This window comes from Schistocerca gregaria, chromosome X (genome assembly GCF_023897955.1).
Source record: "Schistocerca gregaria isolate iqSchGreg1 chromosome X, iqSchGreg1.2, whole genome shotgun sequence".
Taxonomy (NCBI): Eukaryota; Metazoa; Arthropoda; class Insecta; order Orthoptera; family Acrididae; genus Schistocerca; species Schistocerca gregaria.
This window is the reverse complement of record NC_064931.1, coordinates 335,149,724-335,276,000: the sequence shown is the minus strand read 5'-3', so window position 1 is coordinate 335,276,000 and position 126,277 is coordinate 335,149,724. Positions and strand designations below refer to the sequence as shown.

Here is a 126,277-nt window from a genome sequence, read left to right as displayed (position 1 = left end):
ACTGTGCATATCATGCAAGTGTTCCTTGTATATGTTTGGTTTATATTCACAGCAATGAAGTATGGAATATTTCCCCAAGGTGTCTGTACATCATTCTATTTGAACATAGCCACCTACTTTGAGAGTACTGTATACCTCTTTAGAAGAGAATTGTTAATGTAATGGTACAAAATTATCAAAGGATACTATAAATATATAATAATATTAAATATTATCATACGAAATGCACAGCTCACCATAAGTTATGGGCCATTCATGTTTTGCACTACTCAAAATCAATACAAGAATATTGGTTTCTCTCAATGAACAGTTTCAAATTAATTGTATTTGTGATGCCAAAATCTTAACTTAATTTTTTTCATAAATGAAAACATTACTCATGAGTGATTCCCTTCATTGTTCATTTCTCAATGAAAGATCATGCCATTGAACTAATTAACAAGGCAAGAATAATTCCATTAGAAATCAATATACAAAGAGATGTGGTAATAATTAGGTGCAGCTCAACAGCCTGGTGCAAATCTTTCGAGTGGACCCACTTCAGTGACTTGTGTATCCCTGACCTACCTCAGTAACCCTGCTGGGAAAAAGGAACATACTGTTTAATGTACAATCCAAGCAACATGTTGTTTTTTGCAAATTGTCACATCATTGAGAAATGAAGGCTAGGGTAAAGGCAGACTGATGTATTCCATGGTCCACTGGTATTTGAACAAGTTACCTTTCTGTTTCCAAGCACATGCTTTACCATTAGACCACTAGGTTTAACAGAAGTGTAATGAACAAATGCCTTAATACTATTAATGACTCATAAACCTTTATCATTACTGTTAGACCACCAAGCTCAACAGAAATCTAGTGAACAGATACTTCAATTCTTTTATTGACTCATAAAAGGTTTTGATCCCTCATACACAAAGTATGGAGGCAAACAGAGTGCTATAGTAGAATGATGATGAAGAGGTCTCATACTCCGAGGAGCATAGGGAATGATGCGGGAGACCTGCAACCCCGACTAGACAAGGTCCTAGTGGAGGTGGTTTGCCATTGCCTTCCTCCAACCGTAATGGGGATGAATGATGATGATGATGACAACACAACAACACCCAGTCATCTTGAGGCAGGGAAAAATCCCTGACCCTGACGGGAATCAAACCCGAAACCCTGTGCGCGGGAAGCGAGAACACTACCACAAGACCACGAGCTGCAGACTTATAGTAGAATAGAGGCCAAATAAATTGGTATAAAAAAAAGAACACAAGGAGCAGAAATTTCTGAAAGGCAGCCATGGCAAGGAAAAGAATAAACTACTTTAGAATAAGTAGGCTACCTGTCTATGATTAGATCAGAAACTAATACTAATTCCTATTCCTCTAGTTCCTCATGTCCTGTCCACATATTTCCATTTCTCTTAGCCATATACACAATCATGATAATCCTCTTCATTCCTTCCTGCCCCAAGGTTACAACTTGGGTATGATATTTGTTTTCCCAATTATTTTTTCCATATGCTTACCTGATTTTTTTCATATTGTGTCTAGGTTGTTTATTTCTTTACATCTTCCCACCCACATCATTAATAACTTAACTGTTTTTCTAGTCATCACCAGTTTACTCTCAGACCTACAGTACTTATAACTGGTGGTGGTGCCTTATTACTTAAACGATTACATAACACAATTAAACCTCATCATGAATCTTAAATATCTAAGCATAATGCTCACCACTCCTAACTAATGTAACATCATCAGGTGTTGTGCTGCAACAGGTAGTGAAACAGGAATTGAAGACATGCAACAGGTCAGTCCCTAGAAACTCTCCAATTAACAAAATCCTTTCTCACCATGCAAGTACCAACCTTAAATTAAGGAAACCTGTATGATATCTCAACAGTCTCCATCAAACAACCTTTTGCAATTTAGAAGAGCACTGGAGAGATAATTTGACACTGTCTGCTGCACAGTACCTAGAGAATCAGTTTGATAAAACTATACTTCCTACAGACATGCAGCTCGAGCTGCATTAACAGCATCACAACCAGGCATGAAAGTGGCATAGCATCCCTTTATAGACAGGATATTAATACAACTCATAATATAGTTGTACTACAATGAAGCAAACAGCAGAACAGACTATTAGTGAATATGCAATAAGAAGAATACAAGGTGACTGGAATGACTTCATAATAACCACACCACAGGTTATCATATGGTTAAATTACCTGGTTACCACTGATAGCACTGGGAAATAAAAATTAAAAAACTGAATTTTCAATAGGGACACACACACACACACACACACACACACACACACACACACACACAAAGTGACGTGTGTAGATGGAGAGGGAGGTGGGAGGCAGGGAGAGTGACTGGGAATGAGTTGCTGGTAGCTCAGAGAAGTCCGACAACATAACTTCCAGTCCCTAATTAAATCCATTGGCCCTTCCCAGAATACCTTCCCTGAGTCCATCACCCTTTTCACCTCAACAGCATCCCACACACCAACCTTTTCATGTGGTCCACAAACACAACAATCCTAAATACCCCATCATCCCACAGAGACCATTTCCACTCTTGTTGAGCAACACCTCTAACCAATTGCTCAAGAACTAGCATTCCACATCAAAGATACTAATCCCTTCCTTCGCCAACATTCCACCATGCACCACCACTTTACCTCTTGGATCTTCACTCATCACAGTTGATGTCATTTTACTATACACCATCATCCCTCATGCCAGTGGACTTGCCACTATCATACACTTCCTCTACCAAAATCCTTCAGACTCCAAAGCCACCACTTCATTCCTTATACAATTTGCTAACTGTATCCTGATCCATTATTACTTTTCCTTTGAAGGGAAGATATACAAACAAAGATTTGGCACTGTCTTAGGACACCCACATGGCAACTTCCCATGCCAACCTATTTGTGAGCCATCTAGAAGTAAACTTTCTAACCTCCCAAAACTCTCAACCCCTAGTCCAGTTCAGGTTCATTGAAGACATCTTTGTGATCTGGACGCAAGGTCAAGACACCCTATCCATATTCATTCTCAACCTCAACACTTTCTCCCCAATCTGCTTCACCTGGTCCTTTACCCAGTGCACCACCTACCTGGATGTTGATCTCCTCCTCTGTGAAGGGTCAATTTACACCTTTGCCCACAGCAAACCCACTATCCACCAACAGGACCTGCTTTTTTGACCGCTGTAATCCTTTCCACACAAAAAAATCTCTCTCATGCAGCCTAGCCACCTGTGGACAATGTATCTGCAGTGATAAGAACTGCCTTGATCAGTATTCTGAATGCCTCATGAAGGCCTCCACAGACAGGCAATAAATACCCCCCAAAACCTAGTACAGAAACAGATCTCCCATTCCATATCCTCACACATCCCCAGTCCTCTCATCACCTCCAAAAATCAGCAACAAATGAGTGTCCCCTTGTCATCTAATATCACTGTAGACTGGAACAACTGGACCATATCCTTTGCCAGGCCTTTGATTATCTCCCATCCTGCCATGCAATGAGACACATCCTACCCAAGATCCTCCCTACCCTTCCTAAAGTGATGTTACATCACCCATCCAACCTACATAACATCTTAGTCCATCGCTATGTCACTTCCAATCCCTTACCATAGGGATCATATCCCTGTGGCAGACCAAGGTCCAAGAGCTGCTCAATTCACCCACCAAGAACCTCGTGCTCCAGTCCTGTCACAGGCTTATCCTACCTCATGAGAGGCTGGGCAACATTTGAATGTAGTCAGTCACATAACAACTCTGCTGCAAACAATGCACAGCTTTTTATGTTGGTATGACTACCAATGAGCTGTCCACCAGGATGAATAACTCCCACCAAACTGCTGCCAAGAACAAAGTTGAGCACTTGGTGCTACAACATGTGGCTGAGCACAATATGCACCTGAGCACAATATGCTCAGTTTTAATGAGTGCTTCACGACCTGGATCATCTGGATCCTTCTATCCACCACCAGCTTCTCTGAGCTACAGAAATGGGAGTTATCCTTACAACACATCCTCCACTCCTGTAATTGTCTTGACCTCAGTCTCTGGTAATGCACTGTCCCCAAACACTCCAACCAACAGTTTACCTTCCTCCATCCTGTCACTCACTCCAAAGTAATGCCCCCAATCTGCCTTCACTGTGAACCACTCCCCACTGGCTTATGCAGTTGTGTATTACATGACAAGCCCATGTACCTGCCAACCCTCCCTCCCACATTCCTAGCCAGCAAACCATCTGCCTCCCTCCAAGCTCCCAGCCACTCATCCCCACTCCCTCTCCCTGACTCCCAACTCCCTCTCCATCTACTCACATCACTTGACATTACCCCTACCACAACCAGTCCATGTGCCAATATATAGTACCATGTAAGGGCATAGGCATGTGTATGTGTGTTTTTGTGTGCGTCTGAAGTTTCTGTCATTTCTGTGTGTTTATCCACAGTACTTTTGTCTTTGGTGAATAGTCTTCTTTAATTCAGAAGAATTTACATTCTACAAGAACTTTCCTACAACACTGAGAGGACTGTGACATTGATCATGCTTCTGAATGTTCATTTGTTATAATTTTATACTAGTTTCTTAATATTTTTATTTCTTAATATTTCTGTTCTTTGTGTGCCACTTTTTTCATCTACTTCTATCACAATTGACTGATTTTTGTGTTCAACAACCTGTGCATAAAACATTTATATACTAGTGTTGTGGGCAAACAACAGCTGAAAAGAGTAAATTACACCACTGACTTAATTGCCTGTTTCAATATTGCAGTAACTTAAACAATGCAGTGTGTCAATTTGTCAGTTCTGTGGATGTAATCAAGTTAAAAAATGTCAGCACATCATTTCTGATGGAATTCCATTTTATTCATCTTGTCATTTGCTCACTCCAAATACGTGTTCCATTTGCTACTGACTAAAGAGGACAATACATTAACTAAAGCACTTCACCTCATGAAACTTCAGTTGCAAATGTGAGATATTCTGATATCCAATGCAAATGCTGCAATGGTTAATCAATAATTGTAAATGGAAATTACATTGTTTGTGGATCAAAATTTACTTTTTCATAACATAATATACAAATCAGTTCACTCACATCAAGATAAAAAATGAATCTTTTGAAACAAAGGATTCTATGATGTGACACCCAGCATGTGAATATACCCTTTTTATAATAGTATTTATGCCTTTTCAATGGATTTTGTCCATTCTGGATCACTGGAAGCTACCTCATCTGGACGACCCCCCATGTGACGGTACTGCCATTCAGCTGCACCCCAGCCTTTAACTCCATTCACTTTAAAATTTCCTAGGCATTCCACCACACGTGTTTCCCACTCCCAACCAATATAAAATTCAGATCTCTCGAAGATTTCTACTTGAACATGGTACCACATTCCTCCTGAAACATTAAACAAAACAAAAATATGTAAGTCACTTTAAAATCTTACTGATATCTTCTACCATTATTACTAATCCTTCATATTATTTATCATAATTAAAACTTTCATGTTACCCTGTGCTAGAAAATTTTGTACTTACAAATGAAGCCTGTCTTGAAATATGATTTTATAATGTGACAAGAATAAATTTCAAACAGAATTTTAAAATAAAGATTAAAAACTGTTATGAGAGTGAAATAAAATAAGAATATATTATTTGTCAAAAACAAAGGACCAACAAAAATGTTTTGTGACAGAAGATATGAAATGTTAAGGTCTTTGGCCCAGTCGTTACTTTGATAGTAGCTCAAGGAAAGTAGGTGAGGAGGGGCAGTACAGATCAAAAAGTTAGAAAAGAACTAAAAATAACAGAAATAGGAGGAAGTCTTCTGTAATTCTGGCTAAAGAGATGAAACCTGTAGATGCTGAAAGTAAGAACAAACTGCAATGGTCAATACTGAAGTTATTAAGTGTTGACAGAAAGCTACAGTCAATCATGTAGTAACAGACACAAATTAAGACAAGTTATAGCATATGAAAGTGAGTTTATGTGTAGTCTGTAGGCAATTGGGAACTGACAGATATCTCACTGAGACTGGGTGAATGAGGTACATCAATTAGAAAGATGATGTTATAAACATAAGTAATATGAACACCAGTCATTAATGTGACTCATTAGTCTCATGTATCAAGAGAAATGCTACCTTTCACTTTTAGGAATGGTAACATTGAGATGAATGAAGCTATATTACTTTTATGCACAAAGGTTTGGTTGACCAATGGAAAGTGGTAAAAACTTTAATGAATTCAGTGGCATATCCATGATGTTTTCTATGTCAGAATAATATCATTTGCTGGAAAGGTTACTACTGCAGGAACAGATGTCAGTTACGGTAGTGATGTAAAATAATTGGAGAGTGTACTTAACGCAAACCAATATTTAGGGAGTGTTATCAGATGTATGGACATCTTTATCAAGAGAACTAGAGTAGGACTTTAGAGCAGCCAAGTTAATTTGTTAACAAACAAAGAGTAAAGTTGTTACACAGATTTTAGAGCTTCATGCACAATTGAGTCCAAAAAACTATACAGTTACTCTCGAAAAACTGAAACAATTGAAACATTATCAATGTTACAACACTACAAATCCCATCTCTATTGACATTTTAGCAATGACTTCAGAAATCTGCTATTTTGTCCAGAATACTTAAGGTTTTATCTTTTTTAGAAACAGATATAAACACTAGAATGTTAGATTGGATTGGATTGTTTGGGGGAAGAGACCAAACAGCGAGGTCATCGGTCTCATCCTATTAGGGAAGGACAGGGAAGGAAGTCGGCCGTGCCCTTTCAAATGAACCATCCCAGCATTTGCCTGGAGTGATTTAGGGAAATCACGGAAAACCTAAATCAGAATGGCCGGACGCAGGATTGAACCATCATCCTCCCGAATGCGAGTCCAGTGTGCTAACCACTGCGCCACCGCGCTCGGTGAGAGTGTTAGAAGAGCGTTATTTTTATATACATATACTCATTGATGTCCTCTGTCATTTACAGCATGCCTCTCTTTACACAAAATAGTGCAAAACATGATTATAATACCAAAAATGAAAAACAATCTGTATAAGGACTATAAAAGCTTAACATTGGTAAAAAAAGGAGTCAAATACATGGGTATTCATATATTCAATAACTTACCAGAGCATATCAAAGGTCTTGTAAGTGATAAAGATCAGTTTCAGAGTGAATGAAAGAACTTCATGTTGGCTTACTCCTTCTACTTCATCGATGAATATCTTCACAAGGATTATAGCTCATAACTCTGTCTGCGTTAGAATTGTACAATATCCATTTGACTCTTTCCATATCCCAGAGACTCCTCTCCAAGGGATCCATGGAAAACGATAGATTTAATGTATGTGTTTACTTTGCAATGTATATACAACTAACATGTACTTTGCTACTTTTGCTGGGAGGTATAAACATCTAGTGGTATTTTAGTCTTTGGCTAGCCCTTTTGTACAGGAACTATCACTATATCTTTTTAATACTGTACATACTTGTATGGGATGCATTTAATGACTCTCTTGAAGACTGTTATTTTCTTATGTTTGATTGGACCACTTCTGTAGTACACTGAATACTGAGAAAGGGTCATGTTACCTTTCTGAAGACTATTGTTTTCTCTTATTTGATTCGAACATTTTGTTGAACATCAGACATTGAGGAAGAGTCAAATGATTTGTTATTGGCAAATTGTTATTGGCAAAGTGTGCTCTGATGAAATTAAAGGTCATCACCATATGTGGATCATTTGAGTTGTATCTCAATTTAAAATAGCTATCAGGACTAAACCCTGGTTTTGACTGACATTCCATTTCTCTTCCTCAAGGTTATATGAAGAGCTTTCCTGTGTTGTAGAAATTTAGTCACCACCTGTTAAAATCTAAAACCTATTCCACAATTACTATGGGGTCTATAATCACAGTTCTCTACTAAACTACTCCTCTCAGGAAGGAACCTTGCAGAAATGAATGAAAATTTTGTTGGCTTCCTGTGACATCACCAACTGTGAGAAAGGTGTCCCTTTAGCACTGTATGATGAATCCACCACTGAAGAAACACTAACCACAATAAAACACTTATGCCAAGAAAACATGAAAGAGATCCTATTAGAAATAAGTGATTCAATTGCTACTATCAATACTATGCATCAGCAATTTCATGTGAATGCTAGTAACTCATTAGTGTTATTTACTTTTACTCTGTTACACAATTTTGTTACTGTCAGTGACAGTCTTATCATCTCACATTGAATGCTTCTCAGTTTTTTTTCATTAACTATTTACAATGGAACAGATATGGTGTGACTCTTTAACTTCTCCTCGTGTAAGGGACAGTGAAAGGGGTGAGGGTTGGGGATATAAACCCTGAATCAGCTCTGAGGCATTCCATTCATCAGTGCACCAGATGATGGCAACACAGTGATTTATCCATTGGACACTGACATCTGGCTTTTCACCCATGAACTATTTTGCAGAAAATATATGGTTATTGAAACAACATGTGTGCCTTCAGCTGATTTTATTTCAGCCATGCATTAGGATCTGGGGTTAATAGTTGTTAAGGGATATCTGGTAAATGGTTAAGCCAAACTTAGTTTCTTCTATTTTATAGTTCTGCACAGTTCCTTGAGAATCACATCATGAGTCACAATTCTGTGTGGCATTAGAAAGAGATGCTCAGTAAATACAGGGTGTGATCCAAAAGTTTCAATACTTAACACAGAACTAGAAATTTATTGGACATATAAGTGCAGTGGACTAAAATTCTTCAGCATCACCACAGTGCTCCCAGTGCATCTTCCACTGTTCGTAGCCCGTTTGGAAGGCCTCTGGCGTCATGCTGTTAAAGGCTCTCATCAAAGCCTGCTGGATGGTGTTGATGGAGTCGAATCACTTCTCTTTTAGGCCTGTCTTGATTCAGGGGAAGGGAAAAAAGTCACTTGGAATCAAGCCAGGGCTGTAGGGTGGCTGTGGCAGTGTTGTCATATTTTGACCAAAACTTTGGCAGTGGCACACGACGTGTGGACGGACGCATTGTCGTGGTGGAGAATCCAATTGCCCTTGATTGCCAGGCAGACGCGGCGAACTTGGTCCCTCAAGGGGTGGAGCACTCCAGCGTAAAAGTCACCTGTGACATTCTGTCCATGAGGAACAAACTCCTTGTGAATCACTCCTTTAATATTTTTAAAAAAAAAAAAAAAATCAGCAAGCACTTCACACACGACTTGCTCATGTGAGCTTTCTTGGGCTTCAGTCAGGAAGCAGTGTGCCATTATGAGCTTTGACACTGACTCAGGATCATACTTGTAGACCCAGGTCTCATCACCGGTAACCACTTTCTCCAGAAGATTCGGATCAACATTCAACAGTTGATCATTTCCTGGTGCTGTTTTTTCTGATCCACTGACAAAACATTTGACACATTCTTCACATCATCAAATTCTCCATCACAATCCTCCACACCATACTCTGACTGAGTCCCAGTTCATTGGCAATTAATCTAGCACTAAAATGACAGTCATTGTTTAAAAGTTCCCATACTCTCTCCACATTTTGATCCATTCAGCTTGATGATGGCCTCCCAGAGCAGTCTTTGTCTTCAACATTGAAATGTTTGTCACACATGAAAACCATTACACAGGACATGGCTTCTTCCGTGAGGGCCTCCTGAATCATACCGAGAGTCTCTGTGGCAGTTCTGTTCAGTCGCACGCAATACTTAATCACATAATACTGCTCCAAGTGCCACTCCATCTTCGCATCTCCCACTTTTTGACCAAGGTCAATGACACACACTCATGCTGCAAGTGATGTGCACTCTCCAGGGTTCTGGAGGCAACTGCCGCAGCATCAGTTCGTTCCCTGAAACCCCCCACTAGTTACCCCACCCGGTGGAACCAGCCCATGCACACTCCCCTACTCAGAAATGAATCAGTCTTGAAACTTCTGAATCACACCTTGCATATGAATTAATTTTATAAATATACTGATATCCAGCAGCTAATCTACTTGGAGTGACACAGAAAGATTATGATAGAAATGCCTTACAAAAGAACAAATATTTATATCACACATATAGTATTAGGAGAAAGAGTGGTGAAGATACAAGATGAGAAATCTGTAGGGCACCCATCAACCTCTCATTTTTAGAAATGAAATCTTACAAAAATCTCAGAGTTACATCGGTAAAAGATAAACAGGAATTCTGTAATTGATTCTTCAATAAATTTTTTATGTGCAGATAGTGAAAATTGTGTTAAACTAATTTCCAAAGTCTCACATAATGAACATAAAAAATCTGTATCATTTCCAGAAAGCTTATTGGCTATGTTGAAAATGAGTTTTTTCCTCCACAAGAGGACAGAAACAGAAATGCACATAACTTCAGTAACTGGACTAGCACTGCCAATGGGACAGTAATAAACAAAGTCCATGGATGAATCTGGTCATTGGATTGTTGAATAGTAGAAATCCGAAGGTCCAGTCCCAAGCAGAGTCAAAGTCCAGATGAGGGCAATTCCAGTGGTGTGATATTGAGGTAACATCAATAGCATAGTCCAGGATGAGACTGGTGGAGTGCGGTGCCATGTGCATTTATAAAGCCCTAGTGACAAATGAATATTCCTGCTGTCAGTGAGTCTGTAGAGGTGTCACACAAAGTGATTGGAGTGGCATTAGCGTGTAGCTATTCTGTGAGGGTAGGCCAGTTGGTTTTGCTAAGATACCCTGGAGACAGCTACGTGCACAGGCCATGCCTGCAGTATCCAGCTTGGCAGTGCAATGCATGAGCTGGAAACTGCTGGCTGTGGACTGCGTGACCGTGTGACCTGTGACTGCATGGTGGCAGGTGCCATCATGGTGTACCCATTAATGATACCACATATTTATTTTAGGTTTTACCATTTTTGGTTGTTCTCTTTAGCTGTTTAAAAGGTACCTCTCAAAATTAGTGAGACTGGTTCTAATAAATATTTTTAATTCAAGACAGAGTATTTACAGACACTCAATATTCTTTAAACATCATTGATGGTTATTAAATCATGGCCAGTGGTCATGCCACATGTTACATTCACCTGAAGGCATTGAAATAGGATCGATTTCAAAGCCTTTCTCATGCAAATCTGCACATGTTAAATAACTGTAAAATTGTATGCCTTCATGCTGAATTTGAGATGGAGAAACAAAAAGAAGTCAGTGATACCCCCAGATTTCAGAGAGCTGGGCTGGCTTTGCCATTGTGAACCAGAGGCTCTTCCTACTAGTGTTGTATAGTTGGGCACTTCATTTGGTGAAAAGGTTGCCAGTCATCCATTGGACACACATCCCCCTTCTAAGCACTTGCAAGTGATATTTGTCCTTGTAATTAAAATCCATAAATATAGAATTATACACCTTTATATATAGTTACATACATTGAGCACAAAAATGACAGCAGTTATTGCTGTTGTATTGCATCTGGATGACTTGTTTAAGCCTTTCTTACCTTGAGGCACTAAGTTAAGCAACTGAGAGATCATAATCACAATATATCATAGCTTGTTGCTTATTCTGTTTTTTTTTTTTTTTTCTTTTTCTTTTTGCCATGGTGACTGTCCAGCAAGAGGGAACTGTATAATTCCACAAAATTTCTAGAGTTCAGTCAATGCAGTTCACGCAGCTGCTGGACAAGGTGACATTGGCATCTGAGGACCAACAGCTTCTGCAGCAAGTACAGCTTCAACACATCACCCAGACTGATGACAATGGCAGCAGATACCAGTTGGCTCCATCAGCCTACATGTCTGATGCTGCTGCAGATGAGCAAATTGCAGCTATTTCAACACTTCACCACTTACAACATGTTTGGTGTGTTCAGTGATCATATTTCCTTTCTTGGGCTGGTGTAGATATCTTACACATTTGCACCAAGCTTTTTCCCCTTATTTAGCATGAATCAGTTCATTTCCTGGAAGTCATTGTGGCCCTTGTCAAATTGGCTACCACTGCCCGATCTAAGTTGTTCCGAATGGAGTGCCAAGCTACCCAGTCCTTTAGCCAGTGGCTATCATACGTCATTGTGGTAAGTTGTACAGAGCACCATTTTGAAGGATGCTATAGTTCAAAATGTTACTGATTCCAGACTTTGGGTGAAACCCTTCAAATTATCAGACCCTATGTGTGAGGATGTCATTCGTATAATCGAGGTGTGGGAATTGTTTGACACCACAGAGCTAGAAATGTTGCCACCTGTAGTGGCTACTGTTGATATATGTCAGTTTTCTCCACAAGTAGCTATGGTCCTACCAGCCACCATAAAGAGACTGCAGCATGCCTGCAGCAGCTACATAATGGCAGCAAATTGCAATCCTGCCCTCAGTGCCAAATCTCTCATAATAGGGACACATGTCATTTCAGCTGAACTAAATGTTTGTTTTGCGAAAAGATCAGTCACATTCAAAACATTTGCTGAAAGAAATTAAGGGGCTGATGTGTTAACATGGCCACCCATTATTCTGATGCAATGGATGTCTATCAGGTCAAAGTTGATGATGCCATGTTCCTGGACCATTTGGTTTATGATGAGTATTTAACAGTTCAAACCTGCTACAGCATTTCTACTAGTTGTGAATCATTCCAGGCTGTGGATTGTACCTAGCATCCTTCTGTTCTTGTACATGAACCAAAGAAACCTTTCATGCACCTGCATGTTGAGAACTGTCCAAATCCAGCTAGGTACTGGGGCTTCCACTACAATAACCAATAGTTCCATGTTCAAAAAGCTCAGTTTCCCACTACTTGAAGTTCTTCCTATGGTTCTTACATGTACAATGGGGATCACACATTGCAGTCCTCAGCACATATCTTCTATGGATGGAGTATAGATCTACCATCAAAGCAATTCCAGTGATGGCACTTCACTCTTACAACAGTTCTGACATTTTTGGCTCCAATGGCTTTGACCACTTTGGCCTCCAGACCTCAGGTGATATGGCAATGATCAATTCCCATATCCCTCATGACAGCATAACAAAGCTCTGTGACAAACACCATCAGCTTTTGAGGCAAAGTGAAAGAATTTTCCTCTCACATTACCTTGAAAGGTACCACACAGGTGGTCCTCAAGCAAATTTGGGGAAGGATACAGCATAGTTGGGATGGATGCACAGCCTGGTTGTTTTCATGCCCATCTCTGCCAGCCTCTGGTCATCACCCCTTGTCATTGTCAGAAAACTCAATGCTCAACTCTGCAGATTTTATGTCCACTGTCAATGCAGTCTGTTGTGTGATTCATATCCACTGCCTTCAATATCAGTATCAGTTTCTGCTCCAGCCAGCTGCCAATGATTTTTAGAGCAACTGATGTCAAAGGTCCCCTCCTGCTCCAACCAACAGGATGACACTGTAATCTGTAGCAGTACTCCAGGTGCACACCTCCACAAACTGGAATGCCTCTTCCAACCTCTCACCAAAGTGGGACTACAGTACAATCAGGAGAAATGCATTTCTATTTGTGCTCAAATAGAATACCTTGATCATGCCATTGACTCCCATGAAGTTTGCTCTACTGCCAAACACTTCCAGGCTATTTGGTAGTTGTGAGACCTAAACTTTTCCCGGCAAATCGAATGTTCAAATGACTTACAGGTTTGCTGCCGGGTGACATCATCGAACACCGCCGATATTTCGACAGGAGCACACCCTGCCATTCTCAATGCCTTGAGAGTAACAGGGTGTGCTCCTGTCAAAATATCGGCGGTGTTCGATGACGTCACCTGGCAGCAAACCCGTAAGTTATTTGGATATTTGGTAGTTCCCTTCCCCAAAGACTCTCACCAAGTTCCAAGCTGTCCTTGGGAAAATCTTGTATTATCTTCAGTTTTGTACCTAATGTTGCTCAGATCATTGCACCCTTACATGTTCTCAGACAGAAAAATGTTCCCTTCATTTGGTCATTTCAGCAGGAAATGGCTTTTTGCCCAATTTCACATTGAAATTGCTTAACAAAGCTTGAGTGATTACAGTCAACTACAGAAGCAGACAACAGCAATTGTCTATGGCATTTCCAAGTTTCAACAGTATCTTTACAGAGAGAAATTCTCCCTGCTAAAGGATCACAATCCTCTCATCAGTTTATTCCACCCAGCCAAACCTCTACCCACTCAGACAACACAAAAACTCCAACACTGATCCCTTACCCTGGATAATTAAAACTGCAAATTTCTATATCTCTATATTACCATATCTTTCTGTCATATTAAATGGGGAATTTGACTCTTCCAAGGAAGCTTGCTTTGATATTAACCAGATCAATGTAACCACAGTGGCTACTTTTCTGACTGACGACAATCAAATTGCCATGGCCACAGGGTAAGATGATGCCCTCCTGCTTCTTCACCAGTTTATTCAGTCAGGCTGGCCCATGTATAGGATGCTGCTGCGCAGTGAGACTCTCCAGCATTGGTTTTCCCAGCAGAATGCCTTTTCAGTCCAGAATTTAGTTGTGTGTTATACATCTCTGCAGCAGCAGGTGTTAGAATTACTTCATAAAGGGCATTGAGACATTGCCCATATGGAGCAGTTGGCCAAGTAGCACTCCTTGTGTCTTGGGACGGATAAGAACATTAACACATGATCACACATTGCAAGGAATGTACAGAGAATCTGCCTGATCCAAATTAATAGTTGTTTGACTGGCCTTGAGTAGACACTCCCTAGCAGTGATGTCACATCAGTTTTGCGGGGCCACTTGGGGGCTTATAATGGCTTAAATTGCAGTGGACACTTTTTCCAAATTTCCTTTTGTTGTCTCTATGAATTCCAAAATGTCATCCAGCATGATTCTGCCAAGAAGGATTATCAACCATCATTGTATCAGATATGGCCCACACCTAGCTTCAGCAGAATTCACATCTTTCTGTAAGGCCAATGCATCACCCACATTAGATCAGCTCCCTTCTCACCCCACTCTTATTGGAATGATTCATGCATACCTTCAAGGCACAGATGTTAAAATTAAGGCAGTTCCACGCCAAAGAAAATGGTCTGCTGCTGTTCTTGTTGATACAAGTGTTGATCCAGAAGTAAGGTTTCCTTCATTTTTACAAAGAGACAACATTGTTTATTCTCACAGAAATTTATATTGTTGGAAAGAAGAAGCTTAGCTCTATTTTTCTACATAATCACCATCTTTTTCTATGCATTTTTATAGATGGTGCTCCAGTTTCTGTATCCCCATATTAGAGAACTCCACTGCCAATTTGCTGAGGAAGTATTTCACCCCTTCTTTGACTTCATCATTGCCCCAGAATCATTTGCCACCCAAATGTTCTTTTAACTTGGGAACAAGTGATAATCACTACACATGAGGTCCAGACTGTAAGGAGCATGGGGCATGACAATCCAACCAAAGTTTGTCAAAAGTTCCTGGCTTTGGCAGCATACATAAGGTTGGGCATTATCATGAAGCAGCGTTACACCTGCTGTCAGTTGTCCTCTCTGGCAGTTCTCGGTAGCTCACCAGAGTTTTTGTAATGTTTCAGAATAACTGCCTGATTTTATTACTGTCCCAGGTTCCATGAAATTTAGCAGCAGTATGGCTTTATGATCCCAAAACACAGTGGCCATGACTTTGCCAGCAGAAGGAATTTGTTTGCACTTCTCTGTGATTGGCGATGCCATTGTTTTGATTTTTCTTTTGTTTCAGGAGTGAAATGAAACACCCATGCTTTGTCTCCCTTAGGAATGGAGTCCAACAATCCTTCCTTATATTCTTGACACTTCTCCTTGTGTTCTGCTGTAAGCAATGTGGTACTCATCAGACACAACACTTGTCATACCTCAATTTTTCTGTCAAAGCTTTTTCAATTGTACTGTAAGAACTCCCAGTAATCTGAGCAAAGAGTTCTCCAACAGTGTTCCTTCTGTTTTGAAGCACTTCACATTGGACCATCTCAATAACCGCCAATGAAATAGAAGGTCTTCCACTCCATTCTTCATCACTGACCTCCTTCTGACCAGTACTAAACTCCCTGCACCATTTTGAACAGACATTCACTTATCGCCATACACTTGTATCAACTGAATATCCATGAGTGGAGACACTTTCACATGTGGAAACTGAATTACAGAATGAATCTCACACTTGGTAGTATCAACAACCGTCACCTCCATTGTAGATTGCTGTTGAGCCAATACTGTGCAATGCAGCAAAGTGTGGCCAGGCAGAATCGAGAGTGGGAGAACAGCTGCACACAGTGGTGTTGATGGATTTCACCTTGCACCTTCCCATGTGGCTGGAGCTCACTGGGAACCTTACTTCTGAATCAACCCTCATATACTGTATAATAAATAGGGAAATAAATTGCCTGCTAAACTTCTGCATGACAGGTCTCACAAGACTACACTGCATCTCTCCCATCCTCCATGATGCAATCCTCCATCTCCCACAAAATTCTCAGCCAATGCTAAGGTGTATTTCAGAGTCTTTAATGATGGTCATTCAGGGGTTCCTGGGATTATGGTAAAACCTACCGGCAGAGCAACCTAAGTTATCTGGGACAGGTCAGACAACTACTGTCACAGACACCAGAATCAACCGAGTTCTCACACTGTTCCTGCTCCTGCTCTAGATCTTTCTGTTCCAGAGCATGTTTGTGCAGATGGTTTCTTCCCCAGTAGTTATCCATGGCTGGTTCTGTACCAGCTGCCTGGCACTGCCATCAGGGTTCCTGCATCATGACTGCCATTGCAGTGATCACAGCCACTGCAGCCTGGGTCACTGGGTCACCTCTAGCCTGGACCTCCCCTCTGCTCCCATCATCCAGGGCAGAGGGGGGAGAGTGTTATCATCAATGCGCAACGTCACCCACCTGGATAGTGTAGGCATGCCCCTGCACAGAGCTGCCTCCATGGTATCTTAGCAACACTGGCTGCTGTGCCCTTACGTATAGCTACACACTGATACCACTCCAATTATGCTGTACCACACCACTGCAGACTCACCAATGGTGGGCATACACATATTCCATCAGAACTTTATATGCATGAATGGCACCACACTCCACCGGTCTCATGCTGGACTACACTATTGCTGTTACCTCAATGCCACACCACTCAGATCAGCCTCACATGAACTTCAACTCTGTTTGGAATTTGATTTTCTACTATTCAGCAGTCTGACCACTGGATTCATCCATGGACTTCTCTAATTGGCAGCATTAGCCCATTTATTGAAGTTATATATATTTATGTTTCTATCTTTTCTTGTGGAGGAATAAACTGTATTGCTTACTTACATCTTCCGTTATTTGTTGTACCTCCATTAACAGAAATGACAATGTACTCATTAAGACCATATTGGTTGTCCTTTTCTGTATGTTTGTCATTAATGTTCTGCATAATAAATAGCACTCTAAATGAATTGTCATTCCTAGCTAAAAAATTTATTTTGGTAATAATAAAGTCAGCACTACATAAATTGAAGAATTCCAATGTATTATAAAATGGATACACTTTCTTTTAGTCCTATTAATACCATCAAGTGTTAATAGAAACAAGTTCACCAAAACTTACTGTAAGCAATAGAAAATTTGATACAAGCTTTTTGCTCATATCTGATAAGATGAGAAAAGTTTCAAATGTGAACAATACAGTTTTGTTATTTTGTAAATGTCTAGTGTTTCTTTCAGTATTTAAGTAAGCAATAGTAAGTACATCCAAATAAATTTTACTACTGGAATGAGATTTTCACTCTGCAGTGGAATGTGTGCTGATATGAAACTTCCTGGCAGATTAAAAGTGTGTGCCAGACTTACTTTTAATCAGCCAGGAAGTTTGAAATTTTACTGCTGTTTTCCTCACAGAGCACTCTGTAAAATAGGGAACTATAAATTCCTACCTGCTTCAAAAGAAAAACCATAATGGGTTGGAGGTGTACCACCTTCCCCATGTTGGTACAGTTTAAGGTTACACCCATTTAATGGTATTGGTTCTCCACTTTCTTGATACACATAACCAATTTCCAATCTGAAATACCACAAACATTTGTTTCTAAAAACAAATTTGACTTTATGAATGCTATATAATATTGTAACCTATATTTACTTATGACTATGGAGCTCTCATTGTGTCCAGCACATGTAGAGTTCATGCAAAATAACATTGCCTCTGTGAAGAAATGCATTCTTACGCTGAGAGCTGAGCAAATCCACCCCTTAGCTGTCTCAGTTGATTATCACCTGTTGATATGCACACTTCAAGCATTCTCTCAGATATCTCTTTACTACATATGATGGCACTGCAGTCTTTGTGCACTATAGGTGGAGGAAAAGTTCTGCATAATGCGGTACATGTCATTAAATTTATGTTGGAAGAGGCGAACAAGGAAGCAAAATTCTCATTAAAAAGTTTGCTTGTGAGTGCTGCAGGAACGACTAGCTATTTATTCCAGACAATAAACAAAGAGAGGGAAGACATAGCAACAAGTACATCTCATGTCTTCACTACTTTAGGAAAGATGTGGAAAAAGGAGAGGAAAAGTTTATGTAGAGGTATTATTGATGAATGGGTTGTCATGGGACCAACACATAATTTCTATGTGAAATATGTTATCTGGTTTGCATTGTCAGTATAGTAGTAAGTAATGTTGTCTGCCACACAACAATTTTTAAATCTTTTTCTTTTGTTTTACAAGATTTCCCATTGCTAGCACATAGTTCAACTGGTTTTGATTTGGTTGAGACTTTTATATGAAACTATCTCTTTTTTTTGTACTTTAGTGAGAAGTTATTATTTTGAACATTTATGTGATTCTTTAGTTTCTCCCAGTGTATTTCTTGTTCAAACAGTCCAGGGGTATACTGTCGGTTCATAGTGTCCAACGGGCACAATATTTCGGTGATCAGAAATGTCACCATCGACAGGTGCACTGACGAACTGAGCTCCTGATGGCGGGCGGCCAATTTAAATCCCCTCCCCCTGCAGGCCACTCTTTCCACTGTCCGCGCCCATGTGCCGGCGGTCGCGAAGATGCAGATGTCGGAATCTGTCATAGCGTCAATGTACTTGCTACGTCCCTGGTCACCAGTTCGTACTTCGTGCTGAGAGTTTTCTTAATTTTATTCAGTGCCGGGTCCCAAGCCTTGCTGAGATTGTAGCTCCAATCTTGGTTGATAAGATCTTCCCTAGTGTGCATTTCGATAGCCTCCCTTATAACACCTCAAAACCGTGTTCCGAAAAAACGGGTACTCGGAATGGCAGATTAGACGCTCTCTACGTCCCACCACCATAGCACAACCTGTGGAGACGGATGAAGTCACGGCCTTTATTCCATACAATGGTGCGCTATCAGGGAAAATTGGCCGTATATTAAAGAAACACTGAGTTAAAACCGTCTTTTGCCTGCCCAATAAAATATGGGCATTACTGGGAAGTGTGAAAGATGACCCCGGTTTGAGGAAGGCTGGCATATACCAAATTCCCTGTGAGTGGGGGAAGACTTATATTGGACAGTCAGTACGCACTATCAAAGATTGTTGCCGAGGACATCAAAGGCACACTCGACTGAAATATCTAAATAAATTGGTGGTAGCAGAGCACTGTTTGTCCAAGAAACATGAGATGGATTATAAGTGTACCAAGATCCTAGCTCAGACCTCTAAATATTGTGACAGCGTTATAAGGGAGGCTATCAAAATTCACACCAGGGAAGATCTTATCAACCGAGATTGTGGCTACAATCTCAGCAAGGCCTGGGACCCGGCATTGAATGTAATTAAGAAGACTCTCAGCAAGAAGTACGAACTGGTGACCAGGGCAGACGTAGCAAGCACTTCGACACTATGACAGATTCCGACGCCCCTGTCTTCATGACTGCCAGCACGCGGATGGCGGAGAGAGCAGCCCACCGGGGGGGAGGGGATTTAAATTGGCCACCCGCCCTCAGGAGCTCAGTTCATCAGTGCACCTGACAATGGCGGCATGTCTGATTGCCGAAATATTGTGGCCATTGGACACTATGAACCGGCAGTATACCTGTGGACTGTTCTTGAACATTTATATTAGTCAAATTATCAGCCATACTGACATAACATGCTAATATAATCATCTGCACACTCGCTAGCCAAAGTGTACAAGTTTTGTGAGATATTTGTATGTGCGCAGGCCTCTAGAGTCAATGTGCTCCTAAGATCCAGTTTATGACCGCATGGACCATAATTTGTGAAGGTTTGAAAACTGATATTTCTGTTGTTCACCTGTTGTATGTTGATGCACTAAATGAAGAACACTCAGGAACGTACCAGATTAAACCTGAAACACATGAAATATTGTCCCTCAGATGTTGCTTTCTTCTAGAAAAGACTGGTATGCAAACTGTCCACCCACTTGAATATGAGTGGCATTTAAGTGATAGAACTTGATGTCATGTATAGATGAAACAGTGGGATACCACGTATGTTTCCCTTTAATACAAGTTTGAGGAGCTGTTTGTAATTTAGAGTGATGTAGAATCAATGTGATAATACACTTCTCCCACCGGAAAATCTTGACCCCATGTGAAGCTAACCCTTCATTTTTTGTAGATACTCAGTGAAGATAACTTTTTGCTATCCTATTTGAAATGTGATTAAGTGACTATATTTATTTTTTGAAAATTTTATTTTTGTGTTTTAGGACAAAAAACTATGGTGGTACACATGTCATTGTGGCACCTTTGTGAGGTACTAAAGCTGGTGGTAAATGATTTTCCCACTTCTGTTTTGTGTGCTGTTATGAGTTACCATTACACATAAAAATATAATGAACAGTGTTTTCTGTTTTTATTTCATGTTTTCTTTTATTTATTTACGAAATATTCATTACCAAAATTATAGTTTACTTACCACAACATGAAAACAATCCTTGAAACTTTATCACACAATACAGGTATGAACCGATACAAGTCACAATAATGTATATTGCAGAAGTGGAGCAAAATGTTCTGACAACAGTAGTGAGCCTATGACAAACAGCAACTGACTGTTGCAGCAGTTTTCATACATCTGGTGCAGTTTTCCACCATCAGATGTCAAGCATAGACAGAGATGGTAAAATGTATTCCCAAAAGCATTGGGATACCCCTAAGTTGGTGGTAGGTATGCTTCTCAAGCTCCAAAAATGATAGATTAATTTTGTGGTAAGCATACTTCCCAAGCCTCTTTCAGAAACTATGTTGGTGGTAACCATACTTCCCAATAACAATTAAAACATCATTGTTCGGTGGGCTATATACTTCCCAAAGTTGAAAGCAATATTTCACAACAAACAGAATTATAGCTGATGCAACAGACTACTACTAGACACCAGAAGCATACAGAAATGGTAACACATATTCCCTTAATCACTGTAAAGAAATGTGTTTAGTGAGAAGTATACCCTCATAGCCCATGAAAGGGTTAAAGCATATCCAGGAAGAGTGTGGTCAGTTAATCAAACATACAGTGAAGCAAATACTGGCAAAATATCAGAAGGAGAGCCACAAAGAGTATGCACAGAGCATTCATTCTGACTGTTTAAATGGTCATCCCAGCAGCAAACTAAGAGCAAATAGTATGGACAGTGGTGATCCATATTGAAACAAAAATGCCGTTAACCTGGATTCCCATGTCTTACTCAGTACCCTTCAATGACCGGTAAATAAGGTTATAACAACTTTACGTGCTCATGCTGTTAAAATATAGTTCAGTGGCTGCAGAATTGTTCCTCGATATGATCATGGAACTCTGGTTTTGAGGCAAATGGAAGGCTCATTTGATTCTGTAACAAACTGGTTTGCAACTGCTTAGACTTTCAGCAAAGGCCTGAAAGGTGTGATGATAATGAGGTCCCATACTCCGAGGAGCGTAGGGAATGATGCGGGAGACCCACACCGCTGACTAGGCAAGGTCATTGCAGAGATGGTTTGCCATTGTGAAAGGTGTAGGGGTCCCTTAAATGACTCAGGAATGCATTATATATCAACTGGATACTAGCAATATTACAAAAAGGATAGATTGCAACTCGCTCTAAAGATGACACATTGAGTTGCAGACAATGGGTGCTTATGAGGATTTTTTAGATAATGTGAAACTATGCAGATGATGCATATATCTACAATGAAGTGGGCATATCATTTGAAAAATCTATACATTTAAAATGCTGCAGAGATTGGTAACTTCTTTCAAATGGTCAGAAAGGCACTTTACAAAATGCAGAAAAGTGATGTCCTACATTTACCACATTAAATGATGTATCTAAAGACATTCTTCATCCCCTTAAATATTGTTCCATAGGTTGGACTATGAACATACATACATAGAGGTATTTAAGCAGTCATTCATTCCTCACTTTATGCACAACTAGAACAGGAAAGATGCCTAACATGTGATACCATGCTAAATACCCTCTGCCATACACTTCACAGTGGTTTACAAAATATATACTTAAATTTAGATGAATCTTTGTGTAGTTCAGATAAACATTTCAGCAGAGAACTCAAAACTCTCACAATAGATCTCAATAAGTGTTTGTAATATGTGACAATATTAATTTATTAATGATTGGGTGCAGAAGTGATCATAAAAAGGTAATAGAGTTTGAAGCACTGTTGAAAAGCTACAGTTCCGCCATCATGCAGTGGTAACTGATACTATAACACCCACAACACATTCAGAAAATTAAAATTCCAGAATTGCTATATAATGAAGACCTGTGAAGCTGTTCCATGAAAATGTTCTACAAAAAGTACTTAGAACACATAGCTTGGAATGCTACTTATGATAGAAAGACATTAAACTTGTTAGCAACACACTATACTTCTTTGGGGAAGGTAACTTCTACTGTTAGGCATGTATACTGCAACTCATTGCCAGTTCAGTACCACGTACATTGTTGACCTGGGTTGTTCTGGTCATCTGCAGTGACTCTTTTTGCTAGTGCTGTTTTGTTCTTGTATCATTTTTTTATGGTTGCAAGTTTAAGTCAGCAACGAGTAGCTGAGAAATTTTGTTTTCTACTTGGTAAAAATTCTACCGAAACTGTTGTAATGTTGAAAATGATTTACCAAGATAATGCTACGCGAAAAAAAATCAAGTTTATGAGTAGTTTTTTCAATTTAAAAATGGCAGCATGCTGATTAATGACTAAGCTTGTTCTAGACATTCATCAACTGCACTTATCAACAAAAATATTGAAAAAATTCCAGAGCTTGTGCTCACAGACCATCAACAGACAACTGATCAACTGTCAGAGATTAGTGGATTATCTTGAAGCTCAGTTATGCAAATTTTAATGGAAGATTTGGGAATGAAAAGGGTTGCTGCCAAGTTTGTTTCTCGAGTTCTGACTGAAAATCAAAAGGCACATCGAGTTAAAACAGGTTATGCTTTGAAACAACAGCTCGAAAATGATCTAGATCTTCTGTCAAAGGTCATTACTGGTGATGAGTGATAGTGCTATGGTTATGACCCAGAAACAAAGCAACAGTCAGCCCAATGGAAGTCATCATCATCATCACCCCATACAAAAAAATATCATCAAGTCAAATCAAACATCAAAGCGATGCAGATTTGCTTTTTGATGCCAAGGGGATAGTTCATTCAGAAACTGTTCCCCCCATTCAGACCATTAGTCAAACCTTTTATTTGAAAGTTTTAAGAAGATTGCACAACTGTGATTGTCAAAAAAGACCTGATTTGTTGCAGACTGGAGACTGGTTCTTCCACCATGACAACACAGATGCACACACAGACATCACTGTTAGACAATTTTTGGCTAAAAATGGCATGGTTCTGCTGCCCCACACACCTCACTCACCTGACATGGCTCTGTATGATATTTTCCTATTTCCACTTATGAAAAGGGGCATGGAAGGACACCAATTTGACAACATTGAATAAAATAAAGAAAAAAATGAGGGAGGAACAGTCAGCCATTTCTAAAGATGACTACAAAAAAATGTTCTGAGCAGTGTAAGCACTAGTGGGACAAATGTATTAGTTGTACTGGAGAGTATTTTGAAGGGCATAAGATTGTTTCATAAACAATTTGAAAATATATAGCTTTTAAAAAATAATTCTTATTTTTTTGTACCACCTCATGCTATTGCAACACAGTAACAATGATTGAAAAAATGACAGTCAACATGCTCAGTAAAATAGATAACTCATCTAGACCATTCATTCATCTGAAGGAATGTTGTCTCTTCAAACCCACAGCTATGGTTACTTCAAGTAACTTCATAGTTAATAACTTGTATGCAGTCTGCATGGGGTGGCATTACAATGTGAATTACAGTAATTTACAGATTACACTACTATTTCCATTCTATCCAGGATTTTCCATTATCATATTAAAGTAACTGTTGTTCCTTTCCATACACATATTACAGATTGCCAACATCTCGGCATTACTATCAAGGTAAGGAACAATATTTCCTCTTTCAACTAAATTCTCAAAGCCACTGCTGCATATCAGTCCCATAACACTATCAGTATTATCATTCCTTGAAACTTCAGTCATAATCTACTATATTTAAACAAAATATATAATAAAAGGCATTGGCACTATTCATCAGTCTGTATGCAACTAATGTTTGTAGAAGAAATAACTATACAGAAGATAAATTACTTATATCTAATAAATCACTGTACCGTGAGAAAGCTAGTGGTGCACATATGATACCAGCTGATATTTTCATTCCATTTTCAAGAGTAATGTAGTGCAGCACATAACGATGAAAATTCTTCCACTCACGTTTTTCCCCGTAACTGTGATCTCTTACACCATCCATCTTTACTGTGTACTGTTTTCCATTCACTGTCACTTTACCATGTAACTTCCCAAATTGTTCATAGTGAGTCTGATGGGAACTGTAAAATTTGAAAGTTGATCTGATACTCATAAACACTATTCATCTTCATTTTATCAGATTTCTTATCTGTGCACTATAGCATATGATGAAACAAAACTTTTTTTGTAGTACAAAATTTAAATACCTCAGTGTATCTTGAAATTACCTTCGCACATTTTGGAAATATTCTCTACTCCATGTCTCTAAAGCCATAGCACGTGAGATACATAAAGGATCCATGTCAGTATCATAATCAAAATACCGATATTCAGAACTCCAAACTGCGTTGATTTCAACATCAAATAATTTGTTTTCATCAGTACTTGACCTGAAAGAGAGCCAAAAATGAAAATAAATTTTATGGTATTTAAGTATATTCAAGTTTCTGCAGCTGAAGTATAAAACAGTTTTCAGTGCTGCAAATTCTTGCTGTGGAACCAATAATTCTATGAGGAAGTTTTGTAGATGTAAACATAGAGTTTTTTATACCATAAAACTCTATAATTGTGCTTAATAAAGTAAAAAAGTACTAAATTAAAGTAGCTTACTTAGGATCTTAATTGTATAGCCAGAGAACATCCATATGCTTTGTAAAACATCAAAGTTTATCTCACAACTTCCCTTTCAGTATTTAGGTAGTCTGATGTCACTCAAAAATGTAAAATATGTATTAAATTTGTTTCACTGCAAGCTAAGATATAAATCAGACCAAATCACCTCAGAAAATGAAAGTTGTTATTAAAAAAGGTCATTACACATATGAGTTTTCTCAGTATATTGGAAAACTATGAATTAAACAGCAGTGTTCTTTGTGGAGGAAGGATTGAGTTGTTCAATCTTTCTGAATGTCCAGTGGGATATACGTCTACATTAGCCATTTTCTTTTAGTAACTTTAAGTTCATCAATGTTATCTCTAGCCATTCTTCCCACACTCATATAAAAGCCTTCTTCAGAACTGAGGTAATGGATATCATGAGGCTGACTTATCTGCCATTGCACCCACTAACTCATTTCTCTGGGTTCCCCTTTGGCACATTACCTAACAGAGCAGAACATATTTCCTACTCACACACAAGCAGAGAAACACGTTCTGAATATTCTGTATTTTTTTCACCTGATTACCTGCAATTAGTAGTTTGACAAACACTGAGGTAAGGGGAAAATGTGCTGAACTTTGTGTAATAATACAGTATTCACCAAGAGGAAGCAGAAAGTAATTTTGGTATCTGCAGATTTTAAATAGGGCTGTCACATTAGACTGGGATATACACTGAGGCACCAAAGGAACTGGTATAGGCATGTGCATTCATATACAGTGATATGTAAACAGGCAGAATATGACAATGTGGCAGGGAATGCCTATATAAGAAAACACGTGCCTGACACAGTTGTTAGATCAGTTACTGCTGCTACAATGGCAGGTTATCAAGATTTAACCGAGTTTGAACATTTTGTAATAGTCGGCACATGAGCGATGGGACACAGCATTTCCAAAGTAGCAATGAAGTGGGTAATTTCCTGAATGAACATTTCATGAGTGTACCTTGAATATCAGGAATCTGCTAAAACATCAAATATCTGACATTTCTGTGGCAAGAAAAAGATCCTGCAAGAACAGAACCAATGACAACTGAAGAGAATTGTTCACAGTGACAGAAGTGTAACCCTTGAACAAATTTGTGCAGATTTCAACACTGGGCCATCAAAAAGTGTCAGCATGTGAACCATTCAATGAAACATCATCGACATAGGTTTCAGAGCCGAAGGCCCACTCATGTACCCTTGATAACTGCACAACACAAGGCTTTATGTCTCACCTGTGTCCATAAACACTGACATTGGACTGTTGATGACTGGAAACATGTTGCCAGGTCAAATGAGTTTCATTTCAAATTGTATCTAGTGGATGGATGTGTATAGCTACAGAGACAACGTTATGAATCCATGGACCCTACATGTTAGCAGGGAACTGCTTAATTTGGTGGAGGCTCTGTAATGGTGTTGGGTGTGTGCAGTTGGAGTGATGCGGGACCCCTGATATGTCTAGATATGACTGACAGGTAACATGTATGTAAGTATCCTGTCTGATCACCTGCAGCCATTCATGCCCCTTGTGCATTCTGATAGAGTTGGGAAATTCTAGCAGGACAATTTGACACCTCACACATCCAGAATTGCTACAGAGTTGCTCCAAGGACATTCTTCTGGCCACCAAACTCACCAGACATGAACATTATTGAGCATATCTGGGACGCCTGTTCACAAGACATCTCCTACACTCACATTCTTACGGATTTATGGACAGCCCTGCATGATTTGTGGCATCAATTCCCCAACGCTACTTCAGACATTAGTCAAGTCCATGCCACTTCATATTGCAGCACTTCTGCATGTTTGTGGGGGCCTACACGATGTTAGGCAGGTGTACCAGTTTCTTTGGCTCTTCAGTGTATTTCATCACAGGGTCCTGCAGGTTTCTGTCCTGGATCCTTTATTGTTGTTGATTTATGCTGATTATAAGTCTGGAGCTGGGGATGAACATGAGTAAAAATTTACAATATTTGCAAATGACACAAATATTGTAACACAAAATCTTTTAGTTGCAGTCACCAACATTTTATGAAAAGTCTCCATACATTTACTATTAATTTCCTGTCTGTCAACCTATGGAAGGAAATTTTATGAAAATTCTACCAAGTCACAAAAGCCCAGAGGAATACATAGTGATATTCAGAATCTAGCAATTACAGAGGGTTGAAGCATCATGTTGCTAGGTCTTCACTTAGACTGCAGATTAAGCTGGGAAAATCACATATTTCAAAAGTGAATATATTGAACAGTAGTCTGATTTTGCATTAAGAGTGCTCTCTTATATTGGAACCAAATGGTGACAGAGGGCAGTTCATTCTGGCTATGGCCATTCCATCACATCATGTGGAATTTTCTTCTGGGAGAACTCTTATTTTGCTCAAAAAATCTTCATTTTCAGAAGACAGTGATTACAATCATTTTAAGAATAATTGCAAGAACCTGTTGTTAAATACTTATTATTCAGCTGAGAATATTTTCCACTGCTTCTCAATACATTTTCTTCTTTCACATGCTTTGTTATAAAGAGCCCCATTCTGAAAGCAACTCAGCAGACCACACAAATGACATTAGAAATAATAACTGGACATGACCAATTGGAATATCTGTCCATAGTGCAGAGATGTGCTAAGAATGCTGGTGCAAACATTTTCAACTTTCTTCCCTCTGAGCTTAAAAACTTAAGGAATAGAGAATCCTTTCTCAAAACTAAAATACAGCAGTTTCTCTTGAATCACTCATTCTACTCTTTGGGTAATTGGTAAATAATAGCCTTCGAAAGAAAAGATATAGCTAAATAGTTTCATGATCATCAAATGTGAATACAAGTATTATATGTGGCTTGTGTTATTTTCATTCACTCACTGTATAGTATGAATACGTATATTTATTGTATGGGTATGGATCAACTGATTGTCCTGTGCCTGCGCCTGTCAAGCTGTTCTGAACATGTTACTACTGAAGTGCAAAGATAATGATCATGTTTTATCTTACTTCTAATATTGTAGTTGCTGTAACCACCAATTTTGTGTGTGCACTGCTTCATAGTTTGTGCATGATGTTTGTGCTTGATTTGGCCACTAGAGGTCACCTGACCTGCTAATACAACAGCAGTTGTGTGCAGAGCCTGCTGGCTGCACCCTCTGTTGGAACTTATGTCTATATAGGCCAGATTGCAAGGCTCCACCAGTCATTCGTGTATTGAAAATTGTATTGTACCTTGTCTTCCATGTGAGTGTACTGTTTGAGCAACAAAATTTTAGGGTTCTTGCGGTAGAAAAGTAGTATCTGTTTGTAAATCTTTTGAATAGTAAATTGTAATTAAAGGTACACGTAAATATATGTAATCATAATTTTGGCATGTGCCACAGTCAGGTGAGTTTATCACCATATATATCCTATCCATGGAAGACATATAAATTAATAAACAAATCATAGTTTTGTTCCAGATCTACCACTAGAAAACAGTAGCTGATCAGAAATGAGTGGTCAGAAGTTTATTTGGTAAGTGAACCTAGTTGTAAGTGGCCAGTAATGCCTTTTGTCAAAATTAGTCACCCAAACAGATTAGGCAAAAGGAAGAACATAGAAGGTTCCAGAGAACTCGTCCTTTTCCTCTTGTCTTTGTGTTTTTAGGTGTTTCACAATTCAGACACTTCTTTTGGTTTAATGTCCTTGGTATCCCTTCTGGCTATTCTCATTTTTACTGTCTTCACTTTAACCTTCCTTTGTTGCATTTCAATCTGCTCTGGCACTTTAATTTTTCTACCCACTTGCTTCTCTAACTCTCCACCTCCCCAGTCACTTCATCAATCTTTTCCATCTGTCACTACAATTTTATCTTTTGCCTTTGGAGTATCACATAACATTATACACCACCAATAAATGACACACTGAGTTTCAGACAGGCACAAAAAGACTTTTACACATTTAGGTTTTGGCCAAAGCCTCCTTCAGGAAAGAAAAGAGAGATGCATACACACAAACAAGCACATCTTATGCATATATGACAGCTCTCCCTGGTTGCAGTAGCCGGAGAGAGCAGTCACATATGCATGTGCTTGTTTGAATGTGTGTGTGTGTGTGTTTTATTTTCATTTCTGAAGAGGGCTTTGGTGAACCCTAAGCATGTAATGGTCTTTTTGTAGTGCTTGTCTGCAACTCAAGATGTCATCTTGATGGCGAGTAGCGATCTACCATTTCTAATATTGTTGAAATTCCAGTCTGGACTTTCCCTTGTTGAATTATACATTACCAGTTACTCAGTGGTATATAGAAACATTTGGAAATCTTATTAGTTAGGCCCCATACATCTAGAAAAGAATAAATCAATGCTAACGTCAGTCACCGTTCAGTTTTATATATCTTGTGTATCCTGATTCTGTGAGTGTGTCCCGTTTATCTTTCACTAAATTTCCACTACAAAAAGATGAGACTATATGAGATAATTATTTTTGAATGATAAAAACTCCACTTAATCCCTCAAGTTATACATGACATGACTCTTTCCTATCTGACACATTACCTTGAGCAGCTAGAAATTTTTAATTTTAAATTACAGGTAAAATATTTTCCACAGGACAACTCACTTCATTTTTCCTTTGTACTGCAATTCCCATGTTCTCATTGGTTGAAATGGTGCAATGACTAGTCCCTCTGCTCCATATTTGTCTTTCCTCTCCAGTTTATTTCTGAACATCATGGTGTCTGGCAGTTTTGGAGACATTAGGAGCCCTACATTAGGAACCTGTTCAAAATAGTCATCATAAGATCGAAACTTGATAGCTCTAGGAAATCATTCTGTGTTTATCAGCATTGTCCCTATCACATAAAACAGTGATGATGTCAGTTATTTCCATATTTGGTGTTGCATGAATGGTCAAGTAGTCAATCTTCACACTTTCATAATGAGTGGTGCAAATATTCATATCCTGACAGCATAGAAGCATTTCAACATTTGTTTGTAGTGGTTCTGTAAAACAGAGAGAGAGAGAGAGAGAGAGAGAGAGAGAGAGAGAGAGAGAGAGAGAGAGGGAGGGGGGGGGGGGACCATGTCTCAAGATCTCATGATGTACCTATGTACTGGTAATGGACTGTTGGACTGTTATATAGCCAATAACACATTAAGTCAAGCAGAAAGTATTTTAAATGGACCGTATTATATTTACATCAGTCGTTATTTTAGATAGCAAAAATAGAAAGTACTAAGAAATTTTAAAATGGCAATGGCCATCAAATGTAGGATAAAAATCTATAAGTAATAAAGAAAAATGTTTCACAAAAAATAAATTGCAGCTGTAACGTATGTATAACTAAAGGTTTGGATGGTTTGTCTGAAGAAGAACTTCCACACTGCTGTTCTCATTTCAGTATGGTTCACTACCCCATAGCAAAGGGATAGACATATTACTACCATTTGGCAGAACTTTAATCCTTCTCTGATGAAAGCAGATCTGTAGTTGTTGTTATTGGTACTTAGTATCCCTAAGGCTGTTAGTGTGATTTTTTTATATGTTCTATTGGGAACAGATTAGCGTACACTGACAGCCACAGGCGAATCTATACATGATATGGACAGTCAATAGATATTTGATATGAGTGGGCAAGTGTTGCCTTCTTGAAAGAAAGCTCCATTTTGCAGTGTTAGGAAAGGTAAACACGATGCTAGATGATGATAAAAAATATATTGTGGAGTCACAAAATGTGACCTGAGGTCATACCTAATGGCTCTCCACTTGAGAGAGTAATGTTGGAGAAATTATGATTCAATGTCCTGTCAGTGACAAGGTCATTAGAGATGGAGGGCAAGCTCAAATTGGGGAAGAATGAGGAAAGAAATTGATCATACACTTTTCAAAGACTCTACCTCAACATTTTCCTGAAGTGATTTACTGAAACTATGAAAACCCTAAATAAGATATTCACATGGGAATTTCAACCATGGTCAAGCAACATGCAAGTCTTATCTTTCAAGCACTAAGTAATACTGGAAAATCACTCCACAACATTTTGAAGATATGTTTTCTTCTCTCTGCAGCTTGTGGTTTAGTGGTTAGTGTTGCCACCTCTGGTACACAGGGTTCTGGGTTCAATTCCTGGCCAAGGCAGAGATTTTTTCTGCCTGAGGGCTAGGTGATTGTGTTGTCCTCATCACATCATCATCATTCAGGAAGAGTGGTGTGACTGGACTGTGAAAAAGATTGGGAATTTGTATGGGCACTGATAACTGTGCTGTTGAGCACCCCATGAACCAAATATCATCTTCATCATTATCATCATGTTTTCTTCCATCATCTTGATTATCATTTGTAGCTGATAAGCAATTGTTTTACACTTGCATGAAAAACAGTACATAGTAAAATCAGTCGCATATAACAAGCTTGCTATACATGTAATGGAAATTCATATATACAATATCCATTGGTTTTATAATCAGACAGTAGGAAGGTGTATCAAGTCTCTAGCCTTCAGAGACAAATTTATTCTGGTATTGATTGGGGATAAGATGGCAGACACTCAGAAAAAAAATCAGGGCAGAGGCATCTTCCACTATTTACGGGCAACACGCATCCCAAAGAAATAAGTGTAGCTAATAAAGCCATGCAATGTATACACACAATAAAATAAATGCTGTGAATCATGGCACTTTTGTCCCACTTGTGAAGAAAAGCCACCTCTTTGCATGGAAGAATACTTCAAGATGTATCATCAATTAGAAAACAACTTTATTTTACATTACTATTAGTGATACAAAGTATATATTTTTCATCTAAAGCTAAAATACTTGTATGAACTTTTGTATGCACTTTTCTGTTAGTTTATCCCAAGTGTACAAATAAAAATTATGTTCCACCATACCTAGACAATTTACTATACCTGTCCCTGAAGCTCAAGACCTGTAAATCACATGCATTTGCTACAAATGTTTTTGTACTGGTATCCGACTTTACACAGAAACTCCTATCCTGTGAGTTAACCCATAATGAACACCAATGGCCAGGTCATCGGGCACAAGATAACTCATAGGTGGCCATAATTGTGATAACAGAGCTGAAAGCTGTTCACCTCCAAGAGCACAGAAGAGAATGTATCCTCACAATCATTATTATCATCTTATTAACAAGAGTAACAATCTATGGAAGTTTAAAAGCTGGTTTTACAATAGTTTGTCATGTAGTCATGTCTTGGAATTTACATTCCCAATGACTTACATGGGTGATATTTATATCTTCTGTGATACTGTCGGAAAAAAAGTAGTAATAGCAACTGACTTCAACATCATTGTCTTAAGTGAATGCCATGAAGCTGACAAATTCACTGATCTAATAAAAAAATCTGGCTTCAAATTAAACTTCTTAGAATACATCAGAGAAAATTTCCAGTCAGCAATCAGTATTGATAACATTCTGACAAATTATGTGTTTGAAGACATTCATAAATTTTGCTTAGATATAGGAATGTTTGATCATAAAGCACTGTTTATTGAATTGGCAAAAACAAACACAGAAACCTCACCTAAAAATAAGCCTAAGTACGTTAAAAGAAATTTCATCTCAAAAAATTTGACTGTATTCCAGAACAGATTAAAAGAAACAGACTGGCAATGTAACAATAAAAAGTCAACTAATGAAAACTTTCAAAAATTCCTAAACAGCTTCCTTCTTGTATTCAATGAAACCTTTCCACCTAAGTGTGCCAACAGCAAAGTGACAAGTAAACTAACTTGGATAACAGAAGTAATAAAAATTTATAGTGCTAGGAAATGACAGCTGCACAAAGAGCTGAAATATAACAAAGATCTAGCTTTTATTGAATATGTGAAGCCTTATAAAAATGTTTTCAAAAATGTTGTAAAGGCAGCAAAAAAAATGTTTAACAGTGAACTAATTTCAAATAATAAGAATAAATCAAAAGCAGTGTGGTCTGTTGTTAAATCAGAATTAGGCATTAAGGTCAACAGCCATGAAATTTGTAAAACAAAGCATGAAAACACCACCACTGTAAATCCTGCTCAAATATCGGAGTCTTTATCAATGTGACAAAATCAAACATCAATGTTACAAAATACAATAAAAATGCACGTCCATATGGGCTTGATCGAAAAAATATATCTCCCATGAAACTTAGAAATATTACAATGAAAGAAATAGAAGACATTATATTATCACTAAAAAATAATTTTGGTGGGTTGGGATGGGATACCTGTGAAAGTAATTAAATCAGTGTACAAAATAATAAGCCCTCCACTAGCTAAATTAATCAACAAATCATTAGAAGAAGGTTGTTTTTTATAATCATTAAAAACACAGAAATAAAACCACTTTTTAAGAAAGTGTCAAGAGATGATATGGTGAACTATCGTCCTATCTCCCTCCTTCCAGTGCTGTCAAAAATTTTTGAGAAAGTAGCTGCTATCCAAATCCAGAACTTTATTGTATCACAGGGGATTATTTTGTGGAATCAGTTTGGCTTCCAGCAAGGGAAAGATACAACAGATGCCATAAATAATTTCATAGAAAAAATTAGTACAGCTCTAGACAAAAACAGTAAAGTAGCCGGAATTTTCTGCAACCTGACAAAGGCTTTCGATTCCATAAATCATTCCTTGCTAATCCACAAACTAGAAACATATGGGAGTAAGGGTGCAGTACTTCAATGGCTTACTTCTTACTTATCTAATAGAAAACAAAGAACAATCATCTCTTCAAATGGTGTAAACTACCACTCAGACTGGAAAACAATAACACAGGGTGTCCCACAAGGTTTGATCCTCGGTCCAATTCTCTTTCTATTGTACACTCCTGGAAATGGAAAAAAGAACACATTGACACCGGTGTGTCAGACCCACCATACTTGCTCCGGACACTGCGAGAGGGCTGTACAAGCAATGATAACACTCACGGCACAGCGGACACACCAGGAACCGCGGTGTTGGCCGTCGAATGGCGCTAGCTGCGCAGCATTTGTGCACCGCCGCCGTCAGTGTCAGCCAGTTTGCCATGGCATACGGAGCTCCATCGCAGTCTTTAACACTGGTAGCATGCCGCGACAGCGTGGACGTGAACCGTATGTGCAGTTGACGGACTTTGAGCGAGGGCGTATAGTGGGCATGCGGGAGGCCGGGTGGACGTACCGCCGAATTGCTCAACACGTGGGGCGTGAGGTCTCCACAGTACATCGATGTTGTCGCCAGTGGTCGGCGGAAGGTGCACGTGCCCGTCGACCTTGGACCGGACCGCAGCGACGCACGGATGCACGCCAAGACAGTAGGATCCTACACAGTGCCGTAGGGGACCGCACCGCCACTTCCCAGCAAATTAGGGACACTGTTGCTCCTGGGGTATCGGCGAGGACCATTCGCAACCGTCTCCATGAAGCTGGGCTACGGTGCCGCACACCGTTAGGCAGTCTTCCGCTCATGCCCCAACATCGTGCAGCCCGCCTCCAGTGGTGTCGCGACAGGCGTGAATGGAGGGACAAATGGAGACGTGTCGTCTTCAGCGATGAGAGTCGCTTCTGCCTTGGTACCAATGATGGTCGTATGCGTGTTTGGCGCCGTGCAGGTGAGCGCCACAATCAGGACTGCATACGACCGAGGCACACAGGGCCAACACCCGGCATCATGGTGTGGGGAGCGATCTCCTACACTGGCCGTACAACTCTGGTGATCGTCGAGGGGACACTGAATAGTGCACGGTACATCCAAACCGTCATCGAACCCATCGTTCTACCATTCCTAGACCGGCAAGGGAACTTGCTGTTCCAACAGGACAATGCACGTCCGCATGTATCACGTGCCACCCAACGTGCTCTAGAAGGTGTAAGTCAACTACCCTGGCCAGCAAGATCTCCGGATCTGTCCCCCATTGAGCATGTTTGGGACTGGATGAAGCGTCGTCTCACGCGGTCTGCACGTCCAGCACGAATGCTGGTCCAACTGAGGCGCCAGGTGGAAATGGCATGGCAAGCCGTTCCACAGGACTATATCCAGCATCTCTACGATCGTCTCCATGGGAGAATAGCAGCCTGCATTGCTGCGAAAGGTGGATATACACTGTACTAGTGCCGACATTGTGCATGCTCTGTTGCCTGTGTCTATGTGCCTGTGGTTCTGTCAGTGTGATCATGTGATGTATCTGACCCCAGGAATGTGTCAATAAAGTTTCCCCTTCCTGGGACAATGAATTCACGGTGTTCTTATTTCAATTTCCAGGAGTGTATGTCAATGACTTACCATAAAACATAAATTCACCATTCATTCTGTTTGCTAATGACATGTCTGCCTTGACAGAAAGCAAAGAAACAGAAACGATTCCTGATAGAGTCACTGGTACATTAGACAAGCTAGAGTCATGGTTCCAGTTAAATGGTCTGAAGCTTAACATATCAAAAACAAACTTAATTCAATTCAGAAACAAACAGTCAAAATACCAGGAAATTAGTATAAATTATAAAAGTGAAGAATTAACAGAAGCACATTATGCCAAATTTCTAGGTCTACACCTCAATAAGAATTTAAACTGGAACACACATATTGAGTATCTGTGCAGCAAACTGGGTAGCTTTGCATATGAGATGCATATATTATCAAGTGCTACTAACATGTCCACTCGCAAAGTAGCATATGTAAGTTACTTTGAATCAGTGATAAGATATGGCATTATTTTCTGGGGGAGCTCCAATAATACATCTCGAGTACTGAAGCTCCAGAAGGAAATTTATCAGAAATATGTGCACTCCGCAGCAAGGAGAATCATGTTGTCCATTATTACAGAAACTGAAAATTTTGATTGTGCCCTCCCTATACATATACGAGCTAATGATATTTTTACACAACAAACCAGAATTGTTAATTAAAAACCAATCTGGTCATCCATACAGCACAAGGAATAAAGACAATTTTATTCTTGAAATTCTTATATACAAGTGTTATTACTCATTAGAAGAATTCATGGAAGATGAACTGATAATCTGAGCAGAATCCAACTGCAAATTAGCATTATATTGTGAAAAAAAATTGTCCATTATCAAGAAAGATATTTACCTATGCTGGAAAATAATAAAATATAGATACTGCTACATAGACTAAATATCACTCTCCCTGGTGATACCGGACTCGAGGGTCCATTACCACAGCAACGTATTTTCGCCATCTGTCCCTGTCTTGGGCTATTTCCTTCCATTCACCTTCAATACCTAGGCTCCTCAAATCAGCCTTCACATTGTCCTCCCATCTATGCCTTGGTCTCTCCACAGGAAGTTTTCCCTCTAAGTGCCCTACCAGTACTCTGTGCGCTGCCCTGCCCTCATCCATTGAAGCTACATGACCCACCCATTGCAGCCTATGTGATTTAATAATACTGGTTATGTCAGGGCTTAAATAGAGTTCGTGAACCTCTTCGTTATGCAGTTTTTGCCACTCTCCGCTAAAGTCATCCCATTTTGCTTCGAAAATTTTCCTCAAAATTTTGTGTTCAAATACTTGAAACAGCTTTTCATTTTGCACAGTGAGAGACCAAGTATCACACCCATACAGCATAACTGGTAGAATAATAGTTTTGTATATTCTAATCTTTAAATTCCTAGACAATATCCGTGATTAAAGTAATCTATTCAAGGAGAAGTAACACGCATTTCTCGCCTGTAATCTCTTCTTCAGTTCGGATTCAATCTCATTTCTTGAAGTGATGTCCACACCTATATACTTAAATGTGTACACTTTTTCAAACTGCATATCTCCAACTCTTAACATTTCTTGATCTACTGCTGTCAGCATTCTAGTAGTAACCAGGTATTTAGTTTTGTCTTCACTTATCTTCAGTCCTACATCTTCACTAGCCTTGATTAATGCATTCGCATTTGCTGTTACAGATTCTTTTCTATCGCTAATGATGCTTAGATCATCTGCATACCATAATATCTTAATATTTCCATTTAACTCCACACCCTCTGAATTATCTGCTGCCATTCATACAATATATTCTAGAACTAAATTAAAAAGTAGTGGAGACAGGGCATCTCCCTACTTAAATCCTTTCTTTGTTACAAATTCTTCTGACTCCAATTTCCCCAAGCGTACTCTACCTTTTGTGTTTTTCAAACTCACTTCTATAAGTCTAACATACTTCTTTCGTATTCCAAGTTCCAAAAGAATTCTGTACGGTTTTGATTGCAATACTGAAGCATCTGCTTTTGTAAAATCTATGAAAAGATTATGAACTGGTTTATTGTATTCCAATTTCTTTTCCAAAATTTGACGCAGGGTGAATATTTGGTCTATAGTTGATCTGTTCCTCCGAAAGCCAGCTTGGTAATCCCCCACAATTTCATCTGCATATGGTGTAAGCCTGCTTAGCAGAATATTCGAGAAAATTTTGGAACATACTGGTAATAGCAACGTCCCTCTATAATTACTACAATCCATTTTGTCACCCTTCTTAAAAACTGGGATCAGAATCGACTCCTGCCACTCTTCAGGTATCATCTCTCAGTTCCATACTTTAGTTATCACTTTGTGAACTACTTCCACCAACTTCTGTCCCCCATTTTTAACTAATTCTGCAGTTATGCACAATGCTCCTGGTGCTTCATGGTTTTTCAGTTTGTTGATTGCATCTCTTACTTCCTTTAATGTTGGCTCAGGTATCTGGGGTTCTGCCGTATGTATTTTGTACGCTTGCTCATTTCCTGCTACCTGGTGTACATTTAATAGATGCTCAAAATACGCCCTCCATTCACTTAATACAGCACTGGGGTCTGTCAGTATTCCCCCAGCATACCCTCAAAGTTCATTTGTCCTAGGCTTGAACCCCATCCTATACCCATTTATGTCTAGGTAAACTTTCTTAATGTTTTTTATTTTACTGTTTGTTTCCATTTTTTAATTTGATTGTTCAAATAATCCCTCTTCTTTGCACGTAGCCTATGACCAACTTCCCTTTTCATGTTCACGAACTCCTCTCGTTTTCTGTCTCCCATTCTATGCCAATCTAATCGCGCTTTTCTCCTTTCCTCTAACAATTTCTTGCATTCTTCATCAAACAACAGCTTCCTCCAGTTCTTCTTAATTGTACCTATTGTGACCTTCACTGCCTCTTTGATACTATTTCTCACAGTGATCCACTGTTTATTTACATCCTCGTCTTGATCTTTGTGTGTCCTGAGAGCATCAGACCTATTTGAAATTTCTATCATGTACCTTCTTCTAAAGTTTTCATCATTTAGCTTGTACATGTTGAACCTAACAAGCTCTGCATTGTAACACCTTGATGTTGCTGTAAATAGCCACTGGTGAACTTTGGCAACTACAAGAAAATGATCAGAATCGCAGTCTGCTCCCCTGAAAGTTGTAACATTTTCTATACTAGTGTGCCACCTCCGATCTACAAGAAAATGAGCAATTTGGTTTCGGGTGTGTCCATCCGGAGAGACCCAAGTTGCTTTATGAATGTCATTCCTTTTGAAATATGTGCTCTCAACAATCATGTCTTTTGAAACAGCAAAATTAACCACCCTTGTGCCATTATCATTCGAAATGTTATGGAAACTTTCTTTCCCAATTGTAGGCCGGAATGCTTCCTCCTTCCCCATCTTCACATTAAAATCACCTATCCCACAGTTGATCTAGTTCTTCATAAAAGCTATCTTTAACAACCTCTTCAGTGTCCTCAGTTGGTGTGTGTACATTAATTACTACTAGTCTATTCCACCTGCCGGACAACACTATAACTGATATTCGGTCACTTTTCTCTGTACTGTGAAACCTGTTCTGAAACTGAGAGCTTCTGCACCTCCATAGAAAAATATATAGTTACCCCTCTTTATGCTACCCTCTTTATGCTACCCTCTCCCTGCCACCGAGTTTCTTGAATAGCTGTAATGTCTACATCATACCTATCTAATTCATCTAATAATGTTTGGAATGTTCCTGGATTGTTCAAACTTTTAACATTTGATGTTCCCAACCTGAAAGTTCCTTTCGACCTGAATCTCTTCGAAGTAGGTTCTGCCCAGAGATCTGAATGGGAACCTAGTTTACCTCCGGAATATCTTACTTCAAAGGGACCCATGCCCATTAATGTTGCTGATTCTTGATGAATAGATTTGAAAGTAAGAGAAGAAGAAACAGGGATGGTTCAACATAGACTAAACATAGTTTTAAAAATTAATATTAAATTCCAGTTTGTAATTTTTGACATGTCTCCAGTACCATAATCACACAATTTGTAAGTGTATGTTATGAGACTAATAAATCACAATTCACAAAAGGTAGTAAGATATTCCGAGAGGTCATTTCCCTTGAGGATGTTTTATATATATGTAACAGATGCTCCTGTCTTCAGGGGCTTGAAGTGTGGCTGGGATGATAAAACTGGTACAATAATAGATTACATACAAACTGATCCAGATGTAAGGAATGCAGTTAATGATGTCAGAGTCATTCAGGCTGAAGATCTAAGTTGACACCATAGGCCATAAACAGTTTGTGGTAGGTACAGTTCAAGTAGTATATGGATGACAGAGTCAGATAAAAAAACCTAAAGAGGTAAACCTAAGTGGAGTAGAAGCAGTAAAAAATTTACAGTCAGACAGCTGAAGATGAAAAAAGAAATGTAAAGAAGAAATGGTTACCAAAATAACTCATGATTGGGATAAAAAAAGGCTGTGAAACATGATAAACAACAGAAGAACCAAAAGTGAATTTATTTAATTAGTCAAACTTCCCAATGGTTAAATGCTGAATCAGAAGACACAAATATTAGAGAAGTTTGTTATTGAATTATAACGGAGGCAATACTTTGTTAAAATGTAATGGAGATAATACTGTAGTAGATGATGAACTACTTGATCCTGATAGCTTGATGTAGTTGAAACTGGAGTAATTGGTGTCTGAAATGAAAACAACAAGTCTGCAGAATCAGTTGAATTCAATGTGGCAATGGTTGAAGCACTTTGACATCTTGGGCACCAGTGACTGTACAGTGATCTAAACACAATTTGGAAAGAAAATGTAATACCTAATGACTGGAAGCAGGGAGTCATAATTAAAAAGAGAGATAGGAAGATGTGCAACAACTACAGAGGTGATATTTCTTGGACTAAATGTCTGTGTGCTCTACCTTTGAAACAAAATAAGAAAAATTGATTAATCTACACTAGAGGCACACCAACACACTTTTATACCTCAAGGATCAACAACTGACCTTTATTCTGCCACAATAATGTGCTATGAGAAGTACTGGGTGAAAAATGAGACGTATAACTGTTTATCTGGGATAGAAAAAGTTAGTAAGATGATTATATGATGAAATCAAGAGCATTACACAAGTCCAAAACAGAAGATCAGGTTGGTTCAGAACAGAAAGTGGACTCCAACAAGGGTGTTTGTCTTCTATCACTCCTTTTCATTGTCAAAATGGGCGAAGTTTGAAAGCAGTCAAAAGGAAGGCCTCAACAACTACACTGTGATGATTTGGACTGAGACCTAAAGGTAAGTACAAATTAAATCAGAATTTGGCCTTGAAGAATTCACAAAAATGTGTCTTAAAACCAGCAAAACCAATTTGCAGATACTGAGTAGAAACTCTCCAACAGTCCATCTAAGAACTGGAGGTAATGAGACAGGTACGGTGGACAACTTTCAGCATTTGTGTATACTGTATTTTATGGATGATAAGATGCACTTTTCTTCAAAAAAATTGCCTCCAAAATTCAGGTGTGACTTATACTAAAAACTTAATATGAAAATGTCGAGTTCTTGATTTAAAATTTTTGCCAGTCTTAAAAATGACCATATATTTGATGCCATGGGAAACAAATATGAGTTGTGGGGATTCACAAGCTTGCTAACACTGTCTCCCTCCCACCCTTCCATCACAAACCCAGAACACAGTCTAGCCTACGATTTAGGCTACAGTTCCAGTGAACAAGCTGTGCTTCTTTGAATAAATGTGCTTTCTATTTCAGAAGAGGGAATTTGTCTGAAAGCTTAATATTTTAGCAGCAGTTTGAATTGTACCTGTCTGAGACTCAACATATCCTCATTGTGGTGAGTACATTTAACTCTATGATAACATTTATGGAATATAATTCTGTCATTGTATCCACCATCTTATGTAATCATTCACCACCAGCAGTTACCATCTGCTATCCTGTATTTTACATATTTTCTTTAAAAAATCATTTTTAGCAAATGATGTAGCAAGTCTTATTTTTTAAAATTAAAAATATACTACGTGTCTACTGTTTAATATCATATACATGTATGTAACATATTTCCTCATCTTACAATCACTTTCATACTTCTGCTAATTTTTTTATATAGATATTGAAACTTCTGAATGCATTTAAGAACTAGAAAATGAGATAGAAGGAAATTCACCAGAAGAAATTGAGTTTTTCATCATAAGTATGAACTACCAATGTTTCATGAAATGCAAAATTTAGAGGGTTGGTTTAAGGCTGTAGCAAGAACCACAGTCATGGGAGGACTTGAGTTTGAGGGGGGCCCACCATGATCCCTGTCAAAATTTTTCCTTGCTTAATGAACAATCTTGTTTCCTGCTGAAAGAAGAAAAGAATTCTTCAAATTAACAATGTTAGTAGGCACCATTCACACTACTTCTACTGTTGAGATCACCTTCACTGTTGATTCTGCTTTTTCTTAAACTGGGCAGCTTTGTTGAACACCATGGCAGTTGTTCTACACATCAACTGATGACACTACAGATTTCCATTTCTCTGACAGTTAGCCATTGTGAGCCAGTGTCTTTTGAATTAAGGGCCCTAGTATTTTTGGTAACTTGATTCAGCACCTCAGTCTGGCATGAAGTACGAATACAGTCTGTGTGTCTATTTCTGGTGCTATCAGGACATACAATTTTCTTATGCAAGAGTGCAGAATGGATCATAAGTACTTAAACCTATCTGTGGAATACAAAAGAGCAGTTGCAGCAAAAGGGTACATTAAATAATTTTTAAACTGAAGTAACAGTGTTTCTGTGAATGCACAGTGTGGAGTAAAAAAAAAAAAAAAAAAAAAAGTAATCCTTCTACAGTTTCATCAGCTGATAATGCTGAAGAATCCTAAGTTTCATGCAAACAAGAACTAGTGGAGGAGGAGGAGGAGGAGGAGGAGGAAATTAGTGTTTAACGTCCCGTCGACAACGAGGTCATTAGAGACGGAGCGCAAGCTCGGGTGAGGGAAGGATGGGGAAGGAAATCGGCCATGCCCTTTCAAACGAACCATCCCGGCATTTGCCTGAAGTGATTTAGGGAAATCACGGAAAACCTAAATCAGGATGGTCGGAGACGGGATTGAACCGTCGTCCTCCCGAATGCGAGTCCAGAAGAACTAGTGGTTCGTGACGTTGTTCCACTAGTGGAAATAGGTTATGATAGTATTACTGCAGAAGAAAGTAGAGCAAGCCAAAAACACCAAGAAGAAAGAAAATCATCTACGAAAGGTAACTGCCTTTAAGTTGTTGATGACATTAGTGATCCAGGAACCTGACCAGATATTATAAACAATAAGTTTAGGATGAGATCAATTAAGGAAGATCTGCAAGACGGTGAAAAATGGAAAATTTCCTGTGGATAGTGAGACAAGAAGATGGTTTACTGTTTTTCATTGCTTCCATCGTCTTTCAAATAACGGAAAAGTTAATTGAACATAGCTTTTATGTTCTCAAATAAAAGATCTTGTATTTTGCTTTTGTTGCAAGTTATTCAATTTGAGTGCTGGCTCTCTCACAAGAAATAGATAAAGAAGCTGACAAAGCTTGCAAAAATCATTTCTAAACATGAACTGTCCCACACCCATATTACCAAAATGTGAAAGTGGAAATAGCTTTCGAAGAGAATTAAAAAATCAAAATTAATGGATCAGTCAACTCAAGATCAAATTGATCAGGAAGAAAGGAGGTGGAGATTTGTTTTGAGAAGATTATTTTCCACAGCATGTTCCCTTCCTGAAAGAAATCTTCCATTAGGAGGCAATCATAAAATGTTTGGAAACCCAGGTAATTGAATTTTCTTAGGGGACTAAACCTTGAAGACTGGTTGCTTTAAGTAGGGGCATACAAAATGAAATAATTACCACAACTTCTGATGAGATTGTAGCTATCATGATGAACATCACACTCAAAAATAAATAATATTCAATAATATTGGACTGTACAGCAGATTTGAATGACAAGGAGGAATTAAGCAAAGTTTTAAGAGTTGTAGATGTGTTTTCGAAACCAGCTGCAATTGAAGAATATTTTTTGGCTTCTATAAAATAAATGACACTAATGGAAAAGGTCTTACAGAATTGTTGCTTCAGATACTACATAGCTTGGCATTCTGCTTGCAGATTGTTTCTGACAATCTTATAACAGTGGAAGCAAGGGCAAGAAAAGTGGTCCTCAAGCTCATATCATCGAAGAAAATCAAAGTGCTCATTATAAACTCTAAGGATAAGAAGAAAAAAAGGATACACCATGAAGGAATTACCTGAATGGGACAATGGGATGGAAATCAGTAGATGTGATGTACATGTACAGACAAACAAATGATTACAGTTCCAGAAAAACTGAATGAGCTTTACAAATTGAGCAAGTCAGTAACAAGTAGGTCAACCTCTGGCTTTTATGCAAGCAGTTATTCAGCTTGACATTGATTGACAGGGTTATTGGATGTCCTCCTTAGGCATATCATCCCAAATTCTGTCCAACTGGTGCATTGGATTATTAAAATCCTGAGATGATTGACGGGCTCTGCTCATAATGCTTCAAATGTTCTCAACTGGAGAGAGATCCAGCAACTTTGCTGAACAAGATAGGGTTTGGTAAGAATGAAGACAAGTGGTAGAAACTCTCACCACATGCAGGCAGTATTATCTGCCTTAAATGTGAAATGAGGATGACTTGCCATGAAGAGCAACAAAATGGGACATAGAATATTATTGATATACTGCCTTCTATGACAAGAAATGGCATCTCAGATTATCACTCCTGGCTATCAGGCTGTATGGCAGGCAACAGTCATGTTGGTAGCCCACCACTCTTTGGGGCATCACCATGCATGTCTTTAGCCTGGAATCTCATAGACTGGAGTAGAACTGTCTTCAGTGATGAGTGTCACTTTGAAATGAGCTCAGATGACCAGCAGAGATGTATCTGGAGAATCCCTGGACAGTGGTGGGATACAAACCTGACTGTCGCCCACCATACAGCCGACAACCAGGAATGGTGGTCTGAGGTGCCATTTCTTTCATATCAGGATCCCTTTGGTTGTAATTCACAGCACCCTAATAGCACAGAGAAGCCATTCTGGGCTTATATTTCAGCAAGATAATGCCTACCGGCATGCAGTGAGCGTTTCCACTGCTTGTCTTCATGCTTGCCAAACCCTACTTTGCTAAGCAAGGTTACCAGATCTTTGCCCAATTGAAAATGCTTGAAGCATTATGGGCAGGGCCCTCCAACCATCTCAGGATTTTGACAATCTAACATGCCAGCTGGACAGAATATGGCATGATATCCCTTAGGAGGACATCCAACAACTGTCAGTCAGTGCAAAATTGAATAACTGCTTGCATAAGGGCCAGAGACTGGCCAAAATGTTATTGAGATGCCCAGTTTGTACAGCTCTTTCTCTTGAATAAATTATGCAATTTTTCTGAAGTGTACTCATTGTAACTTTATTTACTGTATTACTTGTTGTGCTCATATTTCCATTGTTTTAGTGTATATTTCCTGTATTTTGTGCATTTTTAATACATAAATGCCTACATTTAACATGGAAAGGAAAAATTTGGGATCTAGCCAAGGGGCAGCACTGTTATGCCTACATTATAAAAAATGATAAATGGACAGATTATGAAATCTACACTATCCTATTCTTACAATCTGAGCTTAACACATTACACTTCATATAAAAAAAATCATTGAATTAAAATGCCCATTCTAAATTGCAGGTATTCTAGTACTTAATGAAGTGCTGGTCCATTTGCACGTAGATTCAGACAATCCTCAATCCATCATTTTACACAGCAACACACACACACACACACACACACACACACACACACACACACACACACACACACACACACACAGAGGGGTCCAAAAATGTATCCACTGTTTAAAAGTCCATAACTCCATAACTGGCAAACTAATTGATGAAGTTATTTCATCTTTGGTAGTGTAATAGTTTGTAGTTCCGGCAATCGCCACTCAAGCATTGTGTGCGTTTTCTTTCTTTCATTTTTTTGTCAGATGACAGTCGCCACTGACAGTCGCCAGAGAGTCAGTGTTTTGTTCTTAGTTGCACCTAGTTACTTGAGTAAACATGGTTGGCACAAGGCTTACATTCGATGAAAGGAAGTCAGTTTTGAAGTGATGTTTTAAGTACAAAAAACATTAATGAGGTTCAAAGGCAATGGCAAAATGAGTATCAAACAGAGCCACCAACACGTTTAACAATTCATTGCATTCGAGACAAATTTGAAGCCTAAGGCTGTGTTAAAGATGTACACAAACAACAATCTGGATGACCTGTAACAGTAACAAGTCCAGCTAACTCCCATTGTGTGTTATAACAATTCACTTGCTCACCACAGAAGTCTGTGAGACAGTGTGCCAGTGAAACTGGAGTGAGTCGCTCAAGTTTTCGGCGAATTTTGAAGACAGCAAAGTGGAAGTGCTACATCCCACGATTGCTACATGCAATGACCGAGGATGATCCAGATCATAGAATGTAGTACTGCGAGTGGTTTACTAACATGGTGCGCAACGATGAAGAGTTTGCAGAGATGATTGTGTGGTCTGAGGAGGTACAGTTCAAACTCAGTGGTACAGTAAATCACCAAAATTGCATCTACTGGGCCACCGAAGATCCGAACGTCCATGTAGACAAAGCTGTGAATTTTCCAGGAGTAAATGTGTGATGTGGGTTGTCTTATCGGGGCTGAGCCATTCTTCTTTGAGGGCACAGTTACCGATGAGGTGTACCTTCAGAAGCTTCAGACTTCCATTTTACCTGTGATCTGAGACTTGTATGGAGACAGAAGAGTTTACTTTCAACAAGATGGTGGCCCAGCCCACTATCACAATCATGTTATGGCGTATCTCGACGAAAATCTACCAGGAAGATGGATAGGTCATAGAGGTGCTGTGGAGTATCCACCACATTCCCCAGAACTAACTTCTCTGGACTTTTACCTGTGGGGAACACTAAAGGACATTGTTTATCGACAAAAGCCATGCACATTGGATGAACTTCGAGAATCCATCATAAATTCATGTACAAATATCCAACTGAACACGTTGCAGTCAGTAGTTCGTGCTGCAGTTTGGCGACATAGTTTGTGCATGGATGTTAATGGTGAGCATTTTGAACACCTACAGTGATATCTTTAAGTTGGACTTTAAGCTACACTTTCTCCAAAAATGAGACAACTCCATCTATTAGTCTGCAAGTTATGGACTTTTAAACAGTGGATACTTCAAAAGCCTGAATAACAACCTTCTGCAGCACAGACTGCTGTGAGTCATGCAGAAAGAGAGTCAACGAGGTTCTGGAATGTATCGTTCTGACAGGGATGTGGAGCCGTGCTGACTCAGGTGCAATGGCCAGCTGCACTACATTTTTCAGTTGAGAATTCATTGTGCAAACAGACTGATTGAGACTTTCAACTGGGTTTAACTCTCTGGAGTTTGGTGGTCAGAGGAGGACAGTAAACTCATACTGGGGCTCCACAAACCATGCACATACACTGCTAGCTTTGTGACACATTGCACTGCCCTGATGGTAATGCCATTGTGCCAAGGAAAAACAAACTGCATGTAGGGGTAGACATGGTCCTCAGGAATAGATCCATACTTATATTGATCCATTATGCCTTCTAAGAGAATGAGATCACCCAGGAAATGCCACAAAAACATTCCTCAGACCATAACACTGCTCTTCCAGCATGGAACCATCTGCTTTCAAATGTTTCACGCTCTACATGCCAATGACCATCTGTCTGATGGAGCATAAAAAGTGATTCATCTGTAAAGGTCACCTGTCATCACTCAGTGAACATCCAGTTGCAGTACTGGCAAGCAAATTCCAGCCTTCTTGTCCAATGAACAGCATTTGGCAAGGGTGCATCAACCACACACCTGCTGCAGAGGCCCATATACTGCAAGGTTCACTGGTCAGTCTTTGAGGAGATGCTGTTGGTAGCACCTTGGTTAATCTATGTACTCTGTTGGTCAACATCTGCATGTCTATTCACCTGTACACATCTACGCAGCTGTTGTTCACCCCTGTTATGTATGGCCTGTGGTGCAACATAGTTGCCTCGTTGCCACTCTTGGATAGTGCCATTTTGCCACGCACAGGATACTTTAACCACAGTGGCATGCAAAAAGTTTACAAATATAGCTGTTTCAGAAATGCTTCCATCCTTGGCCTGAAAGCCAATGATCATGCCTACACTGTTTTCCATGTCCACTTGACACACTTTACATACCATCCACTGCTTGTGCCACCAACTGTCATCTGTAAATGGTTATTTCACATTGATGTTGAACATAAGCAGTGGTCTCATTAATGTGACTGGACCATGTGTTTATACATTTTTGTGCAATTTACTCATTTACTCCTTTTGAAGTCTCATAAAAATGTAAAAGAGAGGTTCAGAATTATTTTTTCTTATTTGTTTAACTGGATGACAATCACTTTTTTTCATTTTTCTGTCACTGGTTTCAATTGTTATCTACAGCCATCTTCAGATTAGTTGTGCAGCACAAGAACCCTTCTATCATAAATACACATGAAAGTTCTCAGCTGAATCTGGTAATTGATTTACAAGTGAGTGTTGTCCAGTTAACTGAGCAAGAAAAAATATTCACTTTTTAAATCAGAACTACCTCTGAAATGACAGTTGTGTCATATTTCACATTAAATCCGTAAGACATACCTTCACATAAAGGAAGCCATTAACTACACCATGTGGTCGATGGGCAGTTCCAGTAATCAGGTGCCACCCTTCTTCATTTGCCAAATTAAAATACACAGCATCAATTGCCTACAAAAACAGATTTGGTTATTATAAAATGATCATTGGATAAATAAACTAAATATCACTAATGTTGTTGATACTACTAATGTTGCTAATGCTACTAATTATTTATTGAAAAGCAATAACCATTCATATCAGCTTCCCCAAAGAAGAAAGACAGTGTGAACTCTATAAAAACATACGTAGTGTTCTGAACTTTAAGGATTCAAGTGATGTATAATTTACTAATACACAAATTTCAGTACACAGATTTCCTTGTAATCATGAGAACATTTCCAGAAATATAACAGACTAACAGACAGACACTTCTTTCTTGCCCCAAGATCCTTGAAAGTAATTACAGTGAACAAAGAAAGTGTGACAAATGGTGTGAATAGCTACAAACCTACTACAGATTTGTCCAATTAACCTTCAGTTTCAACAAAGAGCTGGTAACTATTAATATGAACCAGATATAATATTAGTCACAAAACTGATTTTGAAATAATAATTCAAAATATATACCAGTGCCTGGAAGTTTAAGAATAATTCAAATCTTGTGGGCACTAAATGACTAATAACAGTATTTGATTTGCTGAAAGCTTTTTATGTGGTTGATCATAAAATTCTCCTTAGTGAATATGATGTTATGGCAATATAGACTTCACTATCAGAAAAACCTAGCTTAATGAAGCCCACAGATTGTCACCAGGAAACAGTTCCTGAAGTTTTAGCCATTGAGATTATAACCTAATCTCTGGCTCACAAGGCTCAGTAATTTTTCCCTTCCATACTCTAATCATTTCAACATAAATGTTCATGTTCACATGATTATCATATTTTGCAACAATGCAAATAATAATAATAATAATAATAATAATAATAATGAACAGAGAGAAGACAGAACCATTTATGAAAAGTATCATAGAGCACCCTAGTAATTAATAAAACAATGCACAGCTAATAATAGATACCTGGGAGATTGTCTAAATGAAATTTCACTGTAATTAGAATACAAATACCAATAAGTTTGTGGTAATTATCAACTAATTGAAACTGTTTATATCTAATGAATGTATCACTCAAGTAATAAATAGCTTGGGGTCTTAATGTAATAAGTTTAAGTGAGAGACTGTAAGCATGAGGAACACTCAGGTTATGGTTAGGATTTATGACACAGATGATAAATTGGGATTATCTTTATACTTATTCTATTTAGATATGCTGCACACTTCTTTAGATTCACAAACCATTGGTTCTTCTCTCTGTTCATTTATTGTTTCATTTGTTCAACACTCCATTCTATGTCTTGTGTGTTTCTTAACCGTAATTAAGTGCAATACCCACCAAATTTTTAAATGTTCATCCCCCTCTTTTTCTTTGTTAAGGTTTCAAAAATTGAAACACTACTTTTGAAAGCTCAGGAATAGGAGCATGTAGTTGTTGACAGTAACACAACTCACCTGCCTATTGATAATACCACTGATTTTATACATTTTGTTAATAAAGTACAGTTTTTCTCAACCAATCTAATCAACATGTTAAAATAAAGTTATTTCACAAAACAGATGTATACCTTAGGATGTTGTGATAATGTCTGCATACAATCCATGCTTTCAGCTGATACCCTGGATTTAACACCATATCCAGCATCAGATTTCCACAGGATGTGTAAGAACTGAAGAAGTAACAAATTATTTGAGAAGCAGCACTATGAAAATCATTTTGAACAACTGCATATCAGATATACAGGGTGGTCCATTGATGGTGACTGTAGTTTTTTTGTTTCATGCTTATTTCGTGAGATATTTGGCCCAAAGTGCGAAACTCATCTAGCTTGAAGGGGGAAACCAGAGGGGACTATGGCCCGCTAGATGGCGCTGCCACAGGTCAAACGGATACCAACTGTGTTTTTTTTTTAAATAGGAACCCCCCATTTTTATTACATATTCGTGTAATACATAAAGAAATATGAATTTTTTAGATGGACCACTTTTTTCACTTTGTGATAGATGGCACTGTAATACGTGGTATCACGTATCATTCCGCCAGTGCGGACAGTATTTGCTTCATGATACATTACCCATGTTAAAATGGACCATTTAACAATTGTGGAAAAGGTTGAAATCGTGTTGAGGTATGGCTATTGTGATCAAAATGCCCAACAGGCATGTGCTATGTAAGCAGCTCAGTATCCTGGACAACATCATCCAAGTGTCCGGACCGTTCACCAGATAGTTATGTAAATTAAGGAAACAGGAAGTGTCCAGCCACATGTGAAACATCAACCATGACTTGCAACAAATGATGATGCCCAAGTAGGTGCTTTAGCAGCTGTCACAGCTAATCCACACATCAGTAGCAGACAAACTGAGCAAGAATTGGGAATCTCAAAAACGTCGGTGTTGAAAATGCTACATCAACATCGACTGCACCCGTACCATATTTCTATGCACCAATAACTACATAGTGATGACTTTGAACATCATGTACAGTTCTGCCACTGGGCACAAGAGGAATTACAGGACAATGACAGATTTTTTGCATGCATTCTATTTAGCAACGAATTGTCATTCACCAACAGCGGTAATGTAAACCGGCATAATACGCGCTATTGGGCAACGGAAAATCCACAACAGTTGTGACATGTGGAACATCAGCGACCTTGGTGGGTTAATGTATGGTGCGGCATTGTGGGAGGAAGGATAAATGGCCCCTATTTTATTAATGGCAATCTAAATGGTGCAATGTATGCTGATTTCCTACATAATGTTCTACCAATGTTACTACAAGACGTTTCGCTGCATGACAGAATGGCGATGTACTTCCAACATGATGGATGTCCAGCACATAGCTCATGTGTCGTTGAAGCAATATTGAATAGCATATTTCATGAGAGGTGGATTGGTCGTCAAAGCACCATACCATGGCCCGCACTTTCACTGGATCTGATATCTCCGGATTTCTTTCTGTGGGGAAAGTTGTGGGATATTTGCTATCATGATCCACTGACAATGCTTGACAACATGCATCAGCACATTGTCAATGCATGTGCAAACATTACGGAAGGCAAACTATTGGCTGTTGAGAGGAATGTCGTTACATGTATTGCCAAATGCACTGAGGTTGACAGACATCATTTTGAGCATTTATTGCATTAATGTGGTATTTACAGGTAATCTCACTGTAACAGCATGAATTCTCAGAAATGATAAGTTCACAAAGGAACATGTATCACATGGGAACAACCAAAATAAAATGTTCAAACATACCTATGTTCTGTATTTTAATTTAAAAAACCTACCTGTTACCAACTGTTCATCTAAAATTGTGAGCCATATGTTTGTGACTATTACAGCGCCATCTATCACAAAACGAAAAAAGTGGTCCAACTAAAACATTCATATTTCTTTACGTACTACATGAATATGTAATAAAAAATGGGGTTTCCTATTTAAAGAAATGCAGTTGATATTTGTTTGACCTATGGCAGCACCATCTAGCGGGCCAACCGGAGTGCCATCTGGTTTCCCTCATCAAACTAGACAAGTTTTGTTCTTTGTAGTTTTTTCATTTGACACTTATTTTGTGAGGTATTTGGCCCAGCCACCATCAATGGACCACCCTGTATTTCAAAAAGTCTATTTAAATTACAATTAATTCAAATGTCTCGCAACTAGAGAAAAGACAAGGTTTGCTAATATGCACAAGAATTAGAAGAAATTAATGACAAGGCACATTCTACTTCTATATTTGCATTTGTTGTCCACAAGCCACCATAAGGTGTGTGTTGGAGAGTACATTACATAACAGAATAAATGTTCCCATTTCCTGTTACACTTATAATTAGTAGACCAGAAGAATGTGTGTCAATGGCCCTCTGCATAAAACTGAATTTATCTTATTTTGCCATTTTGTTTATTATGTGTGACACATGTTTAAAGGAGCTATATGTCCAAACAATCATACTTAGAATTCTGAGAGCAAGTATTTTTGCAAAACACAGCACATTTCTTGAAGTGCCCTGTAAGAGAGCTTGCTAATTGTTTCTGTAGCACTTTCACATTGATTAAACAAACTGATGATGTATTGATCAATTTGTCTTTGAATCTTCTAAATCTCCCCTTTTATTAAGCTTGGAAATGGTCTCAGACTGATAAATAACACCCAAAACTAGATCAAACTATGGTTTTCATATAAATTCCTTGCAAGTAAATTACACATCTTTACAACCTCTCTGATAAATCTCAGTCTGACATCTTCCCTCTCAAAGCTAGATTCATGTGACCATTCCATCTTAATTTGCACTAGATAGGTACTCCCAAATACTTGAAATTTATGACTGACTGCACTGGGTGATTCTTTAGCCTTTGCACCAAAGTCTGATTATAGTCATGTTTTCAAGCACTCCATAATATCTGGACATTGACATTTAAATTGTCCAGGAACGTAAACAAGACCACCACATTTCCTTGAAGTTCACAGGATGCTATTTTGACCTTTGATAATGTGTGAATATTCAGAATAACCTAATGAATCCTATGTGCTAGGAATTCTTTGGTCCAATTTCACCCGTTTTAATATTACAAAAACATATTTCGTTTGATCAAAGCAGTGTGGAACTGAATCCTAAAATTTCTGGAAGTAAATAAATGTGGTATCAACCAAAAATAAACTGTCTTCAATCTTCTGGGTCTCAAGAATGAATACAGCAAGCTGGGTTTCACACAATTAAACCTTGTGGAATCTATGTATTTTTGTTGTTAATGATGGAGATGGGAAGAGGAGGTAAGCACAACCTAAAAATATCATGGTATGATATCATATCAGGCTAGAATGTGTTACTGGGGAGTTTTCCTAGATATTCATATTCAGATCAGCAATGCGTCATAAGTGGTTTCTGCAGAACCTCCTCCTCAGTGAAAAACTGGAGTCACATAGGATAAGGTCAGGTAAGAATATGCGTCTGGCAAGAGTTCACAGCAACATGTTCTCTACATTGGCAACACTGACCAACAACAAAAAACTACATTCAGTTGTTGGTTCCATAGCAATGCCATCACATTTAGTCTTGAAGAGGTTCATCAGATTTATCATTTGTAGCAGGTAAATATAAGTTTTTGTTCCAAATAATGTAATCTTTAAGTTGTATATCATAAGCAATAAGCACCATCTATGTAGCTCTAGAAAATACAATTACTTGCCAAAGGAATCACCATTCTGTGAGGATCCAACCTTGGTATGACAAATAGCAGAACTAAGCAATGACTACCATTTGAGATAGTTTTTTGAACTGTAAAGGGCATTGTTCAAGAGTACTTTGTAAGGAATGAGGAAAAACCACACACATACACTTACCGCCCCCCCCATCTTCATTTCTAATGTTTACTAATCCAGGATGACCCATTAGGCAGACAGACAGATGTGAGTGCTCAAAAGCTGCACATTCTAGAGTAGCCACAATTCAAGAAGCTGCAAAACGCTTCGAGACAATGGGAGTATTCCCATTCAATTCAGATGTCTTCGCAGCAGAAGACTTTGCTCCATCAGAAATCACTGAGACAGCCAAATTTCCAACAACTGGAGGAGACAAAGGAGTTCAACAGAAGACTAGGGATAAATGCTGCTCCTCAGTGACAGATGATTTGTCTGAGCAGTCACCAGAAAAAACGAAGAATGTGACACAAACGAAATTCAGAGAGCTGATGTACCAGCAGGTGTAGGCCCATCCAGTACTTGTCCACTGCTAAAATATGATCAACACAAAAAAATCCAAGATTTTGTCTGGATCTCTGTATAAAAATGCATTGTTAGACAAACAAGCTAAACCAGGCAAGACCAAGCTGAGACAAAATACTCGTACCTATCATGCAGAATGTCTTGAGCTAATCTGGACTTAATTGCTCCATCATCTTCAGGAAAAACCAGATCCAAACCCAAGCAGGGATTTTTGAATTTTGAATTGCCCAGGGTGTGGTGAAGTCTAGAAGTAGCCTATCATGGAAGACTGTATTATGTGTGATAATTGCTCCCAAAGATGGCATGAAGAGTGCACAGGTTATGAATGGCATGATGAATTTTCTTGTGATTTATGTTAGTGCATACTCTTTAACTACATGTCACTTACTCTTACTAGACAATGCGGTTAAGAGGTCAAACAAGTTGTGTCTCACATATGTTGACATTTAAGGTTGTTCCCAAATAAACCAGCAATAATTTGTTACAAGAAATGTTTGTTTTAACCTTCTCATCTACTAGATGTGAGTGGTTAAATACTAAATGCATATTTTTTCCTGACTTTCCCATCATATCTTCCACACATTAGTACAGAGAAAACTTCATCTAATTGTACCCTAATAAAGTTTACTCATGAACATGGTGATAATGGGCACCATAGCTTTCACAGATGTGAACTCTGTATGTAAAATGATAAAATGTAACCCTTATGCAATTCTTTGTCACTGACACTGCAATTTTCTACTGTGGCAGAGTTAGCTTGAAAATGCTCAAGAGAGCAAAATTAGCTACTAGCACAAAATCATGAAATAAAGTTTATATACATGTGGTATCTGACTTTTGGACACTATTCATCATCCTGCAGTCATACATATACATGATGAAATGAAATGAAATAATTTCTGACTCATCTGCAATTAGATACTGAAATAATTTTACTGGTTGCAAGTGAAATTTGGTACCAGACCAATTCTTGAATTTGGATTTTCCACTTCTTGTGAATGGTTGATTTGACTGCCTCACCTATGTGGACATGTCTCCTGTCTGACACAAATTCTCATCTTATTGCTTATTACTGATGTAGTGTCCCCTGTCCTTCAAACTTATTGCTTGATGGCATTTGCTGAATTCTCACAAGAATTCAGGAGAGAGAGCACTTTCACACTGAAGAGATCTAATAGGCATCAAATCATGTATACATTTATATATGTGTAGTGTCTGTCCCTTTGGTCATGTCTGAAAGAACAGAAATCACAAACTTATAACAAGGGTGAGATAGCCAATATTCCTTTCAATGCCACTGCAGAAACAAGCCCAAATTTCTACAAGAATCAGCGATCACTGTGGATAGTGAAGGTAACTGGTTGAGTTACTACATTAGAAGTGTGTTGATAAGTTGGGAATTTGAATCAGTCAGGGACCCCAGACAGCTGAGGTGGTCAAGGTGGCCATTCATGAGAAACGGAAAAATCGGTTCGAGTACAAGTTCAGCACAAATTTTCTACTTTCCCCATTGATTTAATTCAGTGCCCACTAGCAGCTAATGTCATCATTCATTTGATTAACTGTCATAAAAAGGCTGCAGAATCAAAGATGGTGTCTGTTCTTTTGAACATGCCCAAAAGAACAGAAAACACATACACATAAATTACCTACTTATTGTAGCACCATTACAATTTGTTGCTGCTGCTGCTGTATAAAATTAAAAATGCTGCCATGGCTAATGTAAGAGACCATGGGAGTGTACCAGACCAGAACAGATCAAATACATGTACGCCAGCAGCTGCCTGCTCATACAACAAGACTTGATGCTAAGGTGATGGGCAATGACTTCACACACCAGGTCAGGGACTAGCAACATAGTAATGACACAGCAGAAAGACAGAGCCACTGTGGTCCAGTGACCTGATTACTCCATGCCCAAGTCACAGGCTCTGTTGGGGCTACTCCACAGGAATTGATCCTTTGGCAAAATAAGTAGGCATCATACCTGTATAAATACCTCTCACTTTAAGACAGATGCATGCTGTCTGTGATCTGTTATTTCCAAGGACAGGTATACACCAATCTACAATTTGATATGACTCAACAAGCTGGCACCAAGATACCTGTCCTCCATTAATTTTAAGTTTACTGTTGGCTTTGGGTCCAATGTTGTGGACTAAGTGCCTTCCAGCTGGTGGGTCACCTCCAGGCCTGCTGCACTGGAGGGCTGCCGCTCAAGGCCAAGCTGGTGCAACTAGCCAACCACTGTCACCTGTGCAAGCATACTGTTGCTGTCTGCCTCCATTTGCAAGGGCAGACACTGCTGCTGAGAGCTGTCTTCTGCTGTGGGGTTCATGGTGGTATTCCATCCCTACCAGTGCATCCTGTCCTCAGTTGTGAAGCTGCATTCAGTCCATGCACCCACGGCCAATTCTGCCACATGCACCTTGTGTCAGGATTCCCACTGAATCACTGTCATCAATGTTTCACTGGGAAAGTGACACTGCTGGGTGCTGAAGACTGTAGGCAGACAGCTTATCTCAGCACTGTCACCTGTGCAAGCATACTGTTGCTGTCTGCCTCCATTTGCAAGGGCAGACACTGCTGCTGAGAGCTGTCTTCTGCTGTGGGGTTCATGGTGGTATTCCATCCCTACCAGTGCATCCTGTCCTCAGTTGTGAAGCTGCATTCAGTCCATGCACCCACGGCCAATTCTGCCACATGCACCTTGTGTCAGGATTCCCACTGAATCACTGTCATCAATGTTTCACTGGGAAAGTGGCACTGCTGGGTGCTGAAGACTGTAGGCAGACAGCTTATCTCAGTGCCTCCACACCTGCCATCTTCAGAAGACATCCTTAAGGGTGTTGCTACCACAGAGGATAAAATGTATGTTTAATCAGTGACATTTTCAGGTTGATTCAAAGGACAGCTATCAAGCTTCCTTCCAATGCTACACTGCTACCCCACCCAGGGTGGTGAACTACTGGCTCCTAACACTAACAACACAGTCCCACCACCCATCATAGTGGCAATCAAACCCACCCATTATAAATCGTGACAGAAGTGGACACAGAAGCAACAACCACTGCCAATAAAGATGTCTGCAGCTGGATCTGGGCCCATGTCACCAGTCACAGTTAAATACAATGAGAAGTGCAGTGGGTTGAGTGGTTTCCTCTGTTGGGTCATGTGCTAGGGAGATAGATATGAAGCAAGAGTGTTGCTGGAACTTAAAAGAAGAGTTTGTAAAGCTGGAGAAACTGACTGACTTGTCCCAATTCTAGGGGAACGCTAGAGAACATTGTTTGCAGCTAGTGAGATACACACAGTGCAATCTATTAGGCCATAGCATACCACATACTGAGTCAGAACTGGTTAAGTGCCACATGTTCCATTGTTATGGTCATTTCGTTAAGCAGTGTACGGCATCAAGGTGGCTCATGATTAGGAGTAGAGTTCAGAATAACTGTATCACTTGGCCATCTTGTATTGTTAATTCTGTGTGTTTCATTGTTTCATTTGTGTCAGGTAATTGTGTTTGATTTTTATTTGGTGTGATTTGATGGACAGGGGTTCCACAATGTCAGAATCTGACACGCAGGGTGTTTCTAAATGGGAGGTGATTAAATCATCAATAAATCATGAAGCGCATTTTAAAACAGATAATTTAGAAACGTATAGGAAGCTAGTTGCTATGAGGGAACATAGGGCTTCATCTAATTTGATAATTCCTTCATTAGATTCAAAAAGCAAAAGTTTGCTTACACCCCTTCAGGTAAACTAATGGAGTATAAGCTAGTTGCTATGCGTGATGATAGGGCTTCATCTAGTTCTTCATTAGATTCAACCAGCAAATGTTTGGTTACACCCTTTTCAGGTAAACTAATGGAATATGTGTTGTCACTTATAGATGACTCAGCGGCAGCTCCAAGGCTGGGGTTCTTGATGGATAAGCAATTATTACAATAACTAAGTTGTGCCAGACAGGGGAAGCAAAGCATTTGTTAGATATCATGAAGGGCTGAGAGACATGTTTACATTTGAACAGCTAAGGGTAGGTCTCAAACAGTGCTGCAAGAAACAGAATATCACAAGGTTGTTTGGATCAACTGAGTGGGGTGTCACAGAAGCAGAATGAGATAGTAGAGTCCTTTGTCGATAGAAACACAAAAATTAAAATGAATAATAATGAGCTAACAGAGAATGGTGAATCACATGAGCTAACAGAGAATGGTGAATTGAACAAAATTATTCTCTGAGATGTGGAGCGTAGGACATTGAATACCTTCCTAAGGGGGCCACCACCTGTTATGCATAGGCAAGTATGGACAAGAACCCCGTAAGATTTGGATGCCATCATTAGGGTAGCTACAGAGCTAGGGGAGACACATGTGGCAACAATAGAAAAACTCATTCGCAATAAATTTTGATTTTGTGGGAAAATATAGAGAGGCAGAGAGTTGCTTCATGGACATTGTAATTGGAGGTAAGCACAGACATTTGTTGGATGCAGGAACAACCATGTCAGTGCCAAGTCTGGATCTAAAGCGTGAGATGCAGTTGAACCCTTGACATTGCAGATTACATGATATCGTAAATAATGATGTAGATTTGCTTCGGTCATGTCTGCAATTTCAGGTTGGGGTGGAATGGTTCCAGATGAATGTATAAGTTGTGTTTCACATGGGTGAAGGTTGCTAAACAATTCTGGGGTTTGATTTTCTGATTTGTCATCATGCTAAAACTGATCTTCAGCAGAGGAACTGGGTAGGAACATTGTTCCAGCTAAGAACAAAATCTTGCCAGGGATGACTATCAACAAGATTCACCTATCATGAAGGACAAACCAATTACACTGCAGACAAAGCCTCTAGGGTTAAATTCATGTGAAATAGTACCACAAACTGCAAGGAAACATAACACTTCAAGAAGGATCCAGTCTGTGATTAGCATTACAGGGAGGGAAATAAGTCAAACTATCAGTCAAACTATTACATGTAGTGGTACCATATGTGGTTTATGTATTTTGTGAAAAACATAAGAGAAACTTTCATTGCATAGAAAAGTTCCAAGGGATCTACCTAAGCAGCAAGCAAAGAAAGTGCCAGATAGATGAAAAGAAGTGCCAAACATAATGGATCAACTGAACAGGACCATTTAATGTGAAAAGATGATGTATTAAGAAACTCTGTTAAGAGAGAATTTCCACATACCACCTGTGCTAGGCAGCAGCCATTTTTATATTCGTGCCAGTGTTGAAGAGTGATAAGTGTGATGAAAACTTTCACATATGAAAGCAGAACTACATTTGGACCATGAAAGACAGGAAAATATAACAAATCATAAATGCTTTAGCTAACATTTCTGTGAATATGGAATAAAAGGTCCTATAATTAATAACTGGCTTGGCTGCTTTTGTTAATAACAAGATTTTTATAGGGCAACTTTGGGACTGTCCCAAAGTCACCCCACAGATACATTGTAACTAATTTTATCTCTTTTGTTTTAGGGACTGTCAAACTATGGTACAGAAATATAAATGGGCTCTGAAGTCAAGGGGATAAAGAAATTATACTAAGGAAAGGCTCAAAAAGGCTGTTAATGCAATTAAAATTAAAATCCTGGTGTACCAGAAGGCATCTCAAAAGTATGGAATCCCAAAAATACTCTTATACCAAAGGTTAAAGAAAGGCATGGGGGAACAGTGGGCAGGCATTGCATATTTAAAAACCTTTATAAATTTTTGGATCCCACACGTGGACATTCAACCTTCAATGTACAGTAAAGGCATACCTTGAGAGATTTGGCAGGAAGAAAGCAATATTTAAAAACAACTTCCCTGGAATAGACTGTGCAAGACAATTTATGCAAAGGCACAATGTTGTTGTGGCACACAAGACAGTGATAAACATCACATATACAAGAGCAACAATGAAGAAATCATGAATGCATTCTTCAATAATTCAGAGATAGAAATGGAAGGTGTTCCACCTGAGAATGTGTGGAATTATGACATAACCAATTTAGTTGATGGTCTGAAGTGTTGAAAAATAGTTACTAAAAAGCAACAAACTATCCTGAACAAATACTGAACTTGTTAAAAGCCTGTTCCTTGGGTATGTGGTGATGCAGTGGCAACACTCGTCCCCCTTCACATAAATTACAAAGCTGACAAACTATGGGACACATGGATGAAAAACTGGCCACCAGCAGCTAGGTACAATAGAACCAGGAGTGGGTGGTTTGACAGAGTGCTTTGAGGATTGGTATAAACCAATCCTCAAAGCAAATCCAATAGCTCCTACCTACACTACTGGCCATTAAAATTGCTACACCATGAAGATGACGTGCTACAGACGCGAAATTTAATGGACAGGAAGAAGATGCTGTGATATGCAAATGATTGGCTTTTCAGAGCATTCACACAAGGTTGGCACCGGTGGTGACACCTACAACGTGCTGACATGAGGGAAGTTTCCAACAGATTTCTCACACACAAACAGCAGTTGACCAGCGTTGCCTGGTGAAATGTTGTTGTGATGCCTCGTGTAAGGAGGAGAAAAGCGTACTATCACATATCAGACTTTGATAAATGTCGGATTGTAGCCTATCGCAATTGCAGCTTATAGTATCGTGACATTGCTGCTCACGTTGGTCGAGATCCAATGATTGTTAGCACAATATGGAATTGGTGGGTTCAGGAGGGTAAAACAGAAAACCGTGCTGGATCCCAATGGCCTTGTATCATTAGCAATCAAGATGACAGGCATCTTATCAGCATGGCTGTAACGGATCATGAAGCCACGTCTTGATCCCTGAGTCAACAGATAGGGACATTTGCAAGACAACAACCATCTGCACAAACAGTTCGACAACATTTGCAGCAGCAGCATCATGCTGAACACACATTGGAAGCATGTATTCGTCATTGTCATAATGGCATATCACCCAGCGTGATGGTATGGGGCACCATTGGTTACACGTCTCGGTCACCTATTGTTCGCATTGAGGGCACTTTGAACAGTGGATGTTACATTTCAGATGTGTTACGACCCACGGCTCTACCCTTTATCCGATCCCTGTGAAACCCTACATTTCAACAGGATAATGCATGACTGCATGTTGCAGGTCCTGTACGGGCCTTTCTGGATACAGAAAATGTACGACTGCTGCCCTGGCCAGCACATTCTCTAGATCTCTCACCAATTGAAAACATCTGGTCAATGGTGGCTGAGCAACTGGCTCATCACAATACGCCAGTCACTACTCTTGATGAACTGTGGTATCGTGTTGAAGCTGCATGGGCAGCTGCACCTATCCAAGCTCTGTTTGACTCAATGCGCAGGCATATCAAGGCCGTTATTATGGGCTGAGGTGGTTGTTCTGGGTACTGATTTCTCAGGATCTATGCACCCAAATTGCGTGAAAATGTAATCACATGTCAGTTCTAGTATAATATATTTGTCCAATGAATACCCGTTTATCATCTGCATTTCTTCTTGGTGTAGCAACTTTAATGGTCAGTAGTGTATCTTGAGATGACGAGATGGTGTTGAGCTTATTATAGGTAAAAACCTGAGATCACATATCAATCTTGAAGTGCTCCAGCTGTGTGAAGAGTACAACATAAAAATAATTACACTGCAACCGAATGTAACCCACCTTCTGCAGTGCTTGATGTTGCATACTTTTGACATCTGAAAGTACAGTAGCAGAAGACTGGAAATAGATGGCAGTGGGCAAACGGTGCAGCTCTATGCTGAAGAACCAATGCCCCATCTTGCTCAAGAAGTTGTGGGAATGCATGACCTCAAGAGGAGATAACTTGCAGCAGGCTTCCACAAGACTGGCATCTACGCCATGAAACACCAAATTGTGCTGGAAAGGCTTCCATCATTCATGATGGCCCAGGAAACAAACCTCACCACAGTCATCAGTGACACCTTCATAGATCAACTTGTACAGAAGAGAAATGAAGCAACTCAGAAGCATCAAACAGTGAGAAATAAACATTTACATATTCCCACAGGAAAGAGCAATTATGCAGAGGCCATTCTTGCTGCCAGGATGAATGAACCATCCACATCAACAGAAAGAGCTAAAACTGCACAGAGATATTGTCATCTGGCAAAGACAACTGCAAACAAAGAGGACACAGACAGCAACAATTATGCAAGCTTGTCTTTTGTACCTTATGCAAAATCAGATGATAGTGTAACCATGGATGTTTAGGATGAAGAAGATGGATCTGAAGACACTGATCAGTCTTCACCAACCCACTTGGTTATGTCTCATGGGAACTAAATGGAGAATGTGTGTGAGGGGATGCATTTACTTGTCATATACGAAGGTGAACTGTATCCATGACAAGTCACAAAAAGAGCAACAAAGTGTCATGTGGTTTCTGACATGGAAAAATGTGGAAACAAGTGGAAGTGGCCCGAACAAGAAGCTCTTCTAGTATATGCTTCAGAAAACATCAGCCCATCAGAATAAGTTGGTCATTGAGGTATTTTTTATGTTAAGGAGTTTGGACTGTATGCGCTGGACTGAATTTTATCAGATGCCTTTTTTCTGGTTTTTGGTGATTTGCAATTTTACACGACTTTGTATCTGTTTGCAGTTACTTGTTAATTTCTCAGATTCTTTAATGTGTTTAATCTATAATTTTTTTCAGAAGTTTTACATTTCTATTACTTTTATGTCATTTTGGTGTAGCCAATACTGGTCAAAATAAAGAGTTGGCTGTCTAATATTTGGACAGTTCTTTTTATTAATTGGTTTTAGCCTGATAAATGACTTGTCCAAACATTACCCCAACCCATTCAGTAAAATTGGGACAAAATCTGAGGAGGCTCACTTGGCAAGGAATGGTTACAGAGTAGAATGTGTTTCATATTCAAAAAGCAGAAGGTTACATCTATCAAACTAACTTGCATTTAGTCATTTAACATGCTAAAGCTTTTCAGAAATCCAGGAAAATACTAAAACCTTTCCCAAAGTATTCACAGTTTATGTTATTTATTTTAAATTTGTTGCAAGATAGGTCAACTGATTAATGTTGGTGGGTGGGAAACAGTGGGAAGTTCAGTGAACTTACAGATCTACTATAGGGACTGGATTACCTGTAGCCAGTAAGGAATAGTTAAGTGAACTTTGGTGTATACACTACGTAATAGGCATAAGTAATTTACTGAGTGAATCAATTTATTCTTACACAGTTATTAAGGGGTGAGCCATGAGTAAATAAACTTGTAAGCTTACTTTGCTAGTTTGTAAATGGTCATTGAATGGACTTAATGGCACCTGTAAAAAGGAGAAAAACCAGTGGGCTAGTCTCATTTAGGTTAAGTATGTAGCCATTGAACCTTATGGTTTAAGCTGACTAGTATAAGGGAAAAGCTGAAGGTACTGTGCAAATATCAAGTTGTAGGATATATGTTGAGTCCTTGTAGAATTACCATGAGCTAAGATCCAGAGGCCGGATCTAACAAAGGGGGGAGGTGAGTAGTGCCACTACTATTTTTTGGTGCTACTAAATAAAATAATGATGTTCCCACAGCTAATACAACAGACCATGCAAGTGGGCCAGACCAGAGCCAAGCAAACACTGTTTACTCAGGTAGTGTCTGCTGATACAACAAAAACTTCTGCTACAGCACAGGTAAATACCACATCATGGGCCAAGTATCATAATGACAATGACACAGCAGGAAGACAGAGTCACTGCAGCATGGTGGCCTGATTACTTCATGCCCAAGTTGTTAGGACTATGTGATGAGAATCTGTGCCTTGGCAAAAGAAATATCCACCAAGCCCATATAAATACCCCTGACATTTAGAGATATGCATGCAGTCTGGCAACTGCAAGCTTTGAGGAAAGGTCAATGCTGGTCTATGGGTCTACATGAATCTACAAGGTGCCACTATGAGACTTGGTCTCCACTAACTGTAGGCTGCCTACGAGACAAATATTGTGGACTTAGTGTCTTCCTGCCAGTGGGCAACCTCTGGGTCTACTTCCAGTCACTGCCAGCTACCCTGGAGGGTCACTGCTTGAGACTAGGAGACTAGGGTGGTACAGTTGCCCAGTCATCCTTTGTGGACATACTATCACTGTCCACTTCCATTTGCAAGGGTGGGCAATATTGCTGTGAGCTGTCTTCTTCTGAAGGGTCTGTAGTGGGACTCCATGCTGACCAGTTCATCCTCGCTGAGCTGTGAAGTTGTGTCCAGTCAGCACACCTGCAGCCCAGGCCACAACATATAAGTCATCTCAAGTGCTGGAGATGGCAGGCAGCCTGCCTACTTCATCTCCACACCTGCTGCCTTTGTCAGGTTCCCTAGAGGGCATTGCCACTGCAGAACATTGTTTTAGTGTGTTCACTAATAAAATGTATTTTAATCAATATTGTTTTCATATTGATATGGCTGACAGCTACCAAGCTTCCAACCATTACTGAAACACTATCCTGCCATGGGTAGTCAACTTTTTGCCCCTGATACTAACAACATGCTTCCATTACCCACCATAGCTACCTTGCCCTGGGTCCTGAACTACTGGCTCCTGACACTAACAACACACTTCCACCACCCATTGTAGTGGGCATCCATCCCTGACGATTACATTATATTGAAATTCTTGTCAATTATAGATGCTTTAGACTCTGTAGTTACATATGTCACTAAGATTTTTCAAGACAAGGCATTTGCTTACATAGTTTCTTGTGACCTAAGCAAGGTTTTTGACAATGTAGAACATGGCCACTTCTGGATAAACATAAATTTCACAAGGTAAGAGACAATGGCATAAAAGTATTGAAAGCTAATATAGAGGACTGTAAGTACTCATAAATTTTCTATGTTGGTAAAGAAAGATCTATGTTAAAACAAATTGGGATCTGGGTTGGGGTATTTTTGCCTCTCCTAATGATTAAAGACCTGTCCTCATACATAAGTACCCAGGAAGTATTACCAGGAGATATTACTTCACTATAATAATGACTGCAAGACTGCAATATGCTATAATATTGTGATAACTCCATTGTTCAATCAGCTTAAGTAAAACATAGAAAAAAGATGCATTGTTAGAATAAAGAACTGCCACAAGAGACATATTTATGTATCAGTCACAGACTATCATACTAAGTTAACCACTATGAACTAATTGGCCATACACTGTTTAATGTGCTCCCACTTGGTTGTACAAGATATTCCTGAAAATATATTGAAACAAATATTTATGAGAGTTTAGTTGCCCATCTATTCAATAACCTGAAGGAGTTTATGAACTGTGATGTCAATAGCTGACCTATTGTATTTTTGTGTACATTAATAAAATTATTGAATAATGTGTTTGATACTTTTTCTTTTCTTTGCTGTAATGCCCAACCATCTACATCTACATTTACATTATTACTCTGAAATTCACATTTAAGTGCTTGGCAGAGGGTTCATCGAACCACAATCATACTACCTATCTACCATTCCACTCTCGAACAGCGTGTGGGAAAAACGAACACCTAAACCTTTCTATTTGAGCTCTGATTTCTCTTATTTTATTTTGATGGTCATTCCTATCTATGTAGGCTAGGCTCAACAAAATATTTTCACACTTGGGAGAGAAAGTTGGTGACTGAGGATAGTATTCCTAGGAACACAGGAAGTTTCTTGATTGGTGTTTCAATACAGTGACCAATTTTAGAATTACATAAAGGAATGCACACTAGAACCACCTGGGATTTTTTTATTTTCTGTTTGTTTTGTTGTGATACGTGAGGTTGTGTTTGAGCAGTGTTTGTAAACATTTTGAGTTTTACATATTTAAGTACTTTATAATATTTTAAAGTTATTTGAAAGTTCTTATTAACTTTTTGGTTATAGAAATTTTTGGTGACTAAAATTCCTCATATTTTTGAAACTACTTATATAACATGTGGGTGGTTAAACTATACTTCATCACTCAGGCATCATCTTGCATATTGAAAAGGAATGTCTGCTACCATGGAACTTGTGATATATGGAAATGAAATGAGTTTATTTAATGTCTAAACAATTTTACCTCTCTTGAAAATGGCTATTTTTGTTGGTTTTCAAGAGCTTCTATTTCAAAATATATTTAACTTGTAACTGGGTTTTGGTAATACTTCTATTCAATTGGATTTCACTGACTGTTTTTGGTATGCAGTGGAATAATGATGTAACAGATACACTATTAAATACAGTACTGAGAAGATTTTCTTGACTGGGATACTTTTAAATATCCTTAGTTATTCCTAGGTTCATAGCTACATTGTACCTTGGACCATTTTTTCACATTTGGAAAAACCTTACTTTTCAGTAGAAATTGTTGTCATTTCAGGAAAATACTGTAGTCCATTAAAAGTGAACACAATAATTTTAAATCAAATTAGAAAATATATTGAATTTCCACTGCAGAGCTGGCTAGAGGCAAAGGTCTGAAAAATGTTCTAATTTACAACACTGTTCCATAATTATTAAGATACACTATTTGCTAAAGTCTATACATTCTGCTCCATTATACTTCATTGACATGCTTTTAGTATATCCTTTGATTTTGACAATGCATAATGGCATTTGATTTCACATTTTCACTTGGCCTAAGTGCACACAATTTCTCCACAATCCTAATCAGACAGTTCTGATAGACTTTTTATACACAGCCAAAGTTTGAAATCATTAATGATATTCCTTCTGGGCTTTGCAATTTTAATAAATGTAAGCATCTGTCACTTAATATTTTATATACATTTTCCCCATTTAACATAGGATTTAGCCATAATAATCAAAATATAATTCACACTATTTGATATACAGAAACTGACATTGCTTCACTCCCTGGTTGTCCATAGGCCACAGATATTCCTGACAAGGATAATTTGAAGCTTAAGATAAATATGCAGCCATAATTTGTTCATTAGCTTAGCAATATATAAATTATTTCAAACATGATGTACTAATTATTGATTAGCATAATACTGAATTATTTTCTGCATTTTAAGTTTCTTGGTTCACAGGGCAAATAACAAGCTGCAAAATAGTATAGTAGAATGTTTAGATTTTTTATGGTCAAATATTATAAGATGAATACTATGGAAAACTTAATACTTACTTTCCTGAAAGAGAGCAATATGTAAAAAACAATGACTTTAAAGTGATACAATGTCCCTGGATGTTGATAAATTCCAAAAACTGGTGAGTGTGGTTCTGAACTAAAACACTTTAAAACAAGGGTTATAACCAGTGACAGTATAAGAAATGTGTACATATTGGGTAAATGATGTAAACTCTGTCTTACAGACGGTCTGTGTAACTGAAGATTAACTACTGCAAGACACAGGAGACATAAATCTCTATTATCTTCAACAGGAGATTAGATAAACATGCAGGTGTTGTTGAAGTTAAGGGAAAGAGCAACTGATACTGTACAGAAATTATGTCCCTGGAGATAAAGATGAAACAACATTAGGGCTCTACTAATATATCAATCTGTGCATAGCACTCATGCACCTTCCTTGTTATGCTAACAAAAAATACATGTATGGAAATTGTCACTATTAGAATAGAATAGCTCTTATCTTCCACATTGACAATAACCTATAGAATATCCATGAACATGCATAAGGTTGATGGTTAGAAATTTTCTGATAACTAACTGCAAACTGTCTTGAATATTTTTAGTGCTGAAAGTACTTTCACTCAAGCAATTTCAACGCTACACAAAACACACACTGGTTTTGTAACTAAAAGAAAATGCCTTTCTTGCTACATGTAACCAAAGCTATTTGTCTATACATCTTTAGTGCAAAGTTATTAACAACAAATAAGTTGGTTCTGTTGTCTTACAAGCATCATAAGCTTGCAATGTGCTGGAGTCTCAGCTTAGCTCTGTAGCGAGATTAATACACTGATTAATTCATATGTTACAGAAACACTTATGGTTCATGATAATTATGCTCAATGGCAATCAATCTGCCACAATATTTGTTCATATTTTTAATCCAAACATGACAAACTGACTGCTTAATTTAGGGAAATTGCTGATATAACAACAAAATTTTAAAGTGAATTCAGAATTCTTTGTGTACTACTGTGAAGAAAATTGATAATTATTGAAGTTAGTTTTGAGAGTTTGAGAGTTTGAAAATTATGAATTGTCTCTGAACAATCAAATGTATCGCTTTTGAAGGTTTAATGTTCCAGCAACTTAAAATCTACTGTAACTATATTTGCATGGAGTCTTCTGTAATTTTTTATCTGGTTCTTACTAGAAGTATTCTATACTAGAACCTTTTGCTTACTGTTTTTCCCTGTAACACCTCTTACATACAGGAAGATTTCATTTAAAATATTTGATATTCTTCTTGGAACATACTGTGGATCTAGAACAATGATGAGCTCCAGCAGATAATTTCATCAGTTTTCTACAAATGACTGGTAGTGTTTACAGTCTCAGTTGGGGCCATCAGCCGGCCGGGGTGGCCATGCAGTTCTAGGCGCTACAGTTTGGAACTGCGTGACCACTATGGTCGCAGGTTCGAATCCTGCCTCAGGCATGGATGTGTGTGATGTCCTTAGGTTTAATTAGTTATAAGATCTAGGGGACTGATGACCTTAGACATTAACTCCCATAGTGCTCAAAGCCATTTGAGCCTTTTTTTTTTGGGGGGGGGGGGGGGCATCTATATATCTCTTTTCCTTTTATTTTCTTCATGCAGAAATGTGCCGTCTGTGAAGAGATCCACAAAGAGATGAATCCACACTACTTCAAATTATAATCATTGAGCTTTTGCTTCAACATGAATAAGCGGGGAAGCACTGGGAAGGATTCTGAAGGTATCAATACAACAACACTTTTCTTAAATTTCAGTAGAGAGAATGTTTGGTGAATCTTCTAAACATTGTGTGTATTTAACAATTATTTGATGTTATTTGCTGACTAGAAAGTGCTACCTTACAACTTTGATAACATGCATTATGATACCTCCTAACAAATTGCTAAAAAGTGAATACAGAGTTTAATGAGAAATGTATTGAGACACCATGTGGTTGACAGGTCACTGGGCTTTCAAAGGATGAATCAGCTACTCTACTACATACTAAACCCCCCCCCCCCCCCCAACATATGAGCTTAGGTTGAAATCTGGACAATTCACAAAATTGTAAAAGCTTTGCTACATTTGTGTAGAAATTTAAATTTACCACTGACGTTTTGTCACTATGTTGAACAGTGGCATTATGTTACCTCATAACAAATGGCTAAAAAGTGAATACAGAGTTCAGTGAGAAATGTATTGAGACACTGAGGCAGATGTATGTGGTTGACAGGTCACTGGGCTTTCACTACATGCTAAAACCCCAAACATATAAGTCATATGCCACATACACCACAATGGTAGTGGGGTGGGGGTGGGAGGTGGGGGTGGGGGTGGGGGGAAGATGTTAAGCATAAAGAGGCGATAGGTGGGGAGGGGAGAGGAGAGGAGAGGATTGTGTCCTCCAATATGAAGCATTAGTGCACACTGACAAGGTAATTTCATCTCTTAGGTAATAGGTCATTCCACAGTTACTGTGTAGTATGTTGCCAGACAGCTAGCCTCTTTCTTTGCAGCCTCTTTCTTGATAGCTTTCAGAGGAACACAAACCAAGTTAAATGCAGGCCTCCCGGCTACTACACTTGCTAGCTCATTTCTTGAAATTCCTATGTGCCCGAGTCTCTGTCAGAATGATACGTATTAATCCTTGTGTTGCAGTAAAAGTGAAGCATCATATATGCTTTTGATCTTTCTTTCTGTTGGGTACATTCAGTATAGCACTTGTAGAACACTGAGGGAATCAGTGTAGATGGAGCAGATGTGGCATCATTGAGAAAGGAAATTTTCCAATTCTTCAGAATCACACACATATCAGCAGTGAATACTGCAAATTTGTTGGGAAGTCAGGTAAGATCACTCAACAACCATAGGAATCCCCTTCCCTTAACCGTCCATACTACAAGTCTGTCTCCACAGCTAACTGGTCTGCTTGTTTGTTATGTGGACGACTCAGATTCAATATTTAGCATTGACAGGGATTTTTCCTAGGTGATAGCACTGGAACGGGGTGACCTCAGACTTTAGATGCCAATCGAGGAGCTACACAAGTGAAAAGTAGCAATCCAAGGTCTAGGAAGCTGTCAATGGCTGGGAGAGCAGTTTGTTGATCCTGTGCTCCTTTACTCCATCTAAAAAATGCCATTCACAGAGGATAATGCAATAGGGCAGCCAGTTGGTGTTGAATAAACCATCAGGGACAGTATGCACAGCTGGTTAGTTGATTATATATGTTAAAATAAAACCATGTTTATTTTCTAAAATTTTACAAAAAAATGAAAGTTAAAAATTACAATTACAGTGCATTCTTTTTTGAATGTACATATACATCTACATTTATACTCCACAAGCCACCCGACAGTATGTGGTGGAGGGCACTTTATGTGCCACTGTCATTACCTCCCCTTCCTGTTCCAGTCGCGTATGGTTTGTGGGAAGAACGACTGCCAGAAAGCCTCCGTGCGAATCTCTCTAATTTTACATTCGTGATCTCTCTCAGGAGGTATAATTAGCGGGAAGCAATATATTCGATACCTCATCCAGAAACGCACCCTCTCGAAACCTGGTGAGTAAGCTACACTGCGATGTGGAGTGCCTCTATTGCAGAGTCTGCCACTTGAGTTTGCTAAATATATCCGTAATGCTATCACACTTACCAAATAACCCTGTGACGAAACACGCTGCTCTTCTTTGGATCTTCTCTATCTCCTCTGTCAACCTGACCTGGTACGAATCCCACACCAATGAGCAATACTCAAGTATAGGTCGAACGAGAGTTTGGAAAGCCACCTCCTTTGTTGATGGACTACATTTTCTAAGGACTCTCACAATGAATCTCAACCTGGCACCCGCCTTACCAACAATTAATTTTATATAATCATTCCACTTCAAATCATTCTGTACACATACTCCCAGATATTTTACAGAAGTAACTGCTACCAGTGTTTGTTCCGCTATCATATAATCATACAATAAAGGATCCTTCTTTCTACGTATTCTCGATACATTACATTTGTCTATGTTAAGGGGTCAATTGCCACTCCCTGCACCAAGTGCCTATCCGCTGCAGATCATCTTGTATTTCACTGCAATTTTCTAATGCTGCAACTTCTCTGTATACTGCAGCATCATCCGCGAAAAGCCACATGGATCTTCCGACACTATCTACTAGGTCATATATATATATATATATATATATATTGTGAAAATCAATGGTCCCGTAACACTTGCCTGTGACACACCAGAGGTTATTTTAATGTCTGTAGATGTCTCTCCATTGAGAACAACATGCTGTGTTCTGTTTGCTAAAAACTCTTCAATCCAGCCACACAGCTGGTCTGAAATTCCATAGGCTCTTACTTTGTTTATCAGGCTACAGTGCAGAACTGTATCGAATGCCTTCCGGAAGTCAAGGAAAATGGCATCTACCTGGGAGCCTGTATCTAATATTTTCTGGGTCTGATGAACAAATAAAGCGAGTTGGGTCTCACACGATTGCTGTTTCTGGAATCCATGTTGATTTCTACAGAGTAGATTCTGAGTTTCCAGAAATGTCATGACACATGAGCAAAAATCATGTTCTAAAATTCTACAAAAGATCAGTGTCAGAGATATAGGCCTATGGTTTTGCGCATCTTCTCAATGACCCTTCTTGAAAACTGGAACTACCTGTACTCTTTTCCAATCATTTGGAACCTACCGTTCCTCTAGAGACTTGCAGTACATGGCAAATAGGAAATAATACAAGAATTCTGGGCCTCTTAAGGAGACAAGGAAGGCTTCTAATCTGCTCTGCACAGAAAATATGAATATTTGCCACACCAGTTGGGAGGCTAATCTTATCAACTCATAATGTCATAGCAATGTAATGCAATCACAGTGAGTGTTTCAGAGGGAAATTCAAAAGTCCGATGAACAAGTGCGTTATGCATAAAACAATTTATTTTGCAAGATAATTATGCTGCTGTCACTTGCAAAGAATTTCAAAAATTTTTCAACATCCCTATTACTCCATTTTGATGACTATACCTGTCACTGTATTTCAATATACAGAACTGCTGTGGTTGCCGTACCTGTCATTATGGATGAAACACAAAAACATTACAGGAAAGCAAAAATATCACTTCAATTTTTGTGAGTTAGTTATCACAAAATTTCATCTGGTAGAGTCTGCACCATGGTTTCAGTCTTTTAGTAGAGTCAGCAAGAGAAGATCCCTGACAGTCATAGTGGGTTTGGCATATCTGCTTTGACCTGAACCAACCTCATAATGCAGTTTTTTATGTCTCTATGGTACCATCTCAGTGTCATCGCAACTCTGTAGAAGACTATTTATTGTTTTCACCTACAGCCATTTGCATTTCATAGTTGAAAGCTGGCAACAGTGCTGCCAGCTATCTTCTTTCATTGCCTCTGCTATAGGGGTCTCTAGATTCTAAGTATGGCCCTGGATGGTACAGGTAGTCAACGTAACTTCAACATCAGTTGGGGACACCAAGGTAGTGCTCGCACCCAGCCAATGGATAAGTCAGGTTCATCTCTGCTCATTAATTCACTAGAGGACAGGCTAACATCATATTGACCTAAAGACTGTGGGATGGATGCCTCAATGGTATGTATGTTGGAACATGTGTGTATTATGATCTAGTGATTTCTAGATGCTGGCATGGTGTACAGATACATCAGGCATCAAGTTCACCTAGCCAACCACATCTTTAGACAGCTTTCTTCCAAGTACTTCTCTGTCTGGCATATGTATCGAGAATGGGAAGTAGTCACTGGAGTGCAGAATGTTAATCACTTCTCACGAGCTGAGTGTGTGAGGGTAGCAATATTGATCATGCGGAATGACTTCGTGATAGAACTGAAGGGTGAGTACTGCTCTATGTTCAGAATACTTAGGTCTTCTGTCAGTAACTGGTGATCTACAAATTTACCCAGGAATGAATAGTAGAGCTGCTCTATATAACATTCTGTGCATTAAAACCTCCATATATGAAGAACGGTCAGAGGAGCTGTGTGATAAAATTGCTGAAAGCCTCCTGATCTACTGTTTGATGAGTGGGGCATATTGAAAGAAAATATTGTCACCCTATAGTTCACATACACAATGGCAGCCTACCTGTAAGTTGGAAGTGAGTATGTATCATCTAAAATATGGATATTCCACTCTCCCCACTAAGGTTGTTCTTTCCGTGGAGGCTATGTCCATTTAGAACAGACATCAGAATCCTTAATATGTATCTCTTGTAGAAACAAGCACAATGGTACTCCCTGTGTTATAAGTTTTAGTACTTCCAGAATCCTCTGCACTATGGGACCCTTCTTCTCTTTCCCCCTTCTTTCCACTGGGTTGACATCTGGGAGTAGTTGCTGGTTTTGGAGTAAATGCCCTTTAGCAAATGTACTTAGAAATACAGGTGTTCATGCTGGCATTATTTAGCTGTGTTTGTGCTGAGGCATCTGCTTTTTGGATTGGTCAAAGAGTCAAAGCAGTTAAGGTATGAAGCAAAGAATGTTGGAATTTATATAGCTTTATAGATCTATTTTGTTTCACTGTATGTAATCTCCTTTGTTGTCTCAGTTTCCTCCATCTTCCTTTCTTGGAAACTTTTAGTGCATTCTCTTCTCCAGACCAGGTGATCCCCAGAGCAAGAAATTATCTTTGATAAGATGAGCAAATGACTTCATTGTGGGCAGCATTTTACTGATGTTCATCTAATAACCACTTCTGAAGGCCCTATCCATTCCACTGATCTGCTCTTTCAAGCCCTTTGCGATCTCTGCCAGAATTACTACATCATATCTTAACCTCAAAGTTTACTCTTCTCCCTTAATTTTAATGCCTTCTCCAAATTTTTCTTTGATCTCTTTACTGCTTGTTTAACGTACACATTGAATAACACTGGGGATAGACAACAAACCTGTCCCACTTCTTTCTGAACTACTGCATCTGTTTCATATACTTAAACTCTTCCAACTGCAGTCTGGTTCCTGCACAAGTTGTAGATAACCTTTCAGTCCCTATATTTTATCTCTGCTACTTTCAGCATGTCAAAGAGTGTACTTCATTCAGCATTCTCAAAAATCTTCTCTACATGTACAAACGCTATAAATGAAGTCTTGCCTTTTCTCTGGCTACCTTCTGAAATAAGTTGTAGAGTGAAAATTGTCTTGCATATTCCTACATTTCTCTGGAAGCGTAACTGATCTTTACTGAGGTTGACTTCTATCAGTTTTTCCATTCTCCCGAAAACAATTCATGTCAGTATTTTGCTACCATGACTTATGAAACAGGTGGTTTGGTAGTATTCACACCCATCATCACCTGTCTTCTTTGGAATAGGTATTATTACATTTTTCTTGAAGTCTGCAGGTGTTTTGCCTGTCACATATATCTTGTACACAAGATGGAATAGTTTTATCATGTCTCGCTTCTCAAGGATCCCAATAACTCTGAGGGAACCTCACCTATACCTTGTTTCAGTTTTGTTCTTTTGCTGTTCTGTTAGATTCCTCTCAAAGTATTCCTCTCATCTTCTTCTGCTATCTTTTCTTTTTCTAAAATATCATCTTAATATTCATTTCTATTGTATAACCCTTCTATATATTTCTTCCATCTTCTAACTTCCTTTCTTTGCTTAGTACTGGCTTGCCATCCAAGCTCTTTATGTTCATACAGCTGCTTCTCTTTCTCCAAACGTTTCTTTAATTTTCCTGTAGGTATCATCTAGCTTTTCCATCAAGGCCCATGAGGAAGATAGGCTGTGGTACATGCTCCACATCACATGGCACTGTGTGTCTTAAATGTGTCAGCAGCCGTCTGTGACAGGGAGAATGTAAGTGTTTCAGATGAGTTTAATAATTCTTGACTGCATGTTGAAATGTATGCAAGCTCTCAATATCACATAACAAAATTAAGACCTTTAATGGATACTTCTTCAGTTACATATTGATTTACTGTGGACCCTGCATGGAGCTGAGCATCTGCAAAGTATGGCAGAGAGGCTGACTAGTGTGACGGTACAAGTTCATTGTGGGTCCCATATTTCTCATGGTCCACATTTCCCATAGTCATGAATGACTGTTTGGCCTTGTGTTTGTCCTCCAACCACACCTGCTTAATCATTTTGCACTTGCTGTCAATCAGATTTTTTAGACATCTGTCTGTAATTTTTACTACTTGATTTTCTATATTTTTATATTTTCTACTTCTGTCAATTACTTTGAGTACCTTCTTATTGTATTTTTGTCTTCCAATTCAGTCATTTGTCTAACATTCCTCTTGAAACTCTTAACATTCTCTAGTGCTTTCAACTTATCCAGGTCCCATCTCCTTAATTTCCTATCTTTATGAAATTTTTTTGGTTTTAATCAGCAGCTTGTAAGAAATTAATTATGGTCATAGTCCACATCTGCCCCTGAAAATATTTTGTAACTAAAATGTGGTTTCAAAATATCTGTCTTACCATTATATAGTCTATATGAAACTTTCTGATTTCTGCAGATCTCTTCAATATACAGGGTGAGTCACCTAACATTACCGCTGGATATATTTCGTAAACCACGTCAAATACTGACAAATCGATTCCACAGACCAAACGTGAGGAGAGGGGCTAGTGTAATTGGTTAATACAAACCATGCAAAAATGCACGGAAGTATGTTTTTTAACACAAACTTACGATTTTTTAAATGGAACCCCATTAGTTTTATTAGCACATCTGAACATATAAACAAATACGTAATCAGTGCCATTTGTTGCATTGTAAAATGTTAATTACATCTGGAGATATTGCAACTTAAAGTTGACACTTGAGTACCACTCCTCCGCTGTTCGATCGTGTGTATCTGAGAGCACCGAATTACGTAGGGATCCAAAGGGAACGGTGATGGACCTTAGGTACAGAAGAGACTGGAACAGCACATTACGTCCACATGCTAACACCTTTTTATTGGTCTTTTTCACTGACGCACATGTACATTACCTTGCGGGGTGAGGTACACGTACACACATGGTTTCCGTTTTCAATTACGGAGTGGAGGAGAGTGTGTCCCGACATGTCAGGCCAATAGATGTTCAATGTGGTGGCCATCAGTTGCTGCACACAATTGCAATCTCTGGCGTAATGGATGTCATACACGCCACAGTACATCTGGTGTAATGTCACCGCAGGCTCCCACAATATGTTGTTTCATATCCTCTGGGGTTGTAGACACATCACAGTACACACTCTCCTTTAATGTACCCCACAGAAAGAAGTCCAGAGGTGTAAGATCAGGAGAACGGGCTGGCCAATTTATGCGTCCTCCACATCCTATGAAACGCCTGTCGAACATCCTGTCAAGGGTCTGCCTAGTGTTAATTGCAGAATGTGCAGGTGCACCATCATACTGATACCACATACGTCGACGCGTTTCCAGTGGGACATTTTCGAGCAACGTTGGCAGATCATTCTGTAGAAACGTGATGTATGTTGCAGCTGTTTGGGCCCCTGCAATGAATTGAGAACCATTGAGGTGGTCACCAATGATTCCGCACCATACATTTACAGTCCATGGCCACTGTCGCTCTACCTGTCTGAGCCAGCGAGGATTGTCCACGGACCAGTAATGCATGTTCCGTAGATTCACTGCCCCATGGTTTGTGAAACCCACTTCATCAGTAAACAGGTAGAACTGCAACGCATTCTCTGTTAATGCCCATTGCCAGAATTGCACTCGATGATTTAAGTCATCACCATGTAATTGCTGATGTAGCAACACATGAAACGGGTGAAAGCGGTGACGATGCAGTATGCGCATGACACTACTTTGACTCAGTCCACCGGCTCTCACAATGTCCCGTGTACTCATGTGTGGGTTCATGGCAACAGCAGCTAACACACCAACTGCACCCGCTTCTCCTGTGACGAGCCTGTTACAGACCCGTTTGCGTGCTACGACAATACCTGTTGCATACAGTTGGTGGTAGATTCATAGATTTCATACATCCAGTCCATGTCATTCTGCTATTTTTCCTTCTTTTTCTTTTCATACTACCAAGTTCCAGTCACCCAACACAATTAAATTTTTTTCTCCCTTAACTATCTGAACTTTTTTTTTTTTTTTTTTTTTCCCCTCTCTCATCATAAATTCTTTCAGTCCCTACTCCACCTGTAGAGCTAATTGGCTTATAAACTTTGACTATTCTGGTGAATGTTGTCTTTATGTCTATCTCAGTTCTGATAACTCATTCACTATGCTGCTCATAGTAGTCTACCCACAATCCTATTTTCTTATTTGTTATTAGACTTACTCCTGCATTACCTTACATTTTGCGCTGATAACCTTGCACTCACCTGACCAGAAATCCTTTTCTTCCTTCAACTGCACATTACTATTTTCCACTATTTCTAACTTCTACCTACTCACTTACCTTTTTAAAATTTTCTAATCTACCTGCCCAGTTAATGACTAACATTGCAATCCACTGACCTGTAATATGCGAATTTTGTTGTGAATATGACACAACATCCTCCTCAGTAGTTTCCATCTGGAGATCCAAATGGGGTATTGTTTCACCTCTGCAATCTTCATCCAATCATTATTAAATCATACAGCAGATATGTATGCCCTTAGAAAGTAACAGCTGCAGTTTCCCCCTGGTTTCCACAGTTCACAGTACCTACACAGCAAGGCCATGCTGTCTAATGTTACAAGATTGAGCCAGTCACCCACCCAGACACTTGCCCTTACAACTATTGAAAAGGCTTCTGTCCCTCTTCAGGAACCACAACTTAGTCTGGGCTCTCCACTGATACCCTTCCATTAAGGTTGCACCTAGAGTAGGGCTATCTATACTGCTGAGGCATGTCAGCCACCTCACTTCAGCAAGGTCCATGGAGGCGAGGAGACTCTGGGAGTACTTTTTCATTAAATTACTAATTGACTAACCCAGAACCCCAGACTCCAGAGCAAGCCTTATAGAAGTGAAGTGCAGCTGGTACCCCAGAGATTTCCCACTAATAACTGTTTCACCTCAACAGCCATCCAATGCACACAGCACATCTTGAGGTTGAGGCACTATCTTAGAAATGTTTCTAACATCCCCACAATCCAGGTAATAAGCCAAAATCACCACTCCCTGCAGCATACAACAGTCCACCTACATGTTATTATGCTTGTGCAAAGATTATGGGTACCGAGAACTCACTGTGCTTACCAGATACTAGTCAAGAACCCAGGGTTCACTAAACATATGCCCAGCAAAGCCAGCTGAGTTTCCTTTAATGTTTTCCATTTAGTACAAGAGAGAAGAAAGGTGTGTCATAAAATGATGTGTATGTGATGGGTATTACCTTTTGGCCCATTGACAACAAAAACATTAGAAACTGTGTTTCAGCTTGCACTGAGGAATGATGAGAATGGAAGTTGACCATGTCCTATAGCAATTCAGGGAAACTAAGAATAGTCTAAATCTGGGTGGCAAGATCACATTTTGAACCAACGTCCTTCCCAATTTGAGGATGGGGTCTTAACTGCTGCAACACCTTGCTCACTGAAAATAAACACACACACACACACACACACACACACACACACACACACACACACACACACACACACACACACACACACACACACTTGTGTTATCATTTATTATTATACAGTTCAGTCACAGTCTTCTTTTTTTAAAACAATCTGAGTTATTTCTCCTGTCACAGTATGAACAATGTCCTCTCTGTTTTTTAGGATGTTGACTGGGCCTAGATTACACTTCAATTTGGAAAATTTCACAAATCCTTGAAGGAATATTAGACAGTATGCTACTCATGGCAGCTCAGACTCGCACGTGTTCTGTAACAAGCTCATAAGACAACTGGTACAGAAAATCTCTTCATGGAGAGCAGCTCTCTAGGTTTTTAACAGCATGGATCACTAAGGAATTGTAAGGTAACAGAGGATAATATAGAGCTCTTCCAAGTAGTTCAAAATTTAAATTTAAACCACAGCAGTAGAAATAATATGTTGGGCTGGTGTACTTCAATCAAAATGTTTCATAGTAGAATTAAGCTATAAGGATGTTTAGAACTGCAAAGTAAGTCGTTATTTTATTAAGAAGACACCATTCAGTTTCAATCTTTGTAGTGCCAGACAAGTATTTGTATGTCTCATATTTCATGCAAAGATATCATCAAATGAAGGGAGAGTGGTGAAACTGTACCAAAACATGGAGTTATTCCTAATTATGTAATCTGATAGCATGTCATAAATTTGTCCCGATTTTAATTTTCCATGCTTAAGAATAAAATTATGTATTAAATGCTGAGTAAAAATAGTGTAATGCAAAATGGACATGAAAATACTTGTATTGTGCTTTGATGAGTGTTGTAGTTTCCTTGCATAGTACTTTTTTTTTAATTGCAACGAATTAAAAAATTATGTAGTGATAAATTTGTGTAAAATTATATAATGTATTTAGGTTTAAATATTTAAATCTCATAAAAATTGTAAACGAATTGTGGCCATGTTTAGGACTTATTTTGATTAATATAGTGTCACGTGACATGACTCAGAACTGGGGATATGAGCGGGCAAAAAAAAACGGTCTTTGGTTCATTGTCCATTGTGGTGGTAAGTTCAGAGCAGCAAAGTGCCGCTAGTGTAAGCATGGACGTCAGTGTATGAAAAACTGTGGAGGAACAACGTGAAAGTGTGTAGGTGCGAGACAATAAACCATGTGTAAGAATTGCACCAATTACTATTTATCCACATTGGATTTATTTGTGAACTTCAATATGCATGGCCACAAAGTTAGACTTTTTTTTTTAAGTAAATGTTTCAATCGGAACTCGTATAGTGTACCTTATTTTGTGCAAGGTTGTGGTATAGACAACTCTATATTCAATTCACTGCTGTTCAAAGGCTAGCCAATATGACTCAGTATTAGGGGCGCAATTGCAACCGTTCACTACCAACCCCCTTTGCAGATGAGCCACATGAAAAATAGGTAGTGAATGAGCCCGAGTACAGTTGCAATTGATGGCTCATCTGGGATAGGACTTTCTTCTCTATTCCATAATATTTTGGAATCGTGTTTCGATCTGATTTTTATGTTTTTGAACAGTCGGTGTGGGGGCACTGAGCTAAATCGCTGCATTAGCAGTAGTGGCGTGTTTGTGCTGGACAAATTACGTGCTGCCCCTTGGTTATGCCAATATAAGGCCACCACAATTGTGATGCAGTCATTTGCACAGCCTGTTGACTCGACCATGCACTTCCACAGGCGCCAATCATACACAATCTTCCATGCCATGTCCACATGTTGCCACGAGTAAAACCATCATCCATGCCATGTCCATGCATTGCTGCGGGTAAAGCAGTCAACAAAGCTGTATCCATGTGCTGCCAAGGATCAACGCCATCATCCATGCCACTGACCAACAAATCTAAATGCTGTCAGGGGCCACGACCTGTTTTCTCACTCCTGATCGAGTTTGCTGCGCGTCGACAGCGCCGAGTACGATTCATTGTGTAGCTGTGCTTCTGCCGCTGACTGCAGACATCGAGTCACATGAGGATATAAAAGATGAGTACAGCCAACAGCTACATTGCAAAATTGTGCTCTTTCATTAGCCATGGCTGATGAGATGCATGAATCTCAAAGTGAAGGCAAATCTGTGGATGTTAGGAGTAACTATAGCAGCCCTAGCATACCAAAAGAAATAGGCTGGATACCACGAAGTGACCTGAGTGCATTTTTTGTAAAACTTACTAGTAAATGAGGAGGAATAGATTGAAAAATAGGGAATAAAAAAACTGAAATAGTTGGAGAAATGGATTCAAAAATAGGGGATATGGAATTGAGGCTTAGTCATAAAATAAAGACAGTGAGTGAAAAATTTGATCAGCTAGATCTCAAATTCACTCATATTACATATAAAGTCAACAACACGGTTAAAACTGTTGAGGGAATTATTGAGAGAGTTGATGAAGTTGAAAAAGGACTAGTAGCCAAGGTGGACACTGTGCAAAGAAATCTTGTGGGGCAGATTCAGACACAGGAAGAGAAATGCACATTATTTCAGAAACAAACAGAAGCAGACATTGGATCCATTAAGATAGGAGTGCTGGACTGCCATAAGGGGATTACTGACAATAAGGAACTGGAAGGGGAAATAAATGTCTTGAGGGAAACAGTTAATACTGTAGCAACAGGGAATGGAAATTTGTTGTTTGGATATCCTATGGGGCATGGATTTCAATCAAAACCTTTTAGTGGGGAGAATAAATACCATGCAGTTGACTTTTTAGCTGAGTGTAAGGATAACTTTGTGACAGGGGTGAGTGAGCAGGCAAAATTTAAATATGTTAAGAGGCAGTTGGGAGGAGGAGCTCAAACATTGGCTAACCAAAACAATAATAAATTTTGTGATTTTAAAACCTTTGAAAGCCTGTTCTTGAACAAATACTGGGACCAGGCAAAACAATTAAGATTGCAAAACGATTTTTTGAATGGACCTAGTTACAAGAGTTGAAAGGAAAGTATGAGAGAGCTCTGTGTTAGAGAACTGAACAAAGTAGATCATCTGGATGGGCCACTGGACGTATTAACAGAAATATCAACACTAAAGAGAAGATTACCAGAGCACTTGCAATGGGATTTGATTCACAGTGCAACAGATTCAGTGGAATAATTTCTTAATGTTGTGGATAATATGGATAGGGCATTATGTTACAGACCTAAATACATGGAACAGAGGGAGAGTGGAAGGTATCGTGAAAGGGGAAACAACATTAATTATGAGTACAGTAATAATCAGAACAGATGGAGAGAGGACAGAAGTGATCAGAATAATCAGGATAGAGATTGGAGAAGCATGCCACATAGATATAGCAGAAATTTAGGGGGAGAAGAGACCATTTTGAGCAGAGGAGGAGTGATAGAGAAGGTTTGAGAATAGAGGGGATGCCAGATACAAATGGACAGGGTAGGAAGTCAAAAAACTAATTGATGCCTCACATAAGGTCTGCGGAGGGGCTGGTAATTTTGTGAACAGGGCCAGACAAGGACATGATAGGATGAATAATAAAGTCAGCAAGAAAAATAGGGAAATTTGAATGTGTCATATGGGTGCTGTCTTAGGAAATGAAAATCTGTGGGGAGGTTTTAGCAGTTACAGAAATAGAGATAAAAGGCATGATAGGAAAAAAATGGAACAAGGCTAATATCAACAATGAACAGTGTGAGTTTAACATTGATGACATGATTAAGAGGGAAGAGAAATTACAAGCAGAAGACGACAATATTGCTTTGTGTGCAGCAAAATTCAGAGACAGAGGTAGTTTCATCAAAAGGGTAAACAGAAGTGGATATGGGATTAAGGGGCAATGTTCACAGTAGTAATGGATGTGATGAATTGGTAGAGATGTCTATCAGAAATAGTATGGAGAATTATGGACAAGGTGAGGAGAGGATAAATCAGTGTGATTTAAAGATTAATATGAGTGGTGTATTTGAAAATGTGGAAAATGCTGGTAAATTACCTACTGATAGTGTTACTTTGCTAATGGATGCAGGTGATGACTGTGGTAGTGATAATGAGTTCAATGTGGATATGGAAATATGAAATATGGAGAATGTTGCTGAAGGTTGCGCTGAAGATAAAATTGAAACCTTTGTTTTCGTAACTGATGAGTTGGGGGAAGTTTATGCAAAGATCTGGGATAAAGCATATAAGGATTTCAGTGTATCATCCTGCAGGAAACCCGGCTGCAAGGTATATGAGGGAGCTGGGTAGGCTATGTAGGGCATATTGCAGTAAAAAGCACAGCACTTGGGCAGAATATATAACTGTGTTCAAGGATCATACGAACACAGTGAAGAGTTGTGTGACATAATTCTCACCCTATGAGCTCATGAAAGATATCAAGCCAGACAATATAATAGCAGAACACATAGATTTTCCTCTGTCTCAATGCTTGACAAGTCAAGAGAAGATGCAGCTGGCCAGAGAGCAAATGTTAAAGAAAGGACATGAGAGATGGAGGAGGCATGGAGAAAGGTATAAGCCAACAAAGTTCAAGGAGGGAGATAAGGTGCTGGTGAGGAACAAGAAAAAAATCGAGTGACATTGATGGTGAAATCAAAAAGTTATTTGAATTACACCGTGGGTCCTTCGAGATAACTGGTTGTCCACACCCTAATGCTTATAGGTTGGTATATCCAGTGTCCAAAAAGCCATTTGGATTGAGAAATTTAACTGAGTTGAAAAAATATGTGGTGAAAGAATAAAGGGTAAGGAAATGAGAGATTCCCATGTACACTATTGTGTCTAGTTAAAAATTTTTAGAATGTAATGGCTATTATAGGCAGCTATAAAAAATTATTGGGGCCTATGTATATGTGTATTTATAATTGGGGGATTATTTGTGTTACTGTGTATGTTGCAGTGCTATTGTTTGGAGATCAACAAACTTCATTACACTTTATGTATTTGCATTGACTCAATCTTTTGTCCAATGAATTTGCACAACTGGTGTGGAATGATAGAAGCGTTGTTGGAAAAAGCCATATGAGAACTGGAACCAACTATATACATATAGTCTCCATTTCTGTAGAAATAAGTGTGGAGAATATAAAAGCAGGAAGGAATCTGCAAATAGTTTGTTTGAAAATAGTTGAGATTTTATAAAAAATTTCTAATTTATCTGTGGCACCTGGAGTTGATACTGGTGCATGGGGGTAGGATTGTTGCTGGGATAGTCATGTAGGGCACTTACTAAATATGCAAATTGTAGAGACATATGGGAAATAATTAACTTGCTTATCATAAGATGTTAATGAGGGAAGTAATGGAAAGAACACTACTGGCTAAGTGAATGCATGTAAAAGTTTTATGACCTTAGTGAGTTTATTTGCCATTTATGATTGAATATAGTTGTCCATGGAAATGTCAGAAAAGAATGGGTTTCAAGATATTGCCAAATATTATGTGAAAAATTATATACAAATTCATGAAAAAATTTGGAGTTTATTTATGTAAAGCGATATAGCTGTAAGGGTGCTTAAAAATATAAGAATATGCATCTGGGAATAAATTCTCTTTATATGGGGTGGGGGGGAAGAAATATATCAGAGCTCCTGATTTAGGAACATTTGAGGGTTGGAATAGAAAATATTTAATTATTCCATGTTTGTGTTTGATTTGTGTGCATGTGTGTCATTTGTATAAACCTCAATAAGAGGTGATCTGTGAACACAGGATGTTCCAGGGAGGGTTTGGATAGCCTGACTCCTAGGAAATGTGGGTGTGTATGTCTAAGCAAGATTTATGATAATTTGATTAAATGTTGATATGATGGCTTGGCTAATGAGAGGAAGCACAGTACTGCTGGCTTGCAAGTGTGGAAAGCCTGCATTCCACTGCATAAAGCTGTGAACACAAGGATCTGGTTACAATGACCCTGTGCAGCTACAGAAACAACTGTGTAAAAAGTGGAAGTGTTAATGTGCAGTAAATAAGCAACTTACATATAGACTAACATGAGCATTTATATAATATAAATTTTTCTGCATTTTTCCACCCCAGTCAGACTCAATATGAGACTCTAATAGTATATTTAGGTTGGGTACATTGTCAGATAATGTTTGTATGTTTACTGATGACAGTATTCACACTGATTAACTCACCACTGTAACACCGTTCTACATGTTTTGGTGTAATTATACACTCCTGGAAATGGAAAAAAGAACACATTGACACCGGTGTGTCAGACCCACCATACTTGCTCCGGACACTGCGAGAGGGCTTTACAAGCAATGATCACACGCACGGCACAGCGGACACACCAGCAACCGCGGTGTTGGCCGTCGAATGGCGCTAGCTGCGCAGCATTTGTGCACCGCCGCCGTCAGTGTCAGCCAGTTTGCCGTGGCATACGGAGCTCCATCGCAGTCTTTAACACTGGTAGCATGCCGCGACAGCGTGGACGTGAACCGTATGTGCAGTTGACGGACTTTGAACGAGGGCGTATAGTGGGCATGCGGGAGGCCGGGTGGACGTACTGCCGAATTGCTCAACACGTGGGGCGTGAGGTCTCCACAGTACATCGATGTTGTCGCCAGTGGTCGGCGGAAGGTGCATGTGCCCGTCGACCTGGGACCGGACCGCAGCGACGCACGGATGCACGCCAAGACAGTAGGATCCTACGCAGTGCCGTAGGGGACCGCACCGCCACTTCCCAGCAAATTAGGGACAATGTTGCTCCTGGGGTATCGGCGAGGACCATTCGCAACTGTCTCCATGAAGCTGGGCTACGGTCCCGCACACCGTTAGGCCGTCTTCCGCTCACGCCCCAACATTGTGCAGCCCGCCTCCAGTGGTGTCGCGACAGGCGTGAATGGAGGGACGAATGGAGACGTGTCGTTTTCAGCGATGAGAGTCGCTTCTGCCTTGGTGCCAATGATGGTCGTATGCGTGTTTGGCGCCGTGCAGGTGAGCGCCACAATCAGGACTGCATACAACCGAGGCACACAGGGCCAACACCCGGCATCATGGTGTGGGGAGCGATCTCCTACACTGGCCGTACACCTCTGGTGATCGTCGAGGGGACACTGAATAGTGCACGGTACATCCAAACCGTCATCGAACCCATCGTTCGACCATTCCTAGACCGGCAAAGGAACTTGCTGTTCCAACAGGACAATGCACGTCCGCATGTATCCCGTGCCACCCAACGTGCTCTAGAAGGTGTAAGTCAACTACCCTGGCCAGCAAGATCTCCGGATCTGTCCCCCATTAAGCATGTTTGGGACTGGATGAAGCATCGTCTCATGCGGTCTGCACGTCCAGCACGAACGCTGGTCCAACTGAGGCGCCAGGTGGAAATGGCATGGCAAGCCGTTCCACAGGACTACATCCAGCATCTCTACGATCGTCTCCATGGGAGAATAGCAGCCTGCATTGCTGCGAAAGGTGGATATACACTGTACTAGTGCCGACATTGTGCATGCTCTGTTGCCTGTGTCTATGTGCCTGTGGTTCTGTCAGTGTGATCATGTGATGTATCTGACCCCAGGAATGTGTCAATAAAGTTTCCCCTTCCTGGGACAATGAATTCACGGTGTTCTTATTTCAATTTCCAGGAGTGTAGTTACACAAAAAGAAAAAAACTATTTTTTAAACAAGAAACTAACAAAAAAAAGTCTAATAATCCATTTGGTCATCTGTCTCTTAGATATGTTCATGCGAAATCCAGAAGGCACATGTTACTGGTCTGCCACACTATGCTGGATGACAAATTTTGTAATTTATAATTATGGGCTACCACACCACACCACACCACACCACACCACACACCACCACCACCACCACACCACACACCACACCACCACCACACCACACACCACACCACCACCACACCACCACCACCACACAACACCACCACCACCACACAACACCACACAACACCACCACCACCACACAACACCACACACACCACACACACCACACACACCACACACACCACACCACACTACACTACACTACAATACGGTACAATACGGTACTAGGTAACAGAACCAAGCTAGTTTCCTCATTTGTCTGCATAATAAGCCCTAGGACCGCTGAAGTACAACTCAGGATTCACAGTATCTGTGCTACTGTGTCACTCAACGTGTACAGATTGGGAGATAGGTGTCAGTGTCTCAGGAAATCCTCCTTGGTTCTCCCTGAGGCTCATCTTCTCACCGCTTCCGAAAGATTGTTGTTAAGTCGATATTCTGCTGTAATGTGTCTGCCTTCAAGATGTATGGCCTCTTCTTGGTTGTCTGTCAGCCATTTAGGCTTGCAGTTCATAAGCTGAGCTTTTAACTGTCAGCTAGCTCAGCTTACGCTACAGTTCCTGGTTCCTTATTGTATTATAGACTGTTGCATTACCAGAGACGTTCCTGTCCTGGTCTGTAACATCTTGTCTAATGGCACATTCCCAGACGATGTGCTCCGCGGTGCCAGTTACTTCACGTTAACAAATGTCTGTGGACCGTTGTCGTATTTTCAGTAAGCAGATAGGATATGGACCATGTCCAGACAGGTATTTTATAACTCCCTTGGATGGAAGGAAGTATGACCTCCTTGATCTTTCCTTTACAGGTAGTGTATAGCTCCATTGGTTGGAAGGGAGAATAACATTCTTGATCTTTCTATTATTTTCGGAAGGATCCGGTAAGATCTCCTCCCTGTTTCTGCCCTGTCCCAAAGTTCTTGCCATTCTCTATCAATACATGCATTTATTTCCGGATTTGGTGTGGCTCTTGTGCTCAGTATCTCCTTTACCATGCCATACTCGCCCCTTCTGAGCCAATATTGAGCATCACTCTTTCTTAAGGCTGCGATTGCGTTGTGGTGCGTTCTTATCGCAATTAGTGGCAGCTGAAAACTTCTTCAGCCAATTGTTGCTATTTTGTTCAGGATTTTAATGCCTAATGCAGACGATTTCTACATGTGCATGAAGGTTTTGCTTTGGTCGATGTTTATACTGTTGTTGTTGTTGTTATAGTCTTCAGTCCAAAGACTGCTTTGATGTAGCTGTCCATGCTATTCCATCCTGTGCGATCCTCTTCACCTGCGACTAACTTCTGAATCTGCTATCTGCTTACTGCATTCATGTCCACCCCCGGTAGCTGAGTGGTCAGTGCGACAGAATGTCAATCCTAAGGGCCCGGGTTCGATTCCCCGCTGGGTCAGAGATTTTCTCCATTCAGGGACTGGGTGTTGCGTTGTCTTAATCATCATCATTTCATCCCCATCGACGCGCAAGTCGCCGAAGTGGCGTCAAATCGAAAGACTTGCGCCCGGCGAACGGTCTACCCAACACGACATTTCTCACTGCATTCATCTCTTGGTCTCTCTCTACGATTTAACCCCCCCTCCCCCCCCCCCCCCGCCCACATATATATATATATTTCTCTCCAATACTAAATTGGTGATCACTTGATTTCTCAGAAGTGTCCTATCAACCGATCCCTTATTGTTCCACAAATTTCTGGCCTCCCCAATGCTATTCAGTATCTCTCCATTAGTTACGTGATCAACCCATCCAATCTTCAACATTCTTCTGAAGCATCACATTTCAAAAGCTTCTATACTCTTGTCTAAACTGTTTATCGTCCATGTTTCACTTCCATACGTGGCTATACTCCAGACAAATAATTTCAGGAAAGGCTTCCTAACAACTAAATCTATACTCGCTGTTAATAAATTTTTCTTCCTCAGAAGTGCTTTTCTTGCCATTGCCAGTCTGCATTTTATATCCTCTCTACTTCGGCCATCATAGTTATTTTGCTGGCCGAATAGCAAAACTCATCTACTACTTTAAGAGTCTCGTTTTCTAATGTAATTCCCTCAGGATCACCTGATTTAACTCTACTACATTCCATTATTCCTGTTTTGCTTTTGTTGATGTTCATTTCATATCCTCCATTAAGACGCTGTCCATTCCGTTCAACTGTTCTTCCAAATCATTTGTTTTCTCAGACAGACTTGCAGTGTCATCGGAAAATATCTTTTCCCTTACCTTTAATTCCTACTCCAAATTTTTCTTTGGATTCCTTTGCTGCTTGTTCAGTGTACAGATCGGATAACATCGGCGATAGGCTACAACCCTGTCTCACTCCCTCCTCAACCACTGCTTCCCTTTCGTGCCCCTCGACTCTTACAACTGCCTTCAGTTTTCTGTAAAAGTTGTAAATAGCCTTTCGCTCCCTGTATTTTAACCCTGCTGCCTTCGGAACTTCAAAGAGAGTATTCCAGTCAAGATTGTCATAAGCCTTCTCCAGATCTATAAATGCCATGAAAGTAGGTTTGCCTTTTCTTAATCTAACTTCTAAGATGAGTCGTAGGGTCAATATAGCCTCGCGTGTTCCTACATTTCTCTAGAATACAAACTGGTGTTCCCCGAGATCGGCTTCTACCAGTTTTTTTTTCATTCTTCTGTAAATAATTCGCGTCATTATTTTGCAGCCATGACTCATTACACTGATAGTTCGGTAATTTTCACACCTGTCAGCAACTGCTTTCTTTGGAACTAGAATTATTACATTCTTCTTTAAATCTGAGGGTATTTCGCCCATCTCTTATATCTTGCACACTAGGTAGAAGAGTTTTGTCATGGCTATCGGTAGTTCTGACGGAATATCGTCTACTCCCGGGGTCTTGGTTCAAATTACATGTTTCACACCTCTGTCAAATTCTTCTCGTAGTATAATATCTCCCTTCCTATAATATTGACTTCAAGAACGTCTCCCTTGTTTGTACCCTCTATCTACTTTTTCCACCTTTCAGCTTTCCCTTCTTTGTTTAGGATTGATTTTACATCTGAGCTCTTGATATTCGTAGAGCTGTTTCTCTTTTCCCCAAAGGTCTCTTCATTTTTCTGTAGGCGATATCTACCTTTCCCATAGTGAAATATGGTTCTAAATACTTACATTTGTCCTTTAGCCATTACTGCTTAGACGTTTTACACCTATCAATCTCATTTTTTAAATGTTTGTATTCCCTTTCTTCTATTTCACTTGCTGCATTTTTGTATTTTCTGCTTTCATCAGTTAAATTCAATATGTCTTGTTACCCAAGGATTTTTACTAAGCCTTGTCTTTTTACCTATTTGCTCCTCTGCTATCTTCACTATTTCATCTCTTAAAACTATCCACTCGTCTTATAATGTATTCCTTTCCCCTGTTCTAGTCAACCGTTGCCTAATGCTTTCTCTGAAATTCTCAGCAACCTCTGGGCCTTTCAACTTACCCAGGTTCCATCTTCTTAATTTCCTACCTTTTTCCAATTTCTTCAGTTTCAATCTACAGTTCATAAAAAAATAAATTGTGGTCGGAGTCCACATTTGTCGCTGGAAATGTCTCACAATTTAAAATCTGTTTCTAAATCTCTGTCTTGCCATTACATAATCATTCTGGAACCTTCCAGCGTATCCAGGTCTCTTCCACGTACAAAATCTTTTTTGTACGATTCTTAAACCAAGTGTTAGCTATGACTAAATTATACTCTGTGCAAAACTCTACAAGGCGGCTTCCTCTATCATTCTTTTACCCCAGTCCATATTCACCTACCATTTTTCCTTCTCTTCCTTTTCATACTATTGAATTCCAGTCCCCTATCACTATTAAAGTTTCATTTCCCTCAACTATCTGAATAATTTCTTTTATTTCGTCATACATTTCTTCAGTCTCTTCATCATCTGCTAACCTAGATTTTTGGACAACATGGCTGTGGAGAGAAGCAGCGATTAGTATGAGTAATCAATAATTCAAGAACAGTCTTAATCGCATTTATTATTGTTATAATACCCCCAACCGGTTTCAACCCGACGTAGGGGTCATCTTCTGGGAGTTTACACTGTGAAATTATAGATATCCGTCAGAAAGGCTCTATTATACAGCAGCTAAAATTACGTAAATTTAAAATATGTTACCCATTGGTCGACTGCTGGTGGTGTCACTCCTGTCTACATAACGGCAGGAAACTATGCGAGACTAACCCTTCGTATGGGCTTAAACAGCGTTCAGAAAACGGAACCATTCCGTTTAAAAAGAGTTACCATTATAGTGTTAATTTTAAAGTAATAATAAATGTTCCATAGTCAACTCGTAAAATTCGTAAAAGTATATTACATTATGTGTCATAATGTAAAGTAAAAAATCTGTGACACACAGAAAGTGGTGTCGTCTCGTATTAAATGTACATTTACGTAGAAAACATTTCAGTCAATTTACGAGTTGACTATAGGTTGACATAGGTTTCTCTCGCATTGGTGGATAAGATGGCTGCTGAGGTTTTGGCATGTCTGGCCCAGCAGAAGTACCCATAGTAGTAAGTGGATTAAACAGACGTGGCTGAAGAGAAAAGCTGGAACCTGCACACCGCCTCGAATGTGGCACTAACGGTGGAGGATACCTCTGCTGTGGGGGCACAGCTACTAGATCACGACCGTGTACAGCAGTTTAACAGCTCGAGAAGGAGTCAACACTTCCTCCATGCACTTCCGCATGAATTCTGAGGGACGGTCGGTTTTATTGGTGGCCTGGTGGCCGTAAGTGAATATCTCGGACCTAGTCGCTGAGGCGGCCGGCCGGTGACCAGGTTTTATGTCTAATACTGTACAGGGCTCAGGCTACGTAAACAGGTAGAAGATATTAGTGCCCACGGCTGCGCATGCGAAGATAACCAGGCAGTGCCGCGTCAAGAATTTTTCAATTGGCCTCAACATGACGATCCTTGGCAACAAATCATTAATTGATTTTGCTACTCATTTCTGGAATACAAGATGACTCATTATTATCGATGGATACAGCAAAGCCGGCCGGAGTGGCCGAGCGGTTTTAGGCGCTACAGTCTGGAACCGAGCGACCGCTACGGTCGCAGGTTCGAATCCTGCCTCGGTCATGGATGTGTATGATGTCCCTAGGTTAGTTGGGTTTAAGTAGTTCTAAGTCCTAGGGGACTGACAACCTCAGAAGTTAAGTCCCATAGTGCTCAGAGCCATTTGAACCATTTGATACAGCAAATATACTTTTGTCATTCTAGTGCTCTCGACTATTAGCGCTAGCATTGTCAAATCACTCTTCTGTCTTCTAGTTAAAAGGTCTGCGATACACAATTACTTTCGATAATCGTCCGCAATTTTCTTGTCGGAATTTCAACAATTTTGCAGACAGAAGGGACTTCAACATACCCAAATGATACTGTTCTCTCATCAAGCAGAACGGTGAAGCCAAACAGTTTTTTGGCACTTTCAAGGCTCAGATGTTCAAACTTCTTGTTTCGTATTCGAGGGAAAACGCTTTCTTGTTGTTTCTGGGGATCTATCGCTCTATGCTTGTTCACGACGCTTCGCCAGAAGAAGTCTTACACAGTCGTCGCCACAGCTCTCTACTTCAACTCTTTTACCCTCGACACTTTGTAACCAAGTTCCGCACGAAGGTGAAAGTTTTCTATCGTATCTATAACAAGCCTCACAACTAGTATTTTGGCATCGTACCTCAGGCGTTGGCCACGCTTATTAGACCACATGAGGCATCCACTGAGGGCACCATTAGTAACTTCCGTGATTATAGTGATCCTCTCTTGGTTTTTGGTTCTGGGAAAAGCTGCTTCCAACCGAGCCTGCTGCCCTTAGCAGCGTTTGATGGCGCATGGGTCTCCCCATGACTCTGCCTCGGCGATCGACCCCTGCCCTCCTCCGCAGCCACTGTTGCTTTCGCAGCCACTGCCATCTCCACAGCCGATGCGCCCATCGCCGTTCGCAGCAACAGAAGTCGCGGACATCGAACCTGTTGCACCTGTACAGCCTTCAGCGTCCTCAATAGCTCCAATACTGCACACACTTGTGCCACTAAATGGACGTCCTGCATCTGGTCTCTTGGGCTGCTTAGAGCCATCTGCCATCAAGCCACAGCCGACCCCACAAGCAGCACCATAGCACACTCCTCCCCCTCCTCATCACTATGAGCTGACGGTTCGCAGTATTTGTAGGGTGGGGGGAGGGGGGTGGGGGGGGGGGGCGGGGAATGCGGAATTGACGGCATCTTTGTGGACCGCACCCGGCATGCCACGTACCGCTTACGTTACATGGGAGATGGCAGTTTTGAACCTCCCGCCTACATACCACTGGGAGAGTGCACTCATCGCTCTTGGTCTCCGATGGGAGGAGTCACTCATACACGCTACCAGAGGGCGCTAAGTTGACATGACCTCATTGCGACTCTGACTGGCCGGTTCATCCTTTTAATCAGCCGCACTCAGAGCTATGCCCCAGATCCTGTGCATCTATGGACCTATCAGTATTAGTATGGGAGACTGCAGTAACGACATTACATCAACGTACATGACGCTACTGAACATTACTAATATTTAGTGACTCATATTAGTTTATCAGCATTCAAGACTACTTGTTACAATGAATAACTTTATTCTCTTTGTATACAACTCAGCACCACTGAAGAACCTACAGCATTCAGAGCTATGGAGAACTAAATTAGTAATTGCACGTAGTGTAAATATACTTAATGTGTTGCCTATTTTTAGCTGTCTGTGTGAACTGGCCACCTCCACTACTGACACAACATGCAGAAAGACAGTAAGCCACACAGTAGCTCCAAACTGCCGCTTTACTCATCTGACCTGAATCCTTTTGAGCTTGTGTGGGACGCCATTCAAAGAGACGTGCACGGGGTTGATGCAACCTTGACTAATCCTTGCGAGATGTGGCCAATAATTGTGCGGCCATAGAACAAACACTTTCTGTGTTCCGTGGAGTCCATGCTTTGATACTCGTAGCGGTCGTCATGGGCAAAGAGGTGATACAGTGATACGTACTAATGCATAGGCATCTAAAACAACTGTTCACGAGTGGATGTGGTGAAGCAGAGACTGGTATTACTTTTCTAGTTACAGTCTAAAAAACTAACAGACACCAGATCACATACTAATAATTTATAGCGTGCTCAGCTTACTTGTAACTGAGTAAACACCATTAATACACGGTGTGTTGGTGAAAAGAATGAAGTTGAATAAAAGTTTCCACAAGAAAAAAGGATTTTTTTAAATTCAATAAAACCTCGAGGAACTAAACGGGCCGGCCGAAGTGGCCGTGCGGTTCTAGGCGCTGCAGTCTGGAACCGCGAGACAGCTACGGTCGCAGGTTCGAATCCTGCCTAGGGCATGGATGTGTGCGATGTCCTTAGGTTTAACTAGTTCTAAGTTCTAGGGGACTAATGACCTCAGAAGTTGAGTCCCATAGTGCTCAGAGCCATTTGAACTAAACGGAAGCGCCAAAGGAACTGGTATAGGCATGCGTATTCAAATACAGAGATATGTAAACGGGCAGAATAAGGCGCTGCGGTCGGCAACGCAGGTTATCAAGGTTCAAGTGAGTTTGAACGTGGTCTTACAGTCAGCGCACGAGTGATGGGACACAGCATCTGCGAGGTAACGGTAAAGAGGTGATTTTCCCGTACGACCATTTCACGAGTGTACTGTGAATATCAGGAATCGGGTAAGACATCAAATCTCCAACATCTCTGCGGACGGAAAAAGATCCTGGACGAACGGGACCAACTACGACGGAAGAGAATCGTTCAAAGTGACAAAGTTCAACCTTTATGAAAATTGCTGCAGATTTCATTGCTGGGCTGAGAACAAGAGTCAGCGTACGAACCATTCAACGAAACATCATCGATATGGGCTTTCGCAGCTGAAGGCCCACTCCTGTATCCTTGATAACTGCACGACACAAAGCTTTACGCCTCGTCTGGGCTCGTCAACACCGACATTGGACTATTCATCGCTGGAAACACGTCGCCTGGTCAGACGAGTCTTGTTTCATATTGGATCGAGCGGCTGGACGTGTACGGGTATGGAGACAACAACATGGATCCATGGACCTTGCATGTCAGCAGGGGACTGTTAAAGCTGGTGGAGAGTGTAGTTGGAGTGACATGGGACCCCTGATGCCACGTCGTGTTGCGACACTTACGCGTGCTCGCGGGGGCCCTACACGATATTAGGCACGTGTACTAGTTTCTTTTGGCTCCTCAGTGTATGTTTGTCTTATAAATTGGAAATCTTAAGTCTGAATTCCACGAATGCCAATGTCAAGGGTGCGAGTTTTAAATTTACTGCTTGTGTCCTTTAGGTACAGTAAAACGTAATTCAAAGTCTTCATTGGAGTCGGACTCAATGTGGCAGGTTGTACACGGCTGGGAAAGAAATCGGCAGAGTCCTTTTCAAAGAAATCATCTCTACATTCGCCTCAACCGGTTTAGAAAAACTACAGATAAATTAAAAAGGACCTCGGGGTGGATTTAAAGGTTGCTTTTAGAGAATGCAAACATAGTGTCTTCACTACTGCGCCACCTCGCTCAGCCAACAGAACCCGCAGAACAAGTAGGGAATGGCGTAATGTGCGACTGGACACATCACGTGGTTGGTGGTCAAACAGGAAAGATTGTTCGTGCTTTAAATAGTTCTCTTCATTTGTGCTTATCAGTAGTCTCTGAGGCTTGTACTATGTTTGACAGTTGAGTGTTGATATTTAGACGTTGGACATGTGGGTTTTTTTCCCTGGCTGTGTCGGTAAATTGCGACGAGGACGACATAGTTCACTTTTTCAAAGTCTTAAACGCTGAAGAGGCGCTTGCAAAAGGGACATCCGTGATCGAGAGGGACCATCTCAATCCTAGCAAGCAGTGTCATAAGCAGTGACTAGTGTCAAGAGAGTCACAAAAGCATCTACTAGTTTAACTTTAATTCGTAATACAAGTTTCAACAACTAGAGTGCAGTATATTTTTCCTTATTTCGTAGGCTGTTTTTTTTCGATGCGCATGCAGTAGAATGGGAAATAGGGGCTATAACAACCTGTAAGTAATCAACAACTCAGACAAGCTTTTGTGCGCCCCAAACTTCCTAACTGCCATTCGTAACTATACATAGCAACGCCACTTTACGAAGTGGTGCAAAGGCTGATTCATTGATAGACTGATTTTTTTTTATTTGGACCTGTAAAATTACATTTTGTATAAAGACTGTGCTGTAATGTAGGACAAGAAAATGAAAACAATATTCTACAGAAACGAAGAGAAGAAAAAAAACAATGTAAATAATATATATACAGGATATACAGCATTGCATTCAAGGTTTAAAGAAAAACCAGAGTACTGCAGATAGTATTACCACAAGATATACACTATTACATACAATGGCATACAAATTACTTTATTTATAATATAATACATCTTTTACAAATCTTATAGCTCTAGAAATTCATTTAAATCGCATACAGTATGGTTTACGATAAATTGCTTCAGTCTCCTACTGAATACATGAGGGTTGTCAATTTCCTTTTTTATATACTGTGGGAGCTTGTTTGTACAGTCTTATTCGAGCCTGGATAACTCCGTTTTGTAATATACTGAGGTTAGCAGAGTCCTTGTGAAGTCTTTGCTTCTGCCTTGTGTTATGGATGCGACTATCACCGTTTGTTTGAAAACGTTTTTTGTTGTTGATTAAAAATATCATCAACGAGTAACGTACAGACTTGTGAGTGTGAAGATCACAAACAGGTGCCTACAAGATGTCCGATTTGAACCATCACAGATCAATCTCACAGCCCGTTTTTGGATTTTAAAAAATTCTCCCACTTCTGCAGAATTTGCACAGAATATTATACTATATGAGATAAGAGAGTGGAAATATTCGAAAAATAACAAAATTATTGTTTGCCTGCCAACATAGTGCAAAATGGCTCTTAGTGCAAAACATGCTTAGTGTCTTGAGCAGCACATCAGTGTGCTCAGTCCATCTTAATTTATTATCCATTTTCATTCCAAGAAATATTATATGTGAAATTTCATTTATTTTATGATCACTGATATTTATTTCAGGGGCTTGAAGCCAGTTATTAGCTGTCTGAAACTGCATTAAATTTGGTTTTGAGAGGTATAATACTAGAACCATTTATGTATTTGATGTGTTATTGTCGATTTCACACCCTTCATCAAGAGAGTAGTATCACCAGCAAACATTACTATATTTGCATTGTTATTTAGTGATGCTGATAGGTCATGAATGTACACTAAGAAGATCAGGGGTCGAAGGATCAAGCCCTGCGGAACGCTACCTGCTGAGTCTAAAAGTTCAGCAGTGCGTTCATCTACGGATTATAAATAAGTTGTCGCTTCTAAATGAGATAATTTCTTAAAATTTAATACTTGTCATGCTGATATTTCAAGAGGCTTTGTAATGGGGCATGTCTGTTTACTCGATGTCACCGTCCACATGTTCCTCTGCCAAAGGGTCAACATGCCCAGGTCCATATTCCTGAGCCGAACTTGCAGTTGCCAGTTGGTGGAAGAAAGCGCGGTGCACCGAAGCGATGTAAAGGAGAAGTGTCATCACTTCTTTTCATTTTGTTTCGGTGACAAGGCGCACAGAATTGTTGAGAGGGATGAGTTTTATGGTTTCTGTATTTAATGTGAGACATCACTGCTTGGTTCATGTAGGCTTTAACCTGGACTTCAACATGGAGTGCAAAATTCGCTTATAAAGACAATTTCTGCTTCATTAATATCTGGATATTACAAATCCAAAGAAAGAAAATAATGCAAACAATGCCAAGTATTTTGGACAGGTCAGGAAAACTGCTGGTGAATCCTGTTGATGCCTTGGACAGATGGAGGGAATATTTTGAAGAGTTGCTCAATGTAGGTGAAAATACGATCAGTAATGTTTCAGATTTCGATATACAATGGGATAGGAATGATGGTGGAAATAGGATCACATTTGAGGAAGTGGAGAAAATGGTCAATAGATTGCAGCGCAGTAAAGCGGCTGGGGTGGATGAAATTAAGTCGGAACTCATCAAATACAGTGGAATGTCAGGTCTTAAATGGCTACACAGGATAATTCAAATGGCGTGGGAGTCGGGACAGGTTCCATCAGACTAAACGAAAGCATTAATCACACCAATCTTTAAACATGGAAACAGAAAAGATTGTAACAGCTGCAGAGGTATCTCTTTAATCAGCGTTGTGGGTAAAATCTTCTCAGGTATTGTTAAAAGGAAAGTGCGAGTATTAGTTGGGGACAAATTGGATGAAAATCAGTGTGGGTTTAGGCCTCTTAGAGCAGATCTTTAGCTTATGGCAAATAATGGAGAAGTGTTATGAGTGGAACAGGGAATTGTATCTATGCTTTATAGATCTAGAAAAGGCATATGACCGGGTTCCTAGGAGGAAGTTATTGTCTGTTCTATGAGATAACGGAATACGAGGCAAACTTTTGCAAGCAATTAAAGGTCTTTACATAGATAGTCAGGCAGCAGTAAGAGTTGACGGTAAATTGAGTTCATGGTTCAGAGTAGTTTCAGGGGTAAGACAAGGCTGCAACGTGTCTCCACTGTTGTTCATATTACACTCCTGGAAATTGAAATAAGAACACCGTGAATTCATTGTCCCAGGAAGGGGAAACTTTATTGACACATTCCTGGGGTCAGATACATCACATGATCACACTGACAGAACCACAGGCACATAGACACAGGCAACAGAGCATGCACAATGTCGGCACTAGTACAGTGTATATCCACCATTCGCAGCAATGCAGGCTGCTATTCTCCCATGGAGACGATCGTAGAGATGCTGGATGTAGTCCTGTGGAACGGCTTGCCATGCCATTTCCACCTGGCGCCTCAGTTGGACCAGCGTTCGAGCTGGACGTGCAGACCGCGTGAGACGACGCTTCATCCAGTCCCAAACATGCTCAATGGGAGACAGATCCGGAGATCTTGCTGGCCAGGGTAGTTGACTTACACCTTCTAGAGCACGTTGGGTGGCACAGGATACATGCGGACGTGCATTGTCCTGTTGGAACAGCAAGTTCACTTGCCGGTCTAGGAATGGTAGAACGATGGGTTCGATGACGGTTTGGATGTACCGTGCACTATTCAGTGTCCCCTCGACGATCACCAGAGGTGTACGGCCAGTGTAGGAGATCGCTCCCCACCCCATGATGCCGGGTGTTGGCCCTGTGTGCCTCGGTCGTATGCAGTCCTGATTGTGGTGCTCACCTGCACGGCGCCAAACACGCATACGACCATCATTGGCACCAAGGCAGAAGCGACTCTCATCGCTGAAGACGACACGTCTCCATTCGTCCCTACATTCACGCCTGTCACGACACCACTGGAGGCTGGCTGCACGATGTTGGGGCGTGAGCGGAAGACGGCCTAACGGTGTGCGGGACCGTAGCCCAGCTTCATGGAGACGGTTGCGAATGGTCCTCGCCGATACCCCAGGAGCAACAGTGTCCCTAATTTGCTGGGAAGTGGCGGTGCGGTCCCCTACGGCACTGTGTAGGATCCTACTGTCTTGGCGTGCATCCGTGCGTCGCTGCGGTCCGGTCCAAGGTCGACGGGCACGTGCACCTTCCGCCGACCACTGGCGACAACATCGATGTACTGTGGAGACCTCACGCCCCACGTGTTGAGCAATTCGGCGGTACGTCCACCCGGCCTCCCGCATGCCCACTATACGCCCTCGCTCAAAGTCCGTCAACTGCACATACGGTTCACGTCCACGCTGTCGCGGCATGCTACCAGTGTTAAAGACTGCGATGGAGCTCCGTATGCCACGGCAAACTGGCTGACACTGACGGCGGCGGTGCACAAATGCTGCGCAGCTAGCGCCATTCGACGGCCAACACCGCGGTTCCTGGTGTGTCCGCTGTGCCGTGAGTGTTATCATTGCTTGTACAGCCCTCTCGCAGTGTCCGGAGCAAGTATGGTGGGTCTGACACACCGGTGTCAATGTGTTCTTTTTTCCATTTCCAGGAGTGTATTTATGGAGCATATGTTGAAAACAATAGACTGGCTGTGTGAGATTAAGATATGTGAACACAAAATAAGCAGTCTTGCATATGCGGATGACTTAGTTGTGATGGCAGATTCGGTTGAAAGTTTGCAAAGTAATATTTCAGAGCTAGATCAGAAATGTAAGGACTATGGTATGAAGATTAGCATCTCCAAAACGAAAGTAATGTCAGTGGGAAAGAAATATAAACGGATTGAGTGCCAAATAGAAGGAACAAAGTTAGAACAGGTGCACGGTTTCAAGTACTTAGGATGCATATTCTCACAGGATGGCAACATAGTGAAAGAACTGGAAGCAAGGTGTAGCAAAGCTAATGCAGTGAGCTCTCAGCTACGATGTACTCTCTTCTGTGAGAAGGAAGTCAGTACCAAGACTAAGCTATCCGTGCACTGTTCAATCTTTCCACCAACTTTGTTGTATGAGAGCGAAAGCTGGATGGATTCAGGTTACCTTATCAATAAGGTTGAGGTTACGGATATGAAAGTAGCTAGGATGATTGCAGGTATTAGTAAATGGGAACAATGGCAGGAGGGTGTCCACAATGAGGAAATCAAAGAAAAACTGGGAATGAACTCTGTAGATGTTGCAGTCAGGGCGAACAGGCTTAGATGGTGGAGTCATGTTACACGCATGGGAGAAGCAAGGTTACCCAACAGACTCATGGGTTCAGCAGTAGAGGATAGGAGGAGTCGGCGTGGACCACTTTGGTTCACGGCAGCTCATATAGAACAATATATTGTCGATGAAGTCACCACATAATTTTATTGCCCTGGTAGGTATCGCGTCACACGCGCAAGAGCTGGTGCTTCTTAGGGATTTGGTAGTTTTTATAATTTCATTGGGTGTTGTGGATTTATAGTGCAGCGCCATTGTTGGTGTACGTTGGGTAAAATTAAGTAGTGTTATGGCTTCTGAGGTAGGCTTAGTGTTTTGTGTTCCTGTGTTTTCGGCTACAGAGAGAAAGAAAATACAGAATTCAGTGGCGGCCTTTTCAGGACGTTGCCATCTGTCCCATTTTTTATGTACTGTGCTACCCCTGATTCTTGTGATATTTTGTCCCTGTGACAATAGTGTACTCGACGGTACAAATCCCCATCTAGTGAAACAGATTTAGGTTGGGTTCTGAATCCATAATCAACAGAAGATACTACTCTCGGAAATAGGAGTGGTTGTCTCTGAATCTACAGAAATCACTCAAACAAATCTGCGTATCGAGGAAAGTAGTATTGCGAGAGGGACCAGATCTACCCGCTAAGAGAATTATGGAAAAATTCGATGTATTAGAGAAGTTAAAGAATACTTGAGGCAGTTTAGAGATATTTCTTCCGTTATGTACGTTGAGATTTTAATCCTGTCATTGCGTAGAACAGGTCATACGCATTTGTGTTTCATATAATCTTGAACATTGTGTGTCACTGAATTAAGTTTCGGGAAATCGAGTCCTTCGTTGAAACTGGAGAAATGAATCAGAAAACTGATAACATTGTGCTATTGCGCGCATGTTATAACATAGTAACTGTCCTCGCTTGACCCACCGTACAATAACAGAGAGTAAATGGGCTATGGAATTATAAATGTGCTGAATATTTGAGGCATGCAGAGTGAGTGGAAATAAAGCCGTAGCTGTGCCCGAGCGACAGCTGTGAGCAGTCAGCGAACCCGCCTGGGCTCCGTATCACTGACGCAGTGTAAACAGTAACAGCCGTTAAGCCTCAACGACTTTGATTACAAGGGAAGCACAGCAAATAACAGATGCCATAGGAATCAGTTCCACTGCTCTACAGTCACGGCAGCGCTACACGGATGCCGCTCACATTTATTATTTTTTATTGTGGGCTACTGAGATCTGCATTTGAACTTAATTAGCACATACTTTACTTTTCCTTCCAATATTACTTCATCTGTTCACTGTTTGACTTTTACGTCGTTTAGTTCATCCGGTGTAAGGGTTTGTATCTGACACAGGTTGTAGTTGTAAATTGTCGTTGCTATGTGCGGAAAGCTCTAAGCGCTAGTAGAAAGCACAGAAGATCAAACCGCTATACATACTGGCTAAAGCTGAAATTTTTACAAAGGTCCTAACTGTGGTCAGAAAGGACAGATTAAATACAGTTGGTGGTGGCGTGTTTGTAGTTGGTAGAAGTAGTTTACTCTGCAGTGAAATTTAAGTAGATAGTTCCTATCAATGTGGATAGATGTTATATTTAACAACCAGGATGAATTAATAATTGGTTCCTTTTATCGCCCCCCCCCCCCCCCCAAAGGAACAGTTTCTGAACATTTCAGAACTGAGTCTTATTTCAAATAGGTTCCCCACACATACAATTATAGTTCGTGGTGACTTTAATCTACCCTCGATGTATTGACGAAAACACATGTTTAAAATCGGTGGTAGGAATAAAGCATCGTCCAAAATCTTACTAAATGCCTTCTCCGAAAATTATTCTGAACAGTTAGTTCTAGAGCCCTCTCGAAGCTTAAATTGTTGTGAAAACATACTTGACCTCTAAGTAACAAATAATCCTGAGCAAACAGGGGGAACCACCACGGATACAGGGATCTACATCTACATCTACATGGTTATTCTGCAATTCACACTTAAGTGCCTGGCAGAGGGTTCATCGAATCATTTTCATACTACTTCCCTACCACTCCACTCTCGAATGGCGCGTGGGAAAAAGGAACACCTAAATCTTTCCGTTCGAGCTCTGATTTCTCTTATTTTTTTATGATGATCATTTCTCCCTACGTAGGTGGGAGTCAACAAAATATTTTCGCATTCGGAAGAGAAAGTTGGTGATTGAAATTTCGTAAACAGATCTCGCCGCAAAGAAAACCGCCTTTGTTTCAGTGACTGCCACCCCAACTTGCGCATCATATCAGTGACACTCTCACTCCTATTGCGCGATAACACGAAACGAGCTGTCCTTCCTTGGACTTTTTCGATGTCCTCCGTCAATCGTACCTGGTAAGGATCCCACACCACGCAGCAGTAGTCCAGCAGAGGACGAACAAGTGTAACGTAGGCTCTCTCTTTAGTGGGTTTGTCGCATCCTATCAACAAAGCGCAGTATTTATTTCGCTTTCCCCCACAATATTATCTATGTGGTCTTTCCAGTTTAAGTTACTCGTAACTGTAATTCCTAGGTATTTAGATAGATAGATAGATAGATACTGCGTACAGGAAAATTAAATAGACCTTTGGAGAAAAGAGAACCACTTGTATGAATTTCAAGAGCTCAGATGGAAACCCAGTTCCAAGCAAAGAAGGGAAAGCAGAAAGGTGGAAGGAGTATATAGAGGGTCTATACAAGTACAATGTACTTGAGGACAATATTATGGAAATGGAAGAGGATGTAGATGAAGATGAAATGGGAGATATGATACTGCGTGAAGAGTTTGACAGAGCACTGAAAGACCGGAGTCGAAACAAGGCCCCGAGAGTAGACAACATTCCATTATAACTACTGACAGCCTTGGGAGAGCCAGTCATGACAAAACTCTACAACATGGTGAGCAAGATTTATGAGACAGGCGAAATACCCTCAGACTTCAAGACGAATATAATTCCAATCCCAAACTAGGCAGGTGTTGACAGGTGTGAAAATTACCGAACTATCAGTTTAATAAGTCACAGCTGCAAAATACTAACGCGAATTCTTTACAGACGAATGCAAAAACTGGTAGAAGCCGACCTAGGGGAAGATCAGTTTGGATTCCGCAGAAATGTTGGAACACGTGAGGCAATCAATACTGACCTTACACCTTATCTTAGAAGAAAGATTAAGGAAAGGCAAACCTACGTTTCTCGCATTTATAGACTTATAGAAAGCTTTTGACAATGTTGACTGGAATACTCTCTTTCAAATCCTAAAGGTGGCAGGGATAAAATACAGGGAGCGAAAGGCTATTTACAATTTGTACAGAAACCAGATTGCAGTTATATGTGTCGAGGGGCATGAAAGGGAAGCAGTGGTGGGGAAGGGAGTGAGACAGGGCTGTAGCCTCTCCCCGATGTTATTCAATCTGTATATTGAGGAAGCTGTAAAGGAAACAAAAGAAAAATTCGGAGTAGGTATTAAAATCCATGGAGAAGAAATAAAAACTTTGACATTGTAATTCTTTCAGAGACAGCGAAGGACTTGGAAGAGCAGTTGAACGGAAAGGACAGTGTCTTGAAAGGAGGGTATAAGATGATGATCATCAAAAGCAAAACGAGGATAATGGAATGTAGTCGAATTAAGTCGGTTGATGCTGAGGGAATTAGATAAGGAAATGAGACACTGAAAGTAGTAAAGGAGTTTTGCTATTTGGGGAGCAAAATAACTGAAGATGGTCGAAGTAGAGAGGATATAAAATGTAGACTGGCAATGGCAAGGAAAGCGTTTCTGAAGAAGAGAAATTTGTTAACATCGAATATAGATTTATGTATCAGGAAGTCGTTTCTGAAAGTATTTGTTTGGAGTGTAGCCATGTATGGAAGTGAAACATGGACGATAACTAGTTTGGACAAGAAGAGAATAGAAGCTTTCGAAATGTGGTGCTACAGAAGAATGCTGAAGATTAGATGGGTAGATCACGTAACTAATGAGGAGGTATTGAATAGAACAGGGGAGGAGTTTGTGGCACAACTTGACAAGAAGAAGGGACCGGTTGGTAGGGCATGTTCTGAGGCATCAAGGGATCACAAATTTAGCATTGGAGGGCACCGTGGAGGGTAAAAATGGTAGAGGGAGACCAAGATATGAATACACTAAGCAGATTCAGAAGGATGTAGGTTGCAGTAAGTACTGGGAGATGAAGCTTGCACAGGATAGAGTAGCATGGAGAGCTGCATCAAACCAGTCTCAGGACTGAACACCAACACCACCACCACCACAACAACAACAACAACGTATTTAGTCGAACTGACAGCCCTTAGATTTGTGCGATTTATCGTATACCAAAAATTTATCGGATTTCTTTTAGTAGCCTTGTGGATGACCTCGCACTTTTCTTTGTTTAGTGCCAACTGCCACTTTGCGCACCATATAGAAATTCTCTCTAGATCATTTTGCAGTTGGAATTGATAGTCTAATGATTTTACTAGAAAGTAAATTACAGCGTCATCTGCAAACAATATAAGGGGGTTGCTCAGATTATCACTGTAAATCAGCAACAGCAGAGCGCCTATGACGCTACCTTGCGGAACGCCAGATATCACTTCTGTTCTACTCAATGATTTACCGTCTATCACAACGAACTGTGACCTCTGAGAGGAAATCACGAATCCAGTCACACAACTGAGACGATACTCCATATGCACGCAATTTGATTAATAGTCGCTTGTGAGGAACTTTATCAAAAGCCTTCCGGAAATCGAGGAATATGGAAACGATTTGAGATCCCTTGTCGACAGCAGTCATTACTTCATGGGAGTAAAGAGCTAGGTGTGTTGCACAAGAACGACATTTCCTGAATCCGTGTTGGTTATGTATCAATAAATCATTTTCTTCAAGGTGATTCATAATGTTCGAGTACAGTGTATACTCCAAAATCCTACTGCAAATTGAGGTCAGTGATATGCGTCTGTAATTAGTGACCACGAGGTCATTGTACCGAGACTGAATACCCTAACATTCAAATCAATCAAACACAAAATATATCTATTTAAAAAAGCGGATAAAACTTCGCTTCAAGCCTTCCTAAGAGACAGTCTCAGTACCTTCCAAACTGACAACGTAGGGGTAGATTAAAGAAATAGTGTCAATGGCAAGTGAGAGATATATACCAAATAAATTAATGAGATATGGTATTGATCTCCCATGGTAAACAAGACAGGTAAGAACACTGTTGCAAAAGCAACGAAAAAATCATGGCAAATTTAAAAGAACACAAATTTTCCAAGATTGGCGATGTTTCACCGAAGCTCGGAAGTTAGCGCGGACTTAAATGTGAGCTAGTTTTAATAGTTTCCACAACGAAACACTGTCTCTAAATCTGGCAGTAAACCCTAGAAGTTGCTGTTCATATGTAAAGTACACCAGCGGTAAGACACAATAAATACCTTCGCTGTGCGACGGCGATACTATTGTTGCCGATAACAGTTCCACTAAAGCGGAGTTACTAAAGACGGTTTCCGAAATTTCTTCACAAAAGAAGGCGAAGTACATATTCCAACATTCGAATCACGAACTGCTCCCAAAATGAGTAACTTAGAAGTAGATGTGCTGGGTGTAGTGAAACAGCTTAAATCACCGAAAAATGCAGGGCCTCCGGTGCGGATTGTATACGAGTTACGTTCCTTTCAGAGTATACTGATACAATATCTCCAAACTGAACGCTCATAGGCAACCGACGTAGCTCGACGAAACATCCGTACCTAAATGATGGAAAATTGCATAGGTCACTCCAATATCCAAGCAAGGAAACAGTAGTAATTCGCTGAATCACAGACTCATATCAATGACGTCAGTTTGCAGTAAGAATCAGGAATATATATTGTGTTCCAACATTATGAATTACTCTAATAGAACGACCTGTTTTCAGGTAGCACGGATTCAGAAAATATAGTCTTTTAGAAACAATTAGCTATTTGTTCACATGAAGTAATGACTTCTATGGACACGGGATCTCAAATTGATTCCATATTTCAGGGTTTCAAGGCGGCTTTCGACACCGTTCCTCACAAGCGTCTTCTAAAAACTTAAGTGCCTACGGAGTGTGTGTCAATTGTGCCCAGGATTTGTGATATCCCGTCGGAAAGACCACACTACATAGTAATTGGTGGAAACTCATCGAGTAAAACAGAAATAATATCTGGCGCTCCCCAAGGAAGTGTTATAGGCCCTCTGTCGTTCGTAATCTATATAAACGATTTAGGAGACAATCTGGGGTGCCTTCTTGGAATATTTGCAGATGATGGTGTCATTTATCATCTTGTAAAGTCATCAGATGATCAAAACCGATTGCAAAATGATTTAAACATTACATCTGTGTTGTATGAAAAGTGGCAATTAAATCCAAATAATGGAAAGTGTGGGCTCATCCACATGAGCATTAACAGGAATCGGTTAAATTTCAGCTACACGATAAATCGTACAAATCTAATGGCTATCAATTCAACTAAACACTCAGGGATTACAATTATTAACACGTTAATTGTCATGGATAATTTTGTGAAGAAAGCGAACAAAGGATTTTAGAAGATGCAGCAGGTCTACTAAAGAGATTGCCTACACTACGTTTGCCTATCTTCATCTGGAGTATTGCTGAGCGGTAAGGGATCCGTATCAGATAGGGTTGACAGAAGCTCAAAGAAGGGCAGCTAGCTTTGTATTACCGAGAGATAGGAGGGAGAGTATCACGGATATGAAACGCTAGATGGGATGTCAATCATTAAAAAAAATGGATGTTTTTCGTTGGGTCGAGACCTTTTCACTAAATTTCAGTCAGCCAACTTCCTCCTCCGAAGGCGAAAATATATTTTTGGCGTCCACCTACATAGTAAGAAATGATTATGCTAATAAAGTAACAGAAATCAGAGCTTGCACTGAAAAATTTAGGTGTTCATCTTTCCCACGCGCTCTTCGAGAGTGGAAGAGCAGAGAAATAGCTTGAAGGTGGTTCGATGAACCCTCTCCTCAGCATCTAGCTGTGAATTCCAGAGTAGTCATGCAGATGCAGATAAACAAATTTTGATTAAGCATACACTGCCTGAATAGCAGCCTGCCAGAATGGGACAAGAACATAATAACAACACAATATTACAGCTATGGTACACTGTGGTTGGCAATGATTATGAAATGTTGACAGTATAAACAACCAAAGGCCGAAATTCTACTTAGGTTGAAAATAACTCACTGCTAAGAAAATGGAAACTACTACCTAAAAACAAAATAGATCACTAGAAAATAAATCATGGAGAATCAAAGAATGAGAAAAATAAAAAGATAATACAAGAATCGTTCACCAAACACACACAAACGGTTCCCCACATTAAACCCATCTCTGAGGCCTAGTTATCGATGGGCAGTTAAGCACTAATCTTTCCTCCCTTTTCCTTCTTTAAACTGCCTGTTTAGTATGGCCTAGGAATGACTATCGAGTCTAATACTGTCCTGTTGGTTCTCATCCATTCCTACGCTACTCTATGTTGAGACTTTAGTTACACGTGATTATCAACGTTCTAAAAATTAAGTGCACAACTGTTACACAATCGCTTCAGATATACAAGAAAATAGCGGCTTATTCAAATACTAATCCTGATCCTAGGAAGACCTGGGATATTTAACGCTACATTGTGTCTTTATGTTGCATTACTGGAGGATAGCTGTGGTACCATAGTCGTTGCAAGACGTGTTCGGCGGTCGTCTGTCTTGGTGCGACGTCCACGATTATCACCAAGCAGACAACCACACCAACGTCTCATGTATTTTCAACATCACTGTGGAACACACACGATGGTGAGGAATTACTTCATATGTAGACATATTCTGAATATTTGTGGCTCGAGATTTTCTGTTCTAATTTTTCCAACTATTGAACATCACATAGTTTCTTTAACAATAGTGTGCTGAGGAGCAAGCCTGTATCTACTCTGTATAAATCGTATGGTGTAAAGTGAATGACTGCATGTTCAAGACTGCACCTTCACCACATTCTTAGGTTCATGTTTATTGTCTTTTAAGCCAGTGTAAATAATAAAAAAATTATAAACAGCCGACCAGTTGCAATGGATAAAGAAATTCTTTACCTAGGTTTCGACAAATATAAATTTGTCTTCTTCAGAAGGTAGCCTAAGGACAATGAACATCATATCTTACATTAGAAAAGTATGAAACTTAAGCCAAGAATAAAGTAAATAGGCTGAATAAGGGCTGCGACTAGGGATGTAAACAAGCTCGGGTAATCGGAGAGAATGCCCCAGGTCCCCATGATGTGGTATCCTTGGTTGGCATCTTTCGATCCAGGACCAACTACACAGCAGATTAACTGCGTGGTGCCGCCCTGTCAAGGTAGCCACAACTCAACTGCTCCTCATCCCGCCTGCGACAGCTGCTGCGGTTGCATTCGTTCAGAAGCTGTTGAGAACCTAACATCAGGGTGTACTCTTTGTGTTAGTAATAAAGTTTATTGTTCTTCGTTACCTCGGCACATCTCTTTTTGCAGCATGCATTACCCACATAATAAGATATCATAGGCTATAAAAGTGGCGACGATGTGAAAAAAGTGGTCTCACTTGCCATTTTGCCATGGCTGCTCCCTCGCTGGAACGATCGCTCCTGCTGCTTGTCCAGTTACTGGGTCAGCAGTTGCACTGTCTTACCCTAGACATCAGTCATGTGACTCAACGTTGTTTGGTGACTCTGTCCACAGATACCATCAACAGAATAGCACAGTTTCTGCATCATGCACTGCTCCTCCTGTACATTACCAAATTACTTTAATGGCACCTCACTTGTCCTGAAGCTCTTCCCACAAAGGACTCAGCTACAATGCCCCCCTCTCTCTCTCTCTCTCTCTCTCTCTCTCTCTCTCTCTCTCTCTCTCTCTCTCTCTCTGGAGTTCGACAGTATATTGGATTCATGGCCCACGTTCCTTGCCACATGGACTGCTCTCCCCTAAGTTTCTTTAGTGGCTTCTCCCAGTCCATTGCCCTTTTGCGCCACTACCTCAACCACACTAACCTGCATTTCTGCTTCCACTGACCCTGTGCTGGCACCCACTGCTCCTGAGCCACCAGCTCATTCGCTGTCAGTCCCTGTGCCACAGGCCCCAGCACTTCTGGCTCTGGGACCACCACGACCAGCTCCAGCGCCACTGGCTCCAACACCAACGGCTCTGGAGTCACAAGCTCCGACGCTTCCCTCTCTGGTGCCACCAGCCCTGGCGCCTCTTGGCCTAGCATCACCAGCCTTGGCACCACTGGGTCCAGCGCCACTGGCCCAATGCCCACAGCCCCAGCGCCACCATCCCTGGCACCACCCGCTCCAGCGTCAATAGCTCCGGCTCCACCAGGTCTGGCTGCACTGGATCTGGCGCCACTGGCCCCAGCGCCCATGCCCCAAGTGCCACTGGACCCAGAGCCACTGCCCTGGCGCCATGGGCCCAGTGCCATGGTCCCACCACATCACTGGCCCTGGCGCCACCGGCCACATCGCCACTGGCCCGGCACCTCCTGTTCCTCCTCCACCACCACCACCACCACCACCACCACCACCACCACCGGCTCCAACTCCAACGGCTCCAGATCGACTGGCTTCGACTCCACTACCTCTGGCTATAGCAGTACGGAGACTATCGCTCCACCACTTCCCACTCCATCTCACTCATTTGGTTCTTCCTCCACTATGCAATTTCGTGGCATGCAACATGCCTTCACCAAGACACTGCTCTGTGTCGCCCTCAACTTTTTGCTGGTGTCTTACAACTCCATCTGCTGTTGTCTCCTGCGATCCTTAGGGATTCCTCATCTTAGCAGTTTACCTGTCCCCTCTCCCTGGGGCACCCTCTGAGTATTTGGTTGGGCTTCCTTGGTACTCCAGTTCGCCAGTCATGGAAGTTTTGCCACAAGAGTAGACCTTCGAGGTCACGCTGCCGTTGACGGCCCAATCAACTTTCTTTTGATGTCGACCCTGTATGCCTCTTATTTTCCAAGTTTGTCCCTCTCTGTTTCATGCTGCCCGAGTCTCTCTCTTTGTGGCTGCCTTCGCTTCGTACTGCCAGCCTTTGGCCCTGCTTCCAGTCCAGGTCTCCACCACTGCAGCCACGTTTTCTGGATTTGCCATCCAACGCCAGGACATCGTCTTCCTCCAGGAGGGCGGCGCTTTTTCTCCACACTGGCCTAGTCTTCTCTCCATTATGGAACACGCGATGCCACATCCGTGGCTGTCACCTTTGTCACAGCCGTCGATTACACTGCGAAATTACTTCTCTATCTCGTCCGTAGGAATGCGGGATGTGGTATCCGTGGCTAGTACCTTACAGTACAGCCACCAGCCACACAGCAGAGAGCCGCAGGTTGCTGCCCTGTCAAGGCGCCCACAACTCAACCGCAACTCATCCTGCCTTCGACAGCCAATGGGGTATCTGAGGGCGCCACAGCGCCAGTATTGTCGGCACTAGAATGCCTTCGCAGGCCACGTGATACAAGTACGACCTCCCAGTATTACTCCATCAGATGGATTTTTAAGACACCGATCAGCAGCTCACCAATCAATCTGTGAGTGTGCGAGTTCCGTTTCAAGTTGGCGAGTTCGACTCCAATGTTCACCGAGTGCCATTTGCCAGAATGCTGCGCTTTCCAGTCGGATCCAAGACATCGATAATGTAGCAGATGCGGACTTCGCGTATGGCAGTGTTTCATTACTGTGACAGACTGTACGCTACTGTATCTTCAAGAACTGTTATCGAGAAAGGCCAGTTTCTGATCAGATCAGGACGATTTTTCACTTTCATTCGTTCAGAAGCTGTTCAGTTACTGTTGAGAACTTAACATCAAGGTTTATTCTCTGTGTCAGAAATAAAGTTTTGTTTTTCTTATTTTCCTTGGCACATCTCTCTTCTTGTAGTACGCATCACCCACATCATGGGATACCAAACGGAATTTGTGGAGACTCTTGGTGAAAAAAAAGAAAAAAGAAAATAAATTGGTAATTAAAAACTGAAAGTCAAAAAATAGAAAATACCATTCGCTTCGATGCATATTCACGAATGTCCTTAGAGTGTTGGTCGCCAGTAGATTAGTTCTGGAGTTAGTTTATTCATTTATTCGACGTAGAGTTTCATTCTGTCATCTGTGTTCTCAACCAGAGCGCAAGTGGCCCCTTATCCTATAAATACAACATTTGCAATATTTGCAGGAAATTTGTTGTATATCACTTTTGTTTAGTGTAAGACTGTTTTACAAAAACAAGTAAAAGAAGTGAGGAAGAAGTATAGGCGAGAGACAGACGAAGAGTGAGGAAGAGTAACTACGTGTTGAGGAAAGAAATACACTATGTGATCAAAAGCATCCGGACACCCCCAAAAACATACGTTTTCCATATTATGTGCATTGTGCTGCCACCTACTGAAAGGTACTCCATATCAGCAACCTCAGTAGTCACTAGACATCATGAGGGAGCAGAATGGGGCGCTCCGTGGAACTCACGGACTTCGAACGTGGTGTCAGTTGTGTCATACGTCTGTCCGCGAGATTTCCACACTCTTAAACATCTCTAGGTCTACTGTTTCCGATGTGGTAGTGAAATTAAAATGTGAAGGGACACATACAGCACAAAAGCGTACAGGCCGACCTCGTCTGTTGGCTGACAGACCGCCGATAGTTTAAGAGGGTCGTAATGTGTAATAAGCAGACGTCTATCCAGACCGTCACACAGGAATTCCAAACTGCAACAGTATCCACGGCAAATACTATGACAGTTAGGCGGGAGGTGAGAAAACTTGGATTTCATGGTCGAGCGGCTGCTCACAAGCCACACATCACGCCGGTAAATGCCAAACGACGCCTCGTTTGGTGTAAGGAGCGAAAACATTGGACGATTGAATAGTAGAAAAACGTTGTGTAGAGTGTCGAATGACGGTACACATTGTGGAGATCCGATGGCAGGGTGTGGGTATGGCGAATGGCCGGTGAACGTCATCTGCCAGCGTGTGTATTGCCAACACTAACATTCAGAGGCGGTTGTGTTATGGTGTGGTCGTGTTTCTCATGGAGGGAGATTGCACCCCTTGTTTTGCGTGACACTATCACACCATAGGCCTACATTGATGTTTTATTGCTTCCCACTGTTGAAGACCAGTTCGGGGATGGCGACTGCATCTTTCAACACGATCGAGCACCTGTTCATAGTGCACGGCCTGTGGCGCTATGTTTCACGACTATAACATCCCTGTAATGGACTGGCCTGCGAATAAACCCGACGTAGACGTCAATTCAATACCACCGGTGAGTCCAGCATTGGCGCTGCTGTGGACGCCGATGGAGGTATAGCTGATGAAGGCCCGGCGTCCAAGACTAACGTCACTGTCAACGGCGACGGAAGTGGTAGCTGCTGCAGGGGCTACGTAGGCGGTGTATATCTGCACTCTTCGAACCACAGTTAAGTGCATGGCAGAGGATGCGTCCCACTGTACCAGTTCTTAGGATTTTTTTCCGTTCCAGTCGCGTATGGAGCAAAAGAAGAATGACTGTGCAAATGCCTCTCAGCATGCTGCAATTTATCTAGTCTTGTCCTCACGATCCCTACGGGAGTGATATATTGGGGGGTTGTTATATATTCCTAGAGTCATCATTTAAAGCTAGTTCTTGAAGATTTGTTAACAGACCTTCTCGGGATACTTTCTGTCCACCTTCAATATTCTGCCACTTAAGTTCTTTCAGCATCTCTGTGACGATTCCCTATGGGTGAAACAAACCTGTTATCATTCATGCTGCTATCCTCTATAAACGTTCAGTATCCTCTTCTAGTCCGATCTGCTATGGGTCCCACATATTTGAGTGGTATTCTACGATGGCTGGTACGAGAGATTTTTAGGTAATTTTCTTAGTAGAGTGATTGCATTTCCCTAATATTTACCAATAAACCGAAGTCTATCAACTGCGTTACTCCCGACTGAGCCTATGTGATCGTTCCATTTCATATGCCAAGTGTTACACCCAGGTATTTGTATGAATTTTACCTGTTCCCACTATGACTCACTGATACTGTATTCGGAGGACACTACGTTTCTTTAGTTTTGTAAAGTGCAAAATTTTACATTTCTGAACATTTAAAAGCAAGCTGACACTCTTTACACCACTTTGAAATCAAGGTCCGACAATATTTGTGCTGCTTTGCTAAGAATGTACTTCTGTGTAGATAACTTCATCGTCTGCTAAAAGTTTGAGACTACTATTAATGTTGTCTGCAAGCTCATTAATACACAAAATCAACAGCAAGGGACCCAACATACTTCCCTGGGCTATATCCGGAGTTACTTCTATATCTGTCGATGATTCCGTCTAAAGTAACATGTTGCGTCCTCTCTGCCAAGAAATCCTAAATTCAGTCACAAATTTCATCTTGTGCCCCATACGATCGTACTTTTGGCAGTAAGCGTAGATATGGGACTGAGCGAAATGCGTATCGGAAATTGAGAAATACTGCATCTACCTGACTGCCTTGATCCGTGGCTTTCAAGATGTCATGTGAGAAAAGAGCGAGCTGGGTTTCACGTGATCTACGTTTGCGAAATTCATGCTGGTTTCCGTGGTAGAGCTCGTTCTCTTCGAGTTACCTCATTATGTTTGAGCTCAACATATGTTATAAGATTTCATAACAAATGTATGTCAGTGACACTGTGCGGTAGTTTTGTGAATCACTTCTATTACCATCCTTTCCGTGTTTTATTCGACAGTTCAAAGTAGACGAACAGAGTATAGTATAGCTACCTACACTCCTGGAAATGGAAAAAAGAACACATTGACACCGGTGTATCAGACCCACCATACTTGTTCCGGACACTGCGAGAGGGCTGTACAAGCAATGATCACACGCACGGCACAGCGGACACACCAGGAACCGCGGTGTTGGCCGTCGAATGGCGCTAGCTGCGCAGCATTTGTGCACCGCCGCCGTCAGTGTCAGCCAGTTTGCCGTGGCATACGGAGCTCCATCGCAGTCTTTAACACTGGTAGCATGTCGCGACAGCGTGGACGTGAACCGTATGTGCAGTTGACGGACTTTGAGCGAGGGCGTATAGTGGGAATGCGGGAGGCCGGGTGGACGTACCGCCGAATTGCTCAACACGTGGGGCGTGAGGTCTCCACAGTACATCGATGTTGTCGCCAGTGGTCGGCGGAAGGTGCACGTGCCCGTCGACCTGGGACCGGACCGCAGCGACGCACGGATGCACGCCAAGACCGTAGGATCCTACGCAGTGCCGTAGGGAACAGCACCGCCACTTCCCAGCAAATTAGGGACACTGTTGCTCCTGGGGTATCGGCGAGGACCATTCGCAACCGTCTCCATGAAGCTGGGCTACCGTCCCGCACACCGTTAGGCCGTCTTCCGCTCACGCCCCAACATCGTGCAGCCCGCCTCCAGTGGTGTCGCGACAGGCGTGAATGGAGGGACGAATGGAGACGTGTCGTCTTCAGCGATGAGAGTCGCTTCTGCCTTGGTGCCAATGATGGTCGTATGCGTGTTTGGCGCCGTGCAGGTGAGCGCCACAATCAGGACTGCATACGACCGAGGCACACAGGGCCAACACCCGGCATCATGGTGTGGGGAGCGATCTCCTACACTGGCCGTACACCTCTGGTGATCGTCGAGGGGACACTGAATAGTGCACGGTACATCCAAACCGTCATCGAACCCATCGTTCTACCATTCCTAGACCGGCAAGGGAACTTGCTGTTCCAACAGGACAATGCACGTCCGCATGTATCCCGTGCCACCCAACGTGCTCTAGAAGGTGTAAGTCAACTACCCTGGCCAGCAAGATCTCCGGATCTGTCCCCCATTGAGCATGTTTGGGACTGGATGAAGCGTCGTCTCACGCGGTCTGCACGTCCAGCACGAACGCTGGTCCAACTGAGGCGCCAGGTGGAAATGGCATGGCAAGCCGTTCCACAGGACTACATCCAGCATCTCTACGATCGTCTCCATGGGAGAATAGCAGCCTGCATTGCTGCGAAAGGTGGATATACACTGTACTAGTGCCGACATTGTGCATGCTCTGTTGCCTGTGTCTATGTGCCTGTGGTTCTGTCAGTGTGATCATGTGATGTATCTGACCCCAGGAATGTGTCAATAAAGTTTCCCCTTCCTGGGACAATGAATTCACGGTGTTCTTATTTCAATTTCCAGGTGTGTATAAGCTCAACGACTGTAATATTATAAATCATGCACAAAGAGCTATTTGTGATTTTTTATTTACACAGCAGACGTGGGAGCAGCGAAAGTACTGGCTGGAGGTATAAGCATTATTTATCCCATCCACCTATTTGTTAGCATCCTCCACCGTAAGTAACTCGCCGATAAACCCTACGATGCTGTAGCGAAGTAGCAGCTAGAACTCCACTATTGAACATGAGCGACCTGTGTATGCGACAGATGTTTATGTAGTGTACTGCTGCCACAAACGATATAAGCAACAGTAGCATCGATAGTAGTCATTTTTTAGCATGCTACATGGGCGAAATGACACTGTAGAAATGACACTATGACATCTTGCGTTTACTGTCGCGAGTCGAGGGAAAGGTTTCTTCTAATAGGCCCGAGTAATAAGGAAATTCACGAACGTCTCCTGTTTAATTCTTAAACCGTCTTCCTTTCTTGGTGTTCTTTCGGTTAGCTTTTGCGCTTCCTCTGCGCGTGCGCCCTTGGCGGAGGCCTATATCACTACTATCTTGGTACACCGCTGAGTGTGACCTGTGCTTTCTTCCAACTACTGGCCACGGTTTTTTGTTCGAGGAACTTACGATACATTATAGTTAACAGAGGGGCCAACTCAGCCACAAATTTTGCATAGAATCTGACAGGGATTCCATCGGGTCCTGGGGCTTCGTTCGGTTTTAAGGACTGCAACTGTTTCCCGACGCCTCTGGCACTAATACCTGTTTCATCTTTTCAGTGATATGAGAATTAAATTGGGGCAATACTCCTGGGTTTATCCTTTGTAAAGGAACATCTGAAACAGAGATAAGCATTTCTGCTTTTGCTTTGCTACTCTCAATTTCAGTTCCTGGCCTGTCCATGGGTGACTGGACCTAATTTTGGTGCCATTAACAGCATGTCAACACGACCAGAATTTCTTTGGGTTTTGTGAAAGATCTTTCGACAATATTCTGCTATGGTAGTCATTGAAGGCTTCATACATTGCTCTATTGACTGTCAAAGTCGTTTCATTCAGCGTATCTCTCTCTCTCTTTCTGTTTATCTATGTATCTATCTATCCACTTTTGTATCTTTGCTTTGTTTTACATCTACTATGCAGTAGTCTCTGCTTCTTTAGAAAATCCTTTACAGAGAATGTGTACCATGGAGGATCACTCCCATAATAAACTTTTCTACTGGGTACATATCTATCCTCTGCATTGTACAGTGGCTATAATTTCGCACTTGAGAAGCAGCTATCCACGTACTTTGCCGTGATCTACAAACACAATTAGGTGTAATGCGATAGGTTGTACAGCGTATATATGAATATAGAAAGGAGACTGACATTTTCCTTTACGCCTTGTAAATAATTGTTAACTCTTATTGCATGAAAGGTGATGGAGTGTCTTTATTATCAAAATGGCGTAAAGAATGATTGCCTATAATAGTAGAGGTTGGAATGACAGTGGAAATGAAACGGCAGGCGGAACTCAAGCCCTGGGTGGAAGGCCCACACAGGTGTGGTGGTTCAGTTCCACACAGGAAGTGCCAAGACGGACAGTCTGGACATCTGAGCGCGAAGGACAACCGGATAATACTTCCAAACTCTTCAAATCTTGGACGCAGGTGAGACGAACGAAGAAGCGGTACCTCGGAAACCACGCAGGCTGGGTTATTTCCGCGGATGTTCACTCAGAAGCATAGCATTGTATGAGTAAAGGTATTTCCTCGCAAACTTTACGCGCGGAATGACAAAAGACTAAAATATGGTTGGTCGGCGTTCGGAAGAATCTGTAGAGAGGGGGAATATTCCGTGGTTTCGGGAATATGATTCGTCTGCGGAATTACGATGGTGGGGTGCTGAGCCTTGCTGGGAAGCCAGCGGTGGAGAGACGAAGTCTTCCGTTGTGAGCGTCCGTGTATGACGGTCGCTCGATATCAGCTTTGTTGGTACAGACGGACTTAATGTCTTTGCTCTCAGGAGAGTTTATAGTTAAAACAGTTAGGCACTGTGCTGCTGCGAACCTGGACTTCAGCTCCGGGTTGGAAGTCGTTGAGTACGCAACGTTCAGTAATTGAGAGCCCTTCCTCTGCCTGTACTTACGTTGAGACATTATCTGAACTCAGGCCTAGTGGCTGGGAGTCCGCATTTCTCGTCCGTAGAACACAGAGAGGAGAAGACAGTATTAGAGTGTATTAGTCAGAGCACCGCCTTCTGCCGTCCTAGAGTTTGAAAGAGTTTGTCTGAGGCTGGAGTTCTTCCATCGCTGCAGACGACTACGAGAACCATCACTTCGACGCACCGGACGCAGTACATATGATGATATCGCAAATTGCTTCGGCTTATTAGGGCTATAAAAGCTAATCATCTGTGATCACGTTAGTTTATTTCCACTGAGGTTCCACACCACCGTACATCATCTTTGAAAATAGTGTATTCTAGCGTTTGGTACTTAGATGATGTCAGTCATTTCGCGTTATTGATATTAGATCGCGCAGTCATAATATGGGGCAGAGTTGAGCAATTGACCAGTAATTTACTCAGGAAATGTAAACTTTGTAATATAAAGGTTTCTTTTTAATCTACAACAATTATATATGCAGGGACAACGTTTATCCTTCAGTAATAATAGTTGACTTAATCATTCATTTATGATGATGTTTGGTTTGTGGGGCGCTCAACAGCACGGTTGTCAGCGCCGGTACAAATTCGCAACCTTTACTCAGCTCAACCTCGCCACATTCATGAACGATGATGAAATGATGAGGACAACACAAACACCCAGTCATCTCGAGGCAGGTGAAAATCCCTGACCCCGCCGGGAATCTAACCCTGTATCCCGTGCTCGGGAAGCGAGAACGCGACCGCGAGACCACGAGTTGCGGACATCATTCATTTATGTTTAGATTGTAATTTATATGTCAAAGTCCATTAAGAGATCCTAAGATTTTCTTCAGGGGTGGGGGGGGGGCGGGGGGAGTCAGACAGGGCCAAATCTTCATTTAGCGTTTATTAGTTTCCGTTGCGCACATTCATTTTTACCCCCGCCTGGAGTAACATCTTGGAGCATAGTCAATTATTCTTTTAAACTAGACCCATAGTTTCTCTACATACTTCTGTACTGAACGATGATCTCAAGTTCCTCACTGAGACAAGACGCTACTGCTTCTATGTCTAGTTTGAACATATAAAGCTATCTACTTGTATTAGTTGTCCTATGCACTTTGGTATTGATTGTTGCTATAACTGCCTTGGTCATGGATCGACAGTCATGGCAGCTCGACTGCTGTCCTACGCTGAGGAGACAAAATACATGGGATAGCGATATGCACATACACAGATGGTGGTAGTACAGCCCGCACAAGGTAAAAAAGGGCAGTTTTTTGGTTGGTTGGTTGGATATGGGATTGAAGGGACCAGACTGCTAAGGTCATCGGTCCCTTGTTCCACGATAAAATCACACGAAATAAAAACTGTCAGTCGTTAAAAACGGAGAACTGAGACAAGGGACGACACAGTACAAGAAAGACAGACAAAGACCAGACAAACGGAACTAAAATCACACCGAGTGTGAAGGTGGTTGGCCGACCATGAAAATAAGGAAAAGCCAACCACCAAATGGCATTAAAACCCACAGTTTAAAACCACAGGCCAAAGGCCCAAGTCAATACAGGAAATAAAAGGACAAACACTCAAATCATACGATAAAAACCCCCTGCCCGAATAAAACTCAACACGAGGTCCACCATAGCAACGTCATCACATAAAAGGGCAGGGAGGGTATCAGGCAGCGCAAACGTCTGCCTGAGTCCTGTTAAAAGCGGGCAGTCCACCAAAATGTGGACCACCGTCAGAGTTGCCCCGAAGCGACATAGCGGTGGGTCCTCCCGGCGCAACAAATGGCCATGCGTCAGCCACGTGTGGCCAACGCGCAGCCGGCAGAGGACGACAGAGTCCTTCCGAGAGGCCCGCATGGAGGAGCGCCACACACCGGTCGTCTCCTTCACCGCCCGAAGTTTGTTGGGCGTGGGCAGGGTGTGCCACTCGTCACCCCAGGCACCAAGCACTTTCTGGCGCAAAAGCGACAGGAGATCACACTCCATAAGGCCGAGTTCCAGAGCCGGTGAACTCACTGCCTGTTTAGCCAGCGTGTCAACCCGCTCATTGCCCGGGATGCCGACATGACCTGGGGTCCAAACAAAGACCACGGAGCGGCCGCAACGGGCAAGAGCATGGAGCGACTCGTGGATGGCCATCACCAGACGGGAACGAGGAAAGCACTGGTCAAGAGCTCGTAAACCACTCAGGGAGTCACTACAGATGACAAAGGACTCACCTGAGCGGGAGCGGATATACTCTAGGGCGCGATAGATGGCAACCAACTTGGCAGTGTATACACTGTTCCCGGGTGCCAGCGACCGTTGCTCACAATGATCCTCTAGAGTAAGAGCGTAACCAGTGCGACCAGAGACCATCGAACCGTCGGTATAGGCCACGGCAGATCCGGGAAACTCGGCAAGGAGAGAAACAAAGCGGCGGCGGAGGGCCGGAGGAGGGACCGAGTCTTTCGGACCCTGTGCCAAATCCAGCCGAATGCATGGTCAGCGCACACACCAAGGGGGCAGACGGAGATTGGCCCGGAAAACAGGCGGGAGAGGAAAAAACTCAATCCCACACAGTAGAGCCCGGATGCGAACCGCGATCGTACACCCTGACCGGAGCCGCCTGTCTGGAAGATGGACGATCGAGTGCGGGAACAGGAGACGGTAGTTGGGATGCCCTGGCAAGCTACAAACGTGGGCAGCATAAGCGGCCAGAAGTCGGTCGCGCCGGATCCGCAATGGAGGAACACCAGCCTCCACAAGTAAGCTGTCAACAGGGCTTGTCCGGAATGCTCCTGTGGCGAGTCGGATCCCGCAGTGATGGATGGGATCCAGCAATTGCAATGCTGATGGCGATGCCGAACCATAAGCCACACACCCATAATCAAGGCGGGACTGGATCAGCGCTTGATACAGCCGGAGAAGGGTGGACCGATCGGCACCCCATCCGGTGTGGCTAAGGCAACGGAGAGCGTTTAAATGCCGCCAGCATGTTTGTTTAAGCTGCCTAATATGAGGCAGCCAAGTCAACCGGGCATCAAATACCAGTCCCAAGAACCGATGCGTCTCTACCACAGCAAGAGGTTCACCGTCAAGGTAAAGGCGTGGCTCAGGGTGAACCGTGCGACGCCGGCAGAAATGCATAACGCAGGTCTTAGCGGCCGAAAACTGGAAGCAGTGCGCTACAGCCCACGACTGCGCCTTGCGGATAGCGCCCTGCAGCTGGCGCTCAGCAACTGCAATGCCGGCGGAGCTGTAGTAGAGGCAGAAGTCGTCTGCATACAACGAAGCTGCGACGGACGATCCCACCGCCTCAGCGAGCCCATTGATCGCAATTAAAAACAGGGAGACACTGAGGACAGACCCCTGTGGGACCCCGTTCTCCTGGACCCGGGAGGAACTATGGGACGCAGCAACTTGCACGCGGAAGGAACGAGACGACAGAAAATTCTGAATAAAAATCGGGAGCGGGCCCCTAAGACCCCACCCATGAAGTGTGGCCAGGATGTGATATCGCCAAGTCGTATCGTACGCCTTCCGCATGTCGAAGAAGACGGCAACCAGATGTAGGCGGCGTGCAAAGGCTGTACGGACGGCAGACTCTAGGGAGACCAGATTATCGACGGCAGAGCGGCCTTTACGGAACCCACCCTGAGACGGAGCCAGAAGGCCTCGAGACTCGAGGAGCCAATTCAACCTCCGGCTCACCATACGTTCTAGCAACTTGCAAAGAACGTTGGTGAGGCTTATGGGGCGGTAGCTGTCCACCTCCAGCGGGTTCTTGCCAGGTTTCAACACGGGGAGGACGATGCTTTCTCGCCATTGAGACGGGAACACACCCTCAACCCAGATGCGGTTGAAAACATCGAGGAGGCGTCGCTGGCAATTCACAGAGAGGTGTTTCAGCAACTGGCTGTGGATGCGGTCTGGCCCAGGAGCCGTATCAGGGCAAGCAGATAGTGCACTCTGGAATTCCCAGTCGCTGAAAGGAGCATTGTACGACTCCGCGTGGCGCGTGTGAAAGGAAAGCCCCCAACTTTCCAACCGCTCTTTCCGGGAGCGGAAGGCCAGTGGGTAATTCGTAGATGCGGAACACTGAGCAAAATGCGCTGCTAACCGGTCCGCAATCGTGTCGGAGTCAGGACACACCACTCCATTCAGCGAAAGCCCAGGGACAGAGACAGGCGGCCGATAGCCATGGAGTCGCCTAATCTTAGCCCAAACCTGCGATGCAGAGGTACGGACGCCAATGGTGGAAACATACCGTTCCCAGCACTCCTGCTTCCGTTGGCGAATAAGGCGTCGGGCACGGGCACGGAGCTGTTTAAAAACGATGAGGTTCTCCAAGGACGGGTGCCGCTTATGGCGTTGAAGAGCCCGCCGGCGATCTCTAATCGCCTCTGCGATCTCGGGCGCCCACCAAGGCACAGTCCTCCGCCGAGGGGACCCGGATGAACAGGGAATCGCAGATGCCGCCGCAGAAACGATGCCGGTGGTGACCGACTGAACCACCGCATCAATGGTGTCATGGGAAGGAGGTGCGATAGTGGCGAGAGAGGAGAACAAGCCCCAATCAGCCTTATTCAGAGCCCATCTGGAGGGGCGTTCAGAAGAGTGACGCTGTGGTAGTGACAGAAAGATGGGGAAATGGTCACTACCACATAAGTCGTCATGGACACTCCAGTGGATGGATGGTGGAAGTCCGGGGCTGCAGATAGAAAGGTCGATGGCCGAAAATGTGCCATGGACTACGCTGAAATGTGTCGGCTCTCCCGTGTTTAAGAGGCAGAGGTCAAGCTGCGAGAGAAGAGTCTCGACATCTCTACCCCGGCCAGTAATCGCGGCGCTACCCCACAGGGGGTTATGGGCGTTAAAGTCGCCCAGTAACACAAAAGGAGGAGGCAGTTGTGCTACCAATGCAGCCAACACATGACGCGAGACATCACCATCTGGCGGAAGATACAAACTGCAGACAGTAATAGGCTGAGGCGTCCACATCCTTACAGCGACAGCCTCTAAAGGTGTGTGAAGAGGTACACATTCGCTGTAGACAGAGTTAAGGATGTAGACGCAGACTCCACCAGATACCCTCTCATAAGCTGCCCGGTTCTTGTAATAACCCCGATACCCACGTAGGGCAGGGGTCCGCATTGCCGGAAACCGAGTTTCCTGTAGGGCAATGCAGAGGAAAGGGTGACTGCTGATGAGTTGGCGAAGCTCAGCAAGGTGGTGGAAAAAAGCGCTGCAGTTCCACTGGAGTATCGCTTTGTCCATGTCCGAAAAAGGCGTGAAGGGGCCGAGGAGGCAGATCACGCCACTGGGTCACCTGCTGCCACCGATGGAGGACCAGTACAATCTGCTTCCATGGTGTCTGAGGGTCCGGCGAGATCCAGGTCCTCAGCGGACGCCCGGATCTCCACCTTATCCTCGGACGCAGAGCCTGTAGGGAGCAGTGGGGTGGATGCCACCGCGTGTTCCTTGGCCTTAGAGGTCTTCGTCTTGTCTCTCTGGTCCTTGGGTTTCATTGGCTGGGAGGGCTCCAGCGAGTCAGTCTCCGGGACGGAGGAGGAGCGGGAAGCCCTGCGACCAGCCGCTGGTCTGCTTTTCTTCCATTGGCTGACGTCACCCTTCCCAGAGGCGGAAACCTGGGAAGGAAGGGACCCAAGGGACCCTTTCCGTGCTAGTCGAGCCGGGGAAGTTTGAGGCTTCCCCAGCTTAGAAGTGGGGACTGATGTCCCCGATGGTTGGGGGGTTGCTGCTCCTGAGGCAGGTAGTGCAGGAGCAGCAGGGAGTGAAGTGCCCCCCCACCATCAAGGGGGCAGGTGTAGCATTCCGGCTCTGAGAGGTGGCAGTCTGAGGGAGAGCTAATGGGGCCATAACAGTAGTAGCCGCGGCGTAAGAGGCAGTCATTCGAACAGGATGGAGGCGTTCGAACTTCTGCCTGGCCTCAGTGTATGTCAGGCGGTCCAGGGTCTTATACTCCATGATTTTGGGCTCTTTCTGGAAGATCCTGCAGTCCGGCGAGCAAGGCGAGTGGTGCTCTCCGCAGTTTACACAGATGGGAGGCGGAGCACATGGAGTATTGGGATGTGATGGGCGTCCACAATCTCGACATGTGAGGCTGGAAGTACAGTGGGAAGACATATGCCCGAACTTCCAGCACTTAAAGCACCGCATCGGGGGAGGGATATATGGCTTGACGGCACAACGATAGACCATCACCTTGACATTCTCAGGTAAAGTATCACCCTCGAAGGCCAAGATGAAGGCACCGGTGGCAACCTGCTTATCCCTTGGACCACGATGTACGCGCCGGACGAAGTGAACACCTCGCCGCTCTAAATTGGCGCGAAGCTCGTCATTGGACTGCAATAGAAGGTCCCGATGGAATATTATGCCCTGGACCATATTAAGACTCTTATGGGGCGTGATTGTAACCGGAACATCCCCCAGCTTGTTACAATCGAGTAACCGGCGGGACTGGGCGGAGGACGCCGATTTGATCAAAACCGAGCCCGAGCGCATTTTGGACAAGCCCTCCACCTCCCCGAACTTGTCCTCTAAGTGCTCGACGAAGAACTGAGGCTTCATGGATGTAAAGGATTCACCATCAGCTCTCGTACACACCAGGTAGCGGGGCGAGTATGGTTCGCTGGCATCCTTAGTCTTTCGTTCCTCCCATGGTGTAGCCAGGGAGAGGAACGATTTGGGGTCATATGTAGTTGCGTTGTATTGAGCCCTGGAACGCTTAGAGACTGCTGGCGGCTGGCCGCCAGCAAGAGATGATGTACCACGCTTCATTGCGGGTCATCCGCCCTGATGCCACCTACTCCGACCAAGGGCCCTCCCCACGGGCGCCACCCAGCCTCAGCAACGACCACCTGGCAGGATGGCCATTGCCGGGAGTCCCAATGCCCCAAGGAGATAGGCATCTACTCCTTGGCATACGTGGGGAGTTAACGGCGCTGGCATCAGCAGAGCGATCCCTGTGTAGTCAGGGGGCTACAACCAACAGGGTACATGGCGGCCCCACCACAACGGACTGGCTACCGTGCTGGATTTCAGGTGATGTAGTCCAATATCGTCATTGGCGCATAAAGCGACACAGCATAGCAGACTGCAATATACTGCACCCAAGAACAAATCCACGCCCAAGAGATGGAAGGTGAGCGGGACTGCTAAGCGATGACGACAAACCTGGCTAGAGATGGTAATGCATGATGGACACATCGCTCCTTGTAAGGCGCCCTTCCCCAATCGGCTCGCTCTTCGGAAAATTTAGAAGGATGGAGGTCAAACCCGTTAGGGGACCATCTCACAAGGCCAAAACGTTTGAGACTCCTTTTAGTCGCCTCTTACGACAGGCAGGAATACCGTGGGCCTATTCTTACCCCCGAACCCACAGGGGGGGGGGGGGCAGTTTTTTGGTGAAGCTGTCAGTTGTACTCAGATGAACCATGTGAAATGGCCGTACGAAGCGTATTAACAGACGCATAGGACATTCCATTTAGGATATCGTTAGGGAATTCAGTATTCCAAGATCCAGTATCAAGATTGTGCCCAGAATACAAAACTTCGGGCATCACCCTTCACCACAGGCAGCGCACTGGCCTATGGCCTTCACTTAACGACCGAGAGCAGTGGCATTTGCTTGAGTTGTCAGTGATTACAGACAAGCAACACTGCCCGAAATAACCGCAGAAATCAATGTGGGACGTACGATTAACGTTGCTTTTAGGACAGTGCTGCGAAATTTGGTGTTAATGGGCTGTGGCAGCAGACGACCGATGCGAGTCCTTTGTTAACAGCTTGACATCGCGTGCAGCACTTCCCCCATCCTCCCCCTCCCCCCTCACCGAAATGATGGTCTGTGGCAAGCCTTTTAATCAAAAGAGGACAGCGAGTGCTTTGATAGTGCAAGCGCTAATTGTTGAATGTACTGAAACGACAAAGATGTATAATACTGTACGTGTCGACGATTAGCAGCCCCCTTGTGTTCCAGATAGGATCAGTATAATCAGTGTGTAAGCGTTGCCAAGGACCACCAGGTCGAGGCCATTTGAAAAATTCTTCGCGAGCCGCTTCCTCGTTTTCCGTGAGAACGTGGCAGCGAGTAGTCATCTGTTCCATCTGCTTATCCAGCCCGAGTCACTTACAATGTTGGCACGCTAGCTGCTTAGATCTAAGGATTCCCCAATATCCTCTATGTAAGCGATTCAAATCGTATCGTTGCAAAGATGAGGGAATCATTACTTGTGCTTTTTCATTAGGAGAACACAATGAAATTATGCCATCCCGAAGAGATGCATGGTATTTTTGCACTAATCCATCTGAAATCGAGTTCAGATTACGAACGTCAACCAAGTCCTAATGTAGAACTTCCGCAGTCTTAGTGATTTTTCCTGTTCAATAGCTTGTGCGATCTGACGACATTTAATAAGAGGTGGAGCCCCTCCACGCCCACACCGGCATGATGGCCAACACAAAAGGTCTACATAAGGGTTAGTATTCACTAAAGTGAGGTGTCGCAGGATGTGGGTACTGCGATGTTTGCGT

General features: G+C 41.4%; 1 protein-coding gene across 1 annotated transcript; it reads right to left on the bottom strand.

Annotated features, from left to right (window-relative positions):
* Nucleotides 1-4,885: 4,885 nt before the first annotated feature.
* Nucleotides 4,886-67,582, bottom strand: LOC126298671 (uncharacterized). Its single transcript, XM_049990101.1, has 8 exons — nucleotides 67,370-67,582; nucleotides 50,090-50,191; nucleotides 48,433-48,540; nucleotides 30,068-30,225; nucleotides 25,056-25,217; nucleotides 24,690-24,908; nucleotides 17,921-18,048; nucleotides 4,886-5,439 (listed from the first exon to the last, which is right to left on the bottom strand). The coding sequence occupies exons 1-8, from the start codon at nucleotides 67,523-67,525 to the stop codon at nucleotides 5,219-5,221; spliced, it is 1,254 nt and encodes a 417-aa protein (XP_049846058.1). The 5' UTR covers nucleotides 67,526-67,582; the 3' UTR covers nucleotides 4,886-5,218.
* Nucleotides 67,583-126,277: the final 58,695 nt, after the last annotated feature.

Excerpts from the sequence above, each read along its gene's own strand:
- LOC126298671 (XM_049990101.1), bottom strand. The coding sequence starts at position 67,525 with ATGTACACATTTCTTATACTGTCACTGGTTATAACCCTTGTTTTAAAG. Across the intron at positions 30,226-48,432 it reads ATGGCTTCCTTTATGTGAAG|GTTCCTAATGTAGGGCTCCT; the intron begins GTATGTCTTACG and ends TATTTTGAACAG. Across the intron at positions 5,440-17,920 it reads TGGTTTTTCTTTTGAAGCAG|GAGGAATGTGGTACCATGTT; the intron begins GTAGGAATTTAT and ends TTAATGTTTCAG.